General features: G+C 39.7%; 2 non-coding genes and 2 pseudogenes across 2 annotated transcripts; 2 read left to right on the top strand and 2 right to left on the bottom strand.

Annotated features, from left to right (window-relative positions):
* Window positions 1–5,972: 5,972 nt before the first annotated feature.
* On the top strand, window positions 5,973–14,863 carry LOC130682212 (regulator of nonsense transcripts 3B-like; annotated as a pseudogene).
* A 20,665-nt stretch (window positions 14,864–35,528) lies between these two features.
* On the bottom strand, window positions 35,529–98,828 carry LOC130682211 (putative bifunctional UDP-N-acetylglucosamine transferase and deubiquitinase ALG13; annotated as a pseudogene).
* On the bottom strand, window positions 51,577–51,683 carry LOC130682232 (U6 spliceosomal RNA). The gene has a single exon (XR_008995449.1). It is a non-coding gene; the product is annotated as a U6 spliceosomal RNA (small nuclear RNA).
* A 44,063-nt stretch (window positions 98,829–142,891) lies between the features above and the next one.
* Window positions 142,892–143,081, top strand: LOC130682218 (U2 spliceosomal RNA). Its single transcript, XR_008995437.1, has one exon. It is a non-coding gene; the product is annotated as a U2 spliceosomal RNA (small nuclear RNA).
* The last annotated feature ends 1,098 nt before the right edge of the window (window positions 143,082–144,179 follow it).

Raw genomic sequence — 144,179 nt, 5'->3', positions numbered from 1 at the left:
GCTTAACAACATGCTCCCTTATAATCAATTGATCAATGACCAAATTAAAACAGAGATCAAGCATATAGAATGTCATAGTATTCTATAATAATTATTTGTATTTGTGTGGGATCCGTCGTGATTTTTCCTTTCACGGTGACAAATGACACTGACAGCATAAAGCCGCAAATTCTGTGGGATGCAGCAAAGGCAGTTCTAAGAGGAAAGTATACAGCAATACAGGCCTATCTAAGGAAGGAAGAAAAATCCCAAATGAATAGTCTAAAGTCACAATTATTGAAACTGGAAAAAGAAGAATAAATGAGGCCTCAAGTCAGCAAAAGGAGGGACATAATAAAGATCATAGAAGAAATAAATAAAATGAGCAGAATAAAAAAAATAGAAAAAAAACAGTGAAATGAAGAGCTGGTTCTTTGAGAAGATAAACAAAATAGATAAGCCCCTAGCCAGAATTATTAAGAGAAAAAAAGAAGCTACACACATCAACAGAATAACAAATGGGAAGGAAAAATCATGGTGGATCCCACAGAAATACAAATAATTATTATAGAATACTATGAGATTCTCTATGCTAAAAAGCTGTAAAACCTAGAAAAAATGGACGAATTCCTAGAAAAAGACAACCTTCCAAGACTGACCAAAGATGAAACAGAAAGTCTAAACATACCAATTAGAAGCAAAGAAATGGAAGCGATAACCAATAACCTACCCAAGAATAAAACCCCTGGGCCAGATGGATTCATGGCTGAATTTTTTTCAGACTTATAGAGAAAACATATACCCATTACCCTTAAAGTTTTCCAAAAAAATAGAAGGGGAGGGAATACTTCCAAACTCATTCCATGAACCCAGCATCACCCTAATACATAAAGCAGGCAAAGACCCCACCAAAAACGAAAATTACAGACTAATATACCTGCTGAACATAGATGTAAAAATACTCAACAAAATATTAGCAAACCGAATTCAAAAATACATCAAGTGGATCATACACCATGACCAAGTGGGATTCATCTTAGGGATGCAAGGATGTAACATACCCCAACATTGGATGATCCATCAACATCATCCACCACATCAACAAAAAGAAGGACAGAAATCACATGATCATCTCCATAAATACTGAATAAGCATTCGACAAGATTCAACATCCATTCATGATAAAAACTCTCAACAAAATGGGTATAGAGGCCAAGTACCTCAACATAATAAAGGTAATATATGAAAAACCCACAGCCAACATTGTACTTAACAGCGAGAAGCTGAAAGCTTTTCTCTAAGATTGGGAACAAGGCAGAGCTGCCCCTCTCTGCACTGTTATTCAATATAGTACTGGAGGACCTAGACACAGATCTCAGAGTAAAGAAAGAAATAAAATGCACCCAGATTCATAGAGAAGAAGTCAAATTGTCACTCTTTGCAGATGACATGATATTTTACCTAGAAAACTGTAAAGACTCCATTCCAATACTACTAGACCTAATATCAGAATTCAGCAAATTTGCAGGATTCCAAATTAATACATAGAAATCTGTTACTTTCCTATACACTAGTGATGAATTAGCAGAAAGATAAATCAGGAAAACAGTTCCATTCACAATTGCATCAAGAAGAAAATGCATAGGAATAAACCTAGCCAAGGAAGTGAGAGACCTATACCCTGAAAACTACAAGAAACTCTGAAGAGAAATTAGAGAGGACACTAACAAATGGAAACTCATTCCATGCTCCTGGATAGGAAGAATTATATTGTCAAAATGGCCATTCTGCCTAAAGCAATCTACAGATTAAATGCAATGTCTATTAAATTACCAAAAACTTTCTTTAACAAACTAGAAAAAACAGTTTTAAAATTCATATAAAACCACAAAAGACCCCAGATAGCAAAGCAACCCTGAGAAGGAGGAATAAAGCAGAGGGTATCTCACTCCCCAACTTCAAGCTCTACTACAAAGCCACAGTAATCAAGACAGTTTGGTACTGGCACAAGAACAGAGCCACAGACCAGTGTAACAGAATAGAGAGTTCAGATATTAAACCAAACATACACCATCAATTAATATATGATATAAGAGCCATGGACATACAATGCGGAAATGACAGCCTCTTCAACAGATGGTGCTGGCAGAACTGGACAGCTACATGTAAGAGAATGAAACTGGATCACTGTCTAAACCCATACACAAAAGTAAATTCGAAATGGATCAAAGCCCTGAATGTAAGTCATGAAACCATAAAATTCTCGGAGGAAAACATAGGAAAAATCTCTTAAACATAAACATCAGTGACTTCTTTATTAACATATCTCCCTGGGAAGGGAATCAAAAGCAAAAATTAACCAGTGGGAGGATATCAAGTTGAATATCTTCTGTACAGCAAAGGACACCACCAACAGAACAAAAAGGCATCCTACAGTATGGGAGAACCTACCCATAAAGGAAAGATCTGATAAAGGTTTGACATCCAAAATATATAAAGAGCTCACTCATCTCAACAAACAAAAAGCAAATCATCCAATTAAAAAATGGACAGAAGCACTAAACAGACATTTCTCCAAGGAAGAAATTCAGATGGCCAACAGACACGTGAAAATATGCTCCACATCGCTAGTCATCAGAGAAATGCAAATTAAAACCACAATGAGATATCACATCACACCATAAGGATGGCCACCATCCAAAAGAGAAACAACAACAAATGTTGGCAAAGTTGTGGAGAAATAGAAACCTTCCTACACTGCTGGTGGGAATGTAAACTAGTTCAACCATTGTGGAAAACAGTATGAATGTTCCTCAAAATGCTCAAAATAGAAATACCATTAGACCCAGAAATTCCACCTCTAGGAATTTACTGTAAGAATGAAGCATCCCAATTTGGAAAAAGAGATGCACCCCTATGTTTATTGCAGCACTATTTACAATAGCCAAGGAATCGAAGCAGCCTAAGTGTCCATCAGTAGATGAATGGATAAAGAAGATGTGGTACATACATACAGTGGAATATTATTCAGCCATAAGAAGAAAAAAATCCTACCATTTGAAACAACATTGATGGAACTAGAGGGCATTATCCTCAGTGAAATAAGCCAGGCAGAGAAGGCAAACACAAAATGATTTCACTCATATGTGGAGTATAACAACAAAGAAAAAACTGAAGTTACAAAACAGCAGCAGAAACACAGAAACCAAGAATGGACTAACAGTTACCAAAGGGAATGGGACTGGGGAGGATGGGTGGGAAGGGAGTGATAATGGGGGGTGTAAGAAAGGGGGCATTACAAATAGCATGTATAATGTGCGGGAAACAGGAGGGCTGCGTGACACAGAGAAGAAAACTAGTAGTGATTCTACAGCATGTTACTACACTGATGGATGGTGACTTTAATGGGGTGTGGGGGGGACTTGGTGATGTGGGCACTCTAGTAAATGTAATGTTCCTTATTTAGTTGCAGATTAATTTTACCAAAAAAAAATCCCTGCCATCCACTCCCATCCCATAATAGAAGATATCCTGGCCTCAAACAATCCTTTATTTTCTTTTGCTAATCATTTCTGTGCCCCATACTCCTGCCTATAAAATCCTTCCATTTTGTATAGCTCATTGGAACATCTGATTGCTGAATGGCATGCTGCCCGCTTAATAAAGCCAATTAGTTCTTCAAATTTACCCATTTCAAATTTTGTTTTTTAACATAAATTATATGCCAAAGGGAATTAAGGTTGCTAATCACCTCACATAAACAAAGGGAGAGTATTCTGGATTATCCAGTTCAGCACAGTATAATCACAGGGGTCTTTAGAAGTAAAAAGATGTCAGAAGAGAGAGTGAAAAAGAGACACAGGTGATGCATGGAAAGAATTAGGTCCTACATTGTTCACTTTGAAGATGGAGGAAAGGACCACCAGCCAAGGAATACAAGCAGCCTCAAAGTCTGAAAAAGACAAGGAACTTGATTCTTTCCTGGAGTCTCCAGGAAGGAAGCCAGTCCTTTGATTTTAGACCAGTGAGACACGTTGTTGGACTTTCAACCTTCAGAACCTAAAGATAATAAACTTGTTATTTTAACCCATAAAATTTGGGTAATTTCTTAATGCAGCAGTAGAAAACTAGTAAAGTTGGTGTGGGAAATGGTGCAATGTTCAGTTTTCGATGTGTTCCAGGAATCTGAATGTGTTAGATATCTAAGTGGAGATGTCAAGTAGGCAGATGGAAATATGAGCCTGAAATTTTGGGAAGAGCTATGGGCTAGAGATATAAATATTGAAATTTTTAGCAAAGAGAGAAAAGTGAAAAGAATGGGTGAGATTAAAAAAGAAGTAAGTGTAGATAGAAAAGAGCCTGTCTAAGGACTGAGCCTTGGACCTTACTTTGGGTAGTATTTCATTCCATGCATGTACCACATTTGTTTATCCATTTGCCCACTGACAGATATTTGGATTGTTTCCAGTTTGGGACTATTTAAAATAATATATAATTGCTCCTTTCTAAAGCAAGAAGAAGAGTGATCCCATCTAAAGCAAGTTGAGTTTTATTTTGTCCTCCCAGTGGGGCATCAGTACCAAGACAGAATCCTTTTACTTTCCACCACGCAACTCTGATGACCAACATATCATCAGTGGTTAAAAGCTAACAAGCACTCCAAAAACGAGGCATACACCAAGATGTAAACACAGAGCCAAGTGGCAGGTCAGAGGCAGATACTTAAGCTAGGCTTCTAAGAACAGGCAGGTATTGGAGGCAACAGTGAGTGACAGACCCAAATACAGCGGACTGGTCTTGGGAACAGGATTTAGGAACTAACCCAAGCATATGCTTGGCAATAAAGGTGAGAAAAGTACAAAGTCTGGATAATGCATTCTAGCTGTCAACCAAATGAGACTGGGGACCTGAGCCAGCCTTTAATTAAAATAGATTTTTTTTCACATATTAAGACCACTGAAATCAGGATACATCTTGAAATTGATGGTGTATCAAAGTGTAATTGGCATCATTTGTTTCTTTCTTTGTATATAAAATAATGGTGACATTAGATTCAATTGTATCTTAGAGTTGATGAAATACAAATGCTCTATAATTTAAGGCAATATTTTTCAAATTTTGCGTTTTATAAATTGGGGGGCTGGCTTTTACTGAAGTATAAATTTACACAAAATTCTACTCACCAATTTTAAGTGTACAACTCAATGAGTTTACATGAATGTGTGCAGTCATGCAACGACCATCATAATCATGGTGAGAACATTTTCATGGCTGCAAGTTCCCTGGAGCTTCTCTGAAGTCACTTGCTTCTCCTCATCCAGTCCCCTAGCAATCATTTATTCTGCTTTCCATCAAATAGTTTTACCTTTTGTAGAATTTTATACAATGATATTGCACAGCGTATATTCTCCTTGTGTCTGAATTCTTTCACTCAGCATAATCATTCTGAGATTAATTCTCATTGATGGACATATCAGTTCATTTTTATTGCTGAGTAGTATTTAATTCTGTGGATGTATCACATTTTGTTTATTCATTTGCCCATTGACAGATTTGGATTGTTAAGTTTGGGGCTATTTTAAATAATGTATAATTGGCCCTTTTAAAGCAGGAAGGAGAGTGATCCAATCTAAACCCAAGTTAGGTTTTATTGTCTCCTCCCTGTGGGGTATCACTACCATGATAGAATGCTTTTACTTAAAAAAGGGGTGATGAAAACAAATCTCATATATTTTGGTTATTATCACCCCTTTAAGTATCTGTGAAAGTTATTAACTAAAAAATCTGTGAATTCTAATCCATGGAAGGAAAATAAATTCTAAAGCTTCTGAAAGCACACTTTCACAAACGATAAAAAATGTTAGTCGCTTCCCTGGTGAGGCAAAACTTTGGATAAACATCGGGTTTATCTGAGGAAAATGAAGCCCGCAAAACGTATCTTTTGATCGGAAAAATACTAAACTTCCAAGATTCAGAATTCCATTTGCTTACAAATGGAGGTATCTACAACTCCAGAAGGCCCGGCCCGAAATGGGTTACTGCTTTGTATTCCGGGATTTGGGGTTCGCGAAAGCGTCACCCTAATCGAGATGGCTGAGTGACTAAGGACGTCCGAAGAGCGGGCCCTGAGACTCCGGGCCGCGAGCGGATTGGGCAGTGCGATACGGGAGGCGGGAGGTTAAGACCAGAAATTAGAACCTTTCCACAGAGGGAAGCCTGGGCGCCTAGAAGTCTCGCGAGGTCCTGGCTGGGCCCAATGGAACACTGGCCCCAGCTTAGAACTAGGGGCGCTGCTTGGGGGCGCACGAGTGGGCCGCGAGCTACATTTAGGCGCGTCTGCCGGCGTTGAGAGCAGAGAGCCGTAGCAGTGAAGGCGGAGAAGGACCACGGGCCTAAGGAGAAGCGAGTAACCCTCTTGAATCCCCCGCGGGCCACACGCAGGCGGAAGGGCTTCGGGGGAGAGCACAAAAGGGGAAGACAAGCGGGATAGAAACAAGGAGAAGAGGCGTTGAGCAAGGTTCTGGACTGGCTGTTGGCCCAGGAAAGGGCGGGACAGGTCCCACACCCGTGGAGGAAGGTTGGGAGTGGGGCTGTCCTCTTTCCCACCCAGCTTCCCCCTCTTGTTCCTTCACCTGAGTGAGAACCGCATCACCCTGTCCCATCCACTTGCCCGAAATGGGGGAGGCCCCTGCGTGGGTGTGAGGAAAACGGGGGAATCCCAGACGAGGTTTAGGTCACAGCTCTGAGATGGCCAATGGGCCTGGGAAGCACTGGGTGAAGAGGACGAGAAATTGAAAGGTTAGCTGGGGAGAATTACTAAGCAGTGAAGGGGCCATCAGGTGGGACTGGTTTGTGTGCGTATTAATGGCGGCGGGCCGAGGGAGTGTGGTGGGATTAATGGTCTGGGGCCAGATAGGGTGCATCCTGTTTCGGGAGCAATAAGGGAATTTGGTATTCCCTAGAGTTTTGAGTTCTATATGCTGAATGAGAGGAAGGATTTTGCTTTCGGATGTGTTGGAGGTGGAGGGGAAATAATCAAGAACTCGTGGCATCCTCAAAAGACCAGGGTTGGTCTACTAATTTCTTAACACTACTAGTATTTATTGAAAGATGAGCGACAGAAAATGCGAAAACCTAGTGAACCGCGGGGCTTCGGGTTAACTGAACCTGAAATTTTCCTTTCTCCGTGCAGTTCTCGTTTCTAAGAGTTTTTAAAAACCACGTTACTGTTATGTTTGACTAGTTTTGAGCATTAAAAGAATATTTTGTCCTAGGTTTGTATAAATGATGTCATCATCTTTTAAAGCCCAGACTTCTTCAGGGGTGGTGATTTCTTTCAGGTATGACAGAAAATTGCTTTGTACTAATTTTATTTTCCTGACACAGTTTTAAGGTGGTAATTCGGAGATTATCTCCCACTTTGACCAAGGAGCACCTTCAGGAACATCTTCAGCCTCTGCCCGAGCATGATTACTTTGAGTTTTTTTCCTAATGATACTAGGTAAAATAAATAAATAAAAGAGGGAAGAGGGTAAATGAAAAAATAGTTTCTCCCATTCTTTTTTATCCCGTTTTACATTTGATTTTTGAGCCTGTCTCTTTAATGTATGTATACTTGTAATTCAGCCAGGTACCTGCGAGCACATTTACAGAATTGCTTTCCTCTCTGCTGTCTTTATCCTCATATGTACACCAGAGCATACCTGAACTTTAAAAACCAGGAGGACATTATTTTGTTCAGGGATCGCTTTGACGGTTATGTATTCCTTGACAATAAAGGTGTGTCTTTGAAACTGAAGGGGAGTTTATCATTTGTATGTTTTAACATTGCATTACAGTGTTTCACAGTTTTTTCTTAATGCCTTCATATCTTTTCTAAGATATGAAGCCGTCCAGTACTTTTATTAACCTGCTATTTCTGTAGTTTGATCAACTGAATAAAATTGCTGCTCTTTTCTCTTCTATGACAATTTTTTTGCCCTGGATTAGGTGATCTGTTTACTAGTTTCAACAATAATACTGATAAATGACTCTCTAAACTTGTATGAAAAATTTTAAATGTATAATTCTCATCTTGGTTCAAGGACCAACATTTGTTAACTCAATTCAAATCCTTTAAGCCAATAGTTCCCAGGTGGAATACTGTTTAACATTTTGCTGTACCTCATTAAAACACTGAACCTGATGATCTCCCACTTTGTATCCAGGAGTCTGAAGGGTATGGCCTAACTCCTTTTATTTATTATCTGCTGCTTACAACATTTAGCCAGAGAATGTCTAAACTGCATTTTTCCACTTTTCTTTTGGCTTTGCAATCATAGGTGAATGATGTGTCTTTTTGTTGTTTTTTTCAGTATCAATTCAGAGTTTTTAAAAATGAAATCTTTGTCAGGAAACATGTCAATAAAAGTTGAAGGAATGCCGCTGTGTTTATCCAGTTTTTATTAATCCTCCCCCCCAGTTTCCCCAAACTAGCTACTTCTCCACTCAGACTTTATTCCAGTAGACAGTGATTTCCTGGTAATCTGAGCTGTGTTTAACTTTTTCCTCTTCACATTAAACAAATAATGAATCTTTTCATTTTATTGTTTTTTAATACCTTGTTCACCTAGGCTTACCAAAACTTTCACTTTATATTGTCATCATCTAATGCTTAATAACCACTGTATCTAAGCTTACAGGATTTTGAATTTTTCCATTTCAATGTTATTCAGTCCATTAAATTGCCATGAAATTAGTCTTTTTGAAATACTCATTAAATGTAACAGTTGTGGGAAAAATATCCAAACTCCTTCCTAGCTTGCTAGGCAGAAGGCTCCACAGTTTGGCCTCACTTTTGTTTTCTCAGCTTATCTTCCACTGTTTTCTTCTGATTCAGTCTGGTTTATCTTCTCACGTATATCAGTTATTAAGCTAATCTGATTCTGCATTCACTAGAATTTCCAAAATCATGTTTCTTCCATGACTGCCTTCTGATACCTTCTGGTCAGTTCTACTTATTTTATTGTGACTTATTCTGTATGCCAATGATCTGACCATAGTGTTTCATATCTTGTATGACATTACTCTATAGCAGCGATCTGGTGTATTTTTTCCAGTAGTCACTTTTTAAAATTGAGATACAACTCACATATCATACAACTCAGTGGTTTTTAGTGCTTTCACAAAGTTGTGCCACCATCACCACTATATAATTCCAGAATGTTTTCATCACTCAAAAAAGAATCGAATCCTACATCCATTAGCAGCCATCTCCCCTTCTTTCCTCCACCTACAGCTTCAGTAGATCCTAATCTAGCTGTGGATTCTGGACATTTCATATAAGCTGAATCATACAACGTGTGGCCTTTTGTGACTGCCCCACTTACTTGGCATGTTTTCAGGTTTCATCCATTTTATATAGCATGTGTCATTACTGCATTCCCTTTTATTTGCATTTTTAAAAATTGTGGTAAAATACACAAATTACCATCTTAACTATTTTTAAGTGTACAGTTTAGTAGTGGTGAGTACATTTCACATTGTTGTATAACCAATCTCTAGAGCCTTTTCATCTCGCAAGACTGAAACTATACCCATTCAACAACTTCCCATTTCCTCTTCCTCCCATCCCCTGACAACTACCATTCTACCTGTGAACCACCATTCTCTCTCTATGAAGTTGACCATTCTAGGTACTTCACGTAAGTGGACTCATGTAGTATTTGGCTTTATGGGACAGGCTTATTGCACTTAGCATAATGTCTTCAAGGTTCATCCATCCTGTTGCATGTGTTAGGATTTACATTTTAAGGCTAAGTAATATTCCACTGTATGTATATACTACATTTTGTATATTCACCCATCAGTGAGCACTTGGGTTGCTTCTACCTCTTGGCTGTTGTGAATAATGGTGCTGTGAGTGTGGGTGTACAAACATCTGTTCATCTTTTGAACATTGCCCAAAAGTGGAATTGCTAGGTCATATGGTAAATTGTTTTTAATTTTGTATGGAAGCAGCATACTATTTTCTAGAGCAGCTGCACCATTTTGCATTCCCACACAGTGTAATGCATGAGGGTTCTAATTTACCCTAATTTCTCCATGTCCTCACCAGCACTTGTTGCTTTTTGTCCTTCGATGGTAAACATTGGTGTGAGGGGATAGCTCATTGTGGTTTTGATTTGCACTTCCCTAATGATTAGTGAAATATTAATCTTTGCATATGCTTGAGCATATGACCATCTTTTCTTATGCTTATTGGTTACTTGTTTATTATATTTGGAAACATATCTATTCAAGTCCTTTGAACATTTTTTAAGTAGGTGTTTTGTTGTTCTAGTTCTTTATATTGACCTTTATCAGATATGTGATTCACAAATATTTTCTCCTGTTTTGTAGGTTTTCTTTTCACTCAGTTGATTGTGACTTTAGATGCACAGAAGTTTTTAGTTTTGATATAGTCCGATTTATCTATTTTTGTTGCCCATGCTTTTAGTGGCTCCTGGTGTATTTTTTAGTAACAGTTTTATTGAGATACAATTAATATGCCACAAAATTCACCCTTTTAAAGTGTGCAGTGCAGAATTTTTTAGTATATTCGCAGTGTTGTGCAACTGTCACCACTCTGATTTAAGAACATGTGTCACTCCAAAGAGAAACCCTATACCTATTAGCTGTCACTCCTCATTCTCACCAACATTACCCCCAGCTCTAACTAATCCACATTCTATCTACATAGATTTGCCTATTCTAGAGATTTCTGATATATTTTTAAATTAAAATTAATTTGAAGTTTTTCCCCTATGTATCAAAATATCATGCTTTAGAAGTTGAACTTAAATGAATATTTCACTTCCCTGCCATATCTTTTCATTATGTTATCAGTATGAACTTGGGCTTCCTTTGGTAATATGCTTATTTTAATTATGTGAGTGTTATTTATGTCTGTGGAGAAGTCCTATTAAGATGACCACCACCAAAGAGGCCTGAAAAACAGTGGGTTGACTCTTGTATCCACCTTTGATATTTTCTTTGTTGTAGCAAGTGTGGTATTTTTTCTAAACAGGTCAGGAATATCCTGCTATAGTAGAATTTGCACCTTTTCAAAAAGCTTCAAAAAAAGAAGACTAAGAAAAGAGTTACCAAAGTTGGGACTATCGATGATGGTACAGTATAGTTCTAGTTATGTAAAGCTATTGCATTGGGTTTTGAAAATACATTACCTTTGTGGGAATTAATTGGACTCCAGTCTTTTAAATAGTGAAACATGGAATAAAGTTCATGAGAAATGTAATTCACTGATGAAAACTTTGCTTAATTGTTAGAATGTAGGTGGGGTTCCTCTATAATTTCCACTCTCTTTGGCTGGTAGCATTTCATTCCTCCACAATTAAGCAATCTATTGCTGTCTATTGAGCAGTACATCAGCTTAGGTATTTTGATTAGAACACAGTGGAAAAATTCAGATGTTTCAAAGTATAGCAACTCCTTAACGCCTTCTATTACCATTTTTATGATAATATTTTTGACTTTGGTTTCCATTATTCTTATAAAGAGGAGGAATTACCATTGAGAGCTGTGATAGAAAATGTTCTATACTCAAGTAAGTTAACATAAAGTAGATGAAGTGGCCAGTCCTATTTTCTCTGTTTTAAATATGCAGTTAACTGCATACCTAGGAATTACATTTAACTGAAATACAGGAACTGAAAAACTAATAATTGCCATTTAAGGTAAACTGGATCCAGATTCTGAGCTCTCCATAATTTGTTATGTTGGATAAGGACTTAGCTGCAGTATTTTTTGTATCACACTGCTATTTTAGAATCATCTAATTTTATTTTTGTTATTTACTACTATAATGGTTATTTTGTAGAAAAAAACAAAAGACTCAAGACACCACTGCTTATTGGTTGTATCACAGATTCAGGCCTGGAAGACCAGATCAAGTAACGTGCTCCAGAGTGCATAGAAACTCCCAAGTATAAGCAATAGAGTGACTCGGATTTGTTACCCTTTCTGATGTCAGACATATCTAGGAAAGAACTCCAGGAATTAACATCACCTCCAGCGCCACAGCTAGGACATACATCCAATTTATCTTTTTGTTAAACAACTGAGTTGCATTTGTTGAGTTCACTTAAACTGAGATATACCCATACAGGAATTGCTACATGCTTATACATAGTACCCTCTGAAGTTCCCATAACTGACTTTCAGTTCTCCCGTAAGTGTGACTGATTAGTAGGAATAGTGCATTTTAAAAGCCAACTAACAACCCTGAAAGTTCTGTTTTAATGTGCTGTGTCTCATTTTCCCTGACCCCATGTTAGCCCCACACTCCCTTAGTGGATATCAGGAGTTCTGAGAGTTAAGTGACCAGTAAAGCTCTAAAAGGTTTATCTTGTGGGTATGGTTAGGTTGGTTTTCAATCTTCAGTGAAGTAGAAAATTACCACCTTTAATAAACATCCTAGGTAATATTTCCTATTTTGTTTACTTAAAACAATTATTTAGATCCAGAATATAGTACATTTTTGGAACGTTATGTTGCAGATAATGAGAAAATAACATCTACTCCAGAGACACTGCTGGAGGAAATAGAAGCAAAAAATAGAGAATTAATAGTAAGTGGGCAAGAGGAATTAAAGCATTCTTTTTCCTCAGACCTGTGTGACTCCCACTTCCATCCTAGCTTAGCTGTGTGGCCACTGGGAAGGCACTAAGTTCCTTGAAACTGTGTTTCTTCTACTGTAAAATGAGAATGATAATACCTGCCTCACAGGATTATGAGAATGCATTGGTAAGAGGGGAGAAATTCTCTGTGACCTTTATTTAGTGCCACACAAATGAACATAAGTATAAAAAGTTAAGAGACTCCAGGGACCTTTAGATTTTGGTAAGCCTTTGAACATCAATTGGTGTTTTCTACTAATAAGAAACTCACATTCCTAAAATTTTTTTTTGACCTGAAAATATCAAAAAATGAAATTAGGTACTGCAAAATTGAAAACCTCTTAAGAAACTCTAGTTTGGACGTTGGTTTCTAATACACTGCTGCTAACGTATCAGCTCTAAACATAAGCATAGCCTCTGACACAGGATTTGCACTCCTAGAAATTCATCCAAAGGAAGTGTGTTTTCAAAACGCTAGCTCTGAGGCTAAATAGCATTTTTCAGAATATTGAAAAATGAAATAAATATTATTCTAAAACGGTTTTTATTAATGGATGCATAGTATAAGCCTATCTCTAATATTACAATGAATTTACAGAAATGGAAATAGGTGTCAAAAGGATATTTTAGTCCCTTCTTCCAGTTTCTTCCCAGTTGAACAAATTTATAGTGGCATATGAAAAGAATAGAATATTTTTTGTGCTTAACTCTCACTGACACTGGGAATTTCTCTTTTGAAATATTGTACTGTTTTCATTTGAATTTCTTCACTTTTTCAAAAGTATTTTAAACCTTCACAATTGAAATAGAATACTGTAAGACATCTGTTTGACAGTATAGCCATGAACTTTCTGTTAAGGGGTCTTATTTTCCCACCTTGGTGGTTGGCAGGGAATGTCAGAAAATGGAATCCTTTCTAGGGGTTGATAAGTATTATTAATAATCTGTTTACCATCTCAGAATATAGTTTATGTGGCTAGGGTTCCCCAAGGCTCTCCAGGACTCATTGGTGGCAGGGTGTGGAGGTTCCCATTTAATTCTTTCTAGCAGTCGCTCTGTCTGCCATGCCACAAGTGACCTGACTTGCTATTCCTAACCATAAGCAAGACAGAAGGTAGAGCCAGCCATGCTACAGATGTTCATTAATGTTCTTATTAGCGTAATGAGCATCTTGGCTTCTAACAAAGATGTCCATTAGAGAAATAAGAACACTTCCAGTGAAACCTGAACATGGTAGCCTCACTTTACAATGGTGCTTTCTTAGTGTTGGACTTGTCATTTGCAGTGGCTGTGCTGAAACACCTCGTGCTTAAGTCTTGTGTGATTTGCCTTTTGCTTGGTGACTCGTGTGAAACCTTCACCCTGAGATGAGCCTATGTATGTATGAAGCCTTCACTCTGAGACATGAAATTCTTTGATTTTGCCTAAGAATCTCTCTGAATGTCCAACACTTGGGGATGTTCTAGAGAGATTTATAGCAGTAGTGTGAGAAAATGTTTCTTAGCAATTTGGACTTTGTAAACCATATTTGCTTTGGAATTGCATTCTGTCATATTTTTATGACACTGAATAGAGTTCCTGCTCAGTACAGATGGGACTTCACTGTTCCATTGTATGAGGTATTTGAATTTTTAAACCAAATGCCAAGTAACTCTTGCTGTTCACCTCTAATAATACAATTGTGCCATCATAAGTATGTTACTCTCAGGCTCAAGGCAGAATTATTCTTGCAATGGATCACTCCTTTGGTGACCATGGTATTTGTCATTTCAAGTACAACCTAAAAACAATCTTACAGTAGTGACCTGCCTACCCTTTTAAATTTGTGGCATGTTTTTGCATCAAGTTATAGAAACATGTTGCTTTGGTACAGAAGGCATACATGGAAGTGTGCATTGGTTCACTTGAAGGTTAGTGCATTTCAAGCCAAAGGAGCCTTGGTCCTATTGCCACAAAGTGATTAAACCTCTTCATTTGAGTGGATAACACTTTCACATTAGCAGCATCCTTTTAGTGCTCTTGTGCACTAGTTGTTCACCTGAAAGTTTGAGTATCTGCAGAGATAAAGGCCTTCAATAGCCTAAATTTAGAATATTTAGTATACCATTCTTTTTGATGGTAGTCAGATGAGAGTGTTCCACCCTTCAAAATAAAAATAAATTTGTTTTTATTTAAAGCTGCTTAATTCACCAGAAAAAGGAGATGAAAAAGAATTGGACAAAAGATAAAAAGCGAAGAAACTGGACAATGAGAATCTGTGTGTTTCTGTATTTCAGTTAACTTACATTTTACATTTTGAGAGCATTGAGATTAGTATTTAGGATGTGTACTGTTTTTAAAACTTCTGTACTCTAACGAATAGTCACTACATTTCATATATTGGCAAGAAAAAATAACTAGCTGATATATTTATAGGGTCCTATCTACTGTTGATAGTTTTAATCATTATTGCTTTCAAAAGCATTTCTAAAAGCCTAGATTTGAAATTTTTTATAAGAAAAATAACATCCTGTTGAGGTATTGAAATCTAAAAAGAGCATCTTCATTTTAATTAATTGCTTTCTGATAAAAGCAACAAAACAATTTTACATCTAGATAACCTGATTGAGGTTGCACTTTTAATATTCATTGGAGACAGTGGAATTGCATGTGTAAACTTATGTTACATATATGACAACAAAGAACCCTATGTTCATATTGCCTTGTGGGTGAGACTCAAATGGTTTGACTAACTCAAGTGGTATTAAGTGGCCCAGACAACAAAGAACCCTATAGTTCTAAACCCATGTTTAGATGGGTTACCTCATCAGTATATAAAAATGCAGGTTAGAAATGAAGTCTGTAATGTGGATGGTCATCACATTAGACCTAATAACAACTGTGTGATGACCTACTGAACAGGGGTGGCTTTTTCAACGTTAGCACAAAAGTATCCCCAATTTACACTCTAACATTTGACCTAAAACAGCCCTAGGTCTGGGTTCTGGAGATTAAATTAATAGTGTAAAGCTGAGAAGAGTAGGAAAACTAGTGTCACTCTGTTCTTGTAAATGTCAACAGCTATAGAAATCCATCTAAATTCATGTTTACTTTCTAGTAAGAGAGTGAAATGAATCATTTTAAAACAATGTAAATATGCCTCCAAAACATATTTTTTGACAGTGTAGTTTCTGTTATTTGAATTGATTCTCATTTCCAGCCTAGCTTCATCGACTGATGGTCAAAATGGTCCACATGAAAAAGAGACAAATTGGGCAAGGGTTGGAGAAGAGAGGGAGTTGAAAAATAAAGCTCAGATCTATCCAGGGAAACGTTAGTAAGAGAACAAGCTGAATCAAGACCCATTTGGCAAGAGATGGTCCCAAAATAATTTCTTGCTCATATCTGAATGATCATTTATTCAAAAATACAACTTTTCTCTTGCTTTGCTAAGTAGGACTATCATAAATCTCCCTGACATAAAAAACAGATTACTTTTCAGAAGGAAGTTTTCTAAAGTAACAGATCCAACTTTTCCAATGGGAAAATTCACTCTGAATAATAAGTACAATCTGGATTACATTTCTGATATTGATGGCACCAAAACCTAATACATGGCCCTATTTCATCAAAAGAGAAAGATGAGTCTTTCTCCCGAATGCAATATACTTGTGATAACTAAGTATAATTGTTCTGGCAGCTTATCAGCCTGTCAGAAAAGAAGGGTAGCTAGGTATACAGTCATGCTCCCAGTTATGTTCTAAAGAGAGAATGTATACAAATCACAGCAGCCAGTCTCTACTACTGAAAGAAAGCAGTTCCATATTTCATGGGCAGAACATTCCTTTTCAGATCTTCTCAGGGTTATCTTTGTAACTTGGGCTTAAAACATCACTAGCTATGTGGAGGTCTAGCTGTGTTGGGGACTGGGCCAGTTAGTTGTTAAAGCTGAACAGCTATTGCCCTAACTTCTATGTTGGTGACACCAACATTTTTATTAACTCTAACTCAGTAAAACATAGGAAGGGAAAGAGACTTATGTTCCACTCTCCACCCTCTGGATCAGCAACTATCAAGAAAGGTATTTCAAATCCAATGCTTAAGTATGTCCTCTGACCCCAGAAAGAGTCTAAGCCATCTTGAGAGTAAATTTATATAAACAAAAAATTAGAGCTAAAAGAGAACCTTAGAGACGATCTACTCTATTTAACCTCTTCTTTTACAAATAGGAAAAAAAACACACCCAGAAAAGCATAATGACTTGCTCAAGTCACACAGCTGCCAATAAACCCAAATCTTCTATTTCATAAACTTATACATTAGTAAGCATATATATGTTGTACATACCAGATGTGGAAATGGGATGGCCAACACATATATTTTTGTTCATTTTCCCAAATGCTGTGAAATGCACAAATTTCAAAATGACATATGCATTTAAATGCAAAATTAAAAATGTACTCCACCAAATATAATGGTAAGTGGCACAAAAATTATTTACTCTTTGTCTAAATGTCTATAACATGGTTCACCTCCATTACTGTTGGCTTTATCACTTCTAGACACCTGTATTCATTTGCTTCATCAAAGTCTCCCTGATAATTAGTAAAGGTAAAAATGCTACAAAGAAAATGTCTTAATTATATTAGAAAATGGCCATTGTTAAACTATATCCTCTACTTTTGAGTCCTGTGGATCACAAGGGAAAGACTGCAAACTCAAAATCATTTTTGGACAATGCCAAACGTTACAGGGAGATAAACACTCCAGATTATACTTCTGTCCAGTTATATGGGAATCTTGGAAATTTTCTGCTTCCCATACTCATTTTTCATTCCACTCTGACCTAATTTACGCTATTTCAACGAAGTCCTAAACATCTAAGTATCTTCACAATTTGATTAAACAACTTACAAAAAACTAGACCCTCTGCCTTTTTTTTAAAATATTTTTTATTGAAGGATAGTTGACGCACAGTATTACATTACATTAGTATCAAGTGTACAACACAGTGGTAGAACATTTATATACATAATTCTAGGTTCCAGCTATCACCCTACCAAGCTGTTACAGTATCTTGACTATATTCCTTATGCTATACATTACATCCCGGTTACTTATTTATTTTACCATTGGAAGTCTGTCCTTTTTTTTTTTTTTTGTGAGGGCATCTCTCATATTTATTGATCAAATGGTTGTTAAGGACAATAAAATTCTGTATAGGGGAGTCAATGCTCAATGCACAATCATTAATCCACCCCAAGCCTAATTTTCGTCAGTCTCCAATCTTCTGAGGCATAACAAACAAGTTCTTACATGGAGAACAAATTCTTACATAATGAATAAGTTACATAGTGAACAGTACAAGGGCAGTCATCACAGAAACTTTCGGTTTTGCTCATGCATTATGAACTATAAACAGTCAGTTCAAATATGAATACTCATTTGGTTTTTATACTTGATTTATATGTGGATACCACATTTCTCTATTATTATTATTTTTAATAAAATGCTGAAGTGGTAGGTAGATACAAGATAAAGGTAGAAAACATAGTTTAGTGTTGTAAGAGAGCAAATGTAGATGATCAGGTGTGTGCCTGTAGACTATGTGTTAATCCAAGCTAGACCAGGGCAATAAAACATCCACGTATGCAGAAGATTTCTCTCAGAACGGGGGGGTGAGGTTCTAAGCCTCACCTCTGTTGATCCCCAATTTCTCACCTGATGGCCCCCCTGCGACTGTGCCTGTCTTAGGTTGTTCCTCCCTTGAGGAATCTTACCCGTCTCTGGCTAACCAGCCATCTTCCGGGGCCATACAGGGAAATGTGAACTTGGTAAGTGAGAGGGAAGCCTTATTGTTTGAAAAGGTTAGCTTTTTACTTCTTTGCATATTTATGCCCTGTGGCTTCTATGCCCAGCATTTGTCTTGAGGTATCTTTACCACTTGGAAGAATTATGATACTCGGTAAATTTGATATGAGGCACGAATTCTATTTAAGGGCTGAAATTAGGAAGGAAGAAGAAAAGCTATAGATGTAGCAGGCGGGAGAAAACATGGGAAGATTGATTATTTCTTTGACATATCTTCTTATAGAGTAACTTCAGCATATATAGGTTTTAAGCTACTACTTAAATTGTGCACACACATTAACATAATAGGAGTATAGTTACATAACCAAAGCATACCTGTAATTACCAGCCATCTCCAGTGAAACCAAGAAAACCAGTTAGGCACCTTAGGCATTTGTGAAAACTTATCTATGATATGGTGGATATTGTCCAACTGAACTTGAACAGTCTGAGAGAATTCAGATAAATTAGAACAACCCATTCATGGGGACTGTTCACATGCCATATGTTCTTTTAACAGTAAATAGTCTGTAGTTGTAAGACTTTGGAGCGCTACAATTTGCACTTCTCCAAATTATTGGTTGAGTTCCAACAGTATAGATCCAGTCAAATTTGTTGTTTTACTGTATTCACAGGCCAGCTTAGATATCTCCTTCCTCATTCCCATGGCAAGTCCAGGAACCAGTGGGATGAGTGCATCTACAGCTGTAGCAGTGCGTGGATCTTTGTTGGGGTTTTTTGATGATCATCTTCTGGCATGAGTCTTCCAGAGAGTGCAGATGTTGGAAGTTATTTTTCATATCGTATCTTAGTCCATTTTCGGGGTAGCCCAATTAGGCTTTGATCCTCTGTATAAACACAAACAGACCCTTTGCCTACACTTTTATATGCCCTTTATACCCTTGTGTAGAACTCGTTGGAAGTTACCACACAGGAACTGCCCTTTTTTTTTTTGCTTTGTTTTTGGTATCACTAATCTACACTTACATGACAAATATTATGTTTACTAAGCTCTCCCCTATACCAGGTCTCCCCGATAAACGCCTTTACAGTCACTGTCCATCAGCATAGCAAAATGTTGCGGAATCACTACTTGCCTTCTCTGTGTTGTACAGCCCTCCCCTTTCTCCCACCCCCCCATGCATGCTAATCTTAATACCCCCCTACTTCTCCCCCCCTTATCCCTCCCTACCCACCCATCCTCCCCAGTCCCTTTCCCTTTGGTACCTGTTAGTCCATTCTTGAGTTCTGTGATTCTGCTGCTGTTTTGTTCCTTCAGTTTTTCCTTTGTTCTTATATTCCACAGATAAGTGAAATCATTTGGTATTTCTCTTTCTCCGCTTGGCTTGTTTCACTGAGCATAATACCCTCCAGCTCCATCCATGTTGCTGCAAATGATTGGATTTGCCCTTTTCTTATGGCTGAGTAGTATTCCATTGTGTATATGTACCACATCTTCTTTATCCATTCATCTATTGATGGACATTTAGGTTGCTTCCAATTCTTGGCTATTGTAAATAGTGCTGCGATAAACATAGGGGTGCACTGATCTTTCTCATACTTGATTGCTGCGTTCTTAGGGTAAATTCCTAGGAGTGGAATTCCTGGGTCAAATGGTAAGTCTGTTTTGAGCATTTTGATGTACCTCCATACTGCTTTCCACAATGGTTGAACTAACTTACATTCCCACCAGCAGTGTAGGAGGGTTCCCCTTTCTCCACAGCCTCGCCAACATTTGTTGTTGTTTGTCTTTTGGATGGCAGCCATCCTTACTGGTGTGAGGTGATGCCTCATTGTAGTTTTAATTTGCATTTCTCTGATAATTAGCGATGTGGAGCATCTTTTCATGTGTCTGTTGGCCATCTCTATTTCTTTTTTGGAGAACTGTCTGTTCAGTTCCTCTGCCCATTTTTTAATTGGGTTATTTGTTTTTTGTTTGTTGAGGCATGTGAGCTCCTTATATATTCTGGACGTCAAGCCTTTATCGGATGTGTCATTTTCAAATATATTCTCCCATACTGTAGGGATCCTTCTTGTTCTATTGATGGTGTCTTTTGCTGTACAGAAGCTTTTCAGCTTAATATAGTCCCACTTACTCATTTTTGCTGTTGTTTTCCTTGCCCGGGGAGATATGTTCAAGAAGAGGTCACTCATGTTTATGTCTAAGAGGTTTTTGCCTATGTTTTCTTCCAAGAGTTTAATGGTTTCATGGCTTACATTCAGGTCTTTGATCCATTTTGAGTTTACTTTTGTATATGGGGTTAGACAATGGTCCAGTTTCATTCTCCTACATGTAGCTGTCCTGCCTTTTGAATGACTTAAATAATAATCAAATACTTTTTCAATAAGGACTTTATAATTCTTATTACAGTGCAAAACCTCTCCTGCAAAGCTGAGAATTTTGTTGAAAATTAAGAGTTGGTACATTAGCAAGAAAATAAAATCATTTGATGTTCATATTGCCTTGTGGGTGAGACTCAAATGGTTTGACTAACTCAAGTGGTATTAAGTGGCCCAAACCTTAGATTGTTAGCTCATCTGGTAAAGAGTACTTAAGAGCCGATGTATTTTTCCTGTTAAAAAGGACATAAGAAAAATTGATATTATTTTGGTGACAGAGTTTTCAAAACAGTGCTAATAAATTGTATAGACATAGCCAATAGAAGCTGATGTGATTGTTCACATCATTTAAATAACCTCATTATACCTACTTGTCAGCTCCCTCCAATCCATGCCCTGTGTCTGGGCCTCAAATTTGTGGGTATTTTAGATGGTTTCCTTGGCTTGCTTTATCTATAAAGTTGTTCCAAAAAATCCATTTTGTTGGTACAGAACCAGCCATTGGGAACCAAATACCCAATACCCCAATTCAATGTGGACATACTTTAGTACAGATAAATGCTATCTTCACTGTATTTCTGGTTATCTTTTCCATCAACTTTTCCAACAGTTGTGGGATTTGGTTTGCATTGATTTTTGGAGGATATTTGTAAAAGTGAGAACTCATCCAATGAAACTTGATAGAATTTGGTTGCTCTGGCCATGGCCCTTCATAACTTTTGGTAACTACAAGATCATTTTGAAGGGAGCAGGAGCAGGAATAACTTCAATGGAAAGAAACTTCACAAGACGTGAGGATTTGCTAAAATGAATTGTTATTACAGCATCCCCTGTGGCACAAATGCAATGCTAATATTGAGAATTCACAGGACTTGGGGTACCTGGTTTGAAGAAAAAATGACCATTTAGGTCAGAAGAACCTACCTGTAAAAATATAAATATTTTTGGAGAATTAAGTCTGCATACTTTAGGGTTACTGCATACTTGAGATATTACGGTATGTATGCTGATATGCAGCCTAGGATTTCTATCTGTATGCTGCATGGTGGTCCAGAGAAAAAGGAGCTGGTAGGGGATTTTGAAAATGGAATGTTCAAGAAGAAAAAGAGTTAATTGCTGCAATTATTTTTAAAAATGGAATGTTCAAGAAGTAAAGGAGTTAATTGCTGGAATGATTCAGGCAGCACACCAGGATGTTCTAGGATTTTTTTCTTGATACTATGAATCTACAATTACATGAGGAACATTTTACTAGACTCCCCCATCACCAACACCCCTTCACATACCCCATTACAATCACCATCAATCAGTGTAGTAAGATGCTGTAGAATCACTGCTTGTCTTCTCTGTATTGTACAGACTTCCCCGTGTCCCCCGCCACATTACACATGCTAATCATGGTGCCCCGTTTCTTCCCCACCTCTTTATCCCTCCCTTCTCACCCATCCTCCCCAGTCTCTTTCCCTTTGGTAACTGTTAGTCCATTCTTGGGTTCTGTGATTCTGCTGCTTTTTTGCTCCTTAAGTTTTTTTCTTTGTTCTTATACTCCACAGAAGAATGAAATAATTTGATACTTGTCTTTGTCCTCCTATCTTATTTCACTGACCATAATAGCCTCTAGCTCCATCCATGTTGTTGCAAGTGGTAGGATTTGTTTCTTCTTATGGCTGAATAATATTCCATTGTGTATATGAACCACATCTTCTTTATCCATTCATCTACTGATGGACACTTGGGTTGCTTCCATTTCTTTGCTATTGTAAATAGTGCTGTAATAAACATAGGTGTGCATATGTATTTTTGAACCTGGGCTGCTGCATTAATAGGGTAAATTCTGGGCAGTGGAATTCCTGGGGCAAATGGTATTTCTATTTTGAGTTGTTTGAGGACCCTCCATATTGCTTTCCACAATGGTTGAACTAATTTACATTCCCACCAGCAGTGTAGGATGGTTCCCCTTTCTCCACAACCTCACCATTTGTTGTTGTCTGTCTTTTGGATGGTGGTGATCCTTACTGGTGTGAGGTGATACCTCATTGTGGTTTTAATTTGCATTTCTCTGATGACTAGCGATGTGGAGCATCTTTTCACGTGTCTGTTGACCATCTGAATTTCTTCTTTGGAGAAGTGTCTGTTCAGATCCTCTGACCATCTTTAAATTGGATTAATTTCTTTTATTTTTGTTGAGGTGGGTGAGCTCTTTACATATTTTGGATGTCAACCCTTTATCGGATCTGTCGTTTATGAATATATTCCCCCATACTGTAGGATACCTTTTTGTTCTGTTGGTGGTGTCCTTTGCTGTATAAAGCTTTTCAGCTTGATATAGTCCTGCTTGTTCATTTATGCTTTTGTTCTCCTTGCCCAGGGAGATATATTCATGAAGAAGTTGCTCATGTTTATGTCCAAGAGATTTTTGCCTATGTTTTTTTCTAAGAGTTTTATGGTTTCATGACCTGCATTCAGGTCTTTAATCCATTTCTAATTTACTTTTGTGTATGGGGTCATACAGTGATCCCGTTTCATTCTCTTACATGTAGCTGTCTAGTTTTGCCAGCACCATCTGTTGAACAGACTGTCATTTCCCCATTGTATGCCCATGGCTCCTTTATCGTATATTAACTGACCATATGTTGGGGTTAATATTGGTACTTTCTATTCTATTCCACTGATCTGTGTGTCTCTTCTGGTGACAGTACCAGATTGTCTTAATTACTGTGGCTTTATAGTAGAGTTTGAAGTTGGGAAGCAAGATCGCCCCTGCTTTATTCTTCCTTCTCAGGATCACTTTGGTGATTTGGGGTCTTTTGTAGTTCCATATGAATTTTAAAACTACTCCACTTTGTTGAAGAATGCAACTCATTGAAGAATACTGTTGGTATTTTGATAGGCATTGCATTGAATCTGTAGATTGCTTTAGGCAGGATGGCCATTTTGACAATATTAATTGTTCCTAGCCAAGAGCATAGGATGAGTTTCCATTTGTTAGTGTCCTCTTTAATTTCTCTTAAGACTGTCGTGTAGTTTTCAGGGTACAGGGCTTTTACTTCCTTGGTTAGACTTATTCCTAAGTATTTTATTCTTTTTGATGCAATTGTGAATGGAATTGTTTTCCTGGATTCTCTTTCTGCTAGTTCATCAGTGTATAGGAATCCCACAGATTTCTGTGTATTAATTTTATGTCCTGCAACTTTGCTGAATTCAGTAGTAGTTTTGGACTGAAGTCTTTAGGGTTTTTCTTATGTACAATATCATGTCTTCTGCAAATTATGTCAGTTTGATGTCTTCTTTACCAATTACATGCCTTGTATTTCTATGTTTTGTCTAATTTCCATGGCTAGGACCTCCAGTACTATGTTGAATAACAGTGGGGAGAGTGGGCATCCCTGTCTTGTTCCTGATCTCACAGGAAAAGCTTTCAGCTTCTCACCATTAAGTATGATGATGGCTGTGGGTTTATCATATATGGCCTTTATTATCTTGAGTTACTTGCCCCTATACCCATTTTGTTGAGTTTTTCATTACAAATGGATGTTGAATTTTGTTGAGTTCTTTTTCAGCATCTATAGAGATGATCATGGACGATCATGTGGTTTTTGCCCTACTTTTTGTTTATGTGGTGGATGACATTGATGGATTTTCAAATGTTCTGCCATCCTTACATCCCTGAGGTGAATCCCATTTGATCATGGTGTATGATCCTCTTGATGTATGCTTGAATTTGGTTCAAGGGTGGTTTCTTTACTATCTAACTGTCTAATTTAACTCTCTTATTAAGCTATTAGAAACACAGTCTGATGATTCTTTATATTCTCCTTTACTAATCCTCCTCCTGCATTCTTTATGTTATGTGTTTTATTCTGTTCTCTTTGCGTTCCATTAGATTGCTTTTGTGACTTGTTGATTTTATTTTTTTGTCTTTATTATTTGGTTGATCCTCTTTCTTTGCTGTGATTTTATTTTCTCTGGTGACATCTGTTTAGCCTTAGGAGTGCTTCCATCTAGAGCAGTCCCTTTAAAATATCCCATAGACATGGTTTGTGGGAGGCAAATCCCTCCAACTTTTGCTTGTCTGGGAATTGTTTAATCCCTCCTTCATATTTAAATGATAGTCGTGCTGGATACAGTATCCTTGGTTCAAGGCCCTTCTGTTTCATTGCATTAAATACATCATGCCATTCTCTTCTGGCCTGTAAGGTTTCTGTTTAAAAGTCTGATGATAGCCTGATGGGTTTCCTTTGTAGGTGAACTTTTCTCTATCTGTGGCTGCCTTTAATACCCTTTTCTTGTCTTGGATCTTTGCCACTTTAATTATTATGTCTTGGTGTTGTCCTCCTTGGGTCCCTTGGTTGGGAGATCTGAGAGCTTCCATGGTCTGAGAGACTATTTCCTCCGCCAGTTTGGGGAAATTTTCAGCAATTATTTTTTCAAAGATACTTTCTATTCCTTTTTCTATCTCTTCTTCTTCTGGTACCCCTATAATGCAAATATTGTTCTGTTTGGATTGGTCACACAGTTCTCTTAATATTCTTTCATTCATCGAGATCCTTGTATCTCTCTCTGCCTCAGCTTCTCTGTGTTCCTGTTCTCTGATTTCTGTTCCATTAACGGTCTCTTGCACCTCATCCAGTCTGCTCTTAAAAGTCCTTCCAGAGAGTCTTTTATTTCTGTATTCTTCCTCCTAACTTGTTCCTTTAGCTCTTGCATATTTCTCTGCAGGTCCATCAGCATGGTTATGACCTTCATTTTGAATTCTTTTCAGGAAGACTGGTTATATGTCTCCCCAGGCCCTCCTCTCTCAGGGGTTGTCTGGGTGATTCTGGACTGGTCCAAATTCTTCTGCCTTTTCATGGCGATAGAGGTAGTAATAGGCAGGTTGTGCATGTGTTAGCTGGGAGAACAAAGTCCCTTCCTGCTTGCTGGCCTCCCTGACCCTCTCTGCTGCCTGTGTTGGTTCCCTGCACACTGGGAGCAGCCCTCTGGGTAGCCCAGAGCCCTGCATGGACAGGAGGTGCGCCAAATGTGCTCTCCTGCGAGAATGGCACCCCTTCGTGCCTCTGTGCCGAGAAGCTGCTCGCCACTGGCAGCCCTGGGACTGGCCTGGGCAGCAGCTGTGAGCACAGCTGCTCTCAGGCTGCTCAGCCGCTGTGGTGGGGCCATGCCAGAGGGGGAATGAACAGCAGGCTGCTTTTGCCGTGAGGGGCTTCAGGGCTGCGTTGCCTCCCAGGGGGCTGGGGTGCCTGGAGTTCCTCAGGATTCCCAGCCTGCTGGGCCAAGTGTGCCGTGACATTTCCATCCGGCTGTGAGGCCTCTGTCCCTTTAAGACTTTCAAAAATCACTTGCTTTTCTTTTGTCCCAGGGGAGCCGGCTGCAGGGACCTGCTCGCAGATTTTACTATCCCGTTTCCCTCGTATCCAGCGCACCATGCAATGTGTGTCTGTGCTCCCAGTGTGGATTACTAGGCCTGGTTATTGAGCAGTCCTGGGCTTCCACTCCCTTCCCGCTCTGACTCCTCCCCTCCCGCCAGGGAGCTGGGGTTGGGGAAGCGCTTGGGTCCCGCAGGCCGCAGCTTGTATCTTACCCGCTTCCTGAGATGCCAAGTCCTCACAGATGTAGATGTAGCCTGGCTGTTGTACTGTATCCTCTGGTGCCACTTTTAGGAATAGTTGTATTTGTTGTATTTTCAAAAATATATATGGTTTTGGGAGGAGATTTCCACTGCCCTACTCATGTCGCCATCTTGGCTCCTCCATGTTCTAGGATTTTTAAGCTCATTATATTTGTTTTATTCCCACTCTAGAGTGGATTTATATGTTTTCATTTATTGTCTGTAAGTTGTGGACTTTTTTGAAGCTATACCATCAGTGCTTATGGTACTTGAGACATGAATATATATTAATAATTATGTTTAAATATAAAGTTAAGTGAAATGCCCTTATACCAAAAGGTAGTTTTTCTTACCTGTGAAAAGTTGTGAAAGCTCTGTAGAAGCTTCCTGTTATTACACAAATGAAAGACAAACAATTTATGTAATAACAGAATGTGCCTGCAACTTTTGACCATTATAATCAAACTTCATAAATCCATGATTGATGCACATCTGCTTTACCCTCATCACTTACGGTCAAAAAGACTTTACAATTCCAAACAATCTTGCAGTGCCAAAAAAGATGAAATGAAGAGGTAACAATGGCATGCAGTGTGAAGGTCATTTTCACCAATTTGCAGCATATTTTACCCATTGGCTTTATCTATGAGCAGTTTTCAGGGCAACCTAACATCCCAGGAGCTGTACCTCAGCACATGCACACACACATACAAAGGCATCGCCCTTAGTGGCACTTGAATGACTGTATGGCAGTGTGACTTTTGTTTTAGCATTAAGTGGCCAACCACTTGCACATACATTTAAGAAAGGCTGGGACATTTTATGTCTTTCCTACAAAGTTCATTATATTCCCAAAATACTCACTGCCACTGGTTCCCTTGCAACCTAGAAACCCTCTTGGCAGTTCTCTGGTCTTATTCAACCTTTAAAACTAACCTTTGGAAGACAAGATAAAAAAGAGCCTTTGGATGTTTGTGGGGTGAACTTGAGGTACTTACATGGTGGTAGCAAGGAAACAGAAAAGCTTTCAAAGTAAGGACAAGTATGGATAGGCACTTGAAAACATAAGGCCACCAAACTGTCAAACATTTTAGCTGACCAAAATGAGATGGTGCTTCCCACAGGGAAAAAATATTTCTGGGTTAAAACATTATCAACATCATTTTCCCCCTCAAAAAAACCCAGAAGTGTAACAGTATATTAAAACTAGCTATGAATTGTTAATATTTAGGTTGAATTTCATATCATAGCAAGTTCTCCCCTAGTGATCACATATTCCTTAGTTGAACACATTAGACCCATAATACTATTACATTTTAAACTATGAAATATTGACTGGCTTTTCTAAATATGCACATTTGAGCAATTACTGGAAGGATTGTTTTCTCCAAGTTTTATCTAATAAATGAATTTTCCAAAACTTCATGAGAGGAAACAAAAGGAAAAATTGGTAGGTATGAGAGAAATCTAGATTCTACATCTGGTGTCATATTTTAGCCTCACATATTTGAAATAAACACATTAAGTGAGGGTATAGATGAGACTGATATTTCCATAAACATGCCAGAATTTACACACCCAGATGAATGTTGTTCTTTAGAGCAGTTTAACTGAAGCTGTACCCATATTCAAATTCTGGCATTAGTCAAATCACCATGGACTTCTGCTTTTGGGAGGACTTTCAAAATCCACAATATAACCTCTGAATATCCTCCATGGTAGAAAATCATCATCTTATAAGATTACATTTCTAGAAATGGTCAAAAGTAATTTTAGATCCATATTAGGTAAAAAATTGGGTGATCAAAATGAGTTCTACTTTTTCTGGCTCAAGTGATAATACACAAAAGGCATTTTGATAGGCACCACTATAAAACAGTGAGACATCCAGTCCTTTTTTTCTCAACTTAATATTGAGAAATCAACTTATTTAACTTTACTGGTTACAATTACCTTTACCCATTTAAAAGCGTATAATTCAGTGAATTTTCAGTTATATATATCCCTGGGATCACCACAAAAATCACAATACAAAAATTTCCAACACCCCTAAGAGTCCTTGTTCCTCTTTGCAGTCTGGAATCTAGCTACTATCAAACATGCTTGAAATGTGGGAGCCTTACCAGAGTAAGTTTATAGCCTCCCAAGGAGGAGACATGAGAAAATATGGTATTTAGGAATAGAACCTCCACTGCTTTGGGAAAGACCCTGAGTGAACCCTTGAAACATCTGTGTTTAACAGTAAAACACATTCCCAGTTTCGAAGGCTTATGTTGTAAACAAACCCAAAATTGGCAACCCAAAGCTTATTTGATCCATAAGGAATGACACTGTGTCACTAGACTCCAGCAGGAAGAAAAGCCCAGCTGTCAAAGAAAAATGGAAGGGAGAGTTTTGGGCTCCGGAATCTTTGGTAGCAGAAGTAGGCTGCTACTCTAGTAGGAGGACGGCAGCAGCTGAATTTTCAGGTCATTTGAAAATCACATGTCTGGACTAGGTATTTCCTGTATACGATCTAGTCACATGAAAGTACAGCTTGATCACTCTGTGGTCACACCTTGTAGGATTTCCTTTTACAACATGTATTAAGTGATCAATTTAAATAGCTAAAGCAATGTAGCCTGTTGTCCAACAAGCAGAGTGGTAACTGTGTTTAGTATACTTGGTCAAGAGAGGCAGAATTCTCAAGTGTCCGATAGGACCAATGGAACCAATGGCACTTAAAATGAATGCTGTGTCAGTTCATGAGGAAACCTCGAAACCCAAAGGGTTAACACATTAGTTAGTCTGTGGTTTTAATGTTAAAGGCAATCCAACTTGACAAATCGTTTTAAAAACTTTAACTGTTCAAATTACTCTTTTAGGATAGTAAAAGTAAAGCTGTATGTTCTCTTATTTCAACCTAAACACAAAGACTTTTTCAAGGAAATTTTAATTCAGACAAGGATAAACAGACACACCCTTCTCAAGTGAAAGAATTTTGTCCATCTTATAAGAGTGTGCACCAGCGGCAGTATTCAAGAAAATATCACTATTTAAACTTTTCACAGGATTGTTAAAAATATTTCTCCACAGGGTTGAAATTGAGGATGAAGAGTTTCTTCCCATTTGAAACAAACAATGTAGTTTGGAGGTAACATTTGATAGACGAAAAAGAACAGTAGAAAACCAGTGGTGTTTCATTCACTTTCTTAGCCTAGCTGGAGACCTCAATCACAAATCACCATACAGAAAATGTTTGCATCAAACTTAAGGTTAAAATTGTATCTCCTGAGCTTAACCATGAACATGGAAAATTTCAAATGTAGTTGTGTAAATCACACTTTGGCTTTGCAGAATACCATTTTGAAAACTAAAACCTCCTTGAGTAACTATAACTTTAAATACTTTCTGTAAGAAGTGCAAATTCAGTGTCATCCTTAAATGTGTTCAAAAAAATCTTGTTCAATAAAATGATTTTGTGTATTTTTATCTTCAGTATAAACAAAAATAGAGCATTCCATTTTTTCCCTGAAATGTACGGCTACTCAGACTAAGGTGTTTTGTTCCTTTTCCAATGTAATCATAGCCACCTATTATTAATAAACACTTATAAACAATGCATTTTACACTATCATTGAAACAGCAGAAACACTTAAAGGAGACCTCCCCATTCCCATATATTTGAAAAAATAGATGATTGAAAATAAGTATCATTCTAACTTGTGTTTCCCATTAAACCAAGCTGTGACTATTGAATATTTAAGAATTGAATAAGCATTTATAAAGAAGTTGGAGATGATGATATGACAGGACCAATACAGCTATAAAGCTATAGCTTACAACACGGAAAAAACTTACAGGCCTTCTCCTGGAAATTTCTTATAAGAGTACCCCAAATATGACACATGTTATACAGAACAGTTTGAATCTGTGGGTGAGAATACACGTAAACTGGATCAAGCGGATCATTATTAAACTAGTATAATCTGGGTACATTTGGGCAATATTTCCTCAAGTATCAGTTGACATTTCTTTTTAAGATTTTGTAGTAATAGACTTTTCAGCAATTAGCTTTCCCCTCATTAATTTAGATTCCTTAAGTTTTACTATCTTTTATTTTACTAATCAATATTAACTTTTAGGCCACCAGAGCACTGGTTAGCATACCAGAATAGCTTATTTCCCTTTCAGTCAAAAAACTCACTTCCAAGTCCTGGCCTAATTTCTTTTAAGCATGATTGGGTATGTAACATTTATATATTGGTTAGATAATTCAGGACAATTAAAAATTAATATCTGAAAAAGCTCTGCAACCAACATACACAATGAACTCCTATAACTCAATAATAGAACACAATTTGAATATACTTCAAAAGGGAATATATACAACTAGCAAATAAACAAGTGAAGAAATGCTAAACACAATCAGGGAAATGCAAATTAAAACCATAACAAGATATCACTTACTACACACCCACCAGAATGGCTAAAACCAAAAAAACTGACACCACCATATCTTGACCAGGATGAAAAGTGGAACTGTCATACATTGCTGGTGGGAGTGTAAACTGGCACTACTTTAGAAGAATGTTCTGCAGTTCCTTAAAAAACTAAATATACACCTAACTTAAAGACCAAGCAGTTCCATTCCAAGAGGAATGAAAACAAATGCTAATAAAGACTTGTACAAAAAGGTTTAGTTTTATTCATATCTAAAAGCTGGAAATGTCCCCGGTGTCCATCAACAGAATGGACAAACAATGGCATTTCTTTACAATGAATGCTGCTCAGTAATAAAAGGGAAATACTGACACAACATTGATGGGATTCCAAATACATTATGCTGAAAGAAGCCTTATGCAAATGAACACATACTCTGATTCATTTACATACACTGTGAAAAATAGAAACTAATCTATGATGGGGGATATATCAGAAGAACAGTGGTTGAATAGGGGTGGGGATCAGGGAAGCAGGAATTGGGAAGGAGCATGGGGGAATTTTCTTGAGTTATGGAAATGTTACCTTGATAAGAGCTTGAGTTTCACAGATGTGTCATTTGTCAAAATTCACTGCATCAAACACCTATTCATGCATTGCAGTGCATGGAAACTTTACAAGAGAAAAAAGAAAAAAACCTTTTAACACTGACTTCTAGTTAACAAGACGCATGCTGAAATATTTAAGGGTGAACTGCACTTAAGTTTGCAATTTTCTTTGTAATGCATCAAAAATAAAGATTTATGAGGCAGGTATAGTAAATGTTAATTGTAGAATCTAGGTGGTGGATATACAGATGCTCATTGCACAATTATTTCAACTTCCTATTACGTTTAAATTTTTTCAAAATAAAACACTGGAAAATATGCAGTGAGCAAAGGAAAAGAACTCGGTTAACAAAAGCCAGATCTACATTATGCTTCAAAACAACTAGGAGGAAAACTTTTTGGGTAGCTGAAACTATTTCAGCAGAGCTAAGAAATGAAAGAAAATTGAAACAAAGTTCAACTGCAGAAGTAAGCGAAACAACTGAATATAAAACGGTGGAGTTCTTTTTGGTAGGGCTATACATGTGATAGAACATTTTATTTCTATTGTGCTAAGAACACTTACCATGAGAGCTACCCTCTTAACATATTTTGAAGTGTAATACAGTATTGCTATCTAGAGAAACTAAGTTGTACAGCAGATCTCTAGAACTTATTCATCTTACATAACTGAAATTTGTCAGAATAAAAATCGTCACTTTGATCAGGCTAATATACCAACAAGGAAACAAAACATTCGTTATTTTGTTTACTAAAGTATCACTGACATACAATCTTATGTTAGTTTCAAATACAGTGGTTCAACATTTATCCATGTTATCTAGTCCTCATCCCCTCTAGTGCAATCGCTATTCGTAAACACTGGAAAACATTACAGAATCATTAATTGTATTCTCCATGCTGTACTACTGTTCCTGTGACCAACCTATAGTATGATTGTGAACTATTGTGCCCCTTAGTCCCCTTCCTCCAACCACACCCCCATGCTCCCCAACACCTCCCATTTGGTAATCATTAGTCACTTCTTGGTGTCCATGAGCCTCCTGGTATTTTGTTTATTCTGTTTTGCTTTGTTGTTATACTCCACAAGTAAGAGAAATCCTGTGGTATTTGTCTCCCTCTACCTGGCTTATTTAACTGAGCATAATACCCTCTAGATTCATCCATGGTGTTGCAAAACACATTAGTTTTTTTTTTAAGTCTAAAACTTTACTACCCCATTTCTAGGACAGGAACTTTTCTATAATTCTGTAAACAATATGAAAAGCCTGTATTACATAGTTTGAAAAAGCCAAAAGGTCCCCAAGAAAAGATCTGCCTGTTGATTAGGTACAAGGGCTGAACACTTACTTAACACCAATAATTCAATATTGTTAATCAGTAATATCTGGCTAAAATAGATCTTAACATTTTTATTGACTGGCCTGAATTCATAAGAATTGATTCAGTTTAACTTTAATATTGCTTAAATCACTCCATTTTCACACAAGTTTTAGCCAATTACAAGAGCCACCTACCAGGAAAGAGTTAAAATTAAAAAAACAAATAGCTGTTCAACAGTAAAGGATTTATTGGTTTCCAAGCTCTAGTCTGGCAACATTGAGAGAAAAGTGAACTCAGAGTGGTGGTGATTAGAAAACACAATGAAGCAGTAAAACCTAAAATGGTTTGCTCACTTCAATTAGTTTTAACTACAAATAATTGTCATGGATAAAAAAAAATTACTTTCTACATGTAGCTAGTGAATATTCTTCAGAATTACAGAATTTACCAATAGCTGCCTACAGCATAGGGTTGCCTTAACCCCAAGATATATTAACAAGGTACCTACCTATAGACATTTCATGTCACCCTCTCTAAAATCTTATGTTTAATTTTTAGTATTCAAACCACCTGATGATGTAACTGGCCTGTTGCTGGGCTGCTGCTTCCATACCTTTAGACAGTAAGCTATCATTGCGTTACATAGAGAACTTGGCCCAGTGCTCTGGGTGGAGGCAGAGACGCTAGTGCTCGACCTACCACCAGAGAACAAGCCGGGTAATAAACCCTTCCACCCCAGAGAACGTTTTGCTGTCAGTTTCTTTGGTCACACTGAATCCACAGCGAACTTGCCCAGGGATGAAACCCACTGGCAAGACAACAGGTTACCTCCATCTTCCCTACCCCCAAGACAATAAAAGGATCAGTGTATACTCCTTCATTATTTCTCTGAGAAGACTGTAATTCATAAACAAGGGTAGACTATACTTGGATGATTTAAACAGACCATACATACTGGTGACTTCAACACAGGTGACAGTAACAAGCTGATCTAGTAGACACCACTGATCCCTGGTTTGTAATTTAACAAGCATCTCATCAAATTGCATTAATTAGTAACAGACCACAGCAACCTACAAGTTTAAAATTATAAACAAACCAAGTGGAAGCCTAAGAAAAGTCTGCCTGTCTTAAAACCAGTTTCCAGGCCCATGTTCTCAAGACAAGACTACAACCATCTAAAACACCCCTTAGAAGCTGATTTAGTGAATCACTGACAGTTGAAGGTACAGGACAATTCACTTGTTGAGAATCATGTGTATTTCAGAAACATTAGCATACAAAAATGTTAGACAGAGACTTCTCCATGTTTTAAGCTTGACTAAAGTAAATCTTCCCTTAAAACATAAAATAATTTGTACCTGTATAAAACAGGAGATTAGCAGAGAAGCTAAAACACTAATAGACAAATTGTTATGAAGCCAGTACACGCACTGCCTTCCATCTCTCTTTACTAAAGTTGTCACATACTTGTACAAAAGGATTTAAGATCAAGGATGCAAAAACAAAACACAACCAGTTCCGTGTCTTATGAAGCACAAGCCTTAACTAGGTCACTGATTTGGAACTCATTAATATCCTTCATCTCGAGAACAGCACATTGAAGATATGATACCTTTTTTGAAATGGATTCCAGTCCAGTTCTTTCAGCTGTTACAGCAGCTCAAGTCACAAAGTCTCCATGTTTTTTGCCGGGGGTGTAACTCAAGGTTGGAAAGGACAAGCATTAATGATCTTAATATAAAGACTTTATAAATATTAAGACAATATAAATAACTTTTGTGGCAACCAAAGAATAGACTTTAAATAGATGTTTGTCAGGTGAGAAACTGCAAAGCATTCATGATCAATTAATTCTCAGAGAACTGACTCAGAAGAATCTTCTGGTCTTTAGGTAGATGAAAGGGAGAAGGCAGAAAGGCTGATGAAATACATCTCACAAAGTCAGAGACAAGGCAGGCCTGGAGAGATACAAGTCTAAAAACAAAAACTGAAAGAAATAACAACTGGAAGTACAGGATAATGAGAAAGTAAGTCTAGATCAAAGTTCCACAAGGAAGATACAGACTTAAAAAAAATGCAACCTAAAAAGAAACATTCTCAAGGGAAAACAACCAGATATGGTAGTAAAAGCACTGCAGTATCTTACAATCAAATAACATTTCAACTGGTCCCATCAATGCTTGCCATAAATTTGTTGTTTTGAAACCAAAGTACCAGTGGAAGAAAACATACTGGAACAATCAAATGTCTGTTACTCTTTGCTGCCAGGAAAAAGTGAAAAGAAAATCACACTAATTTTAGCAATTTTTAATGCAAATCTTATTCACTGCTTACTGAAAAGAACACCAATTCAGTAGTGTGCAGTAAAACACTTACATAAATCCAGTATTAAACCGAGCTTATGGGATAAATCTAAAGCACAGCACCATGTGCCTTTGATATGGTTATAACAGAACACAACTCCGTTCAGACAATTAAGAAAGAATTCAATACTGCTAGTTACCCAGAAGCAAACACTCTTGGTTTCATAAAAAAGCAGTTGTTGCACTTTTCATTGTTTAATATGGTATTTAATATCTGAACCAAGGATATAGTTCATGTGATTTATTCTTTTTGTCAGTTGGTACCATCAGCTAATACAAAGTTGACAAGCCTGCTGAAAGGAAAACAGTTGAATACAATGAAGTATGCTCAGTATGTGGCTAGCTGCACATCCACCTCAATTTCCTTAACCACAACCCAGAGAAATACTCCTTTATTTTAAAGTACTATTTTATACCAGAAGATAAAATAATTTTAAAGACAAATATAATAGTAACCACTCTAACCACCTAACTCAAACACTAACATAAAACAATTTTTAAAAACCAGAACAGCAAGAAAAATGGCAGTGTTAAGAATGCTTCATACTTCTGAATCTTACATATTCTGAGGTACATGATGAGAAGCTAATGGAGGTGAAGCAATATAGCCATCTGGCCCAGGTCTCATAGTACCATGAATATGACAAGAACCACCACATGCTGCACCAACAGGATGCCAAGAGACACCATAAGGATAATAAGGCACAACAGGAAGGCAGGATTCAACACCCAGCAAAGATGGCTGCCCAAAGGGATCTGACATCACTGGATAATAGACTGCTCCATGAGGCACAGGTGCACGGTCAGCATTTGGAAAAGTATCTGAAATAAAGAATGTAAACAGTATGCTTTATATACAAAGATACACAAAACACCAACATAAATGGATGATCTTACAGGTAAAAATAAAACTTAGCACTAACTATAGGAAATATCACAACAATTATGGTGGGAGCACTTTAGATATCAACATTGGTAATTTAAGACAGGTTATCAGAAGATTGTATGAAAATTTCCTAAGAAAGAAGTGTGTGTTGTGTGTATATAATATGTCAAATATATTCTACCTAGAGACAACTATCTCTCTGGGATCATTTAAGTACCAAAACAGACTAGATGCTACATTCTCTAGAGTGCTTCTAGTCAATTAAATTCTTTTAAGAGTCAGTTGCAATTAAGTTATTCAATAGCTTTCAGTGTAACACGTATCATCAAAATAACTATTCTGTATTTCTTAAGCAATTAAAAATTCAGGTGTCTAAAGTAGTGACTCTGTGGCATCTTACTTCACTAATGGACAGTGACTGCAATGGGGTATGGGGGGGACTTGATAAAATGGGTGAATGTAGTAACCACATTGTTTTTCACGTGAAAGCTTCATAAGAGTATATATTAATGATACCTTAATAAAAAAAACTTGGGTGTCTATACCACCTAGCCTATACTTTAAGGTAAAGGTCTAAAGAGTATCCTAAAAGACCAACAATTTAAGTGTCATGTCTTGAATGTCATAAAGATATTAGCATAATTTTAGTTTTACAGCACTTTAGCTACCTTAAGTCAGTTTTAGTGGACATAGATACTGTTCTGACCCTGCTATAGTGACTATATAAGTAGTAAATAAAAAGGAGTCCTTCATTACTTGGGATAACATAGATTAGCTCATTCTGTGAAATTAAGACTGCCAAGGTCTCATGGTTTACTACAATTGAAAATTTATAAATGGTACATGGTACAAAAATACATTAAAGGTTGAAACTTTTTAATTTTTATTACCACAGGCCACATCACAACACCAGACTAGGATTAAGATTCCATAAGGCTAAAGTTCCAAAACCATTAGTATGTTTTAAAATAAAAAGGGAAGGAAGGATATTCATATTCCTCACATGACCCCGACACAGTATACTTATGTGTTTAGTATATAGATACAGGGTATCTCTCTCATTTAGTTCTTAGAACAATCCTGGCAAATCAAGTATTTCCCATTTTACAGATAGTTAGGGAGGTTAAGTAACTCAGCCAAGATCGCCACCATCAAGCGAGCAGTGCTGGATGGGAAACAGATTTGGTTAGGTTAGTCTACATTCTTTCTTCCACCTCCTGCTGACTCTTTCCAAGGGCAGTCCAAAGATCCTGTTCTCAATCCTTCATATTGCCTCCTCACGTTATACTGTGAACTCATAGACAGAGCAACCATCTTTATGGTGTGGTACAACAGTCTGAGGATTCCTTTACATACTTAAAAATTTAGGATCTGAAATAGCTTTTGCTTATGTGGGTTATAACTATCAATATTTACTGTATTAGGAAATAAACTAAGAAAGTTAAGAATATTTAATTCATGTAAAAATAAGCCCACTACTGGTAACACAAAATTTTTTTACAGAAAACGATTTTCCAAAACAAAAATTGAGACAAGTGGCATTGTTTTACACTTGTGCAAATCTCTAATGTATGGCTGAATATAGACAGCTGGATTCTCTTATCTGCTTCTGCATTTAATCGATCATGATAATTTTGTTTTGGTTGGAGTATATGAAGAAAATCTGGCCTCATACAGATTTCTGGATGGAAAGAAGGGAAGTCTTCAAATAACTAGCCATTCCAGATAATTGTAGATAACATCTGACACTACACCCAAACTAGGTAAGTGGTAGTTTTTTAAAGGTCGGTAGCAATGTGGACTTTTTGTACTCTGTCAGTATTAAAATACAGTTTTATCATGTACTTTTGAGAGATGTTACAAAATCATGCACAGGTGACATTATACATTGGTAAAAGAGAAAATATTATTTCACTGAGATATACAGATCTCCCAAATGTTGACACACTTCATTATACAGTGTAAAAAAACGACATTCATTAATAGACCCATCTATCTTATTATGAGAGTTAATATAAGGAAGCTATCAAACTCATAGTGGAAGACAAGTTTTCAAAAATTTTAATTTTAATTCAAAAACTGTAGTTGTTACCTTGGACCACAAATACTACCAGTACTTCTATTTTACTTGAAATGACAGGCTCACATTGTTCATTTGAGAAAATGTCTGCCAGATCCCCAAGTCTGAATAACCATAGTCAGTCCATCATTTTTTCAAGTAAACATAGTGTTCTATGAAAAAAGCTAGTTCAGAGCAGAACTCAACCTCACAAATCCTTTTAAGGTAGTCATCAATATACAGTGTTTATTACTACTTACCATTTTGTTACACAGAATAGGTACAATTATTCAATGATAAAGATTTAATGGAAATAAGTGTATCTTTGATGAAACAAAAAATAAAACTGGCATTTTTTTGTATTATGGGTGTGGGAATGAACAAGATATTGATTACTAGCACATAGTTTCATTGCTCCTGCCTTAATTTGGGGCTTAGGCACCAGAAGTTTTACCCACCACTGATTTTTGCACCCTCAGTGCAAATATAACACAGTGAAAGAGACCATTAAAATCTGTGTATGATGATGAATACTTTGGGCCTCATGGATCCCTTAAAAGGGTCTCACAGACCCTAAAGGACACACATAGCATGCTTTGAGAAACACTGCTCTGGTATATAGACCTAATGAAATACCTGAAGACTATTATTTACAATAAAATCTAATTGTCTTTCTTGCAGGCAATCTTACTATATACTCACCACTTGCTGATGCTTCTGCCTGTGTGCCATCTTGGCTCTCCACCTCACTGTACAACTGAGAACTGGTTTGGTCTGCCAGAGAAGGTGTCTCAGTATAGCCTGGATAATTCTGCACATGAAGCTGCCGCTGCTGGTGCATATATGGCACATAGACCAAGGAGTGCCAGTAGTTGTGGTGATAGCACTTAGATAAGAGAGGGAAAACACACATACTTTACGGTTACCTTTTCTTAAAATAGTATGGTTACTCACTTAAAAAAAAAGTTGGGCCATGATTTTTAGGTGGGGTAGCAATGACTTTTTGACCTAAAAGGTATTACGTTTAGTAAATCTATTCTCTATTATAACTCTTAGGATATTTTCCAGCTTCCCAATCTCATAGTTGGACCTAGAAATTCTTTTAAGAAAGCATCCTAATTAGAGATATACACATGACCTGTATACAAAGATGTCTTTTATAGCATTATTTTTAAAAGCAAAAAAAGAATGAACAACACAACTATTTCACAACAGGAAACAGAATGATGAATTCAAATAGAGGCAATATGAAAATGCTGTAATAGAAAAAAAGTGCTCACATTGTTAACTTAAAAGTTTATAAGATTATATGGCAGCACATATTTTGTAAAATAAGTATAAAAGCTGTAAGGAAACATCAGTGTACAGTGGTTATAATTTGGCTGTTTTAGCATTTTTGAGATTTATCCCAATGAATGCTATTACTTTTAATATGAAAAATCATTAAAATATCTATTCTGCATTTATTTGCATTCCCATGATGTAAAATGCAGAATATTTTAAAATGCCATACCTTGTGGAATGAGTTACATTTCCATATGTGACTATAATAAACTAACATAACTGAAGGGGAAAAGAGTATATTTTTCAGTTCTTGAAACTACATTTAAGAATTATAATCTTGATGAACAAAACACCCTCTACTACTGAATTTAAAAGTGTGTGACAGTCGGAGAATATAGTTTTCTGGAAATGGTATGTCCAAGGTTTTAGAGAAATACATGTTTGGAAATATGAACTATTCTGAGCATTATCCAGGAGACTGGATCATTCACCAGACCTTAAGATGTATTATTCCTTTTCAGTAAATATGCCATCTTGTTGTATCAGAAGTCAAGTGTATTTCAGGGAGAAAATGATGGCTGAAATGATAAAACAGGTCTTTCCTGAAATCAGAGACACCTGTCAGTGACATTAACATATCTGTCAGTAAACCCCTTCAACAATTCAGGGTAGTGAAATCAGTGTTTGGCAATTACCTATGTATATGAACACTTTAAAAATAATAGAGCTGGCACTTCCTGGATGGGGCGGAAGATGGTGGCGTGAGTAGAGCAGCGGAAATCTCCTCCCAAAACCACATATATCTATGAAAATATAACAAAGACAGCCCTTCCTAGAATAAAGACCAGAGGACACAGGACAATATCCAGACCACATCCGCACCTGAGAGAACCCAGCGCCTCGCGAAGGGGGTAAGATACAAGCCCCGGCCCCGCGGGCCCGAGCGCCCCTCCCCCCAGCTCCCGGCGGGAGAAGAGCAGGCAGAGCGGGAGGGAGACGGAGCCCAGGACTGCCGAGCACCCAGCCCCAGCCATCCGGGCCAGAGTGCAGGGCCCTCGATACTGGGAAAACAGGGCAGCAAGAACAGTGAGCAGGCACTGGAGGCTGGGCGACAGAGGACATAAGAAAAGCACGCGATCATTTTTTTTTTTGCTTTTTAGCTGCTTTGTTTTGGCGAGCGCTTTTTGGAAGGCTTAAAGGGATAGGGACCCCAATACTAGGGAAACAGGGCAGCAAGACCGGTGAGCAGAGGCCTGAGGCTGGCACAGAGAATAAAGAAAAACGAGCAACTACCTTTTTTTTTTTAATAAAGATTTTTTTTGCTTGTTTTTTTAAATTAAAAAAAATTTTTTTTTTTTTGGTGGTCGTTGTTTTGTTTTGGCAGCTGCTTTTTGGAAGTCTTAAAGGGGCAGGGCGGATCACTTAATCCAGAGGTAGGGAATCCGGGATCTCTGGGCACCCTAACCCCTGGGCTGCAGGGAGCAGGGAGGCCCCTTACGGAGATAAATAGCCTCCCAGCAGCTCCTGCTCCAACACGACTCCACCATTTTGGAGTAGCTGCCCAGCCAGGCCACGCCCACAGCAACAGCGGAGATTAACTCCATAGCAGCCGGGCAGGAAGCAGAAGCCCTGTCTGCGCGCAGCTGCGCAGCACAAGCCACTAGAGGTCGCTGTTCTCCCAGGAGAGGAGGGCCACAAACCAACAAGAAAGGAAGTCCTTCCAGCCGTCACTCGTCCCAGTTCTGCAGACTATTCCTATCACCATGAAAAGGCAAAGCTACAGGCAGACAAAGATCACAGAGACAACACCAGAGAAGGAGACAGACCTAACCAGTCTCCCTGAAAAAGAATTCAAAATAAGAATCATAAACATGTTGACAGAGATGCAGAGAAATACGCAAGAGAAATGGGATGAAGTCCGGAGGGAGATCACAGATGCCAGAACGAGATCGCAGAAATGAAACAAACTCTGGAAGGGTTTATAAGCAGAATGGATAGAATGCAAGAGGCCATTGATGGAATCGAAATCAGAGAACAGGAACGCATAGAAGCTGACATAGAGAGAGACAAAAGGATCTCCAGGAATGAAACAATATTAAGAGAACTGTGTGACCAATCCAAAAGGAAAAATATCCGTATTACAGGGGTCCCAGAAGAAGAAGAGAGAGGCAAAGAGATGGAAAGTATCTTAGAAGAAATAATTGCTGAAAACTTCCCGACACTGGGGGAGGAAGTAATCGAACAGACCACGGAAATACACAGAACCCCCAACAGAAAGGATCGAAGAAGGACAACACCAAGACACATAATAATTAAAATGGCAAAGATCAAGGACAAGGAAAGAGTGTTAAAGGCAGCTAGAGAGAAAAAAGTCACCTATAAAGGGAAACCCATCAGGCTAACATCAGATTTATCAACAGAAACCCTACAGGCCAGAAGAGAATGGCATGATACATTTAATACAATGAAACAGAAGGGCCTTGAACCAAGGATACTGTATCCAGCACAACTAACATTCAAATATGATGGTGGGATTAAACAATTCCCAGACAAACAAAAGCTGAGGGAATTTGCTTACCACAAACCACCTCTACAGAACATCTTACAGGGACTGCTCTGAATGGGAGCACTCCTACAAAGAGCACAGCACAAAGCACCCAACATATGAAGAATCGAGGAGGAGGAACAACAAGGGAGAGAAGAAAAGAATCTCCAGACAGTGTATATAACAGCTCGAAGAATCGAGGAGGAGGAACAACAAGGGAGAGAAGAAAAGAATCTCCAGACAGTGTATATAACAGCTCAATAAGCGAGCTAAGTTAGGCAGTAAGATACTAAAGAGGCTAACCTTGAACCTTTGGTAACCACGAATTTAAAGCCTGCAATGGCAATAAGTACATATCTTTCAATAGTCACCCTAAATGTTAATGGGTTGAATGCACCAATCAAAAGACACAGAGAAAGAGAATGGATAAAAAAGCAAGACCCATCTATATGCTGCTTACAAGAAACTCACCTCAAACCCAAAGACATGTACAGACTAAAAGTCAAGGGATGGAAAAACATATTTCAAGCAAACAACAGTGAGAAGAAAGCAGGGGTTGCAGTACTAATATCAGACATAATAGACTTCAAAACAAAGAAAGTAACAAGAGATAAAGAAGGAGACTACATAATGATAAAGGGCTCAGTCAAACAAGAGGACATAACCATTCTAAATATATATGCACCCAACACAGGAACACCAGCATATGTGAAACAAATACTAACATAACTAAAAGGGGATATAGACTGCAATGCATTCATTCTAGGAGACTTCAACACACCACTCACCCAAAGGATAGATCCACCGTGCAGAAAATAAGTAAGGACACGGAAGCACTGAACAACACAGTAGAGCAGATGGACCTAATAGACATCTACAGAACTCTACATACAAAAGCAGTGGGATATACATTCTTCTCAAGTGCACATGGAATATTCTCCAGAATAGACCACATACTAGGCCACAAAAAGAGCCTCAGAAAATTCCAAAAGATTGAAATCCTACCAACCAACTTTTGAGACCACAAAGGCATAAAACTAGAAATAAACTGTACAAAGAAAGCAAAGAGGCTCACAAACACATGGAGGCTTAACAACATGCTCCTAAATAATCAATGGATCAATGACCAAATCAAAATGGAGATCCAGCAATATATGTAAACAAAAGACAACAACAACACTAAGCCCCAACTTCTGTGGGACACAGCAAAAGCAGTCTTAAGAGGAAAGTATATAGCAATCCAAGCATATTTAAAAAAGGAAGAGCAATCCCAAATGAATGGTCTAATGTCACAAGTATCAAAATTGGAAAAAGAAGAACAGATGAGGCCTAATGTCAGCAGAAGGAGGGACATAATAAAGATCAGAGAAGAAATAAATAAAATTGAGAAGAATAAAACAATAGCAAAAATCAATGAAACCAAGAGCTGGTTCTTCGAGAATATAAACAAAATAGATAAGCTTCTAGCCCGACTTATTAAGAAGAAAAGAGAGTCAACACAAATCAACAGTATCAGAAACGAGAAAGGAAAAATCATGATGGACCCCACGGAAATGCAAAGAATTATTGGAGAATACTATGAAAACCTATATGCTAACAAGCTGGGAAACCTAGGAGAAATGGACAACTTCCTAGAAAAATAAAACCTTCCAAGATTGACTCAGGAAGAAACAGAAAATCTAAACTGACCATTTACCAGAAACGAAATTGAAGCGGTAATCAAAAAACTACCAAAGAACAAAACCCCCGGGCCAGAAGGATTTACCTAGGAATTTTGTCAGACATACAGGGAAGACATAATACCCATTCTCCTTAAAGTATTCCAAAAAATAGAGGAGGAGGGGATACTCCCAAACTCATTCTATGAAGCTAACATCACCCTAATACCAAAACCAGGCAAAGACCCCACCAAAAAGAAAACTACAGACCAATATCCCTGATGAACGTAGATGCAAAAATACCCAACAAAATATTAGCAAACCGAATTCAAAAATACATCAAAAGGATCATACACCATGACCAAGTGGGATTCATCCCAGGGATGCAAGGATGGTACAACATTCGAAAGTCCATCAACATCATCCACCACATCAACAAAAAGGACAAAAACCACATGATCATCCCCATAGATGCTGAAAAAGCATTTGACAAAGTTCAACATCCATTCATGTTAAAAACTCTCAGCAAAATGGGAATAGAGGGCAAGTACCTCAACATAATAAAGGCCATCTATGATAAACCCACAGCCAACATTATATTGAACAGCGAGAAGCTGAAAGCATTTCCTCTGAGATAGGGAACTAGACAGGGATGCCCACTCACTCCACTGTTATTTAACATAGTACTGGAGGTCCTAAGCACGCCAATGACACAAAATAAAGAAATACAAGGAATGCGATTGGTAAAGAAGAAGTTAAACTGTCACTATTTGCAGATGACATGATAAAAAACCCTAAAGACTCCACCCCAAAACTACTAGAACTGATATCGGAATAAAGTAAAGTTTCAGGATTCAAAATCAACACACAGAAATCTGTGGCTTTCCTATATACTAACAATGAACCAACAGAAAGAGAAATCAGGAAAACAATGCCATTCACAATTTCATCCAAAAAAATAATATAAATAGGAATAAACCTAACCAAAGAAGTGAAAGACTTATACTCTGAAAACTACAAGTCACTCTTAAGAGAAATTAAAGGGGACACTAACAGATGGAAACACATCCCATGCTCGTGGCTAGGAAGAATTAATATTGTCAAAATATCCATCCTGCCCAAAGCAATATACAGATTTGATGCAATCCCTATGAAACTACCAGCAACATTCTTCAATGAACTGGAACAAATAATTCAAAAATTCATATGGAAACACCAAAGACCCCGAATAGCCAAAGCAATTCTGAGAAAGAAGAACAAAGTAGGGGGGATCTCACTCCCCAACTTCAAGCACTACTATAAAGCCATAGTAATCAAGACAATTTGGTACTGGCACAAGAGCAGAGCCACAGACCAATGGAACAGACTAGAGAATCCAGACATTAACCCAGACATATATGGTCAATTAATATTTGATAAAGGAGCCATGGACATACAATGGCGAAATGACAGTCCCTTCAACAGGTGGTGCTGGCTAAACTGGACAGCTACATGTATAAAAATGAAACTGAACCATTGTCTAACCCCATATACAAAAGTAAACTCAAAATGGATCAAAGACCTGAATGTAAGCCATGAAACCATTAAACTCTTGGAAGAAACCATAGGCAAAAACCTCTTAGACATAAACATGAGTGAACTCTTCTTGAACATATCTCCCCGGGCAAGGAAAACAACAGCAAAAATGAGTAAGTGGGACTATATTAAGCTGAAAAGCTTCTGTACAGCAAAAGACACCATCAATAGAACAAGAAGGATCCCTACAGTATGGGAGAATATATTTGAAAATGACACATCCGATAAAGGCTTGACGTCCAGAATATATAAGGAGCTCACATGCCTCAACAAACAAAAACAAATAACCCAATTAAAAAATGGGCAGAGGAACTGAACAGACAGTTCTCCAAAAAAGAAATACAGATGGCCAACAGACACATGAAAAGATGCTCCACATCGCTAATTATCAGAGAAATGCAAATTAAAACTACAATGAGGCATCACCTCACACCAGTAAGGATGGCTGCCATCCAAAAGACAAACAACAACAAATGTTGGCGAGGCTGTGGTTAAAGGGGAACCCTCCTACACTGCTGGTGGGAATGTAAGTTAGTTCAACCATTGTGGAAAGCAGTATGGAGGTATATCAAAATGCTCAAAACAGACTTACCATTTGACCCAGGAATTGCACTCCTAGGAATTTACCCTAAGAATGCAGCAATCAAGTATGAGAAAGATCAGTGCACCCCTATGTTTATCGCAGCACTATTTACAATAGCCAAGAATTGGAAGCAACCTAAATGTCCATCGATAGATGAATGGATAAAGAAGATGTGGTACATATACAGAATGGAATACTACTCAGCCATAAGAAAAGGGCAAATCCAATCATTTGCAGCAACATGGATGGAGCTGGAGGGTATTATGCTCAGTGAAGCAAGCCAAGTGGAGAAAGAGAAATACCAAATGATTTCACTCATCTGTGGAGTAAAGGAACAAAGGAAAAACTGAAGGAACAAAACAGCACCAGAATCACAGAACTCAAGAATGGACTAACAGGTACCAAAGGGAAAGGGACTGGGGAGGATGGGTGGGTACGGAGGGATAAGGGGGGGGAGAAGTAGGGGGGTATTAAGATTAACGTGCATGGGGGGGTAGGAGAAAAGGGAGGGCTGTACAACACAGAGAAGGCAAGTAGTGATTCTATAACATTTTGCTATGCTTCTGGACAGTGACTGTAAAGGCGTTTATAAGGGGGACCTGGTATAGGGGAGAGCCTAGTAAACATAATATTCGTCATGTAAGTGTAGATTAGTGATACCAAAAACAAAACAAAACAAACAATACAAAAAAAGGGCAGTTCCCATTTGGTAACCTCCAATGAGTTCTACACAAGGGTATAAAGGGCATATAAAAGTGTAGGGAAAGGGTCTCTTTGCGTTTATACAGAAGATCAAAGCCTAATTGGGCGACCCTGAAAATGAACTAAGATATGATATGAAATAGAACTTCCAAAATCAGCACTCTCTGGAAGACACATGATCATCAAAAAACCCCAACAACTATCCACGCACTGCTACAGCTGTAGATGCACCCATCCCACCGGTTCCTGGACTTGCCATGGCAATGAAGGAGATATCTAAGCTGGCCTGTGCATAGAGTAAAACAACAAATTTGACTGGATCTATACTGTTGGAACTCAACCAAGAATTAGGAGAAGTGCAAATTGTAGCGCTCCAAAATCTTACAACTACAGACTATTTACTGTTAAAAGAACATAAGGGATGTGAACATTCCCCAGGAATGGGTTGTTTTAATTTGTCTGATTTCTCTCAGACTGTTCAAGTTCAATTGGACAATATCCACCATATCATAGGTAAGTTTTCACAAATGCCTAACGTGCCTAACTGGTTTTCTTGGTTTCACTGGAGATGTCTGGTATTTACAGATATGCTTTGGTTATGTAACTATACTCCTATTATGTTAATGTGTGTGTGCAATTTAAGTAGTAGCTTAAAACCTATACTTGCTGAAGTTACTCTACAAGTAGATATGTCAAACAAATAATCTTCCCATGTTTTCTTCCACCTGCTACTTCTATAGCTTTTCTTCTTCCTCCCTAATTACAAACCTTAAATAGAATTCGTGCCTCATATCAAATTTACCAAGTATCATAATTCTTCCAAGTGGTAAAGATACCTCAAGACAAATGCTGGGCATAGAAGCCACAGGGCATAAATATGCAAAGAAGTAAAAAGCTAACCATTTCAAACAATAAGGCTTCTCTCTCACTTACCAACTTAACATTTCCCTGTATGGCCCCGGAAGATGACTGGTTAGCCAGAGACGGGTAAGATTCCTCAAGGGAGGAACAACCTAAGACAGGCACAGTCGTAGGGGGGTCATCAGGTGAGAAATTGGGGATCAACAGAGGTGAGGCTTAGAACCTCACCCCCCCTGTTCTGAGAGAAATCTTCTGCATACGTGGATGTTTTATTGCCCTGGTCTAGCTTGGATTAACACATAGTCTACAGGCACACACCTGATCATCTACATTTGCTCTCTTACAACACTAAACTATGTTTTCTACCTTTATCTTGTATCTACCTACCACTTCAGCATTTTATTAAAAATAATAATAATAAAGAGAGAAATGTGGTATCCACATATAAATCAAGTATAAAAACCAAATGAGTATTCATATTTGAACTGACTGTTTATAGTTCATAATGCATGAGCAAAACCGAAAGTTTCTGTGATGACTGCCCTTGTACTGTTCACTATGTAACTTATTCATTATGTAAGAATTTGTTCTCCATGTAAGAACTTGTTTGTTATGCCTCAGAAAATTGGAGACTGATGAAAATTAGGCTTGGGGTGGATTAATGCTTGTGCATTGAGCATTGACTCCCCTATACAGAACTTTATTGTTGTTAACAACCATTTGATCAAGAAATATGAGAGATGCCCTCACACACACACAAAAAAAGGACAGACTTCCAATGGTAAAATAAATAAGTAACCGGGATGTAATATATAGCATAAGGAATATAGTCAAGATATTGTAACAGCTTGGTAGGGTGATAGCTGGAACCTAGAATTATGTATATAAATGTTTTATCACTGTGTTGTACACTTGAAACTAATGTAATGTAATACTGTGCGTCAACTACCCTTCAATAAAAAATAATTATCTAAAAAAAAAATAGAGCTCTTTAAATGTCTTTGAATTACTCTGATTACTTTTCCAATGAAATGCAGAAATAGTCATAAAAATGTTTTAAGTATGGATATATAATCCATTTATTATTTTGAGACAGAACAACATAATGAAGGATTGGCATATATTAAATGTGGAGGCCAATATATGCCAAAGCTGGGGTGTTTAGAGCCCCTACTCACCATAATTTAACAACTATTTTTAAGAGAAACTGAAGCACTATGAGACTAAAGTAGAAAACTGACCTGTATCACCTTCAGAGATACATTATTAAAGACAGGAATAAAACTTTTACGCCCCTGTCTGTATTCTTGGCTATTAAAGTTCAAGAGTCTGCTTATCAAAACAGCCTCATTTTTAATACAGACTTTATCAAAGCAATTTTAACATGACTCTTACCTGCAATCCCAGATTGAAATAGTACTGCAGAACTTTCATATCTAAAATTAAAAATTTGAATTTTAGTGATTACATGACATAAGCAATTAGAACACTTAGAAGCTTTTCTTTGAGTATTAAGGTAGATACCTTTTCAACACATTAACATCACCCTCAATTCTCCCTTAGTAAATGTAAGTGACTACTTACCTATCACTATAGAGACCATTTTCTGATCCAAAGTTTAATTTACCAAATATGTATTTTATTTCTATTCTTAATATTAGGCAGACATTACAGGAGTGCTACTTTGGCTAATATTTAGAAAAAATCCAGTAGAGGTATTTTCTTGCTTGCCTCAAGGCTAAAATTTTACTTTAATACCAATCTACTACATAATCAATCATATTGGTCCTCTATTAATGGAGCTCCACACTGTACAAATGAATGCTCTCCCAATGCTAGGATTAGTGATGCCTTTTGTGATAAGTGTATGAAACAATTCATCTTGCTTTTGTTTAACATGAGCAATTTACAACCACTAGAACTCCAAAAAAGGAGGCAATTAAGAAGGTAACTCAAAAGAAGTTATACCCTAAGGTGATAAAATATTTCCAGACCAGAACTTAAAATATTTCACAAGTGAACAAAAACTAGATGTATGGTAGTAGGGGAAAACAGTCATAGCATTCCCATTCTCTCTCTGTATTTATCTTCACTGACTGACCTGGAATACATACACATTCTCATAAATAAGGTAACGTGTTCCACTAACAAATGAACTCTCAGAAAACAACTTTCTTAACTTGGAAACTCTAAGTAAAAACATACATAACACCACTTTGAAGAATCAGCTTGTATTTTGACAATTTTGTGAGAGTATAGTATAAAGCCTAAAGCTCTAGCTAAAAAATATGAAAAGATAATAGCAGGAAAATCACAAATGGCATGAGATTCTACTCCTCAGCATACTTGTATACAAATATCCTCAGCAGAAACAAAATAAAAAATGAACAAGTGGGACTACATCAAACTAAAAAGCTTCTGTATGGCAAAGGACACCATCAGCATACCAAAAAGGCATTCTACAGTGTGGGAGAATATATTTGTAAGTGATTTATCTGACAAGGGGTTAACATCCAAAATATATGAAGAGCTAGCATGCCTCAACACCCAAATAATAAATAAGCCGATTAAAAAATGGGCAGAGGATCTGAACAGACACTTCTCCAAAGATGAAATTCAGATGGCCAACAGGCACACGGAAAGGTGCCCCACATCGCTAATTATCAGGGAAATGCAACTTAAAACCACAATGAGGAATCACCTCACACCAGTTAGGAGAGCCAACATCCAAAAGACAAGAAACAACAAACACTGGTAAGGATGAGGGGAAAGGGGAGACCCCTACACTGCTGGTGGGAACATAAACTAGTTCAACCATTGTGGAAAGCAATGTGGATGTTCCTCAAAACACTAAAAATAGAAATACCACTGAACCCAGTAATTCCACCTCAGGAATTTACCCGAAGAAAACAAGATCCCTGATTCAAAAAGACATATGCATCCCTATGTGTATCACAGCACTATTTACAAGAGCCAAGATATGGAAACAACCTAAGTGTCCATCAGTAGAAGAATGGATAAAGAATATGTGGCATATACACAATGGAATATCTTTCAGCCATAAGAAGAAAAGGAATCCTACCATTTGCAAACAACATGGATGGAGCTGGAGAGTATTATGCTCGTGATATAAGCCAAGCAGAGAAAGACAAGTATAAATGATTTCCCTCATTTGTGGAATCTAACAACAAAGCAAAACTGAAGGAACAAAACAGCAGCAGACTCACAGACTCTGATAAAGGACTAGGGGTTACCAAAAGGGAGGGGTTGTGGAGAGTGGGTGGAAAGGGAGAAGGGAATTAAGGGGCACTATAATTCACAGGCACAGTATAGGTAGGTCATGGGGAAGGCAATACAGCATGGAAAAGACAAGCAATGACTCTATAGCATCTTACTACACTGATAGACAGTGACTGCAATGGTGGGGGGTGGTGTGGACTTGATAATACAGGTGAATGTTGAAACCACAATGTTGTTAATGTGGAACCTTCATAAATGGTGTATCTATGATTCTTCAAAAAAATATCATGAGCAGTATTATTCACAATAGCAAAAAAGTGGAAACCCAAATGTCAATAAACTAATACATAAAAATGCAGCATATTCGTACAATGGATTATTCAGCCACAGAAAAGAATGAAGAATAGATACATGCTACAATCATGGAAGACTTTTGAAAACACTATACTAAGTCAAAAAAGCCAACTTCAAGAGGCCCCATATAGCATGATTCTACTTATATGAGATGTCCAAAACAGGCAAATCTATGGAGACAGGAAGTAGAATAGTGGCTGCCAGGGATGAGAAGGAGGAGTGACTAATAATGTGGATAGGGTTTCTTTTTGGGGTGATAAAAACATTCTGGAATTAGTGATAGTTGCACATATTTGTGAATGTGTTAAAGACCACTGAGTTGTAAACTTTAACTGGGAGACTTTTATGGTATGTGAATTATAGTTCAAGCTGTTAAAAATAAGTGGCACAGTAAAGAGCATAAAAATTCAAAAAAATCATTTTGAAATGCAATAGGGGATTATCATGAAAATGACTAAGTGGATGGAGAGAATTTCAGTGGAATCACCATCTCAGAAGCAGAAAACCAGGTGAATAGAGTTCTTGTAAAGTAGGTGCTAAGGTTCAAGTTTGGGGAAAAAAAGTAGGAGGATATACGGTTCAACTATTTTACACAAAACTAACAAACACCTATGAGCCATCAATTCCACTGCTAGGTATTTACCCAAAGGAAATGAAAACATGCTCGCAAAGACTTTTTTTTCCTTCTTTTTTCTTTAAAAAATATCTAACGCTTCACGAATTTGCATGTCATTCTTGCACAGGGGCCATGCTAATTTTCTCTGTATCATTCCAATTTTAGTATATGTGCTGCCGAAGTGAGCACTCAAAGACTTTTATGAGAATGTTCATGGAAGGTTTATTCATAAGAGCCCCAAACTGGAAATAGCCCGGATGTCCATTAATAGAATGGACAACCTGTGGAATATCCATGCAATTAAATTATACTGGTAAGCAATGAACAACCATTGGTACATATGCAGCAACATGGAAAAAACTCAAAAGCATAATGCTGAGTTTAAGAAGCCTTCCACAAAGGGCACATACTCTATGATTATATTTACATGAAATTCTAAAGCAGGTAAAACAGGCAGAAAAAAAAGAACAGTGATTGCCTCTTAAAGGAAGTGGAGCTAGGGGTGGGGAATGACTAGAAAGGGGCACGAGGGAACTTTGTGGGATAATGGTAGTATTTTCTATCTTGACCAGGATTTAGGTTACAGAGGTGCAAGTATCTATTTGTCAAAACTCAGCAAGTGTACATTTAAGATTTGTGCATTTCATTATATGTAAACTTTACATCAGAAGAAAAAATAAATATCAAACTCTAGTTAAAGATATGTATGCTGAACTTTTTATGCAATAGAACGTTGAAGTCTACAATTTACTTTGAAATGTACCAAAAATAAGATGGATTGAAGGGAAAGATAGATACATGAAATACAGTTAAATGTTAATGATAAAATCCAGGTTGTGGATATATCAATATTTATTTTAAAATTCAACTTTCATGTATGTTTGAACATTTTCATAAAATGCTGGAATATGTATAATTAGAATTATGTGCCAACTGAGTAGATCCTGGGCAGGGGTACGTAAGTGAAAGGAAGGAGTAAGGGTTTAGATACTGGGTAAATTAGGTGGAAATGACACATTATTAACAAAACAGGAAACCAAGAAGAGTCCATGTTTTACATAGCCTGGAGAGAAGAAAAAGGGAGATAACAATGAATTTCATTATAGACAGACTGAGTTTGAAAGTAAGAAAGCCAAATGTAGCAAGTGGCTAGACACAAGTACCTGAAAATTCAGAGGCCAGGGCTAGACAGATTTAGGAACCATCTATATAAAGGTGATAATGAAGCTTTAAGGTAAAGAAAAAGGAAAGAATGGAGGTGAAGATGATCTTGGTAACTACCATAGGGGCTAGGAAGAAAAAAAAACAGAACAGAGAACCAGCTAAAAAAATCAAGATAACGTTACAGTAAAGAAAGTATAAATAAGCTACAATTTTCAACTACAAATCTCTTTTGAAAAACACTGCCAAACAGAGGTGTAAAACTAAGAATTTCCTATGGGAAACTGCTCTTTACTTTAATGGAGGAAACAACACATGGCTGAAATCCACGACAAATCAGACCCCCAATTCCTCCAAACAAAAACATTCTCCAAATTTTTGAAATTAAGTTGGAATTACATTTAGGTATGTAATCCTAAATACCAAAGATTACAACAGCTTCATACACTTACGGTAGGAATTTAAGAAATGAAGAAAAATTTGTTATCGACTCCTGCTTTTCAAGAAAAACAGTTGAAAAAGCAAAGATATCCAGTTGAGAATGTTCTTCAGGGAGAAACATCTCAGACCTAAATAACCCTCACCCAAGTCTCAAAATCTACTTACCTTGAGGCAGATCATTGCCACTTGGATCACAGGAATAAGGTGGAGGTGGAGGTGGAAGAGGTGGAGGTGGTAAATTTGAAGCCTCTCCATCCTCAAGAGGATAAAGAGAATAGGAAGGATAGGAAGGATAGGAAGGATAGGAAGGATAAGAAGGATGAGGAGGAAAAGGAGGAGGAAGAGGAGAAACAGGTGGTGGTGGTAGATAGGCAGCAGGAATAGGAGCAGAGAGGTATGGACAGGATGGTGAGGTGATCACTAAAAAAGAAACAAAAAGTAGCAATGCACAACCTTAATACCTTACAAGCAATAGCTCATTGTCTACTACTCCTCCACCCCCAATATGTCGAACAACTCTAATTCTTATGTTTTGACTTAAAATAAAATACTTGGAAGGTAAGTTGCCCATATTCTCTTAGACAAGCCAGTTAAAAACTAGAATTTATTACAGGTTAGTTTTAGTTTTGTAAATAACTTGAAATTAAGAGGAAAAAATATTGAAACTGAAGAACTTTGACTACCAAAGACTTTAAACATTAGCTAACAGGTACATAAATAAAATACCATTAAAGCACAATTTTTACTTAGCTTAATACAAAATTAAGGATGTTTTCAGACAGCTACCACTATTGGATCATTAAGAAGCTAGTAAGAGAGACTAAATTGCACAGATTACAGATGAAGTAATCCTTGAAGGTTTCTACTTGTAGCATTGGAGTAACATAAGGAACTCTAAATCATGATATTTCCATTTCTAAGCATGCACAGAATCTAAAACAGGCTAGCTGAAATATCTTATCCCTTTAACTTTCTACACCTGTTACTACATTTTAAAAACAATATTCATATAAGAGTCGGTTTCTGACAATTAAAATATAAATATGTTCAAATATGAATACATTTCTCTATGATGATAAAGGAAACAATGCAGTTCCAACCTAGTAAAAATATCCCTATATATACATAGTATGCCAGAAAATGTGTTACATTTTTGACAAAAGGTGAGTGATGGGACCTTTCAAGTTTAACTGAATCATTTTAGCTGACTTAGAAAGTCAAGTACTAAATTTTATCATTGTTACCTGCACTTTAATTTTAATCCTGAGTGTAGGGCCCCCACCGATAAGATGGCGAACCTCCTTCTTCTCCTCCGAGTCCTCGGTTCCCACTGACGCCACCTAAAGGCCAATCACCCCTTGCCCCCCTCCCACTCCCAGCACCTGGCCAATAGCCAACAGCCCCGTAGAAGTGACACCACAATCACCCCATGCCCCTTCCTATATAACCCAGCACCTTTCCCTAATAAAGCGGAATTCTCCGGTGAATTGCTGCTGTGTGTCGCTCCCTTCCTTTCATTGGTGCCGAAACCCGGGAGACGGGACACCCCAACTGGGCCCCGTCTTCCCCGACACCAGCAGCAGTTTGCCCTCGTCCTCTTTTTCCGGCGCTGGCTCCTCACACTCACCACTCCTCTCTGGCCTTTGGGTAAGTTTTCCCCCGGAGCGGGCCGCTCTTCCCCGAGCTATCAGAGCGCCATTGATCGTGATTGTCCAGCAAGGCCCTGACGCTCGTGGACGACGGGGGAATTCTCCCTGCCTTAGGCCTTCACGGCTGCAGCGGACCCTCAGGCCCCTCCTCCAACAGCCAAAAATGAGGGGACTCCTTTGCGGATGAGAATGCTCCCTTCCCCCCGCTCCTCCTTCTGTTCCTTCTGCTGAAAATTCCTAGTACTAGGTTCCTCGTGACTCCGACACTCTGCCTTCCTAGAGAAGTCTGGGTGACGAAACATACTTCCTAAGAAATTCTGACTCATATACGAGTTTCCGCAGACCACCAGGGATCATCGGGGACGCCCTTTGTCTCCTTGCCGTCTGCTCCCAGTCCGAGGGTCTCCGTTCGTCTTCCCCTGTGTGTCTCCTTCTCTGTCCTTTAGCCATGGGAGCCTCCTCGTCCCTCCCTGGAAGCTCACCTCCTGAATGCCTGCTCAAGTGTCTAGCCACCCTCTCCCTGACGCCTGATATAAAACCAAAACTTCTCCGCAAATACTGCTCCCAAGATTGGCCGACATGCCCCCTAGACAATAACAACCAATGGCCGCAGGGGGAGCTCTTGATCCTAACATCACTCGCGATCTTTTTAACTACTGCCAGCGCCTGAAAAAATGGGAGATTTCCTATACCGAAGCTTTCCGCCTCCTAGCTCAAAATCCCAGCCTCGGCACCACCTGTTCCCCGCCCCAAGTTCTCCTAGCCTGCAAGCCATCTCCCTCCCTTCCACACACTCCCAGTCCCTCCTCGATTACCTTTGACCCAGCCTACAAACTCCGCCATACAGGCTTCCCCCTTCAGCCCCTCCCCCTCCTACAACCCCTCCGCCCTCTTCCGCCCGCGGCTGCCTCCTCCCCCTCCTCTCGCACAACAGCCCCTCATCCTTCCTCCACAACCGCCAGGCTGCTGCCTCCACCCCCCTCCCCCAACAGCCCCTCTCCCCACCTCCACCACCATGTCCTCCCCCACCTCACCCCCCTTGCAGTTCAACCCTGAGCCTTTCAGCCCCCTCTAACTAATTTCCAGGAGCCTCCTCTGTCTTTGCCCCCATCACCTGTTTCTCCCCCACAGACTGAGCCAGAACCCTTCAGTTCCCCTCAGACTCGGTCCCGAGGGCCTCCCAAAATTATCGCCCCCCTCCGGGAGGTAGCAGGATCCGAAGGCATCATGCGCGTTCACGTCCCTTTCTCCTTAGGAGATTTAGCCCAACTTGAGAAACGCCTAGGTTCCTTTCCAACTGATCCCACGACATATATCAGGGAGTTTCAATGGACCCTCCAGTCATACAGCCTCACACATCATGACATTTTCATGCTCCTGACCAATACTCTCCTTCCTGAAGAGCGCAGATGAGTTTGGGACTTCGCCCAAATGCACGCCACTGAAACCCACAAGGCTGACCCCACCTATCCCCCTGGCCCCACCGCTGTCCCCGAACAAGACCAACACTGGGATTATAACACCACCGTGGGTCTCTGCTTTTGAGATATTTTTGCCTTCTCCTTAATAGCAGGTCTGAAAAAGGCAGCTCGTAAAGTAGTCAATTTTCAAAAGCTTCAAGACATAATTTAAAGGAGGGAGGAGACACCCTCCAAGTTCTTAGACAGACTCACTCAAGCCCTGTTACAGTTACCAGCCAGGACCCAGAAACGCCTGATGGAAGACATGTCCTTATGACATACTTCCTGGCTCAAAGCTACCCCGACATTAAAGCTAAACTCAAAAAGTTAGAACAGGGCCCCACTACCCCGCAGACTGAGATCCTAACAGTGGCCTTTAAAGTCTTCCATAACCAGGAGGATAAGAAAGAATGCCGTAAACAAAAGGCTGATCAGGCCAATTTCCAAATGTTGGCCCAGCTGATAAAACCACAACCTGGGGGCCCGTCTACAAACAAGCCTCCCCCCGGAGCTTGTTTCAAGTGCGGGACCATGGTCAAGGATGTGCCCCTCCCCCAGATCTCCTACCACCCCATGCCCCAGATGCCACAAAAAGGTCCACTGGGAGTCTGATTGCCCAGCCACCCGAAGGGGAGGCTGGACGAACAACCCCCATCCTAAGCCCTCCGTACTGAGGCTGGCAGAAGAAGATTGATGGGGCCCGGGGGCTTCTCGCCCGACCATTTCCATCACCAAACAGGAGCCCAGGGTTACTTTAATAGTAGACAGTCGCCCCATCTCCTTCCTCCTAGGCACAGGAGCCACCTTCTCAGTGTTGCGGGAATACCGGGGCCCTATCACGCCTGCCATTACTCCTATAGTCGGGGTAGGAGGTAAGCAGATTTTCCCATTAAACGCCCCCCCTTTTATGCACAATCGAAGACATTCCCATACCTTTCTCCCTCTCCTTCCTGGTTATGCCCCAGTGTCCCATCCCCTTACTAGGACGGGACATCCTTTCTCTCCTCCATGTTTCCATAACTATATCCACTCCCACAGCCCCCAGTACCCCCTTTCTGATGGCCCTCATAGCCGGCGACCCCCCTCTACCCAACAAAAGCTCCAGTTCCGCCCTCATACACCCTGTAAATCCCAAACTTTGGGACATTACAAGCCCCTCCATGGCTCTATGTACTCCTGCCTCTATCAAATTACATGACCCCTCTCAGTATATCTGTCAGGCCCAATACCCCCTAACCACTTCAGCCTTCATAGGCCTCCAACCCATCATTCAAGATCTTTTAAACAAAAATTACCTCAGACACACTCACTCCCCATTTAATACCCCCGTATTAGCTTAAAAAAAAAAAACGGATCTTTCGGCCTCGTCCAAGACCTTCGCCTCATAAACATGGCCATCATCCCTATCCATCCCTTAGTCCCAAATCCATACACCCTTTTCTCGCAGATCCCTGCCTCGGCCTCCCACTTCTCAGTTCTAGATCTCAAGGACGCATTTTTTTCTATCCCTCTGGACCCCTCCTCCCAAGATTTTTTCACCTTTACCTGGACGGACCCATACACAAGACATTCTGAACAACTCATTTGGACAGTTCTGCCACAAGGCTTCTGAGATAGTCCCCATATTTTTGGACAGGTCCTATCTCAGGACCTCAAACAGTTTCATCATGATCACTCTGAGTCCACCTTATTACAATACGTTGACAATCTTCTACTCTGCAGTCCCTAGTGGGAACAGTCTCAACTTGACACTACCTCCCTACTTAATCTTATAGCTTCCAGAGGTTACCGGGTATCCCCTGTCAAAGCTAAAATCTCTTCCCCTTCTGTCACTTACCTCACATTTCTTCTATCTCAACAAAGAAAGTCCATTACCTTAGACAGAAAATGGCTTCTCTCTGACCTGCCTGTTCCCAAAACCAAGAAAGAAATCCTTTCCTTTCTAGGCCTGGCTGGGTATTTTAGAGCGTGGATCCCTAACTTCTCCCTGTTAGCAAGATCCCTATACGACCTCAGCAAGGGCCCCCCTGAAGAACCATTATCCTCCTCACCCTGACACTCCTTCATTAAGCTCCGTCAAGCCCTTGTGGAAGCCCCAGCTCTCCATCTTCCTGATTTGTTGAAGCCCTTCTCATTATACATTCATGAGAGGTCCAGTCAAGCTCTAGGAGTCCTAGGCCAATATTATGGCCCATCCTTTGCCCCAGTAGCTTATCTTTCCAAGCAATTAGACCCCACAGTTCGGGGATGGGCCCCCTGCCTACAGGCATTAGCCGCTGTACAGCTCTTGCAGAAGGAAGCTCAGAAACTGACATTCGGGGTGCCCCTCACCATTCTGTCCCCACATCACCTAAAAGATCTCTTAACCTACAAAAGTTTACAGACTCTCCCTCCCTCCAGACTCCTCACCTTACTGTCCTCTTTCCTCCAAAATGCAGACATTTCTTTCCTCCCCTGCCCACCCCTGAATCCAGCCACTCTTCTTCCTCTACCCTACTCTCCTCATACTCCCTCGCATGATTGCCTGGAAGCCCTTCACAACTTCCTTCCGTGCCACTCCACGATCTCCGAAGGAGCCCTCTCACACTCTGACCTCATCTGGTTTACTGATGGGTCCTCCTTTAAACATGAGGGCACCCATTATGTAGGATACGCAGTAGTCTCCCTCGAAGACGTCATTGAGGCACGAGCCCTACCCCCCGGTACAACCAATCAACAGGCTGAACTCATTGCAGCCACAAGAGCTTGTACTCTGGCCCGGGACACGTCTCTCACACTGTACACTGACTCCAAATACGTATTCCACATTCTCTTATCTCACACGGCAGTATGGAAAGAACGAGGCCTCCTCACCACAAAAGGGAATTCCATCACTAATTCAGCCTTGATTACTAAACTACTAGAGGCTTCACAACTCCCACACCGACTGGGCATAGTCCACTGCAAATCACATCTAAAGGACGACTCCCCCATTACAAGAGGTAACAACAAAGCTGACAGAGTAGCCCAGTCAATTGCCCTATCAGAAGAAGCACCAGACAGCGATCCGTCTACCCCTACAGTTTTATCCTTATCACAAGACACCCTCTGTTCCCAGAACAGAGAGTCTCTCTTCCGCCTCTTACACAATCTGTTCCATCCTAGCCCTCAATCCTTAATCCATTTTTTACAATCCTTTTTCTCTCTCTCCTGAAGACAAAACCCTACTTGACCAAATCACCCGCAGATGCACCATTTGCCAATGCACTAACCCTAATACGCCCCTCAAGGCCCGACCCTTCCCGGCTCATCAAGCACGGGGTAACGTCCCCGCCACAGATTGGCAAATAGACTTCACTAACAAGCCCCCTGTACAGCGCACAAGATACCTACTCTTGTTAGTAGATACATTTTCAGGATGGGTCGAGGCTTTCCCCACCACTAACAAACGAGCATCCTCAGTTGCCTCTATCCTCCTCACCCAGATATTTCCTAGTTTCGGGATGCCCACTTCCCTCCAATCAGATAACGGCCCTGAGTTCACTGCCCAAATTATTCAGAACCTCTCTAAGTCACTCTCACTCCCCTAACATCTACACTGTCCTTATCGACCACAGGCTTCGGGAAAAGTAGAAAGAGCCAATAGGACTCTAAAAGACATTCTGACCAAACTATCTCTAGAACTACACCTTGACTGGGTTCGCCTACTTCCCTTAGCTCTACTCCGCATTTGGGCCCTCCCAAAGAAACCTTCCTTCTTGTCACCCTTTGAGATCATGTACGGCTGCCCAATTCTACCCCCAGGACTCCCTTCCCACAAAGGACCAATTCCTCCCAATACGACCCTTCTGTTACTCTCTCTACTCTGCACTGAATTGTGGCAATATCAAGATTGGCTCCTTCCTGATCCATCCACCTTCCAAAATCCTCCTGTCTTACAGCCCAACCAACTAGTGTTTTATAAGCCATCAGAGGATCGGCCCTCTCTCACCCCAAAATGGGAAGGTCCACACCCAGTTATTCTCTGCACCCCCTCGGCCGCCAAGCTCTTACTGCCTGATAACTCTGTCACCCCTTGGATTCATATCTCCAGGTTGAAACCAAACACCCAGGACCCACCTTCTCTAGACACTCAAGACCCACCAGTCACAATTAAGAGTCCTTCGGATACAGCCCAAGACGCTGTCTACTCTACCACGCCTCATCCCTCTGATCCCTTGACACCCCACATCTCCCGTTCACCCCCTTTGCCATCCATACCCGAATCATGACTTTTTCCTCCTTTACTCCTCTCTCGCTTTTTTTCCTCATTCCTATTGTCTTCCCTGCCACCGCAGCCTTCTTTGTATGGCGATTCAAAGTCAGAGAGACTTACACACAGCATCAAACAAAAGTTACTACCCTCATTGCCACATCAGACTGCCCTCTGAAAGGCTGCTCCGAGCCTTTATACCTCCACTTTCCTCCCTCCACCGAAGTGTTCACTAGCAGCTACCTTTATTCTCCCTACCTCTGCTTCCTCTATGACCAAAAACAAGCCTATTGCAGGTGATGGCCAGACACCTACAGTGGATTTCCCTACTGGTCTTGCACCATTCACTACATGAGTAACTCCCAGTACCCACAGTATTACTGCTCCAACCGTTTCATGAGATACCCCAACGGCTCATTCTCCTTATCAATCCCAGATCCCTGGAACTCTCAATGGGCCACCAGAGTCACAGCCAGAGTTTACTATGGGGGGGTCCTCGACTCCCCACGGTACCCTTCATATCTCTCGAGAGTACATTCCCTCTCATTCCCAGATCTCTCAAGTTGCATCCGACATCGGACATTCCGAAAAAGTTATTGTCCAAACTCTTGATGGGACCTCTTTATCTTCTTACCCCCACTCCTACTCTTGGTTACAGCTCATCCAAGACACCACCATCTTTCTCAACCACACCCTCAACACCGCCAATTGTTTCATGTGTGCATCACTACAGCGCCCACTGCTGGCCGCCGTGCCCCTTAATATTTCCAACTACTCCTTCCATGCAGAAGGACAACCCTTCCGTCCCCTGGCAGACATACCCCTATGGGAACCAGAATACACAGATCATCTCACCATCCACTACTGTGTAGGCCCAACCCCTTCCCCCTCCAGTGCACTTCACTGTCTATCTACACCCCTACCTCTGGCTTTAAGACTTTTATGCAACCAGGTCACTTCTTTTGGTGCAATGGCAGTCTTTTTAACTCACTGCCTCCCAACTCCAATATACCCTGCATTCTCGTCACCCTAATCCCACAGCTTACACTTTACAGCATGGCAGAATTAATTGAGCTCCAACCTCCCTTGCCCTCACACACAAAAAGGGCTGCTTTCCTTCCCATCATGGTCGGTATCTCTTTGACCACCTCAGCCATAGGGGCAGAGATTTTGGGAGGGGCCTTGGGTCACTCTCTATGGGCAATTAAAGATCTCAATGCCAAACTTGAGGGAGCCCTGACATCCACTGCCGATTCCCTGGCCTCTCTCCAAAGACAGGTCACTTCGCTAGCTAAGGTCACCGTTCAAAACCGGCAGGCCTTAGATCTGCTTACAGCCAAGATCTTGGGTGTACCTGTGTCTTCCTTCGGGAAGAGTGCTGCTATTACATCAACGAATCCGGCATTGTAGAAACTGACATGACCAGACTCACCGACCTTGCCTCCAGCCTCCACCCTGCTTCCAATTCCAACCCATTCTCTTCAATACTAACAAACCCCCTCCTTACCTGGCTCTGGCCCATTGCAGGCCCTATAATAATCATTCTCCTCGCCTGTCTCTTCTTGCCTTGTAAAGTTTATCAAATCCCAAGTTGGTAAAATCTCTAATCAAACTTTCAACCAGCTTTCACTCAGGAACTACCAGCTTCTGGCCACAGAAGATCCCTCACCCTCACGTGACCTCCTCACCACACGCTGAGATGGACCCCTCTCTCCGCTGGAAACTGTTCCTGGAAACAATGGCCGCAGACGCCTGGCTTCTGGCACCCGTATCCTCCTGGCACCATTGGAATCAACAAGTCCTCGACCTCTGGTTACAGGGAACCTTCACTGATTTCCAACCTGAAGACGTCCACATCTACTCGTCCTTACTGTGGGGAGTCCTATCAACCCTTTCCTCCCGGTCCTCAAGCCCTCACTCCCTTCTCCGCACCCGTTCAGCAGGAAGCAGAGAGAAAGCAACGTCCACAACCCCATGGAGGAGAAAGGGGGGAATGAAGGGCCCCCACCCATAAGATGGTGAACCTCCTGCTTCTCTTCCTGGTCCTCGGTTCCCACCGGCGCCACCTGAACCCCAATCACCCCTCGCCCCCCTAATCCCAGCACCTAGCCAATAGCCACCAGCCCCGTAGAAGTGACACCTCAGTCACCCCATGCCCCTTCCTATATAACCCAGCACCTTTCCCTAATAAAGCGGAATTCTCCGGTGAATTGCTGCTGTGTCGCTCCTTTCCTTTCACTGAGAAGTATAGAAAATTTAGTCTTGTTCTTCAATAAAGGTTTAAATTCAGTTTTAGAACACTTAGTTCAACTAACAGTCCACACAAGCTGAATTTGTTATCCTAGTAATTTAATGAGAAATAAGGCCAAGTATTAGAAGTAAACCACACTGTTTTCATTCACTGACATAAATAATAGTAACGCACTTATCTACACTCTTTATACAGTTACAGGCTAATAGTAATAGGAAATTAGTGTCTTAGGGTAATATAAACTTGATAAAAAGCTCTTTAGGGGTAATCAAACTTCTTTTTTGGTTGTGGTGTTATACAACTCTATGCAGTGCCAAAACTTAAACAACTGGGCACCAAAAGACAAATTTTATTGTTTCTAAGTTGAACTTTAAAAACTTGCTCAACTGCTTTGGAGTTTTGTTTTGCATATAGAAATATCCACTTGTACAGTTTTAGAAAAGGAATCTAATTTTTAGAACATCTCAAATGCTTTGAAGACCTCATGGATTTGTTTACTCTTATTCCTCTTAAACTAGCACTCAAATCACACCATTTTAAAAAAGCAAATGGAGTAAATTCACTCAGCTGAAGACAGAATGTGGTGATGACCACTAAATAAAAACCAAGTATTAGACACAGACGTAGCTAAGTAAGTTCTCATGGGCCTGAGAGGATCAAGGGCAGAAGAGATATGGAGGTTAACTTTATCTGAAATCACCGTACTTCTAAGTACATAATGTAATAAACCCCCTAAGAAAAAGCTTTCATAATTTCTAGCTACTCTCTAGAGATACATGAGCATTCTCATGCACAGTTTTAATAGGGCTCTATAGGCTTAAAGGGTATATAATTCAAGAGGTAACTCCAGGACAATGGAACTTTTCTAAAGTATTAGTGGAAACCAATGTAATGTCCTAAAAATGCTTATTCTCCCTTGTCTTTGTAGGTGCAGTGTGCTTCAGGACATTTCAGGGGAGAATATGAATATTCATAGTAAGATTCGGCTTCTTACAGATCAGGCCTGGACCTAGGTGTAGTGAGGTGCAAAACTGAAGGGGCCACCAAGTTAACACTCAAAATAACCCATGGCAAGTAAAATATAAAAATTCTAAATTAAGACAGGATCCAAGCCTACACCTGCATGACCCCCAAGAATGAATGTCTCATTCAACTCACCCTAAGCCTGGCACACAGATTTTATATTTAAAGTTTCAATACTTTATCATGGATATTTTCTGCATTAACCTATAATTTTAAAATAGTGCATTAAAGTACTATCTTGATTATTGTGGGTTTTCGGCACTTCCTTAAATCTTGCATCCAAGGCAAATGAGTCCCTAGTCGCAGCTCTGACAAGCACCTTCGAAGTTACCAAAACTCAGTTGACAGCATTTAATGCTTATGAGGAGACTCATGTTAAATGCAATCATAGCATCTAGTAAGTAAGAAGTGGCTTAAAACAGGATGAAATGGGGTGCCAGAGAAACACGTGAATAACACAATGCGAAATATGATTTGTTTCATCTAGACGACTGATGGGAATGATAAATAAAAACTAAAAAGCAGCCATGAACTAGTAGACTTACAGCTGAGGTCCCTAAGTGACTCAAAAAACAGAAAGTAAAATAAATGAAGGCAGTATACATTTTTAGAAATATCTACATAGAACACAATTTGGCATTTAAAGAGTAAGCGTTCGATGACTGTAAGTGAGGCATTACAATGTTTAATTCAGCTGTTACTTCATTATTTTTAAGCTCATGCATCTGCTAGAAACAGAGCGGTTTTTCCTTACAATTAGCACAAAGTAGTAAAACAGGGTCTACATTAACATTTTCAGTGAAAATTTTCTACGGTAATTAACATATGCTGCATGGTTTTGTTCTGGCACTGTGCTAAACAGTTAATTTTTAAGTTCTACATCAAAGAAAACACCTCAAATGAATTATTTTAAAGCAGACACTATGAAGGTCAAGTAAAACTTTGCCAGCCATTCAAGAAAAATTCCATGTGCCCCATCCCAATCATAACCCTCCCTTTCCCACCATAATTAACTGGTATCCTTTCATAATATCATTTCCTTATGGTCTTAAGGGTTTTGTTACCCAAATACGTATCCCTAGATATTTTTTTAGGTTTACATCTTGAATCTCTTTTAAGTCTGTTGGTCCTTTCTCCACCTCTGTCATTTCCTTTCAGGTTTTTTTTTTGAAGAATCTGGGCCCTTGGACCTGTTAAATTTCCCAGTCTGGATTTTGCTGATCACATACGCTTGGTGCATTTCAACATGTTCTTCCACATTTCCTGCAATTAGGCAGTTGGATCCAGGAGGCTGGATCAGACTAGGATTAATTCCCTTGGCGCTTCTGTAAGTAACATGTGACTGCCTCTGCAATCTCAGCAGCTATTTCTGCTTAATACCCATCCATTCAGTAAGGACTGCAAAATGATTATGTTCTGCCCCTTTTATTCACTGATCATATATATATATATGCATGTATATTAGTATTCTAACTATACACACACACACACACACACATACACACATTTGCCCTCAACTACTATTTGGTTACACATTGGTTCAGTTCATATAAGGCAAGCAGTATAAATGCTTCTTTCACTTAATTTTGCAGTGTTCAAGAAAATGAACTGGTTTCCTATCATCCTCTTAAGGTAACAAATTTAAAAACATTAAGAACTCTAAAATTTAACACATTTTATGCATTCTAATCTACTGTAATTATCATTGCTGAGGCTTAAATTATTACATTTTTGGCCAGTGGGAACCTGTTCAAGACAGCTCCTAAGTTCTTTTGACATGAGTCTAGTAACTCTTCCTAGCTATCTGCCATGACAAAATGATCCAGGCTCATCTTGAACATGTCCTGCAGCCATTTCTCCACAAAGCCCCCACCTTTTTTTAAGTGAGGAATAGTATTTCAAAACTACAAATTGAGTGCTAAGGTTATTCATCATTTCTAGGCCTTTTCTGTGGACAAAGCTAAGAAAAATACACATATATTTAAAGATAAAATACCTTAAGTTTATATCGATACTTTCAAATTTAGGACCACAGAAGCTTTTACTCAGCCTCTTTATCACATCTGTATTACCTTTCTTCCATATTGAGACTCCTGGTTTGCTAGGACATGAGGGGATAAAATTAGAATATCCCATACTCACTCTTGTTTTAGCCAAGATTCGTTTCAAAACAATCTGAGTGAACTTGATATGATTCATGAAAGCATTAAAAAATGCTTACCACATGGTCTCTCAACTCTCCCATTTTTAAAAATAGCTATGCTGTATCTACAATGTCTAAGTATAAGGCTGTTGCTATTACACAGTAAATTCTCAACCTCTAACCTGTTTGTATTAATTCTTCCAGTAATTATGTATTTAATACCATCAGATCTTATGCTGATGTTTCTAATTGTTTTAGTAGTCTTAAAGTCAAAGCTCATTCTCTAGTACACTGATGTCCATTCAATACAACTTTCTGTGATGGGAGAAATAACACTTCTGGGCTGTCCAATATAGTTGCCTCTATCTCTATGTGACTTTGAGCAGTTGACATGTGGCTGCTCACTAAGCAACTGAAAGCTTATTCAACTATAATTAACTGAAATTTAAATTGTCACATGTGGCTAGTGATTACCCTGCTTGATGGCATGGCTTTAGTAGATTCTTCAGGAAGGGCTCATGCAACTAAGATCCTCTCAATTCTTACATCTGCCTTTAGGCTTGATAATCAGTTTAATTAGATATAAAATCTTTGGTTTACATTCTTATTTATTATCTCAAATGTTACTCCATTTTCTTCTGGCAGAAGCTATCAAGTTTGATGAATAGCATTTCATTTTTTTATGTCCCATAGGCTCTTTCATCTAGATTACAAAAGGACTTTTTCTTTAAAGTCCAGACATTTTACTAGAATGTTCTGCAGTTGCTTGCTCTGGGTCAATATTCTCAGGTAAGCAGAGTGCTATTTCAGTACACAGTTTTAAAGCTTTTTCAATTTCATAAAAGTTTTCTGAATTAGAGGTGTTACCATTTGTTCTTTCTCCTTACTTTGGTTTTCTTCTTCAGGGAGGACTTCTACAGTGTTTAGTCTCCTCTGCAGATCTTTAATACATCACTTTTCATTTTTTAAATCTTCCTTTTCTTCATTTTAGATTTCCCTTCTTTCTTACATCTTTCTCTGAAAGCATTATCTGTTGTATATTTTTGGTCATGTTTGTTATAGTTTTGCCTTCATTACTGAAATTACTTTCTTACATTTCTAATGCTTTCCTGAGGTCTGTCACATATGAGTTTTTCTAACTCATTTGCTATTTTTATACCATTTTATTAATGTCTTTAGCTCATTCTGAAATAGTTAATTAAGTAGGCATATTTCTGACATAACTCATGCCTTTAGGGATATTTTTCTTTTTTTCCCCTCAAAATATCTTTGTACAGAATTTTATTTTGCACTTTTCTTCCATTCATTTTTAAGTGAAATTATTTTTCATGAACTTTAGAATGAGTACAGTATAGCTTTTCTAACTTCATAGGACTTTATTTTCTTGTGCAGTATTAAAAACCATGAATGCTTTCTAGGATGCCTTGACTCTGTTCTCAACTTTAATCAGGACCTGCTCTTTTGACTATACTGATCAATTTTGATTGCACTCACAGCAGTTTCTCCTTGGAATGTCAGTTTTGAGTGTTCTTAGGGGCTAAATTGTTCCAAGCCCTTCAATTCCTTTACCATGTACCCAAAGCACTCACCCAATATTGGAGAGGTCAAATCCCTTCCCAGTCTTAGCTGCTCCTTCCAAATTGGCTGACTCACTTTCCCATGAATTATTAGTTCTTTTGTAGTTCTTCTGTTCTCAGGTCCATCAGACAACAGCCCCAATGCTTCTGTTTTCTTGCACCCACACAGACCTGATAGCATGCAAGTCTTGTGACTGGTGGTTTGTCCCGACCTCTTTAAATCTGGGGGGTTCAGGATGATGCCTTGGTCACCTAGTTTTGTTGTAAATATTGTCCATGGTTTGGTTTTGCTATTTCCGTTTTTATCTGGGGACTCAGATTGTAAACCTATGCTGTTGACATCACCTTTCCAGAATTCTGAGAACTTTAAATTAATTGACTCACTGGAATTCTACATTCTAAGTTGTTTCTATCAGTATGCCCAAATGCACAGATCAGAAAGGTTCAAAAACTTACCCAAAGTTACATAGCTACTAAGTTGTTAAACCAAGATTCAAGCCTAGATGTCTTAAATTCTGGAACCCATAATTCTTTATTACAACATTCATGGGAAAATGACTCATTATATGGCAAGTATTTTATAGCAAACTTTTTACCAATTATCTGTGAAGGGTGAAACATCTCTAATTCCTGTACAATAAAACTTGACTCAAAGTTTAAGAAACTTGTGAATTCCTCTAAACTCTCAGTGGAGTAGCAAAATAGCTACAAATCATATCAAAGCCAAATTTGCAAGAAAAAAACTGAAACTCTGGCTCTTAAATATCACGGATTCCTCAACTATAGAACATACTTTATTAACTAGCTTAAATTTAATACTGGTTATTAAAGTAATCCTACATAATCACTAGAATTGTTGTGTGTGCATGTTCATGAATAGCAAAAGAGGTTTCCAAAGTAGCAACCACTGATAACCTACCTGGCCTGCCTTGTGTAGGTGGAGATACAAATAGAGGCTGCATAACATTCTCTGAGGGAACTGAAGTGGTATTACCAACTTGATTAGCTGCTGCACAGTTTGATAAGACTGAAGCTGGAACATTACTGGCACAGGAAGCTGCAACTGCTGCAGAATTTACCAGCACCTGTAAGTGTGGAAGAAAGTTTAAAACTCTAAGTTCAGTTTTTCAAACAATATTGGTCTCTTACCTGATCCTAAATTTCATGAATTAGTATTCTGACTACTAAAACATCGAGAAGTCAATCTTTATGTAAACCCTGTATGGGAAGGAAGTTTTGGGAAGTTTTAGAAAATGACATAGACTTGACAGGTAATTTGTATTAGCTTACTCATCATACAAGAGATCCAGAGTAGAATATGAGTAGTCTAATGCCAGCACACAGAACCGTGTCTTGATCACAATAGATGCTCAATTTGTTGAATGAATTTACTACTCATTGTGCCAGGCACCACAAAGTACAATAATACTTAATATAGAAATATAAGCAGCTTCTTGAAAGTATGATGAAGGGCAAAGTGAACAAGAGGAAAAAAATCATTCTCCTCTGTTCAGACCATTGCAACTGCTTGATAACACAATGAAGATTACCTTCTGGGGGTAGTTGTATGAGGTAACTGTGTCCTGAGGAGACATAGATCATGGTCCTCTGTCCTGAAGAGACTTTAATGAATACAGAAATATAGTTAAATGAAGGGAAATCAAGAAACCAAATAACGCAACACATTAATAAAAAAATATGCTGTGTTTCAACATCTCCTAAAATTAAGCGAATATGGTATAGCCTCAAAGTATTCAAATTTGGAAGTGACTACTAATGTAATATTCCAGAAGGTATCAACCTGCTGCCTGACTGAGGTGACTGCTCTATTTCTGATCTACAGAGATCCTGATCATATGCAACTCTAGTCCCAATGTAGATACTAAAATAAAATGGAGGACTGTAATGTAAACACTTTCTTTGTGGCCTTCCTTGCCTCAGAAGCTTCAACATCAGTAGGACCAGCAGCAGTTTTGCTAAAAGAAAGCATGCCATTCGAAGATGTAACTTAAGACAAAGGTAGGTGTCTGGTTGTTCAGCCACATCCTATCCAAGAAGGATGTAGTATAGTGCAAACACTGCTCCCCTCTGGTTCAAGACCTTGTCTTTGTCAAAGTAAAATGATTTTAAAATGCTCAGAGTTATGCATGGCAAATTGTCATGACAGAAAGAAAAACTAGCAGTGGAAATTGGTAATAATGATAACGCAGAGGGTATCAAGGGAAGTAATCACAGGAAACAAGAGGAATCACACTGTGACAAAGGTGAGCCTAACTTATATGGACGTAAGATTGCATGTTTCTAAAGTCTGTTCAACTACAGCCAGAGCACCTGCCAAAAAGCAATCTTTGGCCCTGGCTCTGAAGATCCAGTATCAATGTTAAACTCTAGGAAAATATTTAGTTGAGAACTGGGCAAGGAAATAAGATGTAAGAATAAATGTTCACAGTTTTTCAGAAGTCCTGTGCCCAGAAATCTCTAAGTTCTGCATTGGTCCTCTCCCCTCAGAATGCTGTGAAAAAACTACATAGGAACTTGCTATGGATTTGGTGACTAGAGGGTAGAAGTGGAGCATATTATGAAGAGATTGAAAGCTACTGGTGATGTATGATAAAGTAAATTCAGAACAAAAGAGAACATGTGGCAAGTGAAAATAAGTGAACAGAAAGAAATGTCTACTCTTATTATCCCTGATGTTAAGATTTTTTACTTGTTTTCTTCATTTTTTTGTGCAAGTCGCTGTTTTAAGTGAAAGGCTATTTTAAGAGACACATGATATGAGACTACTAATGATGGAGGGGGAAAAACCTATTTCTCTAGATGGGCAAAGAAAGGAAAGGAGAAGTAGGGGGAAAAGAATTACACATCATAGTTTTCACCTTCCTAAGATGGCCTAAACAGTAAAATCAAAAATCTTGTACCTGAAGCTATCAAAGTTAAAATCAATCAAAGTTAGAGAACGGAGGGTAATTATTCAAGTTCTTCACAGATATTCCAGTTCTCCTGGGTACATGGTAGGTTGCTCTTCTGGCCTCATCTAAAGTGAGGTATGGCCATGTGACTTGCTTGGCCAATGAAATACAAGCAGAAATACTAAGAACCAGTGTTCAATTTCCTATCTTTAGCCCTGCCTAGGTGACTGTGAAAGCCCAAGTCCAACAGTCTGTGTCCCTGAGTGACTATGACGAAAAAGGCCTGCAACTAACCTGCACTGGACATACAATATCAGCAAGAAAACTGTCCTGTGTGATGCTGCTGAGATTTTCAGAGGTTGATACTACAGCTAACCTGACTAAACAGTAGTTGGTAACTAGAAGTAGGGTGCTCCTGTAACAAAAACCTAACTTGAGAAGATTATGAACTTGAAGCCATTGGGGGAAGACATTTAGAAAACAATGTAAGTTTCATATTGTGATTACTAGTAGACGAGTTTAATAAGGTATCCTAAGACAGACATGTATATAAAAGTAGTTTGCAGGCAAAAATGAAGGGAATAGAGTCCTTGAATACAGAAACTTGTAGGGTGGAAGCAACTGCTTCAACACACAACTATACAGATAAAATTGATAAATGCTCTGAACAACAAAGAACAGTTAAAACTTGGCTTCAAAGCAAGAATCCAAACTAAGGATATAGCACCTAATGAATCTTGAACTTTACCAAAATGGCTCATGAAAAAGCATCCAAAGATGGATCTTCCATCAATTCCTGATAAGCTCAAGGTATCTGCAGTTAGGTAAGAGAGAGACATAGGAATAAGAAAGCAAATAATTATAGCAAATCTAAGTAGTATATCTATTTAAAAAAAAGAACTGGCAGTATGGCTATTGGCACTTGAAACTAACAGGAACCAAAGCAGCAGCATAGTAAATCAGTCGAAGAAACTATAACAACTAAAACCGTGCAACTGAGATAAAATGTCCCTTGGGCCCCAATTTCCTATAAGTAAAAAGTAGGTTAAGTACCCAAGAGTTCTGGAAAACAGTGAACGAGGGAGCCCCTCTGGGGAGCAGTCCCCAGGCCTCAGCTGAGGGTCCTCACAATGTCTGTCTATCATAACACACTTGTTACAAGCAGGTAATGTTTCTCCCATTTTCCCCAAGTGGGAATTTTTACTGCAGTTTTTCAGTCCCCACTCCCCTGTCATAACCTGGGTGTGTAGGAGGTAAATTATTTTGTCTCTTTAATTTTAGGCTTCCAGATCAAGAGGAGCCACATCTGTACACAATACAGAAAGCACTACACATTTCCCAGAAACCTTGGACTGAGTTTAATTACACTGAACGTGATTTTGGGGTTGACACCCTTGAGGTAAAATCAAGCATTCTGCCTATAGGAGGGAGTTTGAGCTGAACTGTTTTAGTCCTTAAGTGCTTTTAAAATATTTCCAGCTTTTTGACTTCCAGGCACAGAGAAGTTAGATTCTTCGGTAGGATATACTCTGGCTGATGAAAAAGAAGTGCAAAGAAAGTGACTCATAGCATCTCCAGGTGGAAGCTGTAAGAGGCAGTGCACCATTCACTACCTTTTGGTTCCTGCCTTGGAAATCATGGTTGGAGCTTCCATCAGCCTGAGTCCCTGAGCAGAGCCCTCCTGTAGACCTCCACTGGACATGCAGCATGACCAAGAGGCAAACTTTTGTTATATTAAGTGAGATTATGGACCATTCCTACTAATACAAAAAGCGTGATGAAATCCTCTAAAATATCATGCCTGATGTTTTAATTTCCTCTTGTATTGACATGTATTAGGAATATCTGTAAACAGATTAATTTCGGAAAAGGGGTGTGATCTTGAATGAGTTACTTAATTTCTGGATCTCAGTGTCTTCATCCATAGGATGGAAATGATACCCTAAATACCTTATAGGATTGTTATGATTAAAACATATTTATATGTATAGCTGTTAGAACAGTGCCCTAGTACACAGTAGGAGCTATAGGTGCTGGCCATTATTGTTAAATACCTACCAAGTTTGCTGTAGATTCAGTTGTGCTATGAACATCTGAAGTTTCGTAATCTGGTTCTAGAGAATATAGACAAAGTAAAGTAAAAGGTGAGCATTATTTTAGAGTCTGAAATTTTATAAAATAATGATTAATGTCAGATTACATCTAGATCTCACTGACCTGAAGGATACATATATTCTTTGCATTTATATAAAAGACAGAAGAAGGATGTTCGTGTAGGGCTTTTTAGCTCAGCAGAGCCAAATGGCCAAATAAAACTTGCTTTTTCTCAAGTTTTATTGATAAGTGTTCAAAGCCAAAATGCATACATCCTTGAAACAAATGATTTGAGATATTACAGCCAATTTCTGAATTACAGAAATTGGCTGTAAACAATACAAATCTCTCCTCTGAAAATTCCCTTAGTTCTTAGAGGTCAGGCAGAGGTTAAAAAAAGAAAAACAGCTATTTCCAATTTTTCCAGTGATTAAGTTCATTGCTCTAGAGTTAGGACTGTCTATATTTGAATCCTGATGAACTGTATTACTTTAGGCAGGTTATTTAGTTTGTATCTCAATTTCTTCACCGTAAGACATGGATAACAGAACCTAGCTCATCAATAGGTGGGGATGGGGTAAAAGGACACGGTGCTTGACGTAAGAGTAAATGGTGTACAAAGTAATCTGAGTATAATCCATAGTTTGCAAAGGTTAAACATTACAGATATGTCATGCCTCATCTGTTTTTTCCACCTGTTTCAGGTAAATAATACATTTAAAATCGGTTTGTTCTGAAAGGATGGCTCAGTGGACTCAGGTACTTTGCTTTAAGATTGCTATGCCATTGAAATGCAGAGAAAGTCAATCTTCAACTGGACAGTTTTCCACCAAGCAAAACCCCACAGGTCAAAACTGTATTTGATTCTTAAACACATCACTTATCAAACACACATGCATGCAACCACTCCAAACATCAGGATTTAAGGTGAGAAACAAAGACTGTGATTATGCCACTACAACTGAGCAGTACATCTGAAGGAACCCACCAGGCTAAAGAGAGAAGACAAAAGGACCATGCTGGGTAAAAGAGCAGAGAGTACACATCCTTAAGCACATGCACCTACAAAGTCTTCACAGATTGATCCTGTGCTACATGTTTTCTTATTAAATTTCTGGAAATATCTATTTCCTTCTACATCAGTAACAGAAAGAGGAGCATCACAAGAAAATAAGCAACTTGACTGTTAAGTCATTCAGACTGCTTTGCACCTCTTTAATCACCAAATTCCTCCAGAAATGCTTCAGTTGGCATGCCACCTTACAGTAAAATGAGCACACTTGTGGTGAGAGGCACTGTAACAACTGTTAAGGGCATATATGTATACATTTTAGAGCCAGACAAACCTAAATTCAAAATTATCTCTGCCAGTCACAAAGAATCACATATTACATGATTCCATTTACATGAAATGGCCAGAATAGGCAAATCCATAAAACAGAACTCAGACTGGTGGTTTCCTAGGGCTGGGTGGAGGCAGATGGGCAGAAAATGGGGAGTAGCTGCTAATGAGTACAGGGTTTCATTTTGGGATGATTAAAATGTTCTAAAATTGATTGTGCTGATGATAGGTATGCAACACTGACTAAACACCACTGAATGGTATGCTTTAAATAGGTGAATTGTGTGGTATGCAGATATCTAAATGAAGAAATTATTAAAAATATAAATCTCTGTCACTTACCAAGAGTATATCTTTGTCTATGTCACTCACCCTTTCTATTTGTTTCCTTATATACAAAATAAGGACACCACATCCATCAGAGGGATAAAGTATTTTATTAAATTATCAATATAATTATTTAGTACTGTGGATGGTCAATAGGATTCAGTGAATAGTAATGTTCATCAACAAAGGAGATTAATTACTTTGGATTAAAGAGTTATCTCATAGAAGTCTTGTAAAATAATAGCTAGTCATGTGGAAATCCTAAAGTAGTTATACAAATTGTGAGGACAACATGAATAGTGTTTTACTAATAAGGAATAGTTGTTTTCCATACTGGAGTCCCACCAAATCAAATTCACTAAAGACATATGCAGAGACCTGAAAATAAGTTATAACAATTTAGCGGCCTACAGAAATAGAAGTTTCTTCTTCTAAGCAATACCAAAACATCTTCAAAAACCTAACAAGCTCTAAGATAAGAACTGGTAACTTTCAAAAACCAGAATATATACCCACAAAACTTTGAATCTACAATGCCACAGAATCATCTTCAAAAAAAAAACATTTATTTAATTGTAACTGGCTCACCATTGTCATTCTGGTCTTTGCCCTCCTCTGAATTCAAAGTCTGTGTGCCTGAGCTATGTCCTTGCCTTGCAACATAGTGTCTCGAAGGAACAGGCACCATTGTAGAGGGTCCTCCATGATTCTGTACCAAAGACACACACACACACATAAACATACACATGCAGTTCTCTCCCTCGGTAGTCAGAAGAAAAGAGCTATAAATATTTTAAATGTACTTGACGTTAGAAAAATGAAGAAATAATAATCAAGAAAACAGAAAATACTGCCCAAATTATTTGTCCACCTCTATCAACAAATCTCTAAGAACAGCTTAAAAAAAAGTTTTTCACCTTTAAAAGCTCTAAGATGCAAAACTCATGTTTTTCAGAAGGGCTTTATTTGGTTGTTTGTGTAAAAAGCTAAAATTTATACACATAGCCTTTATTTTAAAGAAAAAGGAAAAGGGAAAGGTAAACAGCTTTTTGAGTGAAGCTTTGACCTACTTACAGGTATAGTTGGATAAGCAGTCTCACTCTCTTCTTCAACTTCACAAACAGTAATGGTTTCTTCCAAGCCCCTGGGCATCTGTCCATTCTCGGGAGCAAAGCTATTCTCACTCTTCTTATTCATACAATGCATTTGGTGCTGACTACGCCTAAAGGAACTTAAGTATTTCAGAGTACGAGAAGGAGAAAAAAATGACAGAACATGGTAGTAACTTGTTTCTAATTTCTAAGTAACAATTCAAACATCTCAATGTTGAAACTTTAAAAAAATTTAGATCACATATTTGTTACTTAGCAATGAAGCCAAACTTACCCATTTTCTCTTTCAACACTGAATATTCACTTACCAAGATCTATAGGAGAAGTTATCATAGCTCTGGCAGCACCTTTTACCTGGGCCAGGGTAAAAACCAACTTTAGGGCCCTCCACATTGTGCCTATTTATAAAGCAAGATGAATCCCTAAGAACAGAGGGATGGGAAAATATAATTCTTTATTCAGTAGTGCTTGAGAAGTCAGTTCTTCAAGTTAAACAGAATAAACAACATCATTCTAAAATCATCCAAATACAGCCTTGCTCTCCTCAACACTGGTATTAGGTCTATCCATCATTCAAGAATATAATGCCACACTTATGGCGCTCACCTTGATAGCATTCTATCACCTAGCATCTCTTCCAACTGCTCCGCATTTCCCTAGACTCTGAGAATACTTATCTTCCAATACATCTATTAGACGAGAATTTAAGTATACATAACTTCTATCCTCTATGCTCCCTTTAGGCAGATATAAGAGAAATCTAAACTATTAAGATATTTCTAAATTCTACAGTAATTCTGTCCAGGAATGATTTACAGTATGTAAATAGAGATGTACATTATCGTTAAAGTCAGTAAAGCCTTACCTGGGCATCCCATATATCCAACTGGGTCTCTGAGATGAATGTTGAGGATGAGAATATTCACTAGACGTAGTACTGCCAGCTTCCTGTGACTGGTTATGCCCGTAACGTGTACTCTGCTGAAGTCTTGGCGGGAACGAAGTGTCTCCCTTGCTGTAAGCCATAGTCATATGAATCTCCTTTCCTCTAACTTTCTTGAACATCTTCTTCCGTTGCTTCATGTTCACATCTGACGTAGCTTACAGACAAACTAAGCGGCAGCAAATAAACTTCATAACCAAACCAAAAGATGTAGTGTCTCCTCCCAACTCTCACAAATGCCTCAAACTCTCGGATTTTTTTTAACAAACCAAATAAATACAGGGAGGGAAATTTTGTATTTGGAAGAGCAAAACCAGCAGGTCATCTCTATCTATAGACATCTCAACTCTATCTTTTGTGTAGGCAACTTTGGTCCTCAAAAAAGTCATTCTCATTGCTTATATTACTATTACCCAAGAAATTATGCCTATTAATATCCCTGGCTGCTTCTGTGAGATGTTTTTCCTCATTCTTTTGACAAATCTTGTCTCTAAAATCTATTTCAGCTTAACTTCATACAAAATCCCCTAGGAACCTGATTTTCAACCAGGGATAAATTTGCTACTTGGGGCACATTTGGCAATGTCTGGAAGCATTTTTCATTGGCACAACTGGGGGAGAGGATGCTACCAGTATTCAATGGACAGAGGCCAGAGATACAGGTAAATGCCCTACAATGTATAGGACCACATCCCAAAACAAAGTATTATCTGTCCCAAAATGTCAGCAGTGGTAAAGTTGAGAAACTCTATCTTAGAAGAAGACTTACGTTACACCTTGAAAAAATGCAATATAGACAAGTACAAGAAGGGGAAAATAATAAAACCTTCAGCATACAAACCCATTTCTGGGCCATAGATCCCCGAAATTTTCTGGTAACCTCTTCCTTTCTGAACAAGCACAGGATTCCAGACAGGAACAGGTGACACTTGGGTAACTGGTTTAAGTTAGGATACGTGCTATAAATAGCTATGAAATTGTATAAACTATTGTTAGATTTTCTAGTCTGTTTAAGGAACAACATGCCTTAAAATTTTAAAGATGTCACCATGAAGCCATTGCAACAAGACTCGATTCTCAGTAGTTACACATACCCCAACCCCTCCTGCTTCATTTTCAAGTGTATTCTACTTAAACCATTGACACTAGCTATCCGTTAAGGTTTTCTATTCAGACTAGAAAATCTAACAATAGTTTATACAATTTCATAGCTATTTATAGCACATATCCTGTTACAGAGGAGAGATTGTGATAGACAAGTTTACAAATACTTGTTTCCTCTCCTTGGAAGAGGATTATATTTTCCCTCCCCCATTGACTTCAGGCTCATCTGTGTAGCCCACTTTGGCCTATAAAATGTGAGCAGATACCTGAAGAACCTGCACATGATTTGTCATGGTCTCATTCCCTAAGTGTGATCATGGAAACATATGCCTAGATAGAGACTTTGCTGGACTGGGTCCTCTTTTCTGACAGACTGTAAACATTAGCTAAACAAGAAATGAGCATTATTGGTTTAACCCTGAGATTTCTTTGGTTGTTAGGACAGCATAACCTAGTTTAATGTTCTCAACTGGCAGAGGCTCAGTTAGCAAAGCAGCTTTCTAATACATCTGAACAGTTTTATACCAGAATTCTTTTGTATTAATATTCCTAATAAGTTTGCTAATGCCTAGGATTTGGAAACTTTTATACAAGGATGTATACTGAAACATCATACTTCAGCATATGCTTTTACAATTTGAAGTAAGTTATCTTAAGCTTCTACCAGATATAACTCTGGTTCTTTTACTAGCATGCTGGTAATTCTCAACAAAAAACATCAAGAGCCAAAGATTTTGGTAATTCAACAACTTTTTATATTCTCACTTTTCTGCCAATTCTTCAATGAAGACTGTTACTGAATTGTTCTCATTTCCAACTTCCTGAATGTAAGCATTATAGTATCTTCCACCTGAATCCAAGTGAACCTGAAATGGGAAGAGACAGTAAGAATATATCTAGTCTCAGGTTGACAGACATTATCTGGCTTCTGCCAAATAAAAAGATCAGTTCTCCCAAATGGAGTTCAGACGTGTACTTATTAAACCAGTTGATAATCAACACTGGCAGTCTGGTTCAATGGAGGCAGCACATGCTGAAAGAGCCTTATATCTAATCACAAACATTTGTAATTAAAATTTAACACAAACATTAGAAGGCACATTTTTCTAGCACTTTGTAAATTAGTTTTCTAAACTTTATATTAATAACTAAAGCCACAAATTATTTGGAAAAACATATTACTAAGGAGGGGTGGAAGATGGCGGCGTGAGTAGAGCAGCGGAAATCTCCCAAAACAACATATATCTATGAAAATATAACAAAGACAACCCTTCCTAGAATAAAGACCAGAGGACACAGGACAATATCCAGACCACATCCGCACCTGCGAGAACCCAGAGCCTCGCGAAGGGGGTAAGATACAAGCCCCGGCCCCGCGGGAGCCGAGCGCCCCTCCCCCCAGCTCCCGGCGGGAGAAGAGCAGGCAGAGCGGGAGGGAGACGGAGCCCAGGGCTGCCGAACACCCAGCCCCCGCCATCTGGGACAGAGTGCAGACACAGTACGTGCCCAGGGGGCCCTGGATGCTAGGGAAACAGGGCAGCAGGACTGGTGAGCGGGCACTGGAGGCCGGGCGACAGAGGACATAAGAAAAGCGCGCGACCATTTTTTTTTTGCTTTTTTGCTGTTTTGTTTTGGCGAGCGCTTTTTGGAAGTCTTAAATGGATAGGGACCCCAATACTAGGGAAAAAGCGCAGAAAGACCGGTGAGCAGAGGCCTGAGGCTGGCACCGGAGAATAAAGAAAAACGAACGACCACCTTTTTTTTTTTTTTTAATTAAAAAAAATTTTTTTTTTTTTAATTAAACAATTTTCTTCTTTTTTTTTTGGTGGGCGTTGTTTTGTTTTGGCGGGTGCTTTTTGGAAGTCTTAAAGGGGCAGGGCGGGCCACTTAATCCAGAGGTAGGGAATCCGGGATCTCTGGGCACCCTAACCCCTGGGCTGCAGGGAGCAGGGAGGCCCCTTACGGAGATAAATAGCCTCCCAGCCGCTCCTGCTCCAACGCGACTCCACCATTTTGGAGTAGCTGCCCGAGCCAGGCCACGCCCACAGCAACAGCGGAGATTAACTCCATAGCAGCCGGGCAGGAAGCAGAAACCCTGTCTGTGCGCAGCTGCGAAGCACAAGCCACTAGAGGTCGCTGTTCTCCCAGGAGAGGAGGGCCACAAACCAACAAGAAAGGAAGTCCTTCCAGCCGTCACTCGTCCCAGTTCTGCAGACTATTCCTATCACCATGAAAAGGCAAAGCTACAGGCAGACAAAGATCACAGAGACAACACCAGAGAAGGAGACAGACCTAACCAGTCTTCCTGACAAAGAATTCAAAATAAGAATCATAAACATGCTGACAGAGATGCAGAGAAATACGCAAGAGAAATGGGATGAAGTCCGGAGGGAGATCACAGATGCCAGAAAGGAGATCGCAGAAATGAAACAAACTCTGGAAGGGTTTATAAGCAGAATGGATAGAATGCAAGAGGCCATTGATGGAATTGAAATCAGAGAACAAGAACGCATAGAAGCTGACATAGAGAGAGACAAAAGGATCTCCAGGAATGAAACAATATTAAGAGAACTGTGTGACCAATCCATTGGAACAATATCCGTATTATAGGGGTCCCAGAAGAAGAAGAGAGAGGAAAAGAGATGGAAAGTATCTTAGAAGAAATAATTGCTGAAAACTTCCCCACACTGGGGGAGGAAGTAATCGAACAGACCACGGAAATACACAGAACCCCCAACAGAAAGGATCCAAGAAGGGCAACACCAAGACACATAATAATTAAAATGGCAAAGATCAAGGACAAGGAAAGAGTGTTAAAGGCAGCTAGAGAGAAAAAGATCACCTATAAAGGGAAACCCATCCGGCTAACGTCAGATTTCTCAACAGAAACCCTACAGGCCAGAAGAGAAGGGCATGATATATTTAATACAATGAAACAGAAGGGCCTTGAACCAAGGATACTATATCCAGCACGACTATCATTCAAATATGACGGTGGGATTAAACAATTCCCAGACAAACAAAAGCTGAGGGAATTTGCATCCCACAAACCACCTCTACAGAACATCTTACAGGGACTGCTCTAGATGGGAGCACTCCTAGAAAGAGCACAGCACAAAACACCCAACATATGAAGAATCCAGGAGGAGGAACAAGAAGGGAGAGAAGAAAAGAATCTCCAGACAGTGTATATAAAAGCTCAATAAGTGAGCTAAGTTAGGCAGTAAGATACTAAAGAGGCTAACCTTGAACCTTTGGTAACCACGAATTTAAAGCCTGCAATGGCAATAAGTACATATCTTTCAATAGTCACCCTAAATGTTAATGGGTTGAATGCACCAATCAAAAGACACAGAGAAAGAGAATGGATAAAAAAGCAAGACCCATCTATATGCTGCTTACAAGAAACTCACCTCAAACCCAAATACATACACAGAATAAAAGTCAAGGAATGGAAAATGATATTTCATGCAAACCATAGGGAGAAAAAAGCAGGTGTTGCAGTACTAGTATCAGACAAAGTAGACTTCAAAACAAAGAAAGTAACAACAGATAAAGAAGGACATTACATAATGATAAAGGGCTCAGTCAAACAAGAGGATATAACCATTCTAAATATATATGCACCCAACACAGGAGCACCAGCATATGTGAAACAAATACTAACAGAACTAAAGGGGGATATAGACTGCAATGCATTCATTCTAGGAGACTTCAACACACCACTCATCCCAAAGGATAGATCCACTGGGCAGAAAATAAATAAGGACACGGAAGCACTGAACAACACAGTAGAGCAGATGGACCTAACAGACATCTAAAAAACTCTACATCCAAAAGCAGTGGGATATACATTCTTCTCAAGTGCACATGGAACATTCTCCAGAATAGACCACATACTAGGCAACAAAAAGAGCCTCAGAAAATTCCAAAAGATTGAAATCCTACCAAACAACTTTTCAGACCACAAAGGCATAAAACTAGAAATAAACTGTACAAAGAAAGCAAAGAGGCTCACAAACACATGGAGGCTTAACAACACGCTCCTAAATAATCAATGGATCAATGACCAAATCAAAATGGAGATCTAGCAATATATGGAAACAAATGACAACAATAACACTAAGCCCCAACTTCTGTGGGACACAGCAAAAGCAGTCTTAAGAGTAAAGTATATAGCAATCCAAGCATATTTTAAAAAGGAAGAGCAATCCCAAATGAATGGTCTAATGTCACAAAAATCGAAATTGGAAAAAGAAGAACAGATGAGACCTAAGGTCAGCAGAAGGAGGGACATAATAAAGATCAGAGAAGAAATAAATAAAATTGAGAAGAATAAAACAATAGCAAAAATCAATGAAACCAACAGCTGGTTCTTCGAGAATATAAACAAAATAGATAAGCTTCTAGCCCGACTTATTAAGAAGAAAAGAGAGTCAACACAAATCAACAGTATCAGAAACGAGAAAGGAAAAATCACGACGGACCCCACGGAAATGCAAAGAATTATTAGAGAATACTATGAAAACCTATATGCTAACAAGCTGGGAAACCTAGGAGAAATGGACAACTTCCTAGAAAAATACAACCTTCCAAGATTGACCCACGAAGAAACAGAAAATCTAAACAGACCAATTACCAGCAACGAAATTGAAGCGGAAATCAAAAAACTACCAAAGAACAAAACCCCCGGGCCAGATGGATTTACCTCGGAATTTTATCAGACATACAGGGAAGACATAATACCCATTCTCCTTAAAGTTTTCCAAAAAATAGAGGAGGAGGGGATACTCCCAAACTCATTCTATGAAGCTAACATCACCCTAATACCAAAACCAGGCAAAAACCCCACCAAAAAGAAAACTACAGACCAATATCCCTGATGAACGAAGATGCAAAAATACTCAACAAAATATTAGCAAATCAAATATCAAAAATACATCAAAAGGATCATACACCATGACCAAGTGGGATTCATCCCAGGGATTCAAGGATGGCACAACATTCGAAAGTCCATCAACATCATTCACCACATCAACATAAAGAAAGACAAAAGCCACATGATCATCTCCATAGATGCTGAGAAAGCATTTGACAAAGTTCAACATCCATTCATGTTAAAAACTCTCAGCAAAATGGGAATAGAGGGCAAGTACCTCAACATAATAAAGGCCATCTATGATAAACCCACAGCCAACATTATATTGAACAGCGAGAAGCTGAAAGCATTTCCTCTGAGATAGGGAACTAGACAGGGATGCCCACTCTCTCCACTGTTATTTAACATAGTACTGGAGGTCCTAGCCACGGCAATCAGACAAAATAAAGAAATACAAGGAATCCAGATTGGTAAAGAAGAAGTTAAACTGTCACTATTTGCAGATGACATGATATTGTACATAAAAAACCCTAAAGACTCCACATCAAAAACTACTAGAACTGATATCGGAATACAGCAAAGTTGCAGGATACAAAATCAACACACAGAAATTTGTGGCTTTCCTATATACTAACAATGAACCAACAGAAAGAGTAATCAGGAAAACAACTCCATTCACATTTGCATCCAAAAAAATAAAATACCTAGGAATAAACCTAACCAAAGAAGTGAAAGACTTTTACTCTGAAAACTACAAGTCACTCTTAAGAGAAATTAAAGTGGACACTAACAGATGGAAACGCATCCCATGCTCGTGGCTAGGAAGAATTAATATCGTTAAAATGGCCATCCTGCCCAAAGCAATATACAGACTTGATGCAATCCCTATGAAACTACCAGCAACATTCTTCAATGAACTGGAACAAATAATTCAAAAATTCATATGGAAACACCAAAGACCCCGAATAGCCAAAGCAATCCTGAGAAAGAAGAATAAAGTAGGGGGGATCTCACTCCCCAACTTCAAGCTCTACTAAAAAGCCATAGGAATCAAGACAATTTGGTACAGGCACAAGAGCAGAGCCACAGACCAATGGAACAGACTAGAGAATCCAGACATTAACTCAAACATATATGGTCAATTAATATTTGATAAAGGAGCCATGGACATACAATGGCGAAATGACAGTCTCTTCAGCAGGTGGTGCTGGCAAAACTGGACAGCTACATGTAGGAGAAAGAAACTGGACCATTGTCTAACCCCATATACAAAAGTAAACTCAAAATGGATCAAAGACCTGAATGTAAGCTATGAAACCATTAAACTCTTGGAAGAAAACATAGGCGAAAACCTCTTAGACATAAACATGAGTGACCTCTTCTTGAACATATCTCCCCGGGCAAGGAAAACAACACCAAAAATGAGTAAGTGGGACTATATTAAGCTGAAAAGCTTCTGTACAGCAAAAGACACCATCAATAGAACAAGAAGGATCCCTACAGTATGGGAGAATATATTTGAAAATGACACATCCGATAAAGGCTTGACGTCCAGAATATATAAGGAGCTCACACACCTCAACAAAAAAAAAACAAATAACCCAATTAAAAAATGGGCAGAGGAACTGAACAGACAGTTCTCCAAAAAAGAAATACAGATGGCCAACAGACACATGAAAAGATGCTCCACATCACTAATTATCAGAGAAATGCAAATTAAAACTACAATGAGGTATTACCTCACACCAGTAAGGATGGCTGCCATCCAAAAGACAAACAACAACAAATGTTGGCGAGGCTGTGGAGAAAGGGGAACCCTCCTACACTGCTGGTGGGAATGTAAGTTAGTTCAACCATTGTGGAAAGCAGTATGGAGGTACATCAAAATGCTCAAAACAGACTTACCGTTTGACCCAGGATTTCCACTCCTAGGAATTTACCCTAAGAACGCAGCAATCAAGTTTGAGAAAGACAGATGCACCCCTATGTTTATTGCAGCACTATTTACAATAGCCAAGAACTGGAAGCAACCTAAATGTCCATCAATAGATGAATGGATAAAGAAGAAGTGGTACATATACACAATGGAATACTACTCAGCCATAAGAAAAGGGCAAATCCAATCATTTGCAGCAACATGGATGGAGCTGGAGGGTATTATGCTCAGTGAAACAAGCCAAGCGGAGAAAGAGAAATACCAAATGATTTCACTTATCTGTGGAGTAAAGGAACAAAGGAAAAACTGAAGGAACAAAACAGCAGCAGAATCACAGAACTCAAGAATGGACTAACAGGTACCAAAGGGAAAGGGACTGGGGAGGATGGGTGGGTAGGGAGGGATAAGGGGGGGAGAAGTAGGGGGGTATTAAGATTAGCATGCATGGGGGGGTAGGAGAAAAGGGTGGGCTGTACAACACAGAGAAGGCAAGTAGTGATTCTACAACATTTTGCTATGCTGATGGACAGTGACTGTAAAGGGGTTTATAGGGGAGACCTGGTATAGGGGAGAGCCTAGTAAACATAATATTCGTCATGTAAGTGTAGATTAGTGATACCAAAAACAAAGCAAAAAAAAAAAAAAAAAGGGCAGTTCCTGTGTGGTAACCTCCAACGAGTTCTACACAAGGGTATAAAGGGCATATAAAAGTGTAGGCAAAGGGTCTGTTTGTGTTTATACAGAGGATCAAAGCCTAATTGGGCTACTCCGAAAATGAACTAAGATACGATATGAAAAAGAACTTCCAACATCTGCACCCTCTGGAAGACTCACGGCAGAAGATGATCATCAAAAAACCCCAACAAAGATCCACGCACTGCTACAGCTGTAGATGCACTCATCCCACCAGTTCCTGGACTTGCCATGGGAATGAGGAAGGAGATATCTAAGCTGGCCTGTGCATACGGTAAAACAACAAATTTGACTGGATCTATACTGTTGGAACTCAACCAAGAATTTGGAGAAGTGCAAATTGTAGCGCTCCAAAGTCTTACAACTATAGACTATTTACTGTTAAAAGAACATATGGGATGAGAAGAGTCGCCAGGAAAGTGTTGTTTTAATTTGTCTGATTTCTCTCAGACTGTTCAAGTTCAGTTGGACAATATCCACCATATCATAGATAAGTTTTCACAAATGCCTAAGGTGCCTAACTGGTTTTCTTGGTTTCACTGGAGATGGCTGGTAATTACAGATATGCTTTGGTTATGTAACTATACTCCTATTATGTTAATGTGTGTGCACAATTTAAGTAGTAGCTTAAAACCTATACATGCTGAAGTTACTCTACAAGAAGATATGTCAAAGAAATCATCAATCCTCCCATGTTTTCTTCCGCCTGCTACTTCTATAGCTTTTCTTCTTCCTTCCTAATTACAACCCTTAAATAGAATTCGTGCCTCATATCAAATTTACCGAGTATCATAATTCTTCCAAGTGGTAAAGATACTCAAGACAAATGCTGGGCATAGAAGCCACAGGGCATAAATATGCAAAGAAGTAAAAAGCTAACCATTTCAAACAATAAGGCTTCTCTCTCACTTACCAACTTCACATTTCCCTGTATGGCCCCGGAAGATGACTGGTTAGCCAGAGACGGGTAAGATTCCTCAAGGGAGGAACAACCTAAGACAGGCACAGTCGCAGGGGGGCCATCAGGTGAGAAATTGGGGATCAACAGAGGTGAGGCTTAGAACCTCACCCCCCCGTTCTGAGAGAAATCTTCTGCATACGTGGATGTTTTATTGCCCTGGTCTAGCTTGGATTAACACATAGTCTACAGGCACACACCTGATCATCTACACGTGCTCTCTTACAACACTAAACTATGTTTTCTACCTTTATCTTGTATCTACCTACCACTTCAGCATTTTATTAAAAATAATAATAATAAAGAGAGAAATGTGGTATCCACATATAAATCAAGTATAAAAACCAAATGTGTATTCATATTTGAACTGACTGTTTAGAGTTCATAATGCATGAGCAAAACCGAAAGTTTCTGTGATGACTCCCCTTGTACTGTTCACTATGTAACTTATTCACTATGTAAGAATTTGTTCTACATGTAAGAACTTGTTTGTTATGCCTCAGAAGATTGGAGACTGACGAAAATTAGGCTTGGGGTGGATTAATGATTGTGCATTGAGCATTGACTCCCCTATACAGAATTTTATTGTCGTTAACAACCATTTGATCAATAAATATGAGAGATGCCCTCACAAAAAAAATAAATAAATAAATAAAAGGACAGACTTCCAATGGTAAAATAAATAAGTAACCGGGATGAAATGTATAGCATAAGGAATATAGTCAAGATATTGTAACAGCTTGGTAGGCTGATTGCTGGAACCTAGAATTAGGTATATAAATGTTTTATCACTGTGTTGTACACTTGAAACTAATGTAATGTAATACTGTGCGTCAACTACCCTTCAATAAAAAATAATTATTTAAAAAAAAAAAAACTTATTACTAATTCTTTAAATAAAGAACTAACCTGACACTTGTCTCCCAAATAGTACAGTCTCCCAGCATACTCCATGTAATTCGGTTTTTGAAGTTCTAGTAACAGAAAATGAAGATTCAAGCTCAAGTGCTCTACATCATTTGATTTTGTAAATTTTATCATGGTCTTTGATAATGCTACCACTATAAGCTAAGTTTCTTTTAAAAAGTTTTAATGAGTCATTGTATTCCTCTTCATGTATTTTTCTCTAAATCAATTTAAGGAGACCTGCCAGAATATTTTTGTTCTACAAAACACAAATAGGTGGAAACTGGAGGTTGTAATCTTAGAATTGGTCAAACACCAATAAGGTACCATTTAAAAGTAACACACCTCAATTTAAAAAAAAAGGTAAAAAAAGTATCACTACACAGCTTCCTCAAGTGGTCTCTTATTGTTAACAACATTTTGTGTTCCATGAGGTCATAACCTCATTCTAGATTGTTAACTATAGCTAGGTTCAGCAAAGTTCAAGTTGTTGAATATTAAACATTAAGGGCTACCTTGAAGGTAGAAATTAAGGCTTACTTTGATCAACTTAGTTACCTAAAAAGGAGAAAACAATGACCTTTTTTTAAGGGTTGGTAACCTTTCTCTGTAAAGAGCCACATAGTAAATGTTTTAACCTTTGTGGGCCACAAAGACTGTTCAAGCTACTCAACTCTGTCACTGAAATTTGGATACTGAAATCTAAATTTCATTTAATTTTCATGTGTCACAATACACTGTTCTTTCAAGTTTTTCTGCCACTTAAAATTATAGAGACCATTCTTATCTCATGGAACACATAAAAACAGGTGGCAGGTTAGATTTGGTCCACATGCCATGGTTTGCAGATAACTGATGTATTATCAATGAGGGAAGTCTTAACAATTTAAATAAGCTTATATCCAGTTTTAAGTGTCTGGTAGCCCTAGCTATCTACACACTATCACCACACAGTCTTTGCAAAGTTGATGTCCCAAATAAACATCAGATTCTAAGATCCATCCTCACTTCTAAGTCTATTTGTTTCCTCCTTTAGATTTAAACCATGTATTAAGCTAAAAAGTGCCAGGCTGGTATTTTTTAACATAACAGTACATTGACATCTAATAACATCTCTTGTTAGAAACAATCTGCAAAATTATTTTCCTGGATCTGTCAGGATTCAAAAGTATTCTGTTGACATGTCATTACCTTTTCTGCTGTCCAACCAAACATCAAATTCTACATTATGATAGATTTCCAGATTCAGGGCTTTGAGCACCTTGTAGGGGAAGGGCATCTTTGACTGGTTTCCTGGAGACTAAAGTAAAAATAATCATACTATAAGCTCTCCATCCTTAGCTTAAGTCTTCCTTCTATGAAGAAGGAAGAATTAGGTTCTTTTTCTTCCTTTTCTTTTTTTAAAAAATTATGTACATATGGCTTCCTTTCCTTCTTTATTAAAAGAATAAATGTATGCCACAATAAATTTTATTTATTGCATCTGAAAGGTGAGGAGACTAAAGAAGCAATTATGCAAATGATTTAAAAAGATGGCAGAAGGGAAATTTTGTCTAAAGCAGCCAACAACTCAAGACATGACATATATAAATCAATGCAATACAGACCACCATTAAAGATTCAGTCACAAATATTCAACGAGTCTTATCTTGATATGCACACAGAGGTGCAAGTGTTTCTATACCCTAAAATCACTGGGAAAAAATCTGAAAAGTTTGCTTTCATCAAAATTTGTTACAATTTCCAAAGGAATTACCTTCTTCTACTCTTCTACTTCCGAGAATTTCACTATGTTCAATTCTTTCCCCAAATTATCAGCACTTGAAGCATACACAGTGATTACTGTAATAATGTCCTACATAGCTAGCTTCAGATGGAAGGTTTGCTTGATTTTATGCCTATACAGATGGTAACATTTCTCCTGTTTCTTCAACCATGATTATCAACTATTTTCTTTGCAGAACAGGGTTATTATACTTTTTAATGACAAAAAGAAACCTTAGCATCAGAAGACTGATTACAAACTATCTATTGGGTTTGTAATATAACTTGAAAAGAGCTGAAATTTATCAAGGGTTTGGTTTACTTTGAAAAAAAATGTACAATTCCTGAAGAATAGAAATAGAGAGAACATTAAGCATGTATTTTACATTTTCAGATTAAGACTTCCACAAAGGAAAACATCAACTCCTCCACCACCCCCTTTAACTAGAATGGACTTATTTGACCTTGACTAGTTTAAGTTATGATGCCATATGCCAAGAATATGAAATTTCTTTGCCCTAGAAAATCTCAAACCTTTGCTTCATCTGTTCCTTCACTGTACTGCTCTGGTATATTTTCAGCATCGCAGCAGGCACCTAACTCTTCAGTCCTAATTTAAAAGATTTAGAACAAAGAGCTTTATATAAATGCAGAAGCTAAGAAGTCTTAAGCCTGACATCTGTACCACCACCTAGTGGTTAAAGTAGCTCATTAAGTTGCTAATCAGAAACTTTTTTAAAAACAGTGATTTCTAAATTATACATATGAGTTATATCATACAGTGTTTGTCTCTTACTTAATCCAGCATAATGTGCCAAATGTATCTCAATAAAGCTGAAGAAAAGTGATTTTTAAAATTTACATATAGATAAATGCAAGCTATACCTCAGAAATTTTCTTGACAGTGACTTTTAAATGCCGAGGTTAAAATTAAAACCCCTGCTCAGACTTCACTGTAAGCCTCGATCACATTCTTGTAAATACAAGAAACAAGTATTGATGTACAGATTTGCAGAACATGGGAACTTCTACAAATTGGGTAAATAAAACAGAATGCCTACCAGAAGTTAAAAGACTTAGCTTAACTTCTAAAAATGACTGGAAAAATTAGGTTCAAATACTCAAATACCCCAAACCAAGAGTATGGGGGATTGGGAAGGGACTTCAATTTTATTAAATATGTTTTCCACTGTACCAAATAGCAATATACCAAGCTATCAGTACTACTAAAGAGACTTCCTTAATGAATTAAGGCACTGAGATGGCTAAAGAATTAGTTAATTTCTTAGTTGATTCCTTTGTCTTCTAGTTTTTCCAAACACCAATTCAAAGGCCATGTTCCCTAACCAAATTATTTCAGTAAAAATGCTCCCTAGTTCCATGTGAGGAAATATGTTTATAAACTGCTCCAAAACCTTTTTGAATTTTTGTTCAAAACCCTGTGTCTTGTGTAAGAGATGTAATCCTTAGTGATTTAGCCTAATTTGAAGATATCTCTGGTTATCAGCAACCTGAAGTACCAAAGGTGATTCTATGGGAAGATGTTGCGACCAAATCTCCTTGACAGAAAATTATCTTTTTAAATTTTTTACTCTTTCATTATTTTATTATTTTTATTTTTTACTTTTTTTCTACCTTCTTACACTACCCTGGGCAAACTTCTCCCAATAATCAAATTCTCTGATTCTAGATTTTTTACTCTTCCCTAGCCTTTGTTTGAAATCACAACTTTAATTCCATCAGTATAATCAAATTCAGAGAACTGAGGGCAAGTGTCAAGCTAAAGTTACTCACAGAAAAGTTTAACTTTTTAAGTTTTACCCACCCCAAGGGGTATTTACATTTAAGAGGAGTTTTTTAATCCACAAGGAACCGTAAGCAGATTTGCGCAGAGAAGCCTCTGTATTTTGGACTAGAACTGGGAACTCAAACTAAGAAAGGTTAATAACTGAGAGTAGTTGTTAGGGAGTAGTTACAATAAAACTAAACATAATAAACTAGTAAAACATAATAAAAACGTTGCCAGTTCCAAAACTGATGAACAAGCAGGAAAGAAGAAAGATGACTGTACAATTTCTCTATTCAAGTAGCAATGAGTTCAGTTTTGACAGAAGAGGCAAAACTAGGCATGATGGCTTTCATGTTCTTGGTGGTATCCCAACATAAAATAATTTTTTCATATAAACTTGTGGGTGGTCTGTCCGTTGGGGGTAGGCAGGTGGGATGTAATGGCAATAAAGTAGTGAAAAAATGATGTAGATCCGTATTGTTGATGAGGATAGATATTTGAAAAGAACAAGTAACAGAATGTTAAGTTGAGCCAATCTACATTTAGAAAATAAATGCAAAGAGAACGATACAGAGGGATACCCACCCAAACTAGTTTAAAGCATGAGATTTAAGAGCATGAACGGGGACTTGATTTTTTTACTCTACATGCCCAGGTTTAAATTTTATTTTGTTTTTAATATATTGATTTATTTCTATTCTTTCTAGATAGACCAATAGGCTGAGTGAAGATGGCTAGTTTCCAGTAGCATTTTCTCTGATACTGGATAACTATGTGAAATACAGACTTAAGTCAATATAGACAATGAAAGGAACCAAGGTGACTATTAGGCATTTATTTGAGAATTTGCCCTAGAATATATTTTATGGAAGGCTCACTGATAATGCTCACTGTCTCTGATAGTCATTTTTGAAAACCCAAACAATTCAAACACAAATCTTAAGAGCCTAAAATGAGATACAGTACAAGTTTAAGGCAAATCAAGGTGTCACCTAACAAAAATACTCTGCTGCCACCTGGCTTTTCCATTCTTAAGTTTCAGTATGAACAAACACACTTATACACTCCCAAATTAGACATATATACACAATCCTTTGCATGTAAATACACAAATGCTGATAAGTATTAGCTCTCTCTCTATAAGCTAGTAAGAGTCTCATCAGCTCAAGGATGAGATTTATACATGTTATTCTCATGGCTGCATACTCAAAAGACCTTGCATTTTTGTAGTATCATGGCTCCCAATGTATGATGCTTTCGCCTTAATTAGTTCAATAATATCTCTAAGATGTATAGGACTCATTTGAAAATGGAGCTGTGTAACTGTAGGAACTAAGGGCTGGGTATATGGATATTCACTACTCAACTCTTTCAAAACTTTCCTCTATATGAAAATTTTCAGAATAAAATGTCCAGGAAAACAAACGAATTGCAGGTCTAAAGCGTCCTAATAAAGATCTAAATGTCTAAATCTCCTCAGGCAATGCTGTGTAAAATTGCTGAAATAAAAAAGCTAACACTCCTCTTCTTCAAACAATTCAGACTATGTCACACCTTTGTTTAAAAACTGTTCAGGGGCACTTGTACTCATGTATTTCAAAGTACACTTCAGACACCAAAAATTAAGATGGACTGGTAAACAGAGATGGGATAGATATATGATAAAACAAGGACACCAAATACTGACAGCAGACTAGGTGGTGAGTATATGGATGCTCACTGTAAAATACTTTTAGGTTTTCTGTATGTTTTAAAAGGTCAATAATAAAATAGTAGAAGAAAACTTCAATTGACTATTCTGTACAATAAAAAGCCAAATTCTTCTCTAACATCCCTCATGTAACTCTAGCCTGTCTTTTCAGCATTGACCTCTCCCCACCCAATTATTTGAGTCCCAAAAGATCTCTTGCTTCCATCCCTTTGCATATGTTTCCTCTAAATAGATTGCCTTCATACTTGTTGGACTCATTTTTTGGTATTCCCCATAAATGTCACTACCACCATGAAACTTTCTAAACTCAAGCAGAGTGAAGGGCTTTTTTCCCTATGCTCTTTGTACATACTTCTTTATAAAATGTATTACTTTCTTGTAGTTAACAATTACATGTCTGTCTTGATAACCCCTTAAGACCCCTGGCAAGGATTTTGTTGTATTTTCTTTGGTATCCCCAAAGCCCAGTAAAGTGTATGGTACACTAAGAGGATTAATGTTTGCTGAGTAAAACAGATGGAAGTACCATTAGTAAAACAATGCGCCCCAATTTATACTTATTTTCCAAATTATCTCTTGCAGCCCACTTGGTCTTCCCCTATTCCTAATGCCATTTGTGTAGTTCACATCTTTTATCTAGGTAACTTAAACATCTTAACAGTTCTCTCAGTGTCTAGTCTTCTCTCACCATAATAAAAATGTTGCCTGAATTTTGCTCCATGGAACGAAACAACTTACAAAACTCAAATACTGTGCAGTCTATATTTACTAATCAAATAATCTGGATAAAAGGCTTTTCTTAAAATCTGTAATCAGGATAAAAGGCTTTTCTTAAAATCTTCTTGAAATAAAAATTGTATGCTGAAGAGCAATTTGTTTACCTGTTGAGAGTTCTCAACCAACAAAACAACCTACTATTTTCCAAGCAACCTACTGGTCAGTAGTAGCACACTCTTCAGACTAATGAGAACGTAGAAATGAAAACAATACAATGTGATAAATATTATAATTACTTCAGGTCATGTTAGAGAAAATCAAAGGGAGGAAATAACTCCAGGGGAGCTGGGAAAGTTTCAAAAGAATTGACATTTGAGATACAAAGGAAAACTATCTGGAAGCATGGTATACTAAGGTTGGAGGACTGACTGGAGAGGAAAAGGCTGGTAGCAGACAAATTCTCATTTAGACTATGCTTATTTTTTCCATTAGTTAGGTAAAAAAAAAGGATTTCCTATGCCCTGGTAAGCCAGCTGTATCATTCAGTTTATTTTAGTAAACACTCACTCATCTTCTTACCTTGTCTTCATGGCCGTTATCTGTGACATAAATTGGAGGCTTTCTGGGATAGCGATAAAGAATGAAATCCCGTCTACATGAATAGAAAACAATGTTGGGCGAGAACAGGTAACTTCGTATATAAATGAGAAACTTGTAAGAACAAGTATTTGTGCTTTTAAACTGCATATTTCATTTATATAAAATAATCCAAATGTTTAAAAGACTAAAGAATGCTAAATTAAGGTAGGTCAAGTCCAGTGGATTGCTTAATGTATGTATCTTAACATGGGAGAAAGAGCAAAGATAGATTAACAAGTGTATGTATGTTTTCGACTTTGGGGGCTCCCATTTATTTAAGGTAGGGGTCGACAAATTTTTTCTTGGTAAAGACCAGACACTAAGCATTTCAGTTTTTGCATGCCATATGGTTTAACTTTGACATTGTAGCTCTGAAAGCAGCCAGAGACAATGCACAAACAAATGCAGATAACTGTGTCCAATAAAACTTCTTTTATGCAGACTGAAATTTGAATTTCATGTAATTTTAACATGCCATGAAATAGTCTTCTGATTTCTTAACCATTTAAAAAAATTTTTTAAACATTCTTAGCCTGAGGGTCACACAAAAACAGAAGCAAGCCAATATACAAGCCGGGTGCCAGTGAGTTAAAAGCCAACAACTGACATCAGCCTGCCCAATGCCTCTTCAATACTACTTATTGCCAGACTTACTAAGAAAGGAGCAGATTGCAAAATACCAACTTGAACAACTCCCCAAAAGAGGGTTCTAACCCTACCAAAGTTTATGCCATCTCACCATCTTAAAAATTTTTAAGGAGTCAAAACAGATTAAACTTCTCAAATGAACAAGATTTCCACACCTCTCACCTATATTATGTAGCTATTTTTCAAAATTGCACAGCTTTCAAAAATGCTTTTACAGTCCTAAAGACCAAAATAGAACTTGCGAAAGCAGTAGGGCAGTGTTTCTCAAATTTCCCATTATCACCTCCCTAAAAAGCCTTTTTAGGCTTTTCTTAATTTCCCTATGAAATTTTAATACCAGGTACACTGTACACTTTATGTATTGTAATTCTTTGAAGAACCACAAACCATCATTGTCATATATAATATTTTTGTCCTTAAGAACCAATTTATTTTAGAAGTGATACTGTTCCATTGAGGATGCAAGCAAAAGAGGCACAAAGTTAAATAAATAAAAACTCTAAGATAAATATTCTGATTTTCAACAGGAATAATACCAACAGTTCTTAAAGTCCTTTATTCTTCCATTCAAATGTACACAAATGCTAGAGGTTCTCCACCCCAAAATTGTACCAGCTGACTTTCCTTAGGTCTCTTCATTCTATATATGAAAACATCAATTCTCAAATTTTCCCAATACTAAGGAGACTTTAAAAGAAATCTTACACACACTTTCTCTTTTTGAAAAAAGGAGGTTCAACTTACTTATAAATTAGAGAAAGGGCCCTTATTTCCAGCTGGCCAGCACTTTCCTAAACACAAATAGTGCATAAAGTTTTTTAAATGTTCTGCAGCTAGGAGGTAGTTTTTCCAAGTTTAACAATTGTTTTTTTAGATACTTAGCACTACTTTAGACGAAGAACTTCTATAACTTGCTTTGAGGCTTGGAATATTGTGATAGTTAATTATTAACATAAACTTAGTCTGAAAAAGTAGACCTAAAGACAACCTTAGTTAGTTATTACCAAGGACAATTAATATAGAAGATTTAAAAGGCACAATAAAAATGGAATTAGTGTAAGAATATGAAGTCAGCAGGGTATTTAGTACAAGTGTTTTAAGTTCACAACTATGGAACTAATCACAAATTATTTTTAAATAAATGTGTTTATGGATCTTACTCCCACATAAAAAGATAACTACAAATCAGAAGAGTTCTAAGTAACAACCTCCTAGTAACATTCATTACCATTCCCCCTCCCCGATTAGAGTGAAAAGGCTTAGGCTTGTCCTGTTCCCAGTGTGTACTCTTTTACTAGTCTATGGATGATAAAATTCTTAACACAGAATTCTCATTATTCGACACAAAACAATAGGTCTGTAGCCAGTCTCCAAACTTTTGCAAGAACTATTTGATTCAAATCAGCTAGCTACTTAAGAAAACAGGTTGAGTCTAGCTAAAGTGACACAGCTGAATGAATACTTAGGTTACTATTCCAAGTACTCTGAAAAGTGTAAACACCCATATTTGATCTTACCTTGGGATCTCCCAACCGTTCCAGGTATTTCTCAAAAGATCCCTCTACGTACTTCAAAAATAAAAAAAATCTTGACTTAACCAATTACATTTTATTACTGAAATCTGATTATATTCTGCAATATTATCCCCCAGTGGATTTTTGTTCAACTCAACAATCTCAGTATTAAATTAGGATTTTGCACAGCATCTCAAGAAGATTTGCACATACACAAAGTTTTGAGTGGAGAAAAGATGGACTATACAATTATCTTCGAACTGATCCTGGCTTATTCACCTACCTGTGCATTTCATCCAATAGTATGCCTTTTAGTTTTGAAATTCCTATTTAAGTAACCTAACAATTTTCATGAATCAAGCAAGCCCAATAATTAGAATAATTTCATACTTAACAGGAGACATGCATTTACCAAGTTAAACTGAGGAATCTTAAAGGAAATTTATTTCAAAAAAGCCCAGGGCACAAGGCAACTTTCTGGGGTAATGGAATTGTTTGGTATCTTGATTACAGTGGTAGTTATATGACTGCATATTATTGCCAAAACTAGCAACACTCAACTTAAAATGGCCAATTTTACTGTATGAAAGTACCTAAATAAAAAATAAAAATTCAAGGACTATATGACTAGTTCCATGAAAATATATCACAAGATGTGAAATCAAATTTTAATTTTTCCTCAAACCTTTTTAACAACTTTTTGAAGTACAACTGACATATAAACTGCAAATATTTAAATGCAGTTAAGTTTTGACATATGTACGCAGTCATGAAACCACCATGATTATCTTGATAGTGAATATCAAGTTTCCTTGTGCCCCTCTTTAGCCCCACCGACCCACAAGCAATCACTGATCTGCTTTCTGTCACAACAGATTGGTTTGCATTTTCTAGAGTTTTATATAAAGGAAATTGTTTGGTATGTACTTTGGTGGGAGGGTGGTTCTGGCTTCTTGCACTTGGCATAATTATTTGGAGATTCATTCTTATAGTTTTAAAATTTTACACACATCTCTGTTACTCAAAATGCCATGCACAAACAACAGCAAACATCACTTGGGAGTTTAACTATGCAGAAATTATGGGCCCTGCTCAGACCTAATGAATCAGAATCTGTATTTTAACAAAATACCCAGGTGATTTGTAGTCACAAAAGTACTTGAGATGCACTGCTTTACACCATCGTCTTGCATTTAAAGTAATTTCACAAATAATCCTTCCCCATGTGGAGGGAAGATTGTAATTAATTTCAAGGTAATAAGCTTTAAAGTATAAAAGCCTTTACGTAGTGTTAAAATTCACCAAAACCTGTTGAGAAAATTAAGAGTAAACCTCGAACAGCAAGGAAATACCCAAAATATAGTCAGAAGAAAACAAATAGTACTGGAAAAGCTAAACAAACAAAGAAAAAAAACCACAACACCCAACAGCCACACAAAAGACACAATTCAAAAAACACCTTGATAAAACCTTATTTTGTTCCAAGAATTCAAACGCTTCAACATACACAAAGATGTCTTCTAAGTTGTTTTAAAGTCAATCATTAGCAACAGTGCTTCAATTACCAATTTGTCACATGAAAATAGGTTTCCTAATTTGTTTCCTTACAATTAAGTTTTATAAGATTAAGCTGGCTGGCTGAAGAGCATTGTGCACAGAATTACAGCACAGGAGGTTTGTATTTGTACATATTTTTAAATACACACTTACATAGCCAAACCTTTGTGAACTATGATTAACTGTTCAAGAAAACAGTGGTATGGATAATAAAAAACAGCAGTCAAATGTTAACTTTTGGGGAATTTTTGGTGTGGCGGAGAAAGTAGTTGGAAGTATACAGATTAACTGTTTCTTCTCAATTTTTATCTGGAGTACAAAACAGTCTAATTACAGAAGGAGGTCCAGAAGCATGGCTAGCCAGGGGGAAGGAAGCCAGCTGGAAATTAAATATTTGCTATTGAGAGAATGATATAATTTTCATACATAGAAGCTCAAAATTCATTTCCCACCTGCTATATACTCTATCCACAACTCTCCCTTGGGTATGTATTCTACTTACAGACTCAAAAGGTTGTGGATTTTCTCTCATATATGAAACACAAGCCTTCCTGATTTCCAGATGATGGACCTGGCTGCAAAACAACTAAAAAAAGAGAAAGACCAGCTCACTGTCAGCAGTAATTTGACACAGTAGCTTCTAAATTAAGACTGCGAACTGGACACTTCATTATCCCTTAATCAGAACATATGTAGGAAATTAGGAAATTAAGTCCTCACTAAAATCTGTGATCCCTTTAGTGAGAATGAGGGGAGATGATTCTGTCAATGCCCCCTGCCCTGCTTTTCTACTCTGTCGGGGAACAGCCTATAAATTTTTCTTTAGGCATAAAATTTAGAAGAGGTGGAACGTTGCTGAAAAGGATCAAGATACAATTCAAAATATTGTTTAACCCCATTATCTGCCTTACATTCCAAAGTGGCACGTAGAAAAGTTAAGATAGCAAAAGGAAGCAATAGATTTGGACTAACGAGTAAAGGCACACAGCAAGGTAATAATTGGCTTATAGACCTGATGTTTTTACTAGGGAAGGGATAAGGGAGTTTTGCTTTGGTGGGCTACAGGTCTTCTAGCTACAGTACCATGCCATGTCTCAAACTCTGAAAACTCAGTATAGGGAAGACACATTTGTTTTCCTTTTACCTGCTCCGAAATAGCCCGAAAGAGGCAAGAGGCATCCTTGGCAGTCAGCTTCCGAAACAGCCCTAAGCTGCCTAAATATTCATCCATTGATGCCTCTCTCAGAGACTTCTGGCCGTAGTACTTTTCCCATCCTTTATACATTGTGCACGAGAGGGTGGAGGTGGGAGGGAAGGATAAAGGAACAGGGTGGCAAAGAGGAAAAAGGGTGCAGGTAGGAATGGGTAGCAGTGACAAGGGCTTTCTTATGCAGGTATCTGGAAAGCAGCCCAAAGTCTAGGTATGAGAAGGCAGTTGGGAGTCAGCGCTGTAGAATCTTGGCATTTCTCAGGAGCAGGAGAAGCAAAGGGCTGGCTTGCCCAGGACATGTCCCGACCCTGTGAAAAGAAGAGGAAGAGCCAAAGCTCCTAGGTATAGACAATTAGACTTGAGAAGATGTGGGAGGGGGAAGGTACTTGCAGAGCTACCTTTTAGGGGAAGGGCAGAATTAATCCAATCAGCCCAAGGTTGAGAAATATGCATAAACAGCTGAGCGTGGACCAAAAAGAAGCCGAGTTTGCTTCTTATCTCAAGACAACTGCTGCAGGAGGCAGAAAAGGTCTGCAATAAGGCTCAGGTGTGTTAGGACGCAGCCTGGCCCACATTACGTTGCTTTAATATCTCTGCCCAAGTTTTCCACAACAGTCTCTGCCAAGTTCCCTGCTCTATCCATAGTTTCATGGAGATGAGAAAAAAAAATTTGAAACTAATGAGCTAGTAAGCTTTAATATTAAGAACATCTTTAAAAACAGAGAAACTGACTGTGGTTGGGGGAAAGGCTCTCTTAACCTGAAGGGGCAGAAATCACAGTTCAGGCAAAGTGCCAAAAGCAAGCAGCTGGAGATTTCAGGTATGGAGTTTATGTAATCTCATTTCATTCTCCCAGTTAATAATAACCTTCTGCTAGCATCACAGAAACTAAATTCCTTAATTATGCAAGGAAATGCTGATAGAATTCTGAACTACTATCTCCAAACTATTGTATAGCATTAACAAAAAGAGTAAATACAAAAAAGGGTGTTTCCAAACACATGGAAACAATGGAAATGTCAACTGAAGCAGCATGAAAGAAACATCTTCCCACAAACATTCTAAGAAACTATGTAAGAGACATGTTTCAATGTATCAGGGCACTTTTCAGAAAAACTAGATTCTGAGAAAACCAAAATAAAATATGACTGTGCTTTGTAGGGTTCACAGCCAGGAGTGGTCACTTGTATTACTTTATTTCATTGTCAAGTCTCTCGTTTTTACTTAAATACAAAATTCTAATTCCTTTATTGGTTTAAGTGTTAAAAAATATAGATCAAAGCTGCCCTGATGGCTGCCCCGCCCATGGTGGCTCAGGAAATCAAACCAGAAGCTGCTCCTTGTGGGTGCGTAACAAGCAGAGGCAGTGAGGAGGGTAAGGCGACCAGAAAGCATGAAGGGACTTTGCTCTTGCAGCTAACACACACACAAACTGCCCACAACTACCTCTATAGCCATAAAAAGGCAGAAGAATCTGATCCAGTCCAGAATCACCAAGACAACCCCTGAGAGGGAGCCTAAGCAGATACATTTAACCAATCTTCCTGAAAAAGAATTCAAAATAAAGGTCATAACCATGCTGATGGACCTGCAGAGAAATATGCAAAAGCTAAAGGATCAAGTTAGGAGGGAGAATACAGAGGAAAAACAATCTCTGGAAGGACTTCAGAGCAGACTGGATGAGCTGCAAGAGGCTGTTAATGGAATAGAAATCAGACAACAGGAACACAGAGAAGCTGAGGCAGAGAGAGATACAAGGATCTCCAGGAATTAAAAAATACTAAGAGAACTGTGTGACCAATCGAAACAGAACAATAATCGCATTATAGGGCTACCAGAAGAAGAGAGAGAAAAAGGGATAGAAACTGTCTTTGAAGAAATAATTGCTGAAAACTTCCCCAAACTGAGGGAGGAAATAGTCTCTCAGACCATGGGGACAGATCTCCCAATACAAGGGACTCAAGGAGGACAACCCCAAGACACATAATAATTAAAATGGCAAAGATCAAGGACAAGGATGGAGTATTAAAGGCAGCCAGAGAGAGAAAACCCATCAGGCTATCATCAGACATCTCAACACAAAACCTACAGGCCAGAAGAGAATGGCATGATATACTTAATGCAATGAAGCAGAAGGGCCTTGAACCAAGGATACTGTATCCAGCACAATTATCATTTAAATACAAAGGAGGGATTAAACAATTCACAGAAAACCAAAATTCAGGGACTTTGCTCCCAGAAACCACCTCTACAAGGAATTTTAAAGGGACTGCTCTAGATGGAATCACTCCTAAGGATAATAGATGTCAGCAGAGAAAATAAAATCACAGCAAAGAAAGCAGAACAACTAAATACAAACTAAAGGCAAAAGTTAAAATCAACTACTCACAAAGCAGTCAAAGGAAACACAAAAGAGAACAGAATAAAACACTTAACATATAAAGAACGGTTGAGGAAGAATAAAAAGGGATAGAAATAAAGAATCATCAATTTATGTTTATAATAGCTTAATACATGAGTTAAGTTTGACAGTTAGATAGTAAAGAAGCTACCCTTGAACGTTTGGAATCCCCTAATCTAAAGCCTGCAATGGCAATAAGTACATATCTTTCAATAATCACCCTGAATGTAAATGGACTGATTGCACCAATCAAAAGAAAAAAGGTAAGAGAATGTATAAAAAAGCAAGACCCCTCTATATGCTGCTTACAAGAGACCCACCTCAAACCCAAATACATACACAGACTAAAAGTCAAGGAATGGAAAATGATATTTCATGCAAACAATAGGGAGAAAAAAGCAGGTGTTGCAGTACTAGTATCAGACAAAGTAGACTTCAAAACAAAGAAAGTAACAACAGATAAAGAAGGACACTACATAATGATAAAGGGCTCAGTCAAACAAGAGGATATAACCATTCTAAATAGATATGCACCCAACACAGGAGCACCAGCATATGTGAAACAAATACTAACAGAACTAAAGGGGGAAATAGACTGCAATGCATTCATTCTAGGAGACTTCAACACACCACTCACTCCAAAGGACAGATCCACCAGACAGAAAATAAGTAAGGACACAGAGGCACTGAAAAACACACTAGAACAGATGGACCTAACAGACATCAACAGAACACTTCACCCAAAAGCAGCAGGATACACATTCTTCTCAAGTGAACATGGAATATTCTCCAGGATAGACCACATACTCGGCCACAAAAAGGGCCTCAGTAAATTAAAAAAGATTGAAATTCTACCAACCAACTTCTCAGGACACAATGTTATAAAACTAGAAATAAATTGTACAAAGAAAGCAAAAAGGCTCACAAACACAAGAAGGCTTAACAACATGCTCCTAAATAATCAATGGATCAATGACCAAATTAAAAGAGAGATCAAGCAATATATGAAGACAAATGACAACAACAGCTCAAAGCCCCAACTTCTGTGGAATATAGCAAAGAGAGTTTTAAGAGGAGAGCATATAGCAATCCAGGCATATTTAAAGAAAGAAAATCAATCCCAAATGAATAGTCTGAAGTCACAATTATTGAAACTGGAAAAAGAAGAACAAATGAGGCCCAAAGTTAGCAGAAGGATGGACATAATAAAGATCAGAGAAGACATAAATAAAATTGAGAAGAATAAAACAATACAAAAAAATCAATGAAACCAAGAGCTGGTTCTTTGAGAAAACAAACAAAACAGACAAGCCACTAGTCAGACTTATTAAAAGAAAAAGAGAATCGACACACATCAACAGAATCAGAAATGAAAAAGGAAAAAAATGGGATGGACCCCACAGAAAGAGAAAAAATTATTAGAGAATAGTATGAAAATCTATATGCTAACAAGCTGGAAAACCTACAAGAAATGGATAACTTCCTAGAACAATACAACCTTCCAAGACTGACCAAGGAAGAAACAGAAAATATAAACAGACCAATTACCAGCAACGAAATTGAACCGGTAAATTAAAAAACTACCCAAGAACAAAACCCCTGGTCCCGATGGATTCACTGCTGAGTTTTATAACACATATAGAGAAGACAAAAACCCATTCTCCTTAGAGTTTTCCAAAAAACAGAAGAGGAGGGAATACTTCCAAATTCATTCTATGAAGCCAGCATCACTCTAAAACCAAAACCAGGCAAAGACCCCATCAAAAAAGAAAATTACAGACCAATATCCCTGATGAACACAGATGTAAAAATACTCAACAGAATATTAGCAAAGTGAATTACAAAATACATCACGAGGATCATACACCATAACCAAGTGGGATTCACCTCAGGGACGCAAGGATGGTAGAACATTAAAAAATCCATCAACATCATCCACCACATAAACAAAAAGAAGGACAAAAACACATGATCATCTCCATAGATGCTGAAAAAGCATTCAACAAAAGTTAACATCCATTCATGATAAAAAAATCTCAACAAAATGGGTATATAGGGCAAGTACCTCAACATAATAAAGGCCATATATGATGGACCCACAGCCAACATCATATTTAACAGTGAGAAGCTGAAAGCTTTTCCTCTAAGATTGGGAACAAGACAGGGATGCCCACTCTCCCCACTATTGTTCAACATAGTACTGGAGGTCCTAGCCACGGCAATTAGACAAACCAAGGAAATATAAGGCACCCAGATTGGTAAAGAAGAAGTCAAACTGTCACTATTTTCAGATGACATGATATTGTACATAAAAACCCTAAGGACTCCACTGTAAAACAACTAGAACTAATATATGAATTCAGCAAAGTTGCAGAATACAAAATTAATACATAGAAATCTGTTGCTTTCATATACACTTACGAAGAACTAGCAGAAAGAGAAAGCAGGAAAACAATTCCATTCACAATTTCATCAAAAAGAATAAAATACCTAGGAATAAACCTAACCCAGGAAGTAAAAGACCTATACCCTGAAAACTACAAGACACTCTTAAAGAAATTAAAGAGGTCACTAACAAATGGAAACTCAACCCATGCTCTTGGCTAGGAAGAATTAATATTGTCTAAATGGCAATCCTACCTGAAACAATCCTCAGATTCAATGCAATGCCTATCAAAATACCAACAGCATTCTTCAACGAACTGGAACAAATAGATTTAAAACTCCTATGGAACCACAAAGACCCCGAATGGCCAAAGCAATTCTGAGAAGAAAAAATAAAGTGAGGGGGTCTCGCTCCCAACTTCAAGCTCTACTAAATAGCCACAGTAATCAAGACAATTTGGTACTGGCATAAGAACAGATGCACAGACCAGTGGAACAGAACAGAGAGTCCAGATATAAATACAAACATATACGGTCAGTTAATACATGATAAAGGAGCCATGGACATACAAAGGGGAAATGACAGCCTCTTCAATAGCTGGTGTTGGCAAAACTGGACAGCTACATGTAAGAGAATAAAACCTTATCACTGTCTAAACCCATACACAAAAGTAAATTTGAAATGGATCCAAGACCTGAATGTGAGTCATGAAACCATAAAACTCTTAGAAAAAACATAGGCAAAATTCTCTTACACATAAACATGAGCAACTTCTCCATGAACATATCTCCCTGGGCAAGGGAAACAAAAGCAAAAATGAAAAAGTGGGACTACACCAAACTGAAAAGCTTCTGTACAACAAAGCACACTACCAATAGAACAAAACGGCATCCTACAGTATGGGAGAATATATTTATAAATGACAGATCCGATAAAGGGTTGACATCCAAAATATATAAAGGGCTCATGCACCTCAACAAACAAAAAGCAAATCAACCAATTAAAAAATGGACACAGGATCTGAACAGATACTTCTCCAAAGAAGAAATTCAGATGGCAAACAGACACATGAAAATATGCTCCACATCACTTGTCATCAGTAATATGCAAATTAAAACCACAAAATTAGGATTCCCACAATCCAAAAGACAAACAATAACAAATGTTGGTGAGGTTGTGGAGAAAGGGGAACCCTCCTACACTGCTGGTCAGAATGTAAACTAGTTCAACCATTGTGGAAAGCAGTATGGAGGTTTCTCAAAAAACTAAAAATAGTAATACCATTTGACCCTGGAATTCCACTTCTAGGAATTTATCCTAAGAACGCAGGAGCCCCATTTGGAAAAGAAAAATGCACCCCTATGTTTATCACAGCACTATTCACAACAGCCAAGAAATGGAAGCAACCTAAGTGTCCATCAGTAGATGAATGGATAAAGAAGATGTGGTACATATACACAATGGAATATTATTCAGCCGTAAGAAGAAAACAAATCCTACCATTTGCAACAACAGGGATGGTGCTAGAGGGTTTATGCTCAGTGAAATAAGCCAGGTGGAGACAAACAAGTATCAAATGATTTCTCTCATCTTTGGAGTATTAAGTACAAAGGAAAAACTGAAGGAGCAAAAACACCAGAAGACTCACAGAACCCAGGAATGGACTAACAGTTATCTAAGGGAAAAGGACCAGGTGGGAAGGGAGGGAATCAGGTGGGCAGGGGATAAAGGGTTCATTATGACTAGCATGTATAATGTGGGGGGGTTTGCACGGGGAGGGCTGTACACACAGAGAAGGCAAGTAGTGATTCTACAACATCTTACAACACTGATGGACAATGACTGCAATGGGGAATGTGGAGGAACTTGGTGATGGGGGAAGTCTAGTAAACTTAATGTTCCTCATGTAATTGTAGAGTAATGATACCAAAATTTAAGAATGTAATTTTTTTAAATTTCTAAAACTATTTCTTCTTTGTAGTACAACATATGAATACTAGTTTTAACTCTAAGAACATTCCTTCATATTTCAAACAAATGAGGTATACGCTTGGAATATTTCTAAAGCATGTATTACCTGTAATATACAAAGTATAGTTGTAAATGTATATGGGACATGATGCTCTTGAATTATTTTAGTTTCTGAGAGGCATCATGGTACCATGAAAAAGTGTTATGAACTTGATTATGCCACTTTAATCTCTCTGGGTCAGTTTCCTCATTTGTAAAATAAAGGAGATGGGCTGCATAATCTCTAAGCACCCTTTCATGTCTAAGGAACTCTGATTCTCTGTGATTCAATGATGGATAATATATTTAGATTGTCAAATTAATGATCCACATTAACGATGAAAATAGCACATAGATGAATTAACATTCTAGCAAAATGTAGGGTTGACTCGGCCACATAAAAATGAATAATAAATCTTGCATTACTAAATGAAAGAAATAGACCTAGATTTTAAAAAAGGCAACAAAACTTGTAACTGTGTGGTGATGGGTATTAAATAAACTTACTATGGTAAACTTTTAGCAATATATACATAGACCAAACCATTTTGTTCTACACCTTAAACTTATACAATTGTATACGTCAATTGTATCATGTCAATTGTATGTAAACAAAACTGGAAAAAATAGAGATAACAAACACATGTACATAACAACTTGTGGCAGAACCTGCTGAAAAGACAATCGGTATTTTAGAAACTAATACTAAATCATTTATTTCAATTATTTTTAGCACCAAAAAACATGGGGACAATTCGGGGAATACATCAACTCTAGATAACTTATTTTTAATGTCTTTCATTAATGAAAAATATGATGGTAAAGATTTTTAAAAACACTTTTTAACAGCACCCTCAACTAGAACCCATCACTTTCTTTCATGGTAGACATTTAAACAGAATTAGTAAGGCACTATTTGTAAGGGAACACAATGGTTCTACAACAAAATATGGCCACACAGCCCTATTCAACCTCCTCCTCAGGTTTAATGAAGACAATAAAGACAAGGAAGAATTGATTTCCAATAAAGCAGTGATCCTTCTCAGATATACAAAACAGAAGAAACATTACCAAGAACTACTTGCTTTCATTTTCTTCTCTTCCCCACTTCCACCTGAAGCATGCTTATATAGATAAGAAAAAAGGAAAACGGTACTTGTTTAAAAATATATCATATTTACACAGAAATACTGAGGATTTTTGTTTTGGTTTCATTTTTTATTTATGTTATTTGCAATGTCTCATCACTCTATAGACAGGGCACTGAGGAAAGGGAGAATGAAGAACATACCATTCTTTTGTTTTGATGCGCTGGAAATGCCCATTCACTTCAATTTTCTATAACCCCAACCAGAGACTGAATATGAATTTAAATAGGAAATTTGGTGTCAGTGAGGACTTTGCTTTCTGTATTACTTAGGACTGTCTACTGTGAATTCTAGGGAACTATCTCTAAGACTATTCCTATTTCTTAAAACAAAAACTTTTAACCAAGAGAAAATGTCTTATTTTGACATTTATTTTCAAACTTTCCACATAATTGGTTTTATGTCTTAGAAAACGCCAGTGAAGGAAGTTAGTCTTACTAATTCACAAATGGGGAAACTAAGATCCAGAATATTAGTTAGGCTAAGGATTTAGGAATGTTTTTCACTCCTAAATTTGGTGCACTTATTATCCACCCACTTCATACTGGCAGTGGAGAAATAACCAGTACATTCTGTACAAAAGAGAAAATGAACAGTAAAAAAGATGCACTATGTGGCTTCTCACAGACAGCTCCAACAGTGACTACCAGCTCAGGAAACAAATACTTTAGAAGCACACTTGACAGTTAATAACTAAATTACTGTACAGGTTTACCAAATAGCCTAATGCAGTATACCCTAAAATGGATATACTTTTAGGTATCCATTACCTAATGTATAATTAGTGGAATTGGTACTAGATTCCACTTAGTTCCTTTTACCAATTAGAAACAGTGCTACAGAAGCCATTGGGGGTTATAAATACTGGGTTAATAATATGAAGGTTAGTTTCAAAACATGTTAAACTTGATGAGAAAACTTTATAATTTGCTATATTATTTTAAAAACTGGGAACTATTAAACTCAAATGTACTTAACAAAAGGATTTAATTATAAAGGAGTCTAATAATTATAATAAGCAATGACCTATAATTCCTACAATCAGGAATGAAGTTACTGAAGTTGCCCTTAGTCTAAGGATTCTTTACTTAGGGCCTCAAGGCATCTTTAAACTCCCTGAAATGTCATTCACTGCAAAATATGTATATATGCCAGTAGGGAGAGGAGCAATAGTTTTAAATATTTTGAAGGACTGCACAACCCAAGGAAGCTTAAGAACTACTGCCTTAAAGAATAGGACTGTAGCCATTAAAATAAAATCAGTGTCAATCATAGTAAATAATTTTGACCAGAATGTGGTAAAAATTCATAAAGACAATAAAGATCTAAAAGTTTCTGAAATGTTAGTAGATGGAATATAACAATATATAAACGTCTCAAAATATTTTACAGGAATCAGTATCAATCAAGAAGCATATATTCTACTTTCCTGTTGGAAGCTAACTAGATTTGCTCACCTTTTGTCTAGTCACCTACAAAAATCATAAGAATTAAAAGAGCATACAATATTAAGATTGTGCTAAAATATTTCAGGAATTAACCAACTAACAGGGAACCAAATTAAATGTCATTCAGCAGTTATCCTTAACCTTTCTCCACATAGTTTTTTACTGGAAAACACTATAGCTACTGCTTTTAATAAAACTAACTTACATCACAGTTTACCAAAATATCGCCAATAAGCACCATTATGACAGACCCTTAAATACCATTAAAACGTTACACAGGATAAGCACTGCTATGTTTTAGATGCTACTCCTGTAAATGCTTGATCCTACAAACTCACCATACAATGTGAGGGTCACAACTTCCTCCTGAACAAAAGACATAATACTTTGGAGTCAAGTCAAAGACTGTATGAAATGAGTATGTGTGTGATGACAGTATTTCCTAAAACCAGTACCAACTCCTAAGCAAGATAATGAGAAAAGAATACTGAGTTACAAAAGTACACTTATCATTTATGGAAAGCCTAAAGTGTTTCAGGCAGAAGCTTCAAGAATGAGTAAAACAGTTCATCCTCAACTACACTGTATGAGCATTCCTCCAGGGCAGGAATCCTGTCTTGAGTCCTGTGATACAAAAAAAGTCTTACTATGCATTTTTGTTAAAATACTAAATAAGGAAATAAGTGGGCATGAGACACTTAGGAGGTAAAGCTCAGAATACATGGTGACCAATACAGGGTTGGAGATTAAGAGTTAAAGCGTGGGGGACTGACTAAACGGTAACACCATTATTACCACTAAATGGTGATAAGGATCCCAGAAGGATGAAAAGGAGAAATATGATTTTAGTTTGGGGCACATCGTTTAAGGTGCCTAGAGAGCTAACAGACAAGACCAAAAGGCAACTGGATGGAGGACTACAGGTAGGGCAATCAGTAGTAGAAGCTGTGGAAGTGATAAAAATACCAAGGAAATATAAGTACATTAAAGAACAAAAATGGAAGCTAAAACACAAATATTTAAAGAGAAAACAAAAGAACCAGTAAAGAACTTGCAACTAGGTAAACCTACTGGGAAAATTTCTCCACATGAATTGTATAATTCTAAATAGCAATGTAAAAATTGAAGTATATTAAATACCTGTGGCTATCATACAATCAAAATTTCTTGAATTTCAAATATTCTATTCTTATCCCCACAAATGGTGGAAATATAATTCAGTGTTCCAATTACAATTCCAAAGCCATCTTTTGGACACTTCATTTAACATGAAACTCCTTTTTCACATTATGCTCTGAGCCCATTCTCCTCGTTTGTAAAATGAGATAATAGTAACTATTTCATAGGGTTATTATAAAGATTAAATGTACTCATATGGGTAAAGTGCTCTGAATAGTACCTGACATATTACTAAGCACGCAACAGGCATTATTTTTCATTCCCTACTCCCCCACAGAAATGTGAAGCTAATTGTACAGCAGAAAATTGATTACTGCATAGCTATCAGGACTACTCATTCCAAATTGTTCTCAAAAATTAATTTCTAATAATTCACCGATAGATCTCCTTTCTCCGACTGTGTAAAGATTCTTGGTCATCTCTGCAAATTTTATATGTGAACAAATCAGTGGGATTAAGTGCTTATACCATAATAAAGGGCCAAGAAAATTATCTAGATCACTGCTAGTCATTAATGACTTAGTCTGAGGAAGAGTTTCTAAGACTGAAAATATCAGAATGAACATATTTTTACACTGCCCTGTGTGTCTGCATTATTTGCCATTAAAGGCATACAAAGTAGTGCTCTAAGGTGCCTGAAATTAAAAAAACCTGATAGTACCTTCGTATACTCTTTCTTACCTAACATAAATCCTACCAGCTCTTACTTTTCCTCCAAAATTGTAAGCACAGTAATCTAAAATCTTTCCCATCACCCTATAACCTCACATCATCTTTTATCTACTCCAACATCAACAACTTTCTAATTATTACTTTTCCACCTCTGAACCTATCCACGATGCAAATTTCTCAAAACACTAACCTTTCTCTATTGCTTCCTTATTCCTGGAACTCGAAATACATGCAGCAGAAAGCTGCTATTAAATAAAGTGCACTCCACTTACTCATTGCTTTCAAGAACCTGAAGCTCTGTCTTGTAATAACACCAAAGTGATTTCACTCCACTGAGCAAATTATTTCTAATAGAATTTTGATTATCATTAATTTTTTCATAAGGACCAATGCCATGTAAACTTGGCAATTAATTCATCTTTGCCTCTTTCCTTATCTGTAAAATGAGTGGTTTCCATCTGGTATATTTAAAATTCTCTTTCAACTCCAAAAATCTAGTTATTTGTCTTAAAGCCCTCACTCACTCAATCTAGTACCAATTCCACTCAGATCATCTTGCTAGACTGCAAACACTCAGGAATCACAGATTTATAAGTCTGAGGTAAGGTTGTCATACACGAACAGAAAACTTAAATACACAAAGTGTTCAATTCCAACTGAAATGAGCTGAACAGCTTCTGGAAATGAAAAGTTTCCTCTGAAGATTAAAGTAACTAAACACTAAACAAAACTATAAAGAAACAAAAAGCTTACACCATATATTATGGTATGGTGGAAAGAGCACAGGAGTAGGAGTCGAGGAGCTGCTTCTAATGGCAGCTCTGCCAAAGGCTGTTAGACAAGTTATAACCTCTGACCTTCTTTCTCAACTGAGAAGATGATGAGATTGGACTAGACGATCTTGAGGATTCCCGCCAAATCAAATTGATGCGAAGATATCCTTTGATTTTTAAATCCCACAACTGATATAATTCTCACAAATATGTAACCAAAGAGGTGTCATTATACACAGTCAACACCATTGACTTAAGCTTCTGCTAAACAAAAAAATTTAATCTGGGTTATGTATTGTTAGGGAAAGTAAAAAGCCAAGGTTGTGGGGCTCTATGTTGCTTTTTAGCTGTCTGATATTCTAAGTAAACCCTTATTTCCAGAAACAAGAAGAGGAGGCAATACTCTACTACCAAAACCAGGCAAAGAAAATTACAGATCACTACCCTGATGAACATAGATGCAAAAAATTCTCAACAAAACATTAGGAATCCGAATTGAAAAACACATTAAAAAGATCATCCATCATGATCAACTATGATTTATTCCAGGGAGGCAAGGATGGTTAAACATTTTAAAATACATCAACACCGTCCACCACATCAACAAAAGAAGGACAAAAACCACGTGATCATCTCCATAGATGCTGGAAAGGCATTCGACAAAATTCGGCATCCATTCATGATCAAAACTCTCAACAAAATGGGCATCGAGGGCCAGTATCTCAACATAATAAAGGCCATATATGACAATCCCACAGCCATCATTATACTCAACAGCGAGAAGCTGAAAGCTCTTCCTTTAAGATCGGGAACAACACAAGGATGCCCACTCTCCCGACTTCCATTGAGCAAACTCCTGGAGGTCCTAGCCATGGCAATCAGACAACTCCGAGAAATTAAAGGTATCCAGATAGGCAAAGAAGAAGTTAAACTGTCCCTGTTTTCAGAGGACATGATATGGTACAAGAAAAACCCTAAAGAATCCACTCCAGAAGTAGTAGATCTAATATCTGAATTCAGAAAAGTTGCGGGATACAAAATTAATACACAGAAATCTGTTGCATTCCTATACACTAACGATGAACTAGGAGATAGGGAAATCAGGAAAACAAGTCCATTCACAATTTCTTAAAAAAAAAAAACTAGGAATAAACCTAACCAAAGAAGTAAAATGCCTATACCCTGAAAAGTACAAGAGACTCACAAGAGGAATTAAAGAAGATACCAATAAATGGAAACCCACCCCGTGCCCGTGGATAGAAAGTATTAATATTGTCAAAATGGCCAGCCTGCCTAAAGCAATCTACGGATTCAATGCAATCCCTATCAAAATACCAATGGCCTTCTTCAAAGAACTATAGCAAATAGTTCTAAAGTTCATATGGAACCACAGAAGACCCCGAATAGCCAAAGCAATCCTGAGAAGGAAGAATGAAGCAGGGGGAATTATGCTCCCTTCCTTCAAGCTCTACTACAAAGCCACAGTAATCAAGACAATTTGGTACTGGCACAAGAACAGACTCATAGATGAATGCAACAGACTGGAGAGACCAGATATAAACCCAAGCATATAATGTCATTTATTATACGATAAAGGATCCATGGATGCACAATGGGAAAATGAGAGCCTCTTCAACAAATGGTGTTGGCAAAACTGAACATTTTCATGCAAGACAATGAAACTGCATTACTGTCTAACCCCATACAGAAAAATAAACTCAAGATGGATCAAAGACCTGAATGTAAGTCATGAAACCATAAAATCCTTGGAAGAAAACGTAGGCCAAAAATCTCTTGAATATAAACATGATGAACTTTTTCCTGAACCCATTTTCTCAAGGAAAGAGAAGCAAAAGCAAAAATCAACAAATGGGACATCATGCTGAAAAGCTAAAAAGTTTCTGTACAGCAGAGGACACCATGAGCTGAACAAAAAGACATCTTAATGAGGTATGTGGTCATGACTTTGATAATAGGGGGAGTCTAGTAACCTTACTATTGCCCAAGTAATTGTTCATTAACGATATGAAAATTTTTCAAATTACTCTTGTTCCAGATTCTTGGTAGAGAAAACCTTAATCTGCCTACCCCCAACTCTATCAAAGGAGTCTTGCTACTGTGAGCCACAGACCAAGACCTGCTGCAAAATCAAAATCTCCCGGGACCTTGTTAGACACGTGGTCTTGGACCCACTGCAGATATGATGAATGAGATTTTGCATTTGAAATACAAATATAGCTGAGTTGTGTAAAGTTAGACAAGTACTGGCCTGGAATAGATTTCCTCAGCTGATCGTTGTTGAGATTTGGGGTCGAGTCACATTGATTGGTTAATGAACATGGTGCCATCCTCAAATTCCAGGAATGGATCCAAGCTGCTTGTGAAGAGTGATCCCTGTGACGTATTTTTGAATTTGGTTTGCTAATATTTTCTCAAGGATTTCTATATCTATATTAACCAGGGATATTCTGTGCTGTTTTTCTATGGCTTTGGTGTTGCACTGAGGCTGGACCCATGGAGCCTGCACAAGTACTACCTCATCTTCTACTTCATGGAATACTTTAAGAAGGATGAGCATTAGTTCTTCTGTGAATGTTTGGTGAAATTCACTCCTGAAGCCCTCTGCGCCTGCACTTTTGTTTGTTGGAAGCTTTTCATCTAGCAGTTCTGTTTGTTACTTGTAATTGGTGTCTCTTGAGATTTTCCTTCTGGCTCAGTCTTGGCCGACTTTACTCACTTCAACTTTAGTTCATTGGCATGCAGTTTTTCATTACCTCTCTTACAATGCTTTGAATTTCTGTGATACTGATTGTAATTTCTCATTTCTGACTTTATTTATTTGTGTCCTCTCTCTTTTTATCCCCAATAAGTCTGGCAACACAGCTTTGTCTACTCTATTTATCTTCTTGAACAAACAGCTGTTGCCTTCATATTTTTTTCCTTCTATTTTCTTACTCCCTATTTTATTCACTTCTGTTTGTGTTTCTTGAGGTAAGCCTGTACCACTATGCACTTTCCTCTCAGAACTGCTTTTGCAGTGTCCACATATTTTCAACTGTGTTTCTGTTTCCGTTTCTCTCCATACGTTGTGTGATTTCCTCTTTAATCTCTTCCTTGATCCAGGTGGAAGGATGTGGGCAGAGAGACAGGAGACGGAGTGAAGCACAGAGGGCTAGTGGGGCAGGGAGAGAAGACAGGGCAAAGGGTGTCAGGGAGGAGAGGCACGGGACCGTTCACCCCAGGACCCTGCTGATGGAGCTGCTCATGGTCACGTGGAAGCCTTTTCAGCATCACTGCCCATATTTCCAGATCATTTCCATGGCGAGGACCCTATTCTGAACACAGCTGGGCTGCACCAGCTCGCCTCTGTAAGCGAGCATGTGGGAAATTGCTTGGGATTGTGGGGGCGGGCCGGGGATTGGGGCGGGGCTGCGTTCTGCTTCTGCGCAGACGCAAACTAGCGCCACCCGGAGCGCCCACGGAGTTGGTGTGGGCGGGGCTGGTGGAGGGTGACGAGGGCCGCCCTCTCGCGGACTGGCTGCGAGGGAGGGCCGAGTGGCGTGCGCGCGGCTCGCAGCTCTTTCCCGCCCAATCCATCCGCATAAAAGCCTGCGCACGCGCCCAGGCCGACTGATTCAGCGCGCAGCTGCTGTTAGCTGGGCAGCCTTCTGCCTCACCTCTGCTCCTCGGCCACCTCCTGATCCACCAGCAACTGCCTCCCGCAGGCAGCTCAGGCCCAGGGCCGCATGTCAGCCGAGGGGGACCCCGGGCGGGCTCCTCAGCAGTTCTGGGGGGCCCTCGACGTGGTAGGCGGCGTTGAGTGTGCCTGGAGTTGGGGAGACGTGGTGGAGGAGGTGGTAGACGTGGTGGCGGGGGAGGAACACGTGGAGGCGGGAGACGTAATGGCGGCAGAGGAGGTGGTGGGAGACGTGGTGGAGGAGGTGGGAGACCTGTTGGCGGGGGAGGAACACGCGGAGGCGGGAGACGTAATGGCGGCACAGGAGGTGGTGGGAGACGTGGTGATGGGAGACGTAATTGTGCTGGAGGTCGCGGTGGAGGACAGGGAGCAGGAAGGTGAGGCGGTGTATGTGGACGTGGAGCTGGTGCCCTTGGACAACGAGGAGGACGGGGACCGGGAGTTCAAGGAGGATGGGCAGCAGGGCGAGGCCGAGGGAGACTGGCGGGTGGAAGACATGGACGCGGTGGGGGATGACGAGGAGGGGGTGGAGGACGAGGGGGACTTGGCGTATGTGCAGACGGAGGAGGATCCAGAGCAGGACGAGGGGCAGCTGGAGGAAGGGCCGGGGCAGGGGCGGCAGCAGTGGCAGCCTGGGGAGCAGGAGGAGGAGGAGGACAGGCCGGAGGACGAGCGGAAGCAGGAAGGGCCAGGGCCTGCCCGGGTGCCGATGCCGGCCGCGGCCCCACTGGACGCGCTGCGGACCCTTCAGTTAGAGCTGGAGGTGGAGAACAAGCAGGCCGCCAGGGCGTTCCGGCGGCTCAGGCTCAAGATCTGTCAGAGGCGCAAGCCCCAGTTAGAAGTGAGGAGCACCATTATCCGGAGCATCCCTGCCTTCTGGGCTAAGGCCGTATCCTTGATGCTGTAGTGGACGGAGCAGAGTGTGGCCAGGCCAGTGCCAGGGGAGGCTGAGGCAGGGCACACCCAGTGATCCAAATGCCCGCAGTTGAGGCCACGACCATGAAATTGTAGGCGCATGTGTGACCTGATAGGGAGCCCTGGAAGGCCGTTGCGGGGTACGGGCAAGGAGCAAGGTCCCCATGGCCACTCTGAGTTGTTCGCGGGGTCCTTCTGGCAACACAGTTCAGCGGTGCCCCAACTCCCCCAACGCTAGGGCTGCACACAACAGGTGTCGGGAGGGCTCGGAGGGTCAGTGGGGTTTCCAGCAATGTGTGATGTGCAGAGAGAAGCCTCCTCTGTCCATACCTCAGCACCTCCACGGCAGAAAGGGGTTCGCGTCCTGCGCAAACACCGACCCCGCCGCACGCACACACGCTGGACCGTTCCTGGGTTAGTGCTCGGGGTTTCCTTAAAGCAGTGCGTGCCCAAGAACAGCATCTTGTAGGAGAAGGAGGTCAGGCCCCGACTGGCTTCTCTGCAGACTTGCATTGTTTTAGCCCCACCATGCCTATCGCGGGAATGCTCCTTGACCTCCAGCAGATTCAGAACCATCCCCACTTGTCACCCCTGATGGGACACTGGGACAAAGCCATACTAGGCTTCATGAGCAACTTGGAGGTGAGGTGAAGCTGGTGAGACCCAGGCTGGGGGTGGGAGGCCATGCATCTCCGAAAAGAGGAGTGGGTGGTCCTTGCGCACCCTCCCCACACTTTGTCCCAACAGGTGAAGGAATCCAGGCGCCTGGGCGATTGCTGCAAGATCGTGCTGTTCTTCGACAAAAACCCCTACTTCTACAACGAACAGATTGTTAAGGAGTACGTCGTCAGTGTCACCAGTAAGTGGCAGCTGCCAGTGTGGGTGGCGGGAGGTCGCGTTGTGCCCCTGAGATGTCGTCCAGCCCCTTCTGACACGCTTCTCTTGCTGCAGGATACAGGGCGTATGACTCTACCCCAGTTCTGTGGACGCAGCATTATGAGTGTAAGGCCCACAGGCTCAGGCACCAGAACGGCGGCCTTAACTTCTTCAACTGGCTGTCAGTCCACAGCTTTTCCGGGTCTGGCCGGATTGCAGAGGTGGGTCCTCACAGCACATGCACCCCCACCTTCCTCCATCACCCACCGCATACCTTTGGTGGATTCTCCAGCTGCTTGGCACTGGGATCTGAGCCCTTTCCGCTTTTTCCCACTAACAGGTCATCAGCGAGGACCTGTGGCCCAATCCCCTGCCGTACTACCTGAGAAGCAAGGCTGCAGAGGACGGAAGTGACGGGAGGTCAGGTGAGGAGCCCAGGGAACTGGGTGCTGGCCTGCAGGGTGCCAGCGGTTTTAGTGGGATCGCTGTCCCACAAGCAGACAAGTTGAGGCCTGAGGAAATCTTGTTGTGAGCAGAGTGTAGATGGGCTCCAGGCAGGCAGGCAGGGGATTCCCAGCCCAGGATTGTGCAGCACATGGGAGAGCCTAGGCCGTCACCTTGTCGACACGTCTAAGGCACAATGTGGGGTTGAAATGAAGGATTCAAGTGTTCCACGGGTCAGGGCCAGGCATGGACAGGAGATACAAGAAGGGCCACTTAGGTGGCAGTTCGTGGTGTCCCTAGGCAGGTAGGGAAGTTCTGGGAGAGGGCCCGGTGAGCCAAGCAGATGGCAAGAGGATCCAGGGCTCTTTTATGTGTCCTGGTGGCCAGGACTTGTGCCAGGATGGTGTCGTGCCATAGCTTCAGGGCATACAGACTGCAGGAAGCATTAGCTGCTTTGCCCCTTTGGTTCAGGATGCCCTCCTCCCAGAGGTCCAGAAATGAGCTGCGTGGAGCTGAGGCAATGAGCCTCGGGGGCCCAGGGTTCCCAGAGATGTGGAAGGAGGTGGCACTGGCAGGACGTGTATGCAGGTGCAGGGCAAGCACGGCAGGGCAACGTGGATAGGCAGTAAAGAAACCCTATACGTTGTTTCCGGCAGAGGTGCCCCCCTGGAAGGATCATTCGTGGAGGAAGAAGCCTCATCCCTGTGACACTGCAGCGAAGGCCCTGGCTTCTGTGTCCGGGCACTCGACTGAGCCACCTCATGTGGATGTGGGGAGTGGAGGAAGCGTGACACTGGCTGGCGCTGGATATGCTGCGCCCGGGACCCGCAGCCGCGGGTCCTCTGTTCCGCTCGGGTAGCAACTCCCATTTCAGATGGACTGGGCACCTCTGCCAGAGGCCCTGTGTCAGCACGAGACGGTCACACCCCAGGACAGAATCCCCACCTAAAGGAGCGCGTGTGTATCCAGATCAATTGTGTGCTATCTTCTCAGTGATTCTGCATGTCTAAAATTGTTCTAAAAAATAAAGTGTATTTTAAAAAATTGTCCAATAGTGCAGGAAGATGTATGTATGAAACAGTTTGGCTACTGACTATTGTGGCAGCTGGGTGGCAGGGAGAGTAGCCTGGAGAGGGCATGAGGCTTTCTGGAGAGCGGCAGAGGGCCTCAGGCTGCCTTGGAAAGCTGTCTTCTTAAGCCCTGTGAGGGGACGGACACTCCAGAAAGCTGCTCCCTCGCCATGTCCTTTCCACCTGCTCTTCAGCTGCAGACAAGGCCAGCCAGGAGGGTGTGACCAGGAAGCGGGTCTCTGCCCATCCCCTAAGGAAGTATTTTGGTTCTGTGCTGTGTCTGTGTAATGGCGGGCTCTGCTGTTCAGGACACAGTGCTTGTATTTCTGACCCAGAAAGTGAATGTTAGGTCGGTCTGGTCCAGTTGGATCCCAAAAGGTTGACAGTGACAAATGATCCTCGGGAGTTGAATCAAAGAGTTGCCTGTCCTGGAGGAAATAAAAATACCTATTTCTTATTCTTACCTGGGCCTCTTGCTGCTCAAGTTACCTTGAGCAAGTCACTTGGCCTCTGAAGGCCTTGGTACTTCTTGTATGAGTGGGGACAGGCAAGGAAAAGGAACCCGTTCAGAAGCCCGCAAGAAAATTCTGCTCAGGAGAGCGTGGCTGCTGCAGTCATGCCATCGCCCAAACCCTTGCAGGCAGCACAAATGAACAAAAGGACTAAAAGGTGATGTGTCATTCTCCTGCAGGGTCCAAATTTGAGTTCCATTTCATCTTAATTGCAACTGAAGGTATTTTCTAACAGCACTGTTTATTTTGCATAGAAATAGCAGTGGTGGTAGTAAGGGTTACCATAAAATCTCGTGTTCATGTCTTACTACAGAGAACGTTTTGGAGACTTCTACAACTTACAGCAATTGAAAAATTACACGTTTTTGGAGATTTTCAGAATAACGAGTTTCCAGTACATTCTACAAGCTTCCCTGCTCCTTTTTATTTGAAACCGTGGCTTCATTATGTTTTTTGGCTTACAGCTTCTCCATTAAAATACAGATGACCTGTGAGGGCTGCAGGATATGGCCGCACTGACCATCTTCATGACTTGACCAAAGTCCTGCTCAGGTACCCGCCGTGGATGGATGTGCCTCAGAGCAGGCCGGTGTCACCCAGATAGCAGAATGCTGCCCAAGGACCAGTGCCAGTTACTTATGTACAATGACTCCCACGGCTATCAAATCTCCTTCTTTCCTCTGTTCAGTTGACATGTTGTGTGGAAGGGAAAGTCACTTACTGATCATTAAAGCAGAGTGCTGGAGTTAGAAGTGCCTCAGGCTAAAAGAGATTGACTTGTTCATTCAACAGCTATTTGTCAGACGCCTGCTTTGTGCCAGGCCTGGTTCTGCGCACTACGAAAGAGACCTGAGTCCCATTCTGCCTGTTGCTCTTGGCTGTGCATATTCCTGGCTTGGTTCTCAGACCTGAGCATTCTTTGGTCTGGGCAATGCTTGTTTCATTTAGGGCCAGGCACTGACCGAGTAGGAATGTTAATATCTACTACTGGGTAGTCCTGCTGGCTTTGGAGGTGCCATTGTGTGTCTTTTATGTGGGTTTGTATCTCTGTGCCAAGAGAATACATGGTTGATTCAGGGGCAAGCGTAGAACTACAGAGATTCCAGGGTAACAGATCAGGCTTTTCACGTGAAAAAATGTTGGTAATTGAGTGGCTGTTGACTTTCTCTGTTTGTTTACTTACACCTGACTTACCCAAATGAAGCCTTTCTTTCTTTGACCTACCTAGAGCACTAATCCAGGTTGTCCTGTCTTGCCTTAGTTATAATACTCTCTCAAAATATAGTTTTCTCCTCTCCATTTTTACCTACTATGGTCCATTGTGCTTTTGCTGTCAGAGGTGTCTTTGAAAGTACACATCTGGTTATTTTATATTGGTCACCTGCTTAAAGAATGTTTGAGGATGGTTGGTTGCTTCTCCAGAGCATGAGGTTTTGGTACTGCGCTTGTGGGTTGTGAATACTGCCCAATTGTAGTCTTGGAATCTTTGTGGGTTTCTTGGCCTTTCTGTGTAAACTTACTGAGTTCTTTTGATGAGTCTGTGTGGTAATCCAAGCCGTGAGCCTGTGAAAGGGCCTGGGGTAGGAAATGAGGATTTCTTTCCCCTTGGTCCATGCAGATTTTGTCTGTCTTATCCAGCCATCTGTGACTGAAGTTGGTGCATTGGTGTGAGCTCCTCAGCTGGATTGTAAGTGCTGCTGGGGAGCAATTAGTACCGCCACTGCAGTATCCCATGGGTCCTACCCAGAGTTGTGGACACAGCTAGAACTTAGAGACCAGTGATGGTGTGTTGAAAAGGAGATGGTACTGAGGTGTTAGAAGCCAGTCGAAATCCATAGTTGCTTCGTAAGAGAGTGACATGTGGGTAGGATTAGGGTGCAGCACTGGAAGTGGGTACAGTCGACCCCAGGTAACACAGTGTCCAGAACCAGAACCCGGTCATTCCAAAGGCTGAGGCTTGACAGCCAAGAGGCCATAAGGGGACTGAGGAAGGTCATGCTTGCCTGACCACAATGGTGTATGCCCTCTGTGGTAGGCCATAGTTCCCCTGCCTATCTCTGCTCACAGTGACTTTCAGAGCAGGGACCTTGTCCAGTGTAATACCCCTTAATACAGCGTGGATGTTCCTGACCACGTGTGCATTGCTTGTCTGGCTTTTGGATTCCCGATGAACTATACTTGAGGGTCTTGATTTACAGTGAGTACTATGTGCAGGTGGGGAGGTAGCCCACCGGAATCTGAATCCAGCCTCCACCACTTGCTTGCTTTAGGACCCTGGTCAAAGAACTCGCTGAGCTCCAGCTTCCCCACCAGTGACACAGAGATAACAGTACCGTATGTCTCAGAGCTTTGTTACATTAAATGACACTTACATTAAATGACCTAATGTACAATGCCTAGCACAGTGTCTGGCCAACCATAAACTCTTAAAAAATACTAGCTCTTTGTTGTATGAAAACATTAACCTAGCAGTCAGAGATCTGAGCTCTAAACTCAGCCGGCCACTGATGAGCTACAAAACCTACAGATAACGTGTTGCCACTTTGGTTTAATGAAGAAACCTAGATGCTTTTCTACTTCTGTGTACTCCTCTTGCTGTCCTGACAACATACTTACCTGGGATTTTATTCCTGTCTTAATACAGAAGGATCCCTTTCACTGGGGTTGGAAAATCTCTTAGTGAATTGGGGGAATTCGCATGCCACGTATTTACTTATATTTATCTATTCATTATTTTTTACCTCTCCCCATGCCCGTTTTATTTTTTTATTTTATTTTATTTTATTGGCATCATTAGTCCACAATTACATGAGTGACATTTTGGTTACTAGACTCCCCCCATCATCAAGTCCCCCCCACATACCCCATTACAGTCACTGTCCGTCAGCATAGTAAGAGGCTGTAGAATCACTACTTGTCTTCTCTGTGTTGTACAGCCGTCCCCGTGCCCCCCACCCCTACCTTCTGTCCGCTAATCTTTATGCCCCTCTTCCCCCCTTGTCCCTCCCTTCCCTCCCATCCTCCCCAGTCCCTTTCCCATTGGTAACTGTTAGTCCATTCTTGGGTTCTGTGAGTCTGCTGCTGTTTAGTTCCTTCAGTTCTTTTGTATGGAGAAAGGGGAACCCTCCTACACTGCTGGTGGGAATGAAAATTAGTTCAACCCTTGTGGAAAGCAGAATGGAAGTTCTTCAAAAAACTAAAAGTAGAAATATAATTTGACGCAGGAATTCCACACCCATGCCAGTTTTTTAAGTAACAGGAACTGCTGTGGGTATGCTTGCCTGGCTGGCAGGGGTGGACAATTATAAAATGCTTTAGGGGACACAAAAGGATCTTTCACACCCCTCTGCTGGGCCTTTGAAAAACTGGTCAGTTTGTAGGCAGGATGCACCCCACAGGCCATTCACCTCCTGGCTGGGGTATAGCCTGGTTATTCCTGTACCTTCTCAGATGGAGGGCATATTTTTTGCAGTCAGCAAGCAATGCACCCATGCCCCCAAGTCAGGTGGACATAGGCCTCACAGATGAGTTTGCAACTCTCCCGTGCCTGACTGCTGAGATGGCCAGCACTTACCAGGCTGGAGGAAACCAGACCATTCATCTTGCTGTGTTCCAGATGGGAAATTCAAATGCAGGCCACTAGTCCTGCCACTGCCACTAACCAGCAGGAGAGTCCGTTATCACCATCTGTGAACTGGGATCAGTAGACATGCCAACTTTCACGATGCCGCTGGCTATCAGCGACAGCAAACACAGCAGGATATTCAAAAGATTCCACGGGCCCCAAGCCTCCAGAGGGCACCCCCTGTTTCAGACAGCTCCCCTCCTTTTTTCCCCATCATTCGTCGCCTCCTGTTTCCTCACAGGTATGCTAGGTATTTGACTAATCTGATACCTGAATTTCCGAGGATTTGAAAGAATAAAACCAATTTAGCAGCTCACCTGCTCTCTCAGCATATCTGTGTTACGCCTCAGACATCTAAGAATGCCCTTATCTTTATTGCTGTAATTTCAGACAGTGGGGGTAGTTCACTTGGGGAGATGTTGCCAGGTGAAACTGATGCCAGGCCCCCTGTGTGCTAGTTTGCAGGCAGTGTGTGCTTGACATTGTCCTCAAGTGAAAAATGGATAAAATAGTACAGGATCTGTGCTGCTTGGAGATAGTTAGTGTAAAAAAAAAGTAGCACCTTTATGCTGAGTGCTCTGAGCATCCTAACTGGGACCTTGGGTTCGAATGGATTTCTCAGATGCATATTCCTGGGACTCTGGTCCACTAGGACTGGAGATTGTTTTTTTTCCAATTCCCTCAATTTCCTACTGGTAGGTTCATCAGAAAAAACTGTCAGGTCTGAGATTCCACAGAATGAATCTTAGTAGTGGTTTTGCTACTGGTCACTTGTGATCTGAGCTCTTCACCAATCTGATCTCCCCATTTCTGAAGAGATGATGTGGGACTTGGTATGAATGAGACAAGCCCTTTCCTATGGAGAGAGAAGCCCGTAAACAGATATAGTGAAAAGGGCTGTATTAGGAACATACAAAGTACTGTGGGAACACATTCCACTTTTGCTTGTGGAGCAGGGGCTGGGATGTCCAGAGGAGGTGATACTTGAGGTAGGCCTTGAAGGGTGAGAGTACTTAGGCGTTGGAACAGAAGGCAGGGGAATAGGAAAGGCATCCCCATGCAAGGAACAGCAGAGCAAAGGTTCAGAGGCATCAAGGGGAACAGACTATCACGATTTTCTGTCTCTAAGGTGCTCCTTCTTACTCTGGCCTTCAGATGGTTCCTTTTCCCTCAACCAGGTCTTTCTTTATTCGCATAAGAGAATGTGGAAGGTCAGGTTAGATGTGCTTTTCCAAATGAGGTGTTTCAGAATATCAGAATGTATTTAATAAATGATCTTCGAGGGGCAGGCAAGTGCAGGCTTCCTTGGTATTTAGGTTTGTTTCTGCATAGGTGGATGAGTGCAGTCCTCTGTATAAGTTTGGCCCAGACAAAAACATTCTAGGGTTGAAGGATCCTCACCTGTGCCTGTTATTACCCATTGCTATATCCATTTGGTTCATATTTTTGCTCCGAGTAAATCTTGACTTTAGGCCAGAGTGAGCCTTGGGGCACCAGATGGGTCACTTAGTTTGTGCCATCTGCATGCTGAGATGACGGTATTTGGGCGTGAGCATCACCTCCTCTGAAAGGTGGTGGGATCCCTCCAAGAGCCTGCCCACTTCTGTTCTGCCCCTCAGCTGCCATTCCCTCATGCAGGTCCAAACATGCTCTGGTTACTGCTTGTCCCAGCTGTGCGACTGTGCCTTGTGGTGTACAAGCAGTTGTCCAGAGGTGAGGGCACTGTTACTCTTTCCTCCTTTCCTGGAAGCAGCATTCTGATGTCCTGGTCTCATAGCTTGGTGATGATCTGCTAGAGGTTCAGGGAGCAGGCTGCACTGAGGGAACAAGAAGGGTTCTGGTGTTTCTCCAGATGGACACCTGCAGCCTGAGGAGTGGACAATGGCCATGCTGTATCAGCCTCGCCCTCCTCAAGTGACAAGCTGCTGTCTGATCCAGAGCCCTGGCAGGGAGTCTCTCTTCGTTCAGCCCAGTCTAGGCATCAAGGAACAAGCTGTGCAGCTGGGTACGTGCCCTGTGGGCCATGGCACAATTGGTGAAGCTGTGTGAAGAGAGTGGACTGCAGACCAGCACCACTTGCTGGGGAGAGTATGGCAAGCAAGACAAAGACAGCTAACATTTGAGTACTTGCCACGTGCTGGGCACCACCCAGGTTCTTTACTTGTGTTGTTTCAGTCATTCCTTGAAACAAACCCTAGGAAGCATATACTTCTGTGCCCAATTTATTGTTAAGGAACTGAGGTGGAGGTGAGATGAATCCGCTTGAACTAAAGTCTGTACATCTAGCAGAGGTGGTGCCATGCTTTGAATCTAGTTGTGGAGCCTATATTGTCACCGCTCTGCTCTGCTGTCCTTTAGGATTCCACAGAGGGATGCCCTGCTGTGGGGAATGGGAGTGCCTCCCTGCAGGGGACTTGCTGGCACATGGGCAGCCCGAATAAGCTCTGCCTACTGTCACCTTGTCTGCGCCTGTTCTTCGGGGACTCACCTGCCTGAGCTTTGTCCCTGTTGGACAGTTCTGCTTGTGAGCTCTGCCACCTAAGGCCACGTAATGAGTTCGCATCTTCAGCCAGAAGCCAAGGTGCACCTCAGAAGGCTTTGTCTCTTCCTCTGTTTTCTGTGTGACTGCTTGATAGAATACTTCTTCTTTTTATCCTCATTGTTTATTCCGTTACTTGAAGCCTGAGGTGGGGACTCTTTCAAAGCTCAATGTGACCATATATTGCTGATCAGCTGCAGCACTTGGGATGCTTTCAGTTACAAGTAACAGGAAACCCAACTGGAATTGAGTCCACAATGCAGGGGATGTATTGGCTCACATAATAGGGAAATCCAGGGGAGGTAGTCCCCAGGACTGTTGGTTGAGGACCCAGTGTCTCACCATCTCACTCTCAATGCTGTTTTCAGTTTGGGTACCCTTAGCCGTAGGATGGCAGCTGGTGTCACTTAAGACTCCATGCTGCTTCATTCAACTATGACAAGAGAGTAAGACCACTTCATTTGTAGACGATGGACCAGAGTCCCAAATTTGTGTTGGATTAGTCCATTCCTGCCCCTGCATTATGAGGCAGCTGGCCCAGGCTCGAGTCCTCTAAGCCTGTCACATGGCAAGGGCATGGGATCACATCTGCTGACTTGAGTAAGGAGAAAATCCTGTTCAAACCCCTTATATGCTGCAGGTGAAGGAGGGGCAGAAGAGATTCTGGGAGGTACCCACAATGTCTGCTGCACCCAGCAAGTGCAAAGTGAGAGGGGAAACCTGCGTAGCCAGGGAGCCAGCATCATGGTATAGACCCTTTAGAGCAGACCATGCCCTGTGCTTGTCCTGTTCCAGGGGCAGTGAAAACAAGGCCCAAGGCATCTATACATCTGGGTTCATCTTTTCTGTATGCCAGCATATGCGAGCGTGCAGCTTCTCTGAATTTCACCTCCTCTTCTGCAAACTGGCAATGATAATACAATGATAATGACACTTGCATTTTATGCAAAATGGATATTTGCCAGTTTGAAGTTGTGTGGTATAAAAAGTGTTATGCACAAAATTTGAATTTATACAATCCCAGGTAATTCAGAAAATTCATAAACCATAGGATTTCAAAGCTGGCAGGCCAGTGAGAAGGTGTATGTTTTGCCTTCATTTTACAGGAATATTAGTCATGAATTATGTGAGTTTAACAATGGAGGCCTTCAGAAATCCCTTGTGTGGAATGTAGTGGTGTGTCCTCTCATTGCCTGTTGGGTTTCCTAAAGTACATGACGCTGTTTTGTGAAGCATGAAACACAGAGACTTATTAGAGAAGCCCAAAGGCACACCCTTACTTAGATGTCCTGGCAGTTGACAGTTTACACTCTACATCTTGACCTCTTTGTCTCAAGGAGCCAGGGCCCAGGTGATTTACGTTCTTGGGCCAGTTCTGCTCATTATGTTAATGCGGTTGTCATTTCACTGAACTAATGGGCACAGTTACTTCAGTTTGGAGGTCATTAAGATCTGAATTTACAAGTCAGAAACTGGTTTGGGAAACTTTTTGTACATGTGTGGGTGATGGTAAATCCGATCATATCAGTCTTTTGCTCAGTCCTTCTGGTGTCCACCTGAGTCACTCATATAAAAGGCCAACTTCCTTTCAAGGCCCTGTCTGGTCTCTGCTTCTAGCCTGCTTCATCTTATCCACATCAATCTAATTGTAATTTTAATTCAAGTGGAGACGTACAGTCCTTGCTCTTTATTGATTTCAAACTCCCATGTGATTGCTGCTAAAAGATGGAAAGCATGGGATTCTTGTATCGTAACCTTGTATCTTGCAACCTTGCTATAAGCACTGTTAATTCCAGTTTTGTTTTGTCCGTTCTTTCGGATTTTCTACATAGACAATCATGTCTCTGAAAAGATAGTTTTACTCCTTCCTTTCCAATCTGCATTTCATTTCCTTTTCTTTCTCATTGTCCCAACCAAAGTGTCTACTGCAATGCTGAATGGCAGTGTTGAGAAGGAACGTCCTTGCCTGGTTCCAGATCTTAAGAAGAACCACCCGATTCTCATCATTTGGTACGAAGGTCATGAAGGTTTTAGTAGATATTCTTTATCAAGTTGAAGATGTTTCTCTCTGTTTCTAGGTTTCTGAGAGCTTTTATCATGAGTGTTGGTTTTTGTCAGATGTTTTTTCTGCACCAGTTGATACATAATTTTTCTTCTGTGCCTTGTCACTGTGGTGGATTACGTTACTTGGTTTTGACGTGGTGAACCAGCCTTGTCTACCTGGAGTGAATTCCATTTGGTCATGGTATATAATTATTTTTATGCATTGTTGTGTTGTGTTCATGAGGGATACTGATCCTGTACTTCTCCTCTCTTGTAAGGGTCTTTATCCAATTTTAGTGTTAGAGTATTCCTGGCTGCATAGAGTGAGTTAGGAAGTGTTCCCTGTCCCTATTGTTTGAACACTGAGGGCCTGCCCTTAGAGTCTTAAGTGCCCTTTGCACTTACTGTCACCCTGTCTGGAAAACTCTCCCAGATTTCTGCATGTTTCATGGTCTCACTCATTTCAAGTCTTAGCTCTCCTTTCCTCAATGAGGCATTTTCAGACCAGAGCTTACTGAAATTGAAAATTTTATTTTCCCCCATCATCCCTACTATCGTCGATTCCTGCTTTATTTTTTCCGTAGCACCAATCACTCCTATATTCACCTCTGAACATACTGTAATGACAAGCTTACCTTTTTCTGCCCTGACCCATTAGAATACAGCTCTATCTAGAGATAAACCCATATCTCTAGAGTTTAATTTTTCTATGGACCCTTACCTTGTCTCTGAGGTAAGTTTCCTTATGGCCTAAAGAACTGGAGACCATTTTTATAATTTGGCTGTTCCTTGCTTTTCATTTTCCTGACATTGATCTGTCGTCTCCATCTCTGGGCTGTCACAAATAGTCTGTATGTTTTGGCAGGTGCCTGGCTTGTCCAGGGAGCCTGGGTTTTTGAAGGAAGTCATGGTTATATCAGTCAGGATTCTTTTGAGAGTCTCTTTGAATTATCTTCATGATAATCTCTGGGAATTTGGGTACCTGAATGGTCTCAAATGGAACTTTCATGACCATTGTGCCTCAGGCCGGTGTTTCTCAAACTTTTTTAGCATCAGAACCCCTTTTCCTAATACATCCTTTCACTGAATGCCAAGATGTGTAACTGGTAAAAGCGGTAGTTTTAAAGTTCAAAATGAAGAATCTTCACTCTTAAGTTCATAAATGTGAATGGTGGGCCTATTCCGACAAAGGCTGATATGCTGTCAGGGTTGTGGTGACAGTTGTTCACTTGTAGCTTTACACTGGCTCAGTTTTTTGTGTGTGAGAGAAGTCAAAGGCACACAGCGATTTGCATGGGTGACTTGTATAAATAGCAAGCTGTGAAGTTACTTTGATAATCAGTGATGGAAGGGAAAGCTTCGTTCCGAAGACAGCATCACACTGATATAGCCGAGCAGCATGAATTTACATGAACTGGTGGGCAGTGTTGTCTTAACATTACGCTAGAACATGTTTGAGTGCATTTTTGTTTAATTTTTTTAAATAGTACCATTTAAAAAAAGACACACATTTGTAGAACCTCTAATCCTAGGTGGAGTGCATTTGAAAACTGTTACATAGTGTGGAGACTCTGTTTTTCTTGAAGTCTTGTCTGTGTGGGCATGTGCTCAGTTCCAGGACTTGAAAACCTGATTTGGTCCCCATCTGACCCCTGAAATCTTTAGTGGGTAAGTAATGAAGGCCCCTCCCTCCCATCAAGGCTACTCTGGCTGACCACTATAAGAAACCAGTTCTGGGCCACTGTGGCACTTCCTCCATTGACTTTTCTGTAAGTAGCAAAGTGTTTGGAGGCTAGAGCTTGATGTGCCATTTTGTGCTATATGAAGACTTACATATCAGCTTGGAGCTATTGAGGTCACGTCAGCTATTAGATGACAAAGTCAGGAACTGACTCCATCTCCTGCTTCCCAGGCTCCACATGGCTTTCGCCAAACTCCACAGCTCAATAATGTGGCTTCCTGTTTGGCATTGGGGTGATGATGAACTCACTCAGCACCCCTTGGACTTTATTGCAGAGGACTTTATTCTGCCATCCACTTGCTGTGTAGCTGCCTTTGTGTTGCAGAGGGACTGACTTTCCTTGTCACTGTGAGCAATGTACCTTGTCTGATCAGTGACTTTAGCAAAGGCATAAATTTAGAGGGAGCTAACTGGAACAAATACAATGTAAACTTTTAAAAAGTACTCATCATCTAGTTTTAAATGTATTCATTTAGGAGTATTCAAATAATTTTTTAATAAAATAAATTTTTAACATATATTGAAAATGTGCACTACCCTAGAGTGCATTTAGAGCTTTTTTGGATGCATACATTTGTTTAGGAATGTCATTTTCCTTGATCATTTTCTTTACTTGATTGGTATCAACATTACAAGTATATTACTGCTTGATTTTATTTACTTGTGCTAACTTAAATCATGGGGAGGTTAAAACTCTGGCTCGCTTATGAATGTTTGAGAAATCTGGGTACCACATAAAAAATGAAATCAATAACCCCACTTGATACTTAAATTGCTTTAATTGTTCTAGGGAAAGTTTTGGAAAACTTCTCAAAAGACCAGATAATAAATATCTTAGGATTTGAGGGCCTATGTTCTCTCTTGCAACTATTCAGCTCTGCCCCAGTCAGCCATAGGCAATATGTACAATGAACCACCACAGCTGTGTTTGTATAGTACATGATTTACAAAAATTAGGACTTGAGCCAGATTTACCCCCGTAAATATTGTGTATCAGTTTTATTTAACACAAAGCACATTTTTAAAGTTTAGGTTGTTTAAAAATTTATTGTTGATTTGTTGCTAGCTAATGCCTTTACATAGTTGGAGGTCCTAAAGCTATAAACATAGGTATACAGAGAAGAATATTACCCCCACTTCTACCCCTCAACTGCTGTTCCGTGGAGCAGCCCTCACCAACTTCTTGTGTATCACTCCAGAAGCATTCTTTGGCAAAAGAAGCAATAAGAAATATATTCTCTCCATTGTTTTCCTGGTGTTTAGGTAAAATATACATAACGTCAAATTCACCACTTTAATAACCATTTTTTAAGTCTATTGACATGGAGTACATTCACAGTGCTGTGCAACCATCTTTAAAAAATGTTCTTTTATATGTAGTATTTTCAATGTGTTTTCTTCATTTAAAAATATATAACTTGAAACCCATCTCATTTTCAAACACTCTTCCCTGTTCTTTTCTTTCTGGCTGAATAATAGGTGGATCATCATTTATTTAACCTTTCCCCTGCAGGTGGACATGCAGATTGTTTCTAATCTTAACAGTAATGTATTGAATAATTTTATGTAAGAATACCTGCAGGACCGACCTTTGGAATTGAAATTTCTGGGTCACAGGACATGTGCATTTATATTTGACAAGAATAGCTATTTTTCGTAGACATTCTGGAATCCCTCAGTGCAGGCTGCACTAAGGAATACCCTTACAGGCACCCTTGTCAGCATGAAGGGGGTACCAGCAACCACTTTTACCTTTTCTCTTCAGATAAATGAAAAAATAGCCTATTAATATTGCTATTTTCTAATTTGCTCTTTAATCAATGAAAAAGTTTTAATTATTGTAGTACTTGGGAAATGCAGAAAATCACAAAGAACAAAACAAGAGTTAGCCAGATTATTTCACCTAGGGATAACCTCTATTAATACTTTGGGATACATACATGTGCATGCATATATAAATGAATTACGTTCTGTTAACAGATTTTTATGGCAATAATACTCTCATGGTAAAAAATATAATTACATGTTTATTAAAACCAGAGAATCCATGTAAGTATAAATATTGGTACTTACATGGAATTCTAAAACCTAGAGAATGTGTATACAGATTGTTAACCTGGTTTCATTTCACATTGATTTATCTTAATTCAGGTAACTTTACATCAATTGATTCTTTTAGTGGTTGATGTGAAGATCTTTTAAGAATTAGTGTATTTCCTTCAACCTGCCTGTTCATGACTTTTATTAATTTTTATGTGGGATAGTTTGTCATTCCTCTTCATTTATAAAGGCTTTTTTGGAGATATGTTTCATATTGCTTGTGAGAGCAGTTACAAATATTTGACCCACTTTGTCATCTGTATTTTGAATTGTTTTACTGCTTTTTATGATATCAAATTTATCAAAGTTTCAAATCCTTTAATAGATTCTTGGACTTGAATACCAGATGTTTCCTCTTTGGAATTCATAAACATTTACTTTAAAATTCTCTTATGGCTACTTCTGTACTTTTGCAGTTTCTTTATGTTTTGTAAAGTAGACAAATATCTGATCCACTTGAAATTTATCCTGGTATAAGGTGAGCACTATGGCTACCCAGCTGTCCCAATACTCTACCCCCCTATTGACATGTCACCTTTATTAACTCTATTTCCACCATTATTTACTTTATACTCACATGTACTTAGACCTCTTTCCTGGCTATTAAAGAATCAACTTCTGTTTAGTTCTAAAGCTATTTTTTATTTTATTGGAACTGTGCTATTTTTATATGTTAACCTAAGGAAAAACAACATCCTTATAATGTCTCTTAACTGTCCAGGAATAAGGTATATTTACCAAAAGACTCAAGTTTCTATTTCCTTCAAATAGTATTTTAATATTTTCTTCATAGAGGTCTTGTATGTTTCATTCTTACTCTTCGTTCTTTTGTATTAGATATTTTATTCTTAGATAGTCTTAGATTTGCCCTTAGATATTTTATCATTTCTGGACTTTTCTGAATTTAGACTCTTTAAAAAATGATCTGTGCATTTTAGCCAGACCCGCATGAAAATAAATTACTTTAAAATTTTCAACTTACCTGTATTTGGTTCAATTTTGGTGAATCCCAGTTCTCCGGACACAGATTCATTCATGAGACAGACTTTCATTCTTAATTCTCAGGGCATTGTTTTGCTGCCAGCTGCCTTTGTTGGTATGCACCTTTTACTCTCCTTCTGAGTCTTATTTTCCTCATCTGTGTATTAAGGAATTTGGATCAGATTTTATCAGAAGTCTCTCCAGCAGCTCTGTCCTTACTGGGTCTGATGTGATTAGCCTCCTTGAGGGTTAATACCTGCCACACAAACCCTCTTGGTGCCAGCAGGGCCTGACTCCAAGTGGCTAAGGACTGTCTGAGCTTTGGACTTTTAATCCTTTGTGGCGAGGCTGCTGGTCTACCCTCAGGGCCATGTTGGGAAGCTCACTGTGCACCTTCCAGAGCCACCCATTTTAGGGCCCTAGTTTGGAATTGCTTGAAGTAACCCAGTATCTCCTTTAGTATCTGCTTTTCCTCTCCATTCTCTACTGCATGTGGGTTAAAGCAAGGGTGCTTTGCACTCTTTGCCCTGAGGCTTACTATCCTCAGGCCATCCATACATGTCTCCCAGTGCCCCCTCGTGTCTGCTCCTTTCTTTTTCTCTCTGGCACCTGCCCCTCTTCTCCCCATCCCCTTAACCAGGGAAGGCAGTGGAGCCTAGGGGTTAAAGAACTAGCTTTGCAGGTAGCCAGGCTTGTGTTCTGAACTACCTTTGCCTCTCTTCAGCTGCGTGACCAGTGTTAAGGTTTAGGGAGAATAAATGCAAAGTGCTAGCACATGGTTACTGCAGGGCAACAACATCAGAGGGAATTAGCTTGCCTGTTCGTAGTGTGGTAGCCTCTTAATATGTGAAAGCTATGTGCCAGGCTCTGAGGTAGGAGCTTTTATACATGACCCATTGTTCTTCTCAGGCAGCCCACGTGATCCTTGGACTAGTATTCCATTATGCAGAAAGCAACACCTAATCCCAGGTTGAGAAATGATCTGTGCAAACCCCCACAGCTAATATTGTGAGCCAGAATTCAAACTCAGGTTTGTTAATCTTCTTCTAAAGTCTTCCTAATTTAATTCACTAATTTGAATGTAGAGTCACACATGCCTAGTGGCTGTCACTGGCCATCACAGTTGTAGGTGAGGATTCGCTTCTCAGCTCATGGTAAGTCAGCTGGGAGTGGTAAGTCTCCACTGTTCCCTCTCCTCACAGGTAGGGCTTATATTTGGATGGAGGATACGTTCTGAATTTAATTTTTATTGCTTCTTTAATTCTACCTGTGTGAAGAGTGCCCGTGCTGGCAGCATGGGGTCTGCATGGGATTTCTGGAAGAAAATGTCCCTGAGAAGTTCACCTGTTATGTTTGCCAAGACCCTCCAGGTAGAGATTTCTGGAGTCAGAGATATTAATACTATGTAGCCTTTTCCTTGGCACAGTGGTCTGTGAGGCAACCAGTCTGTGGTCTTGAGATTCATTTCTTCAGCATCGGCTACACCCTGATTCCTCACCTTTGTTGCTAGCTCCTGGTGACTAGATACCTGTTGCTAGATACCTGGTGCCTATCCTGAATTTAGGAGTAAGAGAGCACATGCGAAGAGCTTCACTGAACACAATGGCAGGTCTTGAGCTAGAATTGTGTGTGTGTGTGTGTGTGTGTGTGTCGTGAAAATATGTAATGAGATCTACCCGCTTTTAAGAGTGAAGAACTGTATTTTTTTTTTTTTTTTAGATAATTATTTTTTATTGAAGGGTAGTTGACACACAGTATTACATTACATTAGTTTCAGGTGTACAACACAGTGATTCAACATTTATATACATGATAATTCTAAGTACCAGCTATCACCATACCAAGTTGTTACAATATCTTGACTATATTCCTTATGCTATACATTACATCCCGGTTGCTTATTTATTTTACAATTGGAAGTGTGTACTTTTTCTTGGTTGTTGTTGTTAGGGCATCTCTCATATTTATTGATCAAATGATTGTTAACAACAATAAAATTCTGTATAGGGGAGTCAATGCTCAATGCACAATCATTAATCCACCCCAAGCCTAATTTTCGTCAAGAACTGTATTTTTTTATATCTTACAAGCACAGTGTTGTACAGGTCTTTTTTGAACTTTTTCATCTTACATGACCGACACTGAGTACTATAGAACACTTTGCGAATTTTGTGTCATCCTTGTGTAGGGGCCACACCTGTCTACTCTGTAGTGTTGTAGTTGTAGAATATGTGTTGATGGAGTGAACATCTTTTCCTTCTCTTGAGAGTTCACGAGGATGTAAACTGTCCTTGGATTTTGGGGGCTGGGTGGATTAGGAATCTGCTTCTCCCTCTGGTGACATCTGTCCTCCATTTGCATCCTTGCCATTGAAAGGGAGCTATGCCTGGGGGAGGGGAAAGGTGTGGCTGCACAGAGCCTGACTGCCACCCAGAGGAGTAAGTCAGTTCTTTAGCAGGGTCAGTGAGTGTCATTGTTCTGTGGCCACAGGGCTGCCTGGTGGCTCCTGGGTGCCCCTTTCCAGAAGTCCTGGGGTGAATTATAAGTCTGTGGTTCTTGCTTGCATTCAGTGGGATCCATTACCACCTATAAGGACTCTCCCCTCTGCTCCAGTGCCATGATCCCCCGACAAGGCTACATAATGCTTGAGAGGCTCTGCTTCTGTTATTCCTTTTAGTTTCATGAAATAGATCTGGTAGGAGCCCTTCTTCCCATTTTTGCTTATGAGGCAGAACCTGATGCCCAGGGACATGAGTGACTTCCATAATCACATAAAACTAATGAGAATTAGAACTGGCTTGCAGCGCCAAATCTCTTGATTTTGCTGGTTGTGTAGGGAGGGGCTGTCCAGCACAGTTTGTCTCCCAGTGAGTAGATCCCCTCAGGGCCTGATGACCTCTGTTGTGACACTATGTTCCCTTGTGCTAGATTAGTCCGTGGATGGAGAGGAATTTGCCTTTGTTTGTCCCTGTGTGCCAAGATAAAAACATGGTCAGTAGATTAGTCTGTGAGTATAGAATGTTGTTGAGGCGCAGGATCTCAGGGACGACTTAGTTTAGTCCTGACATTTGACAGGAGAGGAAACACAGGCCCAGAAGGGATGTAACTGGACTAAGATGATGCATGACAGACAAGATGATAACCAGTGTGTCTGACCTTTGTCTTGTAAAACGTGGTGCTTCTCTGACTCCTCTTGCTGAGGTCACACCTACAACAGCTGCCTCTGAGATTGCACATGTAGTCCTGGGGCTCCTTAGGGCACCATGTAAAAATGTCTTTCGCCTACTTTATAGTCTTAAACTATTTCCCCCCAATTTTCCCTTTTTTACAAATGGTATATTCCACCTTCATCAGTTCCTATGCACTTTCTGACCTTTTACAACTCTTAATTGCCAAGACTGTACATACACTCCTCCTTGAATTGAGCACTATCTGTCATATTTATAAGCTATGTGTGACTCTGCAGTGTTTTGAGCCAGAAGTTCAACCTGATTTATGTTTTAAAGGTTAAACATATTCTGGACAGAATTGAAGTGTATCCCTACCATGTGTCTTAGTAAAGCTGAAAGAGTGCAACGACCTTGGTGGGAATTATGTGGGTTGTTTCAGGGCTTTTATAGTTACTGGGAGGTGAACAACAGTTTAGTTGAAAGCTGTTCCCTGGGCTTTTGGATGAGGAAACTGCCAGGTCACATGTGGTCACCTCTCTGTAGTGAAGGAGACCACTGCGGCCATCCACTTCATCTGTCAGTATAACGGATGGAAAATGGACGTCCTGAGAAGGGAGTGTACCTGAGCATCTATTTAGTTAGGTGGCAGTTGACCGTTGGAGGTCCCTTGGGGCTTCTTTACACTGGAGAAACCCATTCAAGCTGCCTTTTGCCAGACACTGCGAATACAACCATAAACAAAAGGGCTCCTATTCTTCTGGCTCTTAGTCGAACTGGGGCCAGAAACAGATGTCAAGGTATATAGCATGATACAATTACACAAGAACATGTTAGATAGAGATGAATGCTTTGTGGGGAAAAGCAACCAGATAGGGATGCACTGGAGAGGCTCTCTTACTTTGGGAGGTAAGAAATGGCCTCATGAGGAGGTGGTAAGGAGCCAGTCCTGCCGAGGCCTTGGAATTGTGCTGCATACAGAGTAGATGCTAGAGCAGAGGTCCTAAAACCAGAAAGAGCTGAGTGTAAATTCCCTCTGTGGTTGCACTCTGTATGTCAGATGACCCAAGTTCATGTTGGCTTTTATTCCCTATCCCCACTTTACGAAATAGTGCATCTGGGGCCTTGAGTGAGGCAGCTACTCTCCTATGGGGTCCAGGGGCAGAGCCAGGTGTAGAATTCCAGTCCTGGCTCCTGTAAAGAACTGGTCCTAACCTTTCTCATTCTCTGTCTTCAATGCTTCCATGAATTCTCTTTTGGTTTTAGCACAGTCCATGCCAGGGATAGCTTCTCTTCTGTAAAAAATCTCTCCTTAAGTTCTCCCATAAGCCTGCCAAAGGGGGCATTTTTAGTTGAGTCATCAACAATGACAAGTTAGTGCCATGAATGAGTTAGAAATGTTACGCCATTCACAACAAGGTTTTATTTGTGCTGCTTAGTCCTGGAGGCCTCTTAGCATCAGGCAGAGCAGAGAATCAGAGCCCTGGGATGGCACAACGGGGTCTGTTCCTCTTGCATTCTGGAACACAGAGGAGGGGTTCAAGTACTGGTGTGGCAAGGACTGTTGGAGCAGGGCGCATTTAGCAAGAGGGTGTATTGGTTTGGGTGAAGCTAAGTTGCTAGAGCAAAGACCTAAACAACAGAGGCTAAAACAAAATGGGATTTTCTTTTTCACATGATGAGTGGTCAGGGGTAGGCATGAGTCCAGGCCAGGTAGGAGGTCTTTCTCCTCTGCCTTAGTACTTGGGTTCCTCTGTCTTTTTACCCTGGCATTCCACTGGGGGTGACCCTTAGCTCCATAGTCAGTGCAGTCTCTCCTGTACTTCAACTTTGTTCCAGTCCCCCCCGTTGGGGAAAAATAGAGATGTGGGAGAGAAAGCAGTTTGATGGACACAAATATCTGCAGGAAGTTTAGCTGTGTGCCCTACTCAAACCCAGGAACATGGGTGGAGGTGGGAATAAGTGAAAGTGGGGGATAGTTGCTGGGAATTCAATGGTCAGTGACAGTTTCTTTGGAAGTGAACTGAATCAAGTGACAGAGCTGGAGAGGATGTAAGACACGAGCTATTTCCTCACATTTTATGAAGTCAGAAAACGGTATCCATAGATAGCAATTAATTTATTTCTTTTTATTTTTTTATTTGGTTATCATTAATATACAATTACATGAGCAACATTGTGTTTACTAAATGAACCCACCCATTATCATGTCCCCACCACATACTGCTTTACAGTCACTGCCATCAGTGTAGTTAAGGTGCTGTCGAGAAATGACTCGTCTTCTCTGTGCCCCTACATTATGTGTGCTGATCATAATCCCCCTTCCTCCCTGTATTTCTCCCTTACCCTCCTCCCTGCAGACTCTTTCCCTCTGGCAACTTTTAGTTCATGCTTGGGTTATGTGAGTCTGCTGATGTTTCTTTCCATCAGGTTTTGCTTTGTTCTCATGCTCCACACATGAGTGAAATCATTTGATACTTGTCTTTCTCCACCTGGGTTATTTCCCTGAGCATAACACTTCTAGTTCCATTCATGTTGTTGCAAATGGTAGGATTTGTTTTCTTCTAATGGCTGAATAATATTCCATTGTGTATATGTACCACATCTTATTTATCCATTCAACTACTGATGGAAACTTAGGTTGCTTCCAATTCTTGGCTATTGTAAACACTGCTGTGATAAACATAGGGGTGCATATGTCTTTCTGATACTTGGCTCCTCCATTCTTAGGGTAAATTCCTAGGAGTGGGAGTCCTAGGTCAAATGTTATTTCTATTGTCAGTTTTTTGAGGAACCCCCATACTGCTTTCCACAATGGTTGAACTAGATACATTCCCCCCAGCAGTGTAGGAGGGTTCCCCTTTCTCCACATCCTCACCAGCATTTTTTGTTTTCCTAGGTTTTTTCTATGTTGCCGTCCTAACTGGTGTGAGGTGATATCTCACTGTGTTTTTAATTTCCATTCCTATGATGGTTACGATGTGTAGACCATCTTTCCATGTGCCTGTTGGCCATCTGAATTTCTTCCTTGGAGAAGTGTCTGTCCATACCCTCCACCCATTTTTTATTAGTGTTAATTTGCTTTTTGGGTGTTCAAGCATGTGAGTTCTTTATATATTTTGGATACATATTTATCCCTTGTCAGCTATGTCATTTACAAATACATTCTTCCATACTTTAGGATGCCTTTTTGTTCTGCTAACGGTGTCCTTTACTGTTCAGAAGCTTTCTAGAATAATGTACCCCCATTTGTTGATTTTTTTGTATTGTTTCCCTGCCTGAGGAGATGTGTTGAGGAAAAAGTTGCTCATGTTTATATTCAAAAGATTTTTGCCTATGTTTTCATCTGAGTATTTTATGGGTTCATAACTTATATTCAGGTCTTTGATCCAGTTTCAGTTTATTTTTCTGTATGGGATTAGACAGCAATCCAGTTTCATTCTCTTGCATGTAAATTTCCAGTTCTGCCAAGACCAGTTGTTGAAGAGGCTGTCATTTCCCCACTGTGCATCCATGGATCCTTTATGGCATATTGATTGACCAAATACACTTGGGTATATCTGGGCTCTCCAGTCTGTTCCAGTGATCTATGGGTCTGTTCTTGTGCCAGTACCAAATTGTCTTGATTACTGTGGCTTTGTAGTAGAGCTTAAAGTTGGGAAGGGAGATACCCCCTACTTCATTCTTCCTTCTCAGGATTGCTTTGGCTATTTGGTGTCTTTTGTGGTTCCATATGAATTTTAGAACTATTTGCTCTAGTTCGTTGAAGAATGCTGTTGGTATTTTGATGGGGATTGCATTGAATCTGTAGATAGCTTTAGGCAGCATAGCCATTTTGACAATATTAATTCTTCCTGTAGATGTGCATGGATGTGTTTCCATTTATTGGTATCTACTTTAATTGCTCTCGTGCGTGTCTTGTAGATTTCAGTGTATAGGTCTTTCACTTCCTTGGTTAGGTTTATTCCTAGGTATTGTATTCTTTCTGATGCAATCGTGAACGGAATTGTTTTCCGGGTTTCTCTTCCTGCTAGATCTTCGTTAGTGTATAGGAATGCAACAGATTCCTGTGTATTAATTTTGTATCCCACAACACTGCTGAATTCAGATATTTGTTCTAGTAGTTTTGGAGTGAAGCACGCCCAGACAACCTTGTCCACTCTCCCCTCCCCAGTGCAGCAAGCTCCGAGCAAACCCTGCCACTTCGGCAGCCCTCTCGCTTCTAGAGAGCCTCTTCAGACCGCCCGCCTTTCCTCTGACACAGAGCGGCCTGTTGTGGATCCCCATCCTCCACAAACGGCCGGAATCTCAGTCTCTCAGGCACTCCACCTGTCCGAGCTCCCCAACGCCCAGAGCACCACACTGTATAGGTTTCTGCTCGCAGAGCAGATCTCCAGGGCTGGGTGTTCAGCAGTCCCAGGCTTCCACCCCCTCCTGGCTCCGTTTCTCTTCCTCCTGCCGATGATCTGACGTGGTGGAAGGGCCTGGGTTCCACCTGGTTAGAGCTTTCGGATGTTTCCCTGTTTTGTGAGGTCTGCTCTTTTCACGAGGTCTGTAGGCAGTCTGGCACAGCCTTCTTTCCTGTTGCTGTTTTAGGGTTAGTTGTATCAATTAACTACATTTCGTACTATTTGTGGTTTTGGGAGTTGTTCTCTGTCTCACCTCTCATGCTGCCACCTAAGGGCAATCTCCCCTGCACGTTTTGCTCAATTGAAAATTGCTTAAAGGTTTGGTTTGGGGAAGGTAAACAGTAGGTGCAGCACAAGTTGGGGGTGGGTAGAACCGCAGAGATCCACTTACGCAGGAACTTCTCCATGTGGTTGGAGGATGCACCCTGACTCCTATTCCTGCCCTAGGGATTTTGTTGGCCGTTTGATTTTTCTTGCCTGGAGCAATTTTTGGATTACCCAGTGTGCCCCGACTGTTTTACTCTCCGTGCTCAGCAGTGGGCAGTTCGATCAACTGATTCTGTTGGGCCCCTGCAGTGCACCAGCTGGGGCTCTGGGGCCTGGTAGGTGGGCTGTAGCCAGAGGCAGACAAGCAGGATTCCCACCTCCTGCGAGGGCAGAACCCCAAACGTTACCCTAGAAGTCCGAATTGGTGAATCTGGAGGGAAGGGTAGGACTGGGGTAGGAGCCTTCAACTGAAATTCAGGTAGATTGTGGCCATAACATATCTACCCTTTTTGAGACCTTAAAGTTATGTGTTCATGCTCTCAACCTGCTTGTAACAACTGAGCGAAAAGACGGTTGGCCAAGGGCCCCCAAAGAAAGTACCCCCACTGAGCTGGGCTTCCGAAGCAGGCAGCTGTGCACACTGTCAACCAGGAGGTAAAGAACAATGCACACCTTCTTCCTTTCCATGTTGGAGGTGTGTGTCTCTGAAAGGTAACCCACACATTTTGTAAATCCTCATAACAGAAAGATGGAGGGTTATTATGTCTAAAAACGTTTTTAGACAGACATTCAGATGCCAAAATCAAAAGTTATTAGACTGAACACATGTGGATTCACAGACACAGAAAAGGCCCCAAGTTGTGTGAGACAGCAACATTTGCTTTTGAAGCACCTCCGTTTATTCAAAACAAGGCTAAAGTTGCATGATGTTTGAATAGGTACCTGTGTATATGTGAGGAATATGGGAAGGTGCCTCCAGGTAAGGGCGTTCCCTCCACAGGCTGCAAGGGAGTGCTACTCCGGGCAGCACAGGCCATGCCTGTCTTTTCCAGCTGGGTCAGACTGCACCATGGAGAGATTCAGAAACCCCTTCCTCCACCCACTGTTTCCTCAGCTTCCCTCCAGTCACAGGTTTTCTCCAGAGTTTTGAGTGACTGGAAAACCTAAGGACTGAGCAAGAGCCTGGGTGCTGCTGCTTCTCTGAGTCTTGGGGCATCCATGATGGGGGAAGAGGGGCTGACAAAGTGGCCTGCCTGTCTGATGTTCAAAGTCCTGAATTTAAAATGAATGGAGAAGGTTTGTTATAAAAAGGAATTGACATGGGGAGCTTGCACTATGGAGAAAAGAAATTGTTGCTAAAGACAAGCAGGTCAGTAAATTCACCTTTCATGTCATTTGCCCTTTAAAGGATTCCTCCTTTTAAAAAATGTTCCTGGCCCCATTGTGTTCTGTGTAGGCCGATGGAGTTAAAGCAGTTTCTCTTCCATTTCTGAGGAATATACTCCCCAGTCCAGGAATTACTAAAATTATTATTGTAAGGAAATCCAATCTAAAGAAGATGAAATGGTACCTAATGAAAATTAAAATACGAGATATTTTTTCATCGCTTTTAGGTATTTAAAGCATTTATCAAGTCCTAAATCTGGTTTGGTGAGACCTTGTTGAGGAGGGTGGTAGGAGAAGGGGTGCGGAAAGGCACAAGGCTGCAGAAGAAAGGCACCACTATAAACACCATTCGCAGCCACTGCCCCTATGGGTCTAAGGGTGCAGACAAGCAGGATTCCCACCTCCTGCGAGGGCCTCTCCATGAAGGTCCCCAGCCTACAGCAGTTCACTGTGGCCAGATCATTCTCCCTTTCTCCTCCTGCATCGCTACCCTCCTTCTAGCCCCTCAATGGCTGGGAGGGTGGGACTTGACCCTTACCCAAGGAGCAGTTGTAGCTAAACAGAAGGACACAGAGACCACTCTGGACTCTCTAGAGTCTGTTGATGTTTGTGTGTGCAGGCCTCCGTCCTGGTTACTGCTTAATCCTGCTCAGAGCTCAGAGCATAGCAGAACGAGCCTCCTCACCCCCAGTTCTGATGGTGAGGGCTGAACCCGTCACCTCCGAGCCAGGGTGCCCATCCAAAAGCCTGGATTGTCCCTGGAAAGGCCACATTCCTGAGCTGAGAAATGCCATTCTCTACCCATCTGAGAAAATGACTGTGGGGTAAGCAGAGCAAGGTGGTAGCAGCTGAGAACAAAGCCTCACGTGAGGCTCACATGCTTCCCATTAGGCCCACTTCTCTTTCCTGGGGTGTCTGGCAAGGCCTCAGGTTGGGCATGAGTGCTGGGAGCACATGCTTCAGTTTGGCTTAGGTGGTCAAGTGCTGGGGGACGAAGCCAGGGTGGCAGGCCCATCGGTGGTGGTGCCAAACCCTGCCCTGAGGACCTCTGGATGGTAGCAAGGCTGTTGAGGAGAGGGGACAGGAAATACGCTTTTGCTCCCCAAGGACTGTACAGCTTTCACCTCTCCCAGCCTGCTGGGCCTGCTGGAGACTTGTCTGGGCCGCCCCCTCCTCTCTGTCTATTTCTGACGTCTGCTAACAAGCAAAGTGCAGAGATGCTTTAGGCAAGATCCTTCCTAGGCAGAGTTGGGAGAGACGTGCCAGGACTGAAGCAAAGAAAGGTTCTCCTTGCACTTATCCCAGGAGCTGCCAGGCCACAGCCACAGTGAGCATTCCATGAGCTCTGTCACCCCACGGAGCTGGCCCTCAGGCAAGACATACAGCACCCCGGTCTGGACTTCTGGGGACTTAAACCTCCCATTTGGACCCAAGAGAGCTTCCTTTGCCACCATCAGAAGCAACTCCACCTCACCTCTTGCCTCCTCAGTGCCCCGTGTTGCCAAGCACTGCCCCTGGGACACAAGGTGCACTGAGCCAGTACACTGGTCCTCTGAAGTCTTAAGCAACACAGCTGGTGAGGCAGAGGTGAGGGAAATTGCCTACTCTTCTGTGCACAGATTGTGGAAGAGAAAATGGTCCCCAAAAAACTGCAGGTGAGGCAGTCACACCTCCACCATCTTTTGTCACCCTGTGCATTACAATTACAGCTACTGACTTTAATACCCTATGAATATGTGTGTGTATATCTATGTGTGTGTATGCTATATGTTATGTAGCACACATGGAACACACATATGTATGATACACAGGTGGATATATGCAAGATATAATAGAACACCCAGACAAGCAATTCACATATATGTAAAACACTTGAGCAATGATAAAATGATCTAGAACTAAAAGAACACTCCACCACCAACAGCAGAATGAATGGCAAGTATCTAAGGGACAAGAAATGACAAGTGTTAAGGAAGGTGTGGAGAATCAGTAACCCTCCCACAGTGTTGGTGGGACAATCAGTTGGTGCTGACTTCTCACGCACACATGGAACATTTCATAGGAGAGACTGTATCCGACTCCTTAGTCAGAAAATTTTAAAGGACCAAAATTTTACATACTGTATGATTTTTTCTGATATGTTTTCTCTGATTGCAGTGGTGTAAAAATGTACGAAGGGAAATAACGGAAATTCACGAATGTGTGGAAATTAAACAACACAATTCTAAATAACTGTGTTAAATGAAATGTCACAAGGGAAAATCAAAAGTACTTTAATGTGAATGAAAATGAAGATACAACATACCAAAATTTAAGGAATGCAGCTAGCATACTGTTTACAGGAAAGATGATAGTTGTGAATATAGTTAAAATAGAAAGTTCTCAAAACAACAACCCAACTTTGCTCCTGAACACACAGGGAAAAGTTCAATATGAACCTAAACCAAGTGATGAAAGTGACATTTAGCATGGAATTCAAGCATAGACAAATGAGAAAAACAAATGCAAAAAAATCCACTGGCCAAAACTTGGTTCTTTGAAAAGATTAACAAAATCAACAAACCTTTAGCAAAAACTGACCAAGAATAAAAGTGAAGTTCTCTAATATACAAGTGTCAGCACAGAAAGCATATATATAAAATGCAAACAAGCAGAGCTTATTACACATAAGCACATCAGGCCACAACTATTAGACCTTACTATCAAGCAATGTCTTCACAGAGCACTGAATAATCTTGCCTATGAATTATGGAACTATTAATCGTTATCTTCACTCCAAATACCTCTTGTTTTTGCACAAAGTTCATTCCCTCTGTTGCAAAGAACTTCCTTCTTTCTTTGGGTAATGATTTATTCTCAAAAGATTCTTTGTAAACCTAAATTGCAATCAAAGAAACTCAGTTAAAACCTAGCTTTAATCGCTTCTCGGCCTTTTGGCTAAGATCAAGTGTAGTATTGTTCTTATCAGTTTAATATCTGATATGTCCTCTATCCGAGGACAATATATTCAATGGATTTTTGGAGCAGGGAGATGGAATAGGAGCTTGCTCCGTCCACTCCATGCATCGACCTGGTATTGCAGTACTTCCGGGAACGGTGCACCCTGCCCATGGGGAGATTAAAAAAAAAAAAAAGAAAAACCTAGCTTTAGATTTCAGGTTACAAATTCACTTCAATTTAATAAAAGTTAAGAAATTACTCACTTGAAAATCAGAAAGCTTATTTAAAAGTCTTTGAATCAAACATCGATCAACCACTTCACCATTTCTTTCTTTTTCAGTAAACAGAAGAGTCCCGTGTACAGTCTTGCTCTGAATGTTCTGATCAGAAATTGTGTGTGATTTAAATAATTCAATCCCATTTCCCTATAACAAAAGAAACTGTCTAAATAAGTGGTATTTTTAAAACACTATGTCAGCTTGTGTTTTGCTATTAGTTGTGCTTTTAGGAAAATGCAAAATCCACAGTCAAAACAACATACAATTTGATATTAAACTCATCTGTCCACAGTTGGCTAAAGTTTTGTTTCTTGATAGTCTAAAAATCTAAATAATATTTCAGAGTTAAGGAAAGTTCACTGAATGACATATCTAGTTAAAAAAATAAAGCAGTATTTAGAATAGCTTTAAGGCTTTAAACCTGCCTTATTTTAGGTTCCAAAGGTTTTGTCAATTTAGTATAAAACATATGAAATGTGACTTTTCTTAGAATGGGTCCTAGAAGTAGTATGCTTCATCAACAAGACAGTCTATTAACACTAAGATGAAGGGGTAAATTAAGACTTCAAGCTAGGATACCATGTGCTCAAATATAAATTTAAAGACATGAAAAATTTTTATGATATAAAGAAGTACAGATTTTGAAAGTTGTATTTCTATTCTATATTTTCTTTTAGTTAGGACAGATAAAAGAGGGATTATAAGTTGCTTGAAACAATTCTTTCAAAGTAATCACTCTCATCCTTACAAAATGGAAGAAGGTAACACTGCATTCTGAAAAATGAAGTTCTATCTGGGAACAGAAAAATGTTCCTAATCATGATCTGTCAGAAATGAAACAAAGATAAAGCATTTACAAAGGAAATATTTTTTTATTAAATTATTGACTATGTGATTAAATATTATTCTTAAGAAAAGCACATTACTTTTGGCATTTTTATATATTCTTATGAGTTGCCAAACATGGGCAATAATATATTTATTTGT

Source organism: Manis pentadactyla, chromosome Y (genome assembly GCF_030020395.1).
Source record: "Manis pentadactyla isolate mManPen7 chromosome Y, mManPen7.hap1, whole genome shotgun sequence".
Classification (NCBI taxonomy): Eukaryota; Metazoa; Chordata; class Mammalia; order Pholidota; family Manidae; genus Manis; species Manis pentadactyla.
This window is presented reverse-complemented; position numbering and strand designations above follow the sequence as displayed.